At 40.3% G+C, this 144179-nt stretch overlaps 3 pseudogenes; 2 read left to right on the forward strand and 1 right to left on the reverse strand.

The window, feature by feature from the left end:
- Positions 1-8330: 8330 nt before the first annotated feature.
- LOC149141780 (autophagy-related protein 8C-like pseudogene) lies at positions 8331-8723 on the reverse strand (annotated as a pseudogene).
- Positions 8724-8780: 57 nt separating this feature from the next.
- Positions 8781-10108, forward strand: LOC149141781 (stomatal closure-related actin-binding protein 1 pseudogene; annotated as a pseudogene).
- Positions 10109-10476: 368 nt separating this feature from the next.
- LOC149141782 (putative E3 ubiquitin-protein ligase ARI1) lies at positions 10477-77234 on the forward strand (annotated as a pseudogene).
- The last annotated feature ends 66945 nt before the right edge of the window (positions 77235-144179 follow it).

Below are 144179 nucleotides of genomic sequence, written 5' to 3' on the forward strand. Positions count from 1 at the left end.
TCAAATTTTCTCCCAACAAGGTAGTGTCTCCACAATTTCAAAGCTAACATCACTGTTGCTAATTTAAATTCATGGGTAGCATACAAATCTTCATGTTTCTTCAATTTTCTAGATGCGTAAGATATTACTCTGCCTTATTGCATCAATATTGCTCCCAATCCTTGCTTTGAAGCATCGCTGCAGACAGTGAAGTCTCTTTCCATGTTCGGTACTCGAAGGATCGGTGCACTAGTTAGTAACCTCTTTAGTTCTATGAATGTAGTTTCACATTTATTTTCCCATTCATACCTGACCCCCTTTCGTTGTAATGTGGTGATGGGTTTTGCAATCCTTGAAAACCCTTCCACAAACTTGCGATAGTACCCCACTAGCCCCATAAAACTACGCACCTCATGAACCTTTTTCGATACTGGTCAATCCATTATGGCCTTTACGTTTTCTGGGTCAACTGAAATCCCTTCTCTTGAAATGATGTGCCCAAGGTAATGAAATTTCTTCTGAAAGAAGGAACATTTTGACAATTTTCCATACAACTGATTTTCCCTTAAGCAAGTCAATACAATCCTTAGGTGCTTTTCATGCTTGTTTTCATTCTTGGAATACACAAGAATGTTGTCCAGAAAGACTTGCACAAATTGGTCCAAAAACTTCCTAAACACACTATTCATGAGGCTCATGAATACTGCTGGTGCATTGGTCAAACCAAATGGAACAACTATGAACTCGTAGTGACCAAATTGAGTTCGAAATGCAATTTTTGAGATGTCACCTTCCTTAATCCTCAATTGGTGGTATCCAAATCGTAGATCGATCTTTTAGAAAACTACTACTCCCTTCATTTGATCAAATAGGTCATCTATTCTAGGTATCGAGTACCTATTATTTATTGTGGCTCTATTCAAGTCCTTATAATCTATGCATAGCCTTAAGGAACCATCCTTCTTCTTGACAAAAATCACTGGTGCACCCCAAGGTGAAATACTAGGTCTGATAAATCCCAAGTCTAAGAGCTCTTTTAATTGCATCTGTAACTCACAAAGTTCTGGAGTTGTGATCCTATAGGGTGTCTTAGATATTGGTTATGCACTAGGTTTTAGGTCGATTGTGAAATCAATTTCCCTTACAGGAGGTAATCTAGGCAATTCCTTAGGAAAAACATCCTCAAATTCTAACAAAATTGGGTGTTGATCAAGAGTCTCCAACTAATCTATATCCTCCTATCCTCCCTAACCTACTTCTATTCCCACCCTATCCATCCCCTGCTGCTATATATTGTGGCATCGGCTATACCAATCTAACCACTGATAAAACCAATATGGCAGAAGCGTTGACTATATTGACCTAACTTCCCCGCAGACAATTGACAATCTTCATCACATGTCTAGGGGGAGCGTGTCCATCACATCCCTCCCATGATTCCAGGTTTGGAGGTTACACTGTGGGAAATACCTCCACCTCTCCTCACAACTAGGGTCAACACCCTAATATTGTTAGGATATTTCGACACATAGGAAATAGTTAAGTATAACTTGGTCTAGTGTAGAGTTAGGTAAAGTGTGTTTCTTTACTATGTACTTTTGTAACTTACAATCTAACGGTCACGATATGTTCTAGACATGAAGTGATCCGACGATTCATTCTCTCCTCGATATTAAGGACACTTGATCTGTGGCTTAACACTTGATTGGTCCATGATCTCTATTTAAAGAGCATGGAGGGTCATTTGTAGGGTAACCATTCATGAGAGAAGCTTATGTAAATTTTCATTCTTTTATTAATAAATTGCTTGAAGTGGCCGCATTGGCTCAGGCCGTGGACTGTTTCCCTTTGAGGGTTTTAACCACGTCAAGAATACTGGTGTATTGATCTTTGATCTATTTGTGAGCGGTGTCCTTTGGTGTTCTGTCTGAGGAACTTACCCTTTAAATTCCTACAAATATGGAGCACACTACAGTGTTGGTTGGATACTTGTCATCAAATAATCCAGTCAGGTAGTCTTCTCACCTCCCATTTACATTTTACCCATGTCATAAGAGTGCATATCAAGTGGATACAAAATGTAACAGAATGATGTACATCATGCCTTTCTTCATTAGATGTCTTGACCTTCCCCAATGGAAGAGTAGATCTTGGTTATCATATAGTTATTTCCAATTTGCAGGTTAGTTCTCATTCATGCATATATATAAAAACAAAATATATATAGATAAGTGATTTTAAACATCATGTTATTAAGTCTAGTATCCACATGTCAATTTTGTAGTTCATACTGGAAATAAATCTTACATTATATAAATCATAATTTCACTAAGTCCTTCATTAGATAAATCATATCCACTTAAGCCATACATGAAACAAAAATAACTCTAATAATTCATGCACTAGATAAATCATCACGAAGTAAGTCATACATTAGGTCATACGTCAAACATTTCCACCATCAATACCTAATCCATCTAATTATTTATATAAATAGTTTCATATGTCCAACTAAATGCATCAATATTACATATTGTTCATAAATAAATAACATGGAACTGCAAAATAGAGCCTTAGCATAGGTAGCTATCTAAGTCAAAATGGGCATCACATATGCTCAAAAAGTGAGGGGTAGTCACAACGTATAGTTTCTGCATCCTCCAAGATAGCAGATCCTGGGCTATACCTGTCCCACTGGACCTTAACCTGATCCACCATGCGATGTCTGAGCTGTCGAACCCTACGGTCCAATATGTGTAATGGTTCAACCATTATGGTTCTCATGTCCAAGAATTGCAATTCCCTCTAATCTAGTTTGTGAGATTCATCAGAAACATAATGTCGTAAAATAGATACATGAAAAACATCATGAGTTTTATGCAAATGGGGTGGCAGTACAAGACGATAGGCAACTGGTCCAATCTTCTCCTTGATCCTAAAAGGTCCAATGAATTAAGGTGACAACTTCGTCCCTTTCCCAAACTGAATGGTGCTTTTGTTGGGTCGGATATGAATAAAAACTTGGTCCCCTACTTCATAACTGCGATCAATCCTATGTGAATTAGCATAACTCTTCTATCTATCTTGTGTTTCCTTTAACCTTTGTCAAATCTATCTTACCTATTCCTCCATTTCTTGAACTAATTCTGGCCAACCTATTACTCGGTCCTCCAACTTTTCCCAACTCAATGGCATCCTATATGGCCTTCCATATAGATCTTGATAAGGAGGCATACCGATTGAACTGTGGTAACTGTTATTATTAGAAAACTCTACCAATGGTAAGTACCTTTCCCACTGAGTCTAATTATCCATGACATACATTCGAAGCATGTCTTCCATAATCTGATTTACTCTTTCGGTCTTCCCATCTATTTCTGGATGATATGCAGTGATTAGGTTCAACTGAGGCCCTAGTGCTGATTGCAAACTTGTCCAAAACCTAGACATAAATCGAGAGTCTCTACTAGAAATGATCTTCATGGGTAACCCATGTAGTCGAATACCTTCACTTATAAAAACTCGTGCCACATCAATAACATCGTAAGTGTCTCTTACTGGAATGAAATGGGCACTTTTGGTCAATTTATCAACTATAGCTAATATAACATTGTGTCTCTATGACGTGAGTGGAAAACCCACAAAACAATCCATAGAAATTACCTCCCATTTAGGCATAGGGATTTCATCTGGTTATAGGAGTCCTGCTGGATGGTGATGATCATCCTTCACTCTCTGACATTCAAGACATTTGGTGACAAACTAGACTATGTCGTGCTTCATGCCTGCCTAAAAGAAGAGTTTCTTCGTGTCTGCGTACTTCTTCTTTACTCCATGATGTGCACAACAAAGTGCTCTATGTGACTCTTCGAGGATGGTCCTTCTTATACCCCCTTCCTTAGGTATGTACATTCTTCCTTGAAATCTCAATAGTCCATCTGGTTCAAGGACATATCCATCAAACTTTGGTTTTATCTGCTTCCCACTCTGGAGTGCTGATATAACCTTTAGATACCAACTATCTTCAAAGAGTTTCTTCAACACACGTTCCTTCAAATTTACCTTTAAGGCTACTAGGGAGAAGGTTAGTGGTCTCCTTCTTAGTGCATCGGCCACCACATTCTTCTTTCCCTTAATGTATGAGATCTCAAAATAATACGTATTCATGAAATTTCTCCACCACCTTTGTCTAGAATTCAAATCCCTTTGAGTGAAGAGATGCTTCAGGCTTTGATGATCCGTTCTTAACTCAAATTTTCTCCCAACGAGGTAGTGTCTCCACAGTTTCAAAGCTAACATCACTGTTGCTAATTCAAAGTCATGGGTAGCATACAAATCTTCATGTTTCTTCAATTTTATAGATGCGTAAGCTATTACTCTGCCTTCTTGCATCAATACTGCTCGCAATCCTTGCTTCGAAGCATCACTGCAGACAGTGAAGTCTTTTTCCATGTTTGGTACTCAAAGGATCGGTGCACTAGTTAGTAACCTCTTTATTTCTGTGAATGCAGTGTCACATTCATTTGCCCATTCATATTTGACCCCCTTTCATTGTAATGTGGTGATGGGTTTTGCAATCCTTGAAAACCCTTCCACAAACCTTTAATAATACCCCACTAGCCCCATAAAACTATGCACCTCATGAGTATTTTTCGGTATTGGCCAATCCATTATGGCCTTCATGTTTTTCGGGTCAACTGAAATCCCTTCTCCTGAAATGATGTGCCCAAGGTAATGAAATTTCTTCTGAAAGAAGGAACATTTTGACAATTTTCCATACAATTGATTTCCCCTTAAGCAAGTCAATACAATCCTTAGGTGCTTTTCATGCTCGTTTTCATTCTTGGAATACACAAGAATGTCGTCCAGAAAGACTTGCACAAATTGGTCCAAATACTTCCTAAACACACCATTCATGAGGTTCATGAATATTGTTGGTGCATTGGTTAAACCAAATGGAACAACTACGAACTCGTAGTGACCAAATTGAGTTCGAAATGCAATTTTTGAGATGTCACCTTCCTTAATCCTCAATTGGTGGTATCCAGATCGTAGATCGATCTTTTAGAAAATCACTACTCCCTTCATTTGATCAAATATGTAATCTATTCTAGCTATCCGGTACCTATTATTTATTGTGGCTCTATTCAAGTCCTTATAATCTATGCATAGCTTTAAGGAACCATCCTTCTTCTTGACAAAAATCACTGGTGCACCCCAAGGTGAAATACTAGGTCTGATAAATCCCAAGTCTAAGAGCTCTTTTAACTGCATCTGCAACTCACAAAGTTTTGGAGTTGTGATCCTATAGGGTGTCTTAGATATTGGTTATGCACCAGGTTTTAGGTCGATTGTGAAATCAATTTCCCTTACAAGAGGTAATCCAAGCAATTCCTTAGGAAAAACATCCTTGAATTCTGACAAAATTGGGTGTTGATCTAGGGAGGGTCCTTTCTGGTTGGAGACAACGTTTTAACTTCATCATGGATATGAATTGTAGCGACACTCCTCTCTTGATTCCAAAAATCTCAATTGGCCTACCTTCATCATCTAAACAAATCACCTTCTTCTTGAAACAGTCTACCAAAGCTTGATGAGCTTCTAGCTAGTCCATTCCGATAATTACATCATACATCCCCAATGTTGTGACGTATGTCTTCAACTTTGTTATACACACCTCGAGGTTTACCTGACATTGGTCAACACTAGGTCCTACTGCTTGTTTTATCCTATAGGCCATCTCAACTTGCTTAAAGTCATCGTGCTCATAGGCTACCGACCCACATTTTTCTAATGCAACTGGTGAAATGAAACTATTTGTAGCACTTGAATCAAACACAAATTTAACTTTTACATTGTTTATCATACTTGAGGTTTCTACCATGGTAGACTGGTGTTCAACTTGTCAGTTATCAATTGCTTCATAGATTCGATGGTGGCTACTTGTCCCCCCCATTGGTGCTTTTCCTTCTCTATGGTTGTTACCAATTTGTAACTCAGGATAGTCATGCTGGTAATGAGTTCCCCTGCATCCCCAACAAGTGATGCGTGGTAGACCTTGAACCAAATGTTTTGGAGTTCTTTGGAAAGAGTTCCTTCCCTTGGGACCCCTGCCCCTACTTGTTGCTCCTCTCGTATGACCTTGATTTGCACGTGCCCCTGAAGCTGCTGGTGAAGCGACGCTAGTAACCATTGAAATCCCCACTGTCGGTGCTCTGGGTACAACCCTGTTTCCATATGGCAGTGGCCTCAAACTTCCTCCCCTGGGGAAGGTATGAGGGGCCTTCCCCATAAACCTTGGTTGGCGTGGAAAAATGGTTTTGTTTCCACCCTTTAAGTCTAAGTGTTCTTCAACATAACGAGTCTATTCCACAGCTTCTGCAACTGAGGATGGTTTCCACATCCACAACATTGCCCTAATCTTAGGGTTCAATCCATAAATGAAACGATCCGCTTGGAGTTGGTTAGTATCCATGTAGGATACATACTTGACCAATTCCATGAATCTAATTTCATATTCTTCTACCATATGATTTCCCTGTACCAAGGCATGGAAGGCTCCTACCTGTTGTTCTTCATAATATGCTGGTAGGTACTTTTTCCTGAATCTCTCCTCAAATAACTCCCAAGTAACTGTGTCCAAAGTGAGGTGTAGTTGACGCTCTAAGTTACCCCACCAATTCAGAGCACTATCTCTGAGTTGGAATATTGGTATTTTAGCTTTTGAATTGGAATTATAATCCCTTAGTGCGAAGCACCTTCTCATTCCTTCTAACCAGGCTTCTGCACATTTGCTGGCATGACCTCCTGCAAACTCTGGCAACTTAATATTTGTAGGTCCCTAGTAATGTCCTCGATTGGAGGTCCTCTATCAGAGTCTCTTGATCCCTCGAGATTTCGTAACCTTGATGGAGGGTGCTCCACTTCCACTTCATTTGTTTGGCGCCCTTTTAAAGTATCATTAATTACTTCTAGGGAGCACAAGATAAGGGTCAACTCTGGTGAAGGTAATGGGTTATTTGTAGGAGGTCCTTGTGATGACCCTCCTTGACCTTGATTTCTTCATGTCCTCACCATTTTTAATTGTTCAAATATCTGTATGATATGCAAGACTCATTAATCCATCTTAGGACTTGTTCCACTTAGTTAACTCACATACATGTGTATAACGATAATCATAAGTTTTTCTTTTACTATGCTTGTAAACAAGCATTATTAGTACTGAGAAGATTCCCAAGGATCTACCAAATCCTCTCATGTGTGAGTTCTACATAACTTACAAATTTTCTCTTGATACTCACGAGGGTACTAGCGCAATGTACTTGTAAGTCATGCTCTAACACAAATTGTTTTCTTTAGTACCATAGCTATAATTTAATATTAAGCTAATTAATAACTTGGTTTAATATATTCAAATAATTAAGTTAAATAATAATGTGAATAATACCCTTTTTAGTCATGTCTTCCTTCTATGGTCATTAGTTGTTCCTTCCCACACTTTATATTATGTTTTTAGAATCATTTATGTCCATTTTATGAATCTTGGGATCTCGTATAGGACATGTAAACAATTGGTCTCACCTCTTGAAGAGGCAGTGTCCTTGAAGCAAGGTTCCTAAGCAATTATCCATGAATGCATATATATATATATATCTATATATATATATATATATATATATATGCAATAATTAGATTAAAGAAGAAAAATTACATTGCTAAAACGAATGTGAATTCTTACGGGCTTCATAGACAAAATCTAAAATATTGTGGGATGAAATAATGCCATTTTGTGATATTAAGAGAATGGAGAATGAAAATCAATATCACTTATATACTTGCAAAACACATAAATATCAATTTCAAAATGTATTTAACGTATAATTTTCCTAACTTTTTAACTCATCAAAACTAATGGAATTGAGAGAAGCTTTTAGGTCAATATTTGTGACTTAATTTCGATAGAGATTTTTTTTTTTTTTTTTTAAGAAACAAGAATATCTTCCTGGGACTTCATAAATTTTGCACATAAGATATACAAGCAAATTTGAACCATATATTAATTACTTGCTTTTTCACCAATTGGATTCCCCAAACAGAAATATGGACTTGTACATACAATGAAATAATTATTAGACAAAGCTAAGATTTACATTTTTAAAAAGCACATACACAATACCATCTTGGTCTTGTTATTTACAAATCACTACTATATAGTGTTTTCAATATACCTAATAACTTTATTACTAACAAGACTGACAACATAGAATTCAATGTTCAAATACCTACATTTTTTTTTGTTGAGTGGCACCAATCTCACTTTGAGGCAATGAATTCTATATTCAAGTTTAAATTTAACTAGATGTGACGTCAAGGAATATATCTTCGTCACCAAAAGTGTTTTCTCCACTATATGTCACATAGCGAAATCCATCTTCATCCTTGTGTTCATCATATATTGATGACATTATAACAACAGTTGAAGGTAGGAAATTGTTAACAAAATTAAAGATAGCCTTCTCTGCACTTAGTTTAATCCATTTTCAAATGACATAAACAAACTGACCAATCATTAGATCAGCAGGAAAAAGGTAATTTTTCTTGTCAATGTTTGGGATGTCACTTCTCTCAGCTTTCTCGACAATAATCGGAATTCTATCAGGATATTTGTCCCTTACTTTAGCAGCTTCAAATTTTGTCTTCTCTAGGGTGTGCTTTTGCTTGAAGGAACTTCTTGCCATTGTTTTGTTCCAAGTTAGAAGGTTGGTGGCATAATAGGTCGCAAGGGTGAGTTTGTTAAGAAAATGCGTGAGGAGACAAAATCTTGTATTAAGATTCTTGATGGACTTTCAGGCACCCCTAAGTGCATTGTCAGTGGGTCTTTCACCTACAAAGATCCCAGGGTCAAACCCCTTCCCTAACCAAACAAAAGGGACGAGGGTTTTCATAAGCTTCATTCCTGTCTAGGTGAACATGCATCTAATGATGCAAGACGAATGGTTGAAGAGGCAAGGGTTGTTGCCCATGTTGAAATTGAAGTTGCTAGATTAGCTACACTCCGGGTTGAACAAGCCTTAGAGGAACAACAAAAGCTATGCAAAAGTACAGAGAAGTAGGATTTTCAAGAGATGAGGAAGGAAGTGAAAGAGGCAAGGAGAATAAAAATGCTACATGAACCAAGTAGGGTGATGCACATGGAGCATGAACTTGAAGGCCTAAAGCTTTAGATTGTGGAAAAGTCTACTAAAGCCAGTACTAGGCTACAAAAAGAGTTGGCCATTACCAGATGACATGAACAAGATAAAGAGCATTTATATGAATTACAGGGTACTGAGTGTTTAGGTTCACATTTGCAAATAATCTCATGTTCTGAGACTGCTCCTGACATTTCCAAGTGTAGCATTCAATGGTATCGTATATCTTCAGAAGGAAGCAAGAAGGAACTTATTTCAGGTGCCACAAAAGCAGATTACGCTCCCGAGCCTTTTGATGTTGGAAGGTTTGTACAAGATGAGATTCATCTTTCAAATGGATGGAAGGCAATTGCCTCAACAACTGCACCTATAGATCCAGCTCCAGGTTTAGGAAATTATGTGGAGGTTCTTGTTAGAAAGGTGGGTACTGAATTCAATGTTATTATAATCGAGATAAATGGAGATGATGTTTCAACATAGTCATTCCATAATTTTCATGTGGGAAAAATGAGGATTAAACTCCGCAAAGGAAGAAGGACAAAGGCTAGGGAGCCTTACTCGACATCAATGTAGCTTTGTGGCAAATTCTATTATACTTTTATGTTCATTGTGTGTCCAAATGGGGTCATGATTTTCGAACTGATTAATGACCTGTCTTGCGGCGAAGATTGTTCTTCTGGGCATCGAATTAATTTGAACTTTGATTTAGTTATTGCATTAAATAGGTTGCTTCTCTCTCAAAAGTTTTTTTTTTTTTTTACTGTTTGTGCTTAATAAACAATGAATGTCGGTTAATATGTGCACAATTAAGCTGGTGCATTGGATTTCCAGGGAAATTGAGAATAGCACGGTTATGTGTACAAACATCAACTAGGGATGATTTTGTAAGCAATTGCATTTGTGCTATTGGGCTGAAGGATCCAAATTATGGTCTCTGAGCTTCAAGAAGTATAAAGGCTAAGCCATTTATGTGCACGAATTTGTGTTCTGAGAACAAAGTATTCAGGCACACCTTCATTCTCAAGCGCATAATGATACATTGACCTCTGCAATTGTGCTATTTGTGGTATGCAGTTTTTGTCCTCCTTTTCTTTCTATGTAGGTCATGTATCTTAGTTCATAGTTCTTGAAGTCACTTTCTGAGAATATGAGACAATTTCTTTAGAGTTTAGACACAAAACAAATTATCTAGAAATGTTTTAAGATTTTATATGAATCTATTATAGAATATACTATGTTTTTTTTCCATGGCTTGGACAACAGAGAGGGTGATAGAGATTTAGGAATCCACATGATCAAATAATCCATGGGAATGAATTTATGCATACTGTGATATTTAATGCACTTGTGGAAAACAAATTTTCTTCAATTGTTTGGCTGTAGCGCACTCTCCTTGTTCCTGCTTGATGTGGGAACTCTGGGACAAAAGTGTAAAGATGAGTCAGAGACATTTAATTGGCTTACAGTTAATACGAAGGCCTGTCCCAAGTGTCGTAAGCCAATAGAAAAAATGGTAGTTGCAATTTGGTGAGCTGCATCTGTAGCCAAGCTTTCTGTTGGTTATGTGGCGGTGCTACTGGCTGTGAACATACTTGGAAAAGCATTGAAGGGCATAGTTTTGGTCGATATAAAGAAGATAGAGAGAAGGAGTCTGAGAAGGAAAAAAGTGATTTGAAAAGATATAGACATTATCAGTCACGTTGGAAAGAACATATGGATTCTTTGAAACTTGAATCGAAGTAGAGGGAAACATTAGAGGCAACGATTTCAGATTTAGAAAGGAAGGAATCTATTGTCAGGGATTACAGTTGGCTAACAAATGGACTGCAAAGACTATTTAGAGCAAGGCGTGCCTTTTCCTACTCTTATCCTTTTGCATTTCACATGTTTGGAGATGACTTATTCAAGGATGAAATGACACCTAGTGAAAAGGAAATGAAACAACACCTTTTAATGATCAACAACAACAATTAGAGAGAAGAGTAGAAAGCCTTTTAGAGTTTATTGAGGGATCTCTTGAGGAGAGTGAAAGACGTGTTATGGATATCCGAATGAAAGTCATTAATATTAGTGTCCTGACTGATATTTTGTGTAGAAAAATGTATGATTGGGCTTCTCTATTCCAGGTTGCATAATTTTAATTGATTCAACTACTTCCAGGTTGCATAAATTTAAACGATGCCAGATACCTCGAAAATAAAAACAATAAAAATGTGGAATGAATATTCAAAGTCTATCTTTTCAACAACAACAGATTTATCAGATAGATGACAATATGGATATTGAATTGCCCCAAACTAAAAAGCTGAATTTCAGGCAGGCAACCCTTGCAATCAGTATAATAACAGAAATCAGGAATGGTCTCAAAATCTTATGATGGTGAGAGGAGATGAATACATAGGATTTACAGTAGTTGTAATATTTTCCATTCTATATCACAGGTTTTTTTTTTTTTTGTCCAAAATCGCGTAGGATTTTTTCTTTCCTATTTTCTTTAATCCTGGTTCAATCTGCTACTTAAAAGTTAACACTGAAATGGATCACTTATACACTATGTTTGTTGATGCTGCAGGAATTGTAGTAATTGACTGCCAAGTGCCAGGGTTTTCTCGCAACAATAATTTACCTAGCCCCAGTTTGTAATCTATTCGGTAAAACTATGTTATACTATGGAAGATTCTGAAGGAAATTTTCACTTTTGAATTGGTGGGGTAAGGTGCAAGTCCTAAGCAACTTTGGAAAAATAGATACCCCTACTCACGGCTACTTAGATGAAGGAGAACCACTATTAGGCCTTAGATTTGAAACCCGCTCTGATACCACGTGTAAGGCCCCATCCTAGGGTCCTTTAACTAAAACATAAATTTCTCTAAATTTAAATACATAAAATGGGAAATAACTTATTAATATCTAAACATTTAATTGATGATAATTTACCATTAAAATTTATTTCCCACAAATTAAATAAGTAAGAATTTCATTGCAACCACTTACATAAGTAATAAATAAACAAAGGAATACATGTTCCAACTAGCTCAGAAATTGTGCAGAATTGTACGAACCTGGATTGTCTCCCATGATTGCACAATTTTGACTAGCAGCTCCCGCAACCTGACCTTGTGCTCATATTAAAAACTGCATAGATTTTTCTAAGAGTGCCTCCTGCTGCACACACTATCTTCCCTGAGAAATTGGGTAGATCCTAGCTGGATGAACTTCCTAGTGCTCCCCTGGAAAATTGTGCAGATTGTCTCAGCATCTCCTCGACACCCTGCCTAGACTTCCTCCGGAAACTGTGCAATTCTGCCTCCCAGCTAGGTTTTTCCTTGGAATTGTCACTATAGTCTCGGATTGTGAAAATCTGTCTCCTAGTGACATTTGTGCAGTTTTTCGTGATAGTGCTCTACAACCTCGCATCTTGACCTATGCTGTGCTTTCCACAGTCTCAGTGCCTTGTCCCTCTCTCAGTCACCTGCATTGAAATGGAAAACAATGCATCATGATAGACTAGGAGATTTTTGGATTCAATATCATTTCATCATGAATGGTTGCAGGAATAGGTACATCGATGAAACATGGCATGACGATGGACGAGATGGAAAAGAGATGCATGCTAGAAGACTTGATCGCGGTTGAACGAACACATGAAGCACATCGAGCAAGTGAGTGAAGGGGACACATTCACGTGCACCATCAAGAAAAGACAAAGAGCATCGAAGACCCTGCCCACTTTGCCATGTGGAGGTGAATACATATTACATCGAGAGAATACCATCACTTGACAAAAAAACAACTCGACACAAACACCATAGTCAACCAGTACATGTCAGCAGTGTCATGATTTGTCTCGGCCACATCACTACTATGCGCCATACTTGCTGTAATCAATGTAATGTAAAGTAGAAGTCCAATAGACCCACATATGAAGTCGAAGAGTCATGTAAAGTTGAAAAGTGATAGGAATTTAAACATTCATGAGGGAATTCCAAGAGTCACAAGGGTTAGTTATACCCCCTTGGCTATATATACCCCTTGATTGTATGAGAAAAGGACTTTTCACCTTGCCTCCTACCAGATAGCCTTGAGAGTCTGTAATCTATTCTTTGAGGAGCGAGGAGTGGCTCCAATGTCCCACTACTAGGACTACTGATGTATGGTGTGCATATGTGTCTTGGATCTTTTTCTTAATTCAGAAGAATTTCTCAGGCCAACACATTTTCATGCATGTTTTGTATCCATTTGTAAGACTATTCTTTAAACTTTTGTAATGCATGCTTGCTTAATCTATACTAAGATAATTGAACTACTTCGGTTATTTTAGTACTCATATTGTTGAAGATGTGTTGTATTGTTTATCACTGTTGTCCCATCCATGTGGACTATTCCGCTGGATGGTGTATGTGTTTAACCTTGAAAATTGGTTTTCATGACTACCACATCTGCTGTGGACTATTTCGCTGGATGCTGGACAGACCCTTGTTTTTATTCACGTGTGTGTCTTCCTAGGTAGGGACTATTCCCTCTCATTAAGAGTCTCACTTTACTCCCCCCTTTTGGCAGTAAGAGAACTAGGACACAGAGTTACATTACACACTCACTAGGCACACTCACCTTGCTTTCTTGAAGTTACAAGCATAACACTCTCATGTGCTGAACAACAAGAGCTAAGGAAAATCTCTAAGATAATGGCAACCAAGCCATCATACTGGATGGGACTCCTACACCAAATGGTGTGAGGTTTATTTGGGACTTCGTATCGGGGAGATTCCTTGAATGTTGGTGGGTCCAACACCATCAACATTTCTGGCACTAGAAGGAGGTCCACCAGTTGTTTATGGCTGAATGTCCCCTCAACCCCATGCATCCATCATCTGATTAAGGCAGTAATATAAACTCCCTCTCTCCCATGCGTAACTTTGAAGTTGGTTACTCCTCACCTCTCAGAACCAAACAAGAAATTTCATATCACCACCTTTGCTCAGTCCGTCCCATCACCCGTCAGTTTGCCAAAGCTATTGGACTGATTCTAGGAGTACACAATCTTCCATCTTTGCATAAGAAGTAAAAGACTACACCCACTAGAGTGGTAGTCTCACTTATTGAAGAAGTAATCCACGCCACTCTTGAAGAGTTGGCTGAAGTTTTCGAGAACGAAGAGGAACCTTCTATTTTCCTACAAGGATAAGAAGTGAACAACACACTCTTGGGCTTAGGTTCTGGTGGTGGTAGCTGAGGGGAAGGCAGTAGAGGAGGCAGAGGCAGAGACAAACCAATAGATTCAGAGGTTGAACCGTCTGATTTAGAAGAAGAGGAGGAGTATGAAGAAGAAGAAAATATGGCTGATCAAAATTTGGAATGGATGACACAGGGCCCATTGGCACTCCACGGTGTCTTGCACAAGATGCCAAGACATGCAGAGAAGTTGTTAATGAAATATGACCCTGACAGAGAAGTGAAGGCAGAAGACCATATATACACGTTCTACCTACATCTATAGACACTTGAGGTACATTACGATGATGTTGCATGTAGACTATTTCCATGTACCTTGGATGGCAGAGCAGCTGTATGGTACCATGACCTTACTATCAACTCCATTCAGAACTGGGGGATGTTTAAGAGAATTTTCCTTGAAAGATTTGTTGATGACAAAACCCCCGCCATGCTATTAAAAGAATTGGGTAGTATTAAGATGGAGTCGAAATAGAAAGTGAAATACTTTAACCAGAGGTTTAACTACATCTTGAACAAGTTCACTGCAGACATTAAAACTCATGACTCCATCATAGTTGACTACTACACATCTGCATTTCCGACCAACATTGCGCGGTTCAGTAAGTGAGCTGTGAAACCAACACTATCCGAAAATTGCCAAGAAGCAATTGATGTGGAGAAGGACCTACATGCTATTGGAGTTATTGTAGATGATTAACCAACGAAGGACTCCAAAGACATGGGCATGAGGTCCCAGGATGCTATGAGTAAGGTGAAGGAAAAAGAAACAATTGAAATTGATACCCTTACTCATCTCCTTAAGTCCTTGACAATTGAAGTAGAAGAAATCAAGAAATGACCAAATGAGATAACAATGAGCAACATACCTTCTGGTTTTGCCTGCAGAAAGAACTCAACATCAGGGAGCAGTGGTAGTCACCTGGTTAAATCCGTGCAGAGTTCAAATGTTGTGGTCCAAATAGAACTACTTGGTAAGGATAACTTCTCTAACTTCAACCATGAAATACACTTAGAGAAGACCCGTGTAGATTGGAACCGAGTCATGGACTTCATGGCTTCAAGGATTAAATAACATTTTAATGCTAGTGAGCAGGTTCATTCGGAAGATGAAGATGACGAAGAAGATGCTACATCCGATGAAGCTCTAAGTTCTGGTTATGTGGTTAACATGTATCAGTGTCTAAACACTGGCCAAAATAAAAAAACCACCGAGAAGGAACCCCCAAAACAAAACGATTGATACAACCTAAGAAGTCAAGGGGATCCTACTATGATTGAGATACTGAAAGAGAATTTTAAGCAACTATTTAGAAAAGTTGAACCACCGGTACCCTCAACACAGAAAACACAAATAAAGTCCAGGAAGACAACTCCAACGAAAGATACGTCCATGAGAAGCTCACTTCAGAACACTCCACCAGACAATACAAACACAAGTCTTCCCCCAGACAACTCGGTGAGTCTTCCCGCTTTGGACTACAATATTGTTGAAGACATGAAGAAGACCCATGTGAACATCTCTATGTACGAATTTTCCAAACTCATGAGTCAACGGTTATTTTGTTGCGTGAAATGGGGCAAACCTCCACAGACAAAGTTGCCTATTCCAGCAAGGGATCAAGTAAGTCTTTTGGATCACTTGCATTTGTACTCAATGCACTTTGTAGAGAAGAAGTGAACTCACTCTGCTCACCATTTTTGTTATCGTTTGAAATATTCAAATTCAATGTGCACAAATGTTTGGTTGACTATGGCGTATCAGTCAACGTCATGCCACTCTCCATTGTTAAACAAATCAATGCGCAATGGAGCAGTATAGCCATGCAGATCATCCAACTTGATCAAACATGTGTACCAGCCATTAGTGAACTCTAGGATGTGATCATCTGGTTATAGTTTGATGTGTTGAAATATGGCAACAAGAATATTCCAATTTAATTTTTCCTTGAATTTAATTGTGAATTAAAATCGAATTTAGTCTTAACAACTATTGAAAATAAATTAATTAATTCACCATGAGTTAATTAGTTTAGAAAATTCAAACATGAAGTCTATGTGAGGACTTGCAATAGTTTCTCCATTAATTAAGGAATTTATCCATCAGTTAAAGAGATAAGGATGAGTTTTATATTGAGTAGTAATTAGCTGGCTCAGTTAATTGAGTCAAGTCCAGTTATATTTGATTTAAACAGTTTGTTTAAATTAAGTAAGTTCAGTTAGTTAATCCATGCTTGCATATAATTGCTATTCTTCATATAACTAAATATTCTCTCATGGATAACTCATGCATGTCAGTTCAGATAGAGACCCAGTTGAGTTCAGATAGTGGGACAGTGTACTATCAGTTGCTAGGATATTTTAGGTGAATATTCCTTGCATGGAGAAGGATTTATTTCCAAGAGAATTACGTGATATAGGAGCTTGGAGGACTTGATTAGTATATATACTTGTCTATACAGTCTATGAGCTTCATTATCTGATTACAGAGAGAGCAGGAAAGCTTTTGAGCTGATTCTTTTTGTAACTTGGAAAGGATTTCCACTTGTATGATAATACAGAGTTGGGGTTTTATGCTTTGGCTTTCCCCTGGTTATATCTTCTGTGTTATGTGTTATTGATTTCTTCTTATCAGTTATATGTGTTCTTATTGATGTTGCTCAATTCAATTAAGCTTCCACTAAATTGTTTGTAGAAGTAGATCAAGTATTTTGCTTTAGTATATTGCATTATCAGGTGATCTACAGGTGGGAATTTCTACATGGTATTAGAGCATAGGTGATCAAGGAAGAACAATATACAAGAAGAGGAGAAGTTTGAAGTTTGTGATTCCTGAATATAGAATTCGAGTTCTTATCACATCTCTATTTCACCTATGGCATTCAGTGGTTTAAGACTTGAATATGCCCTTGATGGCAGTTCAAATTATATAGCTTGGAAGGATCGCATGGAGGTAGTATTAGAAGATAACGGTCTAAAGGACTTCATTGATCAAGATGTCCCCAAGCTGACTGATGCTACTCAATTGGCGGAATGGAAGAAGTGTGTGGCTAGAGCTAGGAGAATCCTTCTGGAGGGAGTTCGAGATCACATAGTCTCGAGTCTCCATGGGAAGGAGACTCTGTTTTCAATGTGGAAAACATTGAGAGATCTATATCAGAATAAAAGTGATCAGAGGAAGCTGGCACTGAAAGATAAGCTTTGAAAAATCAAGTGTGAAAAGGGAGATACAATCTCTACGTTCTTGAACAAGCTTACCACCTGTAGGGATGAGCTTGGAAGTGTCGGGATCGCAATCGATGATAATGACATGGTGAGACTTGCACTTCTCAGTCTTCCTAAGAGCTAGCATAGCTACTAGGACTCAGTTAATGGAAGGGAAAAACTGCCAGATTGGGAAAGACTTTGGTCAGATCTAATGCAGGAGGAGATAAGAAGAAGCACCAGAGATGGATCCTCATCAAAGCAAGAGGATGAGGAAAATCTAGCCTTAGCGAGTAAGGCAAGGAAGGGGAAAGGGAAGGCATCCCAATCCAAACCCGGTTCTTCCCATGGTGGGAAGAAGTTTGACAAATGGAAAGTTAGATGCTTTCAATGTCATGAAGTGGGCCATTATGCTACTAATTGTCCTCAGAAGAAATCCAAGAAGGGTTCCTCAAGGGGATCTGATGGTGATGCACTTGCCTCATAGTTTGAGCTAGATTTCTCTCTTATCACATGCATGGTTTCATCCATGATGGTATGTGTTTGGCACCTGGACAGTGGAGCCACTTTCCACATTTCTGGTGACAAGACTCTCTTCAGTACCTTGGAGGAGAAGTATCTCTAGATGTGGATCGAGATGGGTGAAGATATGTTTGTGTTTTAGAGGGAACATGGAGCTCCACTCACCCTGACTGATGTTAAGTATGTTCCAGGTTTGAAGAAGAATCTTGTGTCCATTGCCTTCATAGAAGATAAAGGCTATGATGTAGTCTTTAGCAAAGGAAAGGTACTCTTGAGGCATATCGGCATTGGACAGACAAAGCAAATAGGGATTTGAGTCAAGAATCTCTATAAGATGGAGGTAGATGATTGTGCTAATTTGAGTTCCAAAGCAGAGATGGTGCAAAGTCAAGATGTTTGGTGAGCTATGGCATAGGAGATTGGGCCACTTACATAATGGAGCCTTGAAGATCATGCAGCAGATTTCTTCCGGATTACCCAAGGAAAAACTTGAGCAGACGAGCACATGCAAAGGTTGTACCTTGGGTAAGTATGTGAAATATTCCTTTCCAGATCGAGACAGTAGAGCTGGAACAATCCTGGAGTGAGTTCACTTAGATGTATGTGGACCATTCTCTACAACCTCCACCACTAAATAGAGGTACTATGTTATTTTTATTGATGATTTTTCTCGTAGATGTTGGATCTACTTTATGCAAAAGAAGGATCAAACATTCTTGAGGTTTTGTGAGTTTGAAGCCTTGGCAGAGAAAGAATCGGGAAAGAAAATAAAAGCCTTGCATAGCGACAATGGTGGAGAGTATGTCTCTCAGCAGTTTAAGGACTTATGTGCTTCAGAAGGAATCAAACAGGAATTGACGGCACCCCATAACCCACAGCAGAATGGGATGGCTGAAAGGAAGAACAGATTGATTGTGGGAGCAGCACGAGTGATGTTGCATGACCAAAGCTACACTTGTGGGCTGAGGCATGAAATACAACAATATGCTTGTAGAACAGAAGTTCGCACCATATACTGGGGATGAAGACACCTATGGAGGCCTATTCTGGGAAGTGACCTGACGTAAGTCACTTCCGTATCTTTGGATCATCAGTTTACTGTCATGTGACCAAATATGCCAGGAAGAAGCTAGACCCAACAGCTGAGTTGGGAATACTTGTGGGGTACACGGATACACCTCACAACTATTGGGTGTACCTGCCTTCCACTCAGAGGACTATGGTATGTAGGGATCTGAAGTTTGACGAGCAGAAAGCCATGCAAGTGTCACTTGAGAGGGAGCTCAAGTTGCATGCAGATGAGGAACCTTCAGTTCCTAAGGATGAGGAGCCTCAGATTGATGCGGAGCAGCCGCATGTAGAGGATCCGAGAGTGGAGACATCCACTCATGCTGATACTTCCAGAGATGGGCGGAAATGCTCAAGGGAAGCTGACAGGTTGATAAAAGATGTGCGGGAGAATGTGGGACAACCATCTTCTCAGCATAGATAGCGGAGGTCATCAGAGCGGTACACTGGTTACATGGCCCTAGTTGGGGAGTGTGTAGATTCTGAACCTTCTTCATTCAAGGAGGCAGTGCAGCAACCAGTGTGGGTTGATGCAATGGTGGAGGAGTATGACTCCATCATGCAGAATTGTGTTTGGGATGTTGTCCCAAGACCTTAGGATAAGTCAATAGTGAGTTTCAGATGGATTTACAAGGTAAAGCAGGCAGCTGATGGCAGTGTTGAGAAACACAAGGCAAGTTTTGTTGCCCGAGGTTTCTCACAGGTCGAGGGGATCGACTACAATGAGAATTTTGTCCTTGTAGCAAGGTACTCATCGATTAGATCGATATTGGCACTATCAGCTTAGATGGGGTGGAAGATCCACCAGATGGATGTGAAGACAACATTCCTCAATGGGACGATTGAGGAGGAGGTGTACATTGAGTAGCCAGAAGGTTTCAAAACCTTCGACAGTGAGTCACATGTGTGCAGACTCAAGAGGGCTCTGTATGGGCTGAAGCAAGCACCCTATGCTTGGTACACCAGGATCGACAACTATTTCACCAGGTTGGGCTTCACCAAGAGTGAAGCAAATGCGAACCTTTACCACATCATGGTAGAAGGTAAGTCATTGATCATTATACTTTATATTGATGATCTGATTTTAACAGGTGATTATCAGCTGATACAGTCTTGCAAGGAGGACCTTGCAAGAGAGGTCGAGATGAAAGATATGGGTCTTATGCACTACTTTCTAGTCATGGAGGTGTGGCAGAGAGATGAAGAAGTTTTTGTATCTCAAGGCAAGTATGCCAATGAGATCCTCAGGCGGTTCCATATGGAGAAGTGCAAACCCATGTAGACTCCTCTAGCTGGGAACTGGAGGAAGGAGTATGCTATTTCAGGTGAGGTAGTAGCTGCTATTGTTTATCGGCAGCTGGTGGGTTCAATTATGTATCTAGTGAACACATGAACTGACTTATGCTTTGTGGTGAACCAGCTGAGTCAAGCTATGGTTCAACGTACCAAGGTTTTTTGGAAGGCAGCTGTGCATCAAACTCTCTGAGAATCCAGTTTTCCATGACAGGTCCAAGCACATAGATATACGGTATCATCATCTTCGATATTGTGTATTAAGGAGGATCATGTTGTTGCTGTATGTTTCGACCGAGGAACAGGACGCAGATATTTTGACAAAGGCATTGTTAAAATGCAAGTTTGAGTTCCATAGAGACAGGATTGGGGTTACTGATAATCCATTTCTTTTTGAGAGGGAGTGTTGAAGATAGCAACAAGAAATGCTAAAAATAGAAAATGCTAAAAATAGCACTGCTATAAATAGTAGTTTCATCTAGTGTTGAACTTAGCTATATTGGATGAAAAGTGAAAGTGCTAAAAATAACATTTCTAAAAATAGCATTTCAGATGGATTCCTATTTTAGTCAATCCTTGGAATAAACATAAGATGTAAAATTCGAATTTGAACTTAACAGTTGTTTGAAAATAAATTAATTAATTCACCATGAGTTAATTAGTTGAGAAAATTCAAACATGAAGTCTATGTGAGGACATGCAACAATTTCTCCATTAATTGAGGAATTTATCCATCAATTAAAGAGATAAGGATGAGTTCTATATTGAGTAGTAATTAGTTGGCTCAGTTAACTGAGTCAAGTCTAGTTATATTTGATTTAAATAGTTTGTTTAAATTAAGTAAGTTCAGTTAGTTAATGCATGCTTGCATATAACTGTTGTTCTTCAGATAACTGAATATTCTCTCATGGATAACTCATGCATGTCAGTTCAGACAGAGACCCAGTTGAGTTCAGATAGTGGGACAATGTACTATCAGTTGCTAGGATATTTTAGGTGAATATTCCTTGCATGGAGAAGGATTTATTTCCAAGAGAATTATGTGATATAGGAGCTTGGAGGACTTGATTAGTATATATACTTGTCTATATAGTCTATGAGCTTCATTATCTGATTACAGAGAGAGCAGGAAAGCTTTTGAGCTGATTCTTTTTGTAACTTGGAAAGGATTTCCACTTGTATGATAATACAAAGTTGGGGTTTTATGCTTTGGATTTCCCTTGGTTATATCTTCTGTGTTATGTGTTATTGATTTCTTCTTATTAGTTATATGTGTTCTTATTGATGTTGCTCAATTCAATTAAGCTTCCGCTAAATTGTTTGTAGAAGTAGATCAAGTATTTTTCTTTAGTATATTGCATTATCAGGTGATATACAGGTGGGAATTTCTACAGGATTCCTTCATCAAAAACTCATGCATGTCTATTCTGAGAAATATCTAGTTGAGATTAAAGTCAAGTACAGTGTAATATCAGTTGCATGTGTTTTCTCATGGAGAAAAATCATGCATGCAGTCAAGGATTTAATCCTTGAGGATTGCACAGTTTTGGAGGTTTTCCACTTGGTAAGAGAAAATCATCCACAAGGAACAACGCAAGGAAATAGGAGCTTGGAGGGTAGAGAGGAAGGCTGGAGAGAAGCCAAGATTGCCTGTGAGCATTTGTGAGGATTGTACTGAGAGATGGCTAGCTGTGAGAGCTAAGGTTTTGTATAATTCATATGTATTTCCACCATGTATGATAATACAATAGTGTGGGGTTTTTATCTGAGGATTTCCCCAAAGTATTTTGATGTGTATTGTGCCATTGATTCTTATTCTTCTGGTTATATTGTTCAACTCGATCTTTAAGCTTCTCCAAATTGATAATAGAAGTAGGTTATAGTATTCTTCTTTGATTTATATTGCATTATCAGGTTAACCTACACAAATTTTCTACATGGTATCAGAGCAGGATTTGTAGATTTTTTCTACATGGTATTGAAGCTGTGAACAATATACTGAGAAGAGAATTCGAAGTTTGAAGTTTGGGGTTGTAGGTGCAAATCGAATTCATATCATACTTCAAGGTTCCCAATGGCGTTCTATGACTTGAGACTCGAGTATGCCTTGGAAGGTAGCTCGAATTACATAACATGGAAAGATAGAATGGAGGTTATATTAGAAGATAATAGCTTGAAGGAATTCATTGATCAAGAATCCCAAAGCTAGCTTCAACTAATGCACAAGAGTTGGCTGAGTGGAAGAAGTGTGTGGTGAAGGCGAGACAAATCATCCTTGAGGGAGTTTGAGACCATATTGTCTCGAGTCTCCATGGGAAGGATACTCCATTTTCAATGTGGACGACATTGTAGGACCTCTACCAGAATAGCAGCGACCAGAGGAAATTGTCACTCAAGGATAAGGTTCGAAGAATCAAGATGGAGAAGGGCGATACTATTTCCATATATTTGAACAAGCTCACCACCTATAGGGATGAGCTTGGAAGTGTGGGAATAACTACTTCTGATGATGATATGGTGAGTCTCTCTCTCCTTGGCCTTCCAAAGAGTTGGAATAGCTACCAGGACTCTGTGAATGGAAGGGAGAAACTGTCGAATTGGGAACGACTGTGGTTAGATCTTATGCAAGAAGAGATCAGGAGGAGAACATGAGTTGGTTCTTCATCCAAGAATGATGATGAAGAAAATATGGCCTTAGCAAGTAACGCAAGGAAAGGGAAGGGGAAGGCTTCCCATTTAAAATCGAATTCTTCTTATGGAGGGAAGAAGGGTGGCATGTCTATAGTAAGATGCTTTAATTATCACAAGATGGAACATTATACGACTAATTTCCCATTGAAGAAGTCTAAGGAGGGATCCTAGAAAGGATCAGAAGGTGAGGTATTAGCCTCTCACTTCGAAATGGACTTTACCCTCATCGCATGCATGGTGTCATCGATGAGGGGTTGTGTCTGGTATCTTGACAGTGGAGCCTCATTCCACATGACTGGTGATAAAAATTTATTTAGTGCCTTGGAGGAGAAAGACCTCAAGATGCGCATAGATATGGGTGACGACGGAAGGTATAGCGTTTCAGGAGTGGGCACGATTGCTTTTCAGAGGGAGCATGGAGCTTCTCTCACCTTGACAGATGTGATGTATGTGCTTGGACTAAAGAAGAACGTGGTATTGGTCGCAATGTTGGAGGAAAAAGGCTACGATGTTGTGTTTAGTAAAGGAAAGGAGTTCCTAAGACACATAGCCATGGGTCAGACTAAGAGAATAGATTCAGGTGAAGAATCTCTATAAAATAAAGGTAGATGATTGTGAAACATTGAGTACGAAAGTAGAATTGGTGCAAAGCCAAGACATTGGCAAGTTGTGGCATAGGTGGTTGGGCCATTTGCATCGTGGGGCTTTGAAGATAATGCAACAGATCTCTACAGGACTTCCCAAAGGTAAACTTGAGCAAGTTTACACATGCAAAGGTTGTACCTTGGGAAAGTACACCAAGTCTTCCTTTCATGATCGAGACAGTCGAGCAGAGGCTATCTTAGAGCAAGTTCAAACTGATTTGTGTGGACCATTCTCAATGGCATCCATAGCAAAGCAAAGGTATTATGTTATTTTCACTGATCACTATTCTCGTAAATGCTATATTTATTTCATGCAGAAGAAGGACCCAACTTTCACAAAGTTTTGTGAGTTCAAAGCTTTGGTTGAGAAAGAGTTAGGGAAGAACATCAAGGCCTTGAGAAGCGACAACGGTGGAGAATATGTCTCTCAAGAGTTTGAGGACTTTTGTGCAGTGGAAGGAATTAAATGAGAGTTGATGGTACCTCATTACCCACAACAGAATGTGGTGGCCAAGAGGAAGAGCAAAACTATTGTAGGGGAAACACAGGCAATGCTGCATGACCAAGGCCTACCACTTCACTTGTGGGCTAAGGCATGCAACAGAGTAGTCTATTTGCAGAATAGAAGCCTGCATCGCATTGTTGGGATGAAGACACTAGCAGAAGGTCTCTCCAGTAAGAGACCAGATGTAGGTCACTTCAGGATATTTGGCTCATCCGTACATTTCCATGTGACAAAGGATGCATGGAAGAAGCTTGAGCCAACAACAGAGTTGGGGATATTTGTGGGGTACACTGATACACCTCACAACTATTGGGTGTACTTGCCTACTAGTCAGAGGACAGTGGTTCGTAGAGATCTCAAGTTTGATGAGCAGAAGGCCATGCGAGTTTCCCTTGAGAGGGAGCTTCAACTACAGGCCGTGGAGGAACTGTTGGTTCCTAAGGAGGAGGAGCCTTAGATTGATGTGGAGCAGTCGCATGCAGAGGTTCTAGGAGTGGAGACATCCACTCAAGTAGAGTCTTCCAGAGATGGACAAAAGTGCACAAGAGAAGTTGACAAATTGTTGGAAGATGGAGAGAGAATGTGGGAGCACCATCTTCTCAGCGCAGACAGAGGGGTCACCTGAGAGGTACACTGGATACATGGCCCTTGCTAGGAATGTGTTGAGACCAAGGCATCTTCCTTTGAGGAAGCAGTGCAACAACCGATTTGGGTTGATGCTATGGTGGAGGAGTATGACTCCATAGTTCGTAACAATGTTTGGGATGTGGTTCCGAGAATAGAGAACAAGTCAGTTGTGAGTTCTTGTTGGATTTATAAGGTAAACCAAGCTATTGATGGTAGTGTGGAGAAGAATAAGGAAAGATTTGTTTCCTGTGGCTTTTCACAGGTCGAGGGGCTTGTGTAGAAATTTCCACTGTAGATCAATAGATTATGCAATATACTAAAACACAATAAAAGATCTACTTCTACAACACTTTGCGGAAGGTTAATTGAATTGAGAAAGATCAAGAGAAAACATATAATTGAGAATGAGAAATCAATCACACATAACACAGAAGAAATAACCCGAGGAAAGCCTCAGCCTAAAACCCCAATCTTTATATTATCATACAAGTGGAAATCTTGTTCAAGTTACAAAAAGAATCAACTCTCAAGCTATCCTGATCTCTCTACAATCAAACAATACTACTCATAGGCAGTCAAAGGCTCTCACAACCTTCTACTCTGCCCTCCAAGCCTCCTATTTCCTTGCGCAGTTTTTCCTGGGGTCTAGTGCTTCCACTTGTGTGAATTCCCACCTCACACAACTCACTTGGCTCAGAAATAACTGCACAAACCTGAAGGAGATAAATCCTTCTGCATGGATGAGTTTCCTTTATAGGAAAAATTCGTCCAACTGATAGTACACTTCCCTCCTCTGATCTCAACTGTGTCTCTGACTGAATTGACATGCTTGAGTTATTTATGAGAGAATATTCAGTTATCTGAAGTGCAGCAGTTGCATGCAAGCATTAACTAAATGAACTTACCTTAATTCAACAAATTGTTTGAATTAATCTAACTGGACTTGACTCAGTTAACTGAACCAACTAATTACAACTCAATATTACAACTCATCCTTATATCTTTAACTGATGGATAAATTCCTCAATTAATGGAGAAACTATTGCATGTCTCCACATAGACTTCATGTTTGATTTTCCTTAACTAATTAACTCAAGATGAATTAATTAATTATTTTACAAATAGCTGTTAAGATCAAATTCGAATTTTACTTCTCTATTTTAGTTTAGGGACTAACTAAAGTAGGAATCCATCCCGAACTGCTATTTTCAGCAATGCTATTTATAGCACTTCCATTTTACATTTCTTGTTGCTATGTCCAACACTGGTAACCAAATTGTTATTTATAACAATGCTATTTTTATCACTTCTTGTTGCCATTTTCAACACTCCCTCTCAACAAGAAAGACATTCAACTTGAACCCAATCCTAAACCTTTGGAATGTTCTGCATGCAACACTTCTCCTAAGTGTTATTGCTCCAACAACTCTAGAAACAAAAAAATCTCCCAACTAACCTCTCTTTTGGGCTAGAAACATCATCTGATGCTGAAGCTCCATCTGCCGCTGACAAGTTCTCCCTCTCTAACCTTTGAGCTACTGCAACACTCCATGCATCTTGCACCGTTGCACACCTCTCTGTGCCATCCTGCATTGGTGCAACATTCCTGTGCCTCTCGCATTGTTGCAGCCTGCTAGCTCTGCACTATCTTGGGATTCCTCCAATGTAGCTCTCTCTGTCGCTCCATCGCGTCTATCTCTACCCACTTAGCCAGTCCTGCTACTCCTCATTGGGGCTCCTATAGAAAGGTCTAATCAAAGAGGTTTTGGTACCTCAATGATCCTGCCCCTATTCCAACTTTCTTAGGGCTATCACTCCACATCACCACACCTCCATCCTGGAGGTATGGATGCATGTGATCCCTCTGCCCACTTGGCTTGAAATTTCCCCCTACTAGAGGTCTCTGCATGAGTATATGTCTCTACTCGATCTCCTCTCAACTTCTCTAGTTGTGGCTGCTCCACAACCTCCTAAAGCTGCTTCACCAATTATGGCTCCTGCTGCAATTGTCTGAGACTTCTTCTAGTGCTGCATGTTGAGAGGTAATGTACTCTCCTTCTCAACCACCAAGTATCCATCAGTTGCCTTTCTCTTCAAGGCTTTGCATGCATCTTGAATCTCAAGAGCATACATGTTCTTGACTCGTGAACCGATCTGCTTCACCTGTCTAGTGGTGATGTGTCAAAGGAAAACCTTTCCCTTACTAAAGACTACATCATAGCCCTTGTCTTCTAGCATGGCGATCAACACCAAATTTTTCCTTAGTCCTAGTACATACTTGACATCGGTCAAGGTAATGCGAGCTTCATGCTCCCTCAGAGAAACAACCGTGCCTACACCGGAGACACTATAATTTTCATCATTACCCATCAGTATGAGTATCTGGAGATCTTTCTCCTCCAAGGTTCTGAATAAACTCTTGTTGCCGGTCATGTGGAATGAAGATCCACTGTCAAGAAACCAACCACTTCCCACCATGGATGAAACCATGCATGCGAAAAGTGTGAAATCAAACTCGAACTATGAGGCTAGTGCCTCACCTTCTGATCCTTCCACAGATCCCTTCTTGGATTTCCTTAGTGGACAATTTGTAGCAAAATGGTCCACTTCATGACAACAAAAGCATCACACTTTCGATTTGTCAAACTTCTTCCCACCATGGAAAGAACTGGATTTGGGATGAGAATCCTTCTCCTTCCCTTTCTTTGCCTTACTCACCAAGGCGCATTTTTCTTCATCTTCCTTGGATGAAGAACCATCTCTAGTGCTTCTTCTTATCTCCTCCTACATTAGATCCGACCAAAGTCGTTTCCAATCTGGAAGTTTCTCTCTTCCATTAAGTGAGTCTTGGTAGCTATGCCAGCTCTTAAGAAGACCGAGGAGTGCAAGACTCACCATGTCATCATCGGCTGTCGTGATCCCTACACTTCCAAGCTCATCCTTGCAGGTGGTGAGCTTGTTCAGATATGTAGAGATCATGTCGCCCTTTTCACACTTGATCTTATGAAGGTCGTCTTTCAGCGCCAGCTTCCTATGATTGCTGTTGTTTTGATATAAATCTTTCAATGTTTTCCACACGGAAAACGGAGTCTCCTTCCCATGGAGGCTCGAGACAATGTGGTCTCAAACTCCCTCCAGGAGGATTCTCCTTGCTCTAGCCACACATATCTTCCATTTCGCTAGTTGAGTAGCATCAGTCGGCTTGGGGACTTCTTGATCAATGAAGTCCTTTAGACCTTTATCCTCTAATACTGTCTCCATGTGGTCCTTCCAGGCTATATAATTCGAGCTTCCATCAAGGGCATATAAAGTCTTAAACCGCTGAACGCCATTGGTGAAATTGAGATGTGATAAGAATTCGATTTCTATATTCAGGAACCACAAACTTTGAAATTCTCCTTCTAGTATATTGTTCTTCACCTTGATCACCTTTGCTCCGATACATGTAGAAATTCCCATTGTAGATCAACAGATTATGCAATATACTAAAACACAATACAAGATCTACTTCTACAACACTTTGTGGAAGCTTAATCGAATTGAGCAATATCAAGAGAACACATATAACTGAGAATGAGAAATCAATCACACATAACACACAAGAAATAACCCAGGGAAAGCCTCAGCCTAAAACCCCAATCTTTGTATTATCATACAAATGGAAATCTTGTTCAAGTTACAAAAAGAATCAGCTCTCAAGCTATCCTACTCTCTCTGCAATCAAACAATACCGCTCATAGACAGTCAAAGACTCTCACAACCTTCTCATCTACCCTCCAAGCCTCCTATTTCCTTGCGAAGTTTTTCCTGGGGTCCAATGCTTCCACTTGTGTGAATTCCCACCTCACATAGCTCCCTTGGCAGAAATAATTGCACAAACCTAAAGGAGATAAATCCTTCTGCATGGATGAGTTTCCTTTATAGGAAAAATTCATCCAACTAATAGTACACTATCCCTCCTCTGATCTCAACTGGGTCTCTGACTAAACTAACATGCATGAGTTATTTATGAGAGAATATTTAGTTATCTGAAGTGTAGCAGTTACATGCATGCAAGCATTAACTAATTGAACTTACATTAATTCAACAAAATGTTTGAATTAATCTAACTGGACTTGACTCAGTTAACTAAGCCAAATAATTACAAATCAATATTACAACTCATCCTTATCTCTTTAACTGATGGATAAATTCCTCAATCAATGGAGAAATTTTTGCATGTCTCCAGATAGACTTCATGTTTGATTTTCCTTAACTAATTAACTCAAGATGAATCAATTAATTATTTTACAAACAACTGCTAAGATCAAATTCGAATTTTACTTCTCTATTTTAGTTCAGGGACTAACTAAAATAGGAGTCCATCCCGAACTACTATTTTTAGCAATGCTATTTATAGCACTTCCATTTTTCATTCCTTGCTACTATGTCCAACACTGGTACCCAAACTGCTATTTATAGCAGTGCTAGTTTTAGCATTTATTGCTGCCATTTTCAACAGATTGACTATGATTTGACTTTTGCTCCTGGCGTAAGGTATTCATATATCAAATATATGTTGGCACTATTAGCATAGATGGGTTGGAAGATCCATTAGATGGATGTGAAGACTATATTCCTCAATGGCTAGATTGAGGAAGAGGTGTACATAGAGCAACTGGAAGGTTTTGAGACCTTCAATCGTGAGTCACATGTGTGCTAACTCAAGAGAGCGTTGTACGGGCTGAAGCAAGAACCTCGTGCTTGGTACACCAGGATAGACAACTACTTCACCGGGTTGGGCTTCACAAAGAGTGAAGCAGATGCGAACCTGTACCACATCATGGTGAAAGGTAAGCTGTTGATCATTGTACCTTATGTTGATGATCTCATATTGACTGGTGATGATCAGTTGATTGTGTCTTGTAAGGATGACCTTGCAAGAGAATTCGAGATGAAATACATGGGTCTCATGCATTACTTCCTTAGCATGGAAGTGTGGTAGAAGGATGGGGAGTTGTTTGTGTCTCAGGGAAAGTATGCCAACGAGATACTCAGGAGATTCCACATGGAGAAGTGCAAGCCCATGCAGACTCCTCTAGCAGGTAACTAGAGGAAGGAGGATGCTACTTCAAGAGAAGTGGTAGAGGCTACTGTGTACAGGCAGCTTGTGGGTTCACTGATGTACTTAGTGAACACATGACCAGATTTGTGCTATGCGGTGAACCAGCTGAGTCAAGCGATGGTTCAGCCTACCAAGATGTTTTGGAAGGCGGCAAAGCATGTATTGAGATACCTTAGAGGCACATCTGAGTATGGATTATGGTACATACGAACAAAGGAAGTGAAGCTACAAGGCTTCACTAATGCAGATTGGGCAAGGAGTCCATCAGATCAGAAGAGCACATCAGGAGGAACTTTCAACCTTGGGTCAGTGACAGTTTATTGGTACAGTAGGAAACAGAGGTCGGTTACACTTAGCTTGACAAAGGCATAATACATGGCTCCAAGTCAGGCAACATGTGAGGCCATTTGGATGCGGAAAATCCTAGTTGGTTTGTTTGATCAGAGGATGGATCCAACTGTGATCTATTGTGATAATGAGAGTTGTATCAAAATCTTTGAGAATTAAGTATTTCATGATAGGTCCAAGCACATCGACATCCGGTATCATCATCTCAGAGACTGTTTAGCGAGGAGGATCAAGTTGTTGCAGTATATTTCGACAGAGTTGCAAGATGCTGAAATTTTGACAAAGGCATTGTCAAAGTGTAAATTCGAGTTCCATAGAGACAGCATCGGGGTGGTAGATAATCCCTTTCTTGTTGAGTTGGAGTGTTGAAATATGGAAACAAGAATATTCCAATTTAATTTTTCCTTGAATTAAATTGTGAATTAAAATCAAATTTAGTCTTAACAACTACTTGGAAATAACTAATTAATTTATTTTAAATTAATTAGTTGGAGAAATTCAAGTTAGAAGTCTTTTTGAAGTCATGCAAGAGTTATCCCTTAAATTAATGAGATAAGATTGAGTTATATTTGAGTTGTAATTAGTTAACTCAGTTTACTGAGTTAAGTCCAGTTAAATTAGTTCCAAACTGTTTGAGGAACTAATAGTGAGTTAACAGTTAGTTGATGCATGCATGCACTCAACTAGTGCTACTCCAGTTAACTAAAGATTCCCTCATCAGAAACTCATGCATGTATGTTATGAGAAAGACCCAGTTGAGATTAAAGTCAAGGACAACGTACTATTAGTTGCATGCATTTTCTCATGGATAAAACTCATGCATGAAGTCAAGGATTTAATCCTTGAGGATTGCGCAGTTTTGGAGGTTTTCCACTTGGCAAGAGAAAATCATCCACAAGGAACAAACAAGGAAATAGAAGCTTGGAGGGAAGAGAGGAAGGCTAGAGAGAAGCCAAGATTGTCTGTGAGCATCTATGAGGATTGTACTAAGAGCTGGCTAGCTGTGAGAGCTAAGGCTTTGTATAATTCCTATGTATTTCCACCATGTATGATAATACAATACTGTGGGGTTTTTATCTGAGGATTTCCCCAAAGTATTTTCATGCGTATTATTCCATTGATTCTTCTTCTTCTAGTTATATTGTTCATCTCAACCTTTAAGCTTTCGCAAATTGATAGTAGAAGTAGGTTATAGTATTCTTCTTTGATTTATATTTCATTATCGGGTTCACCTACACAGATTTTCTACATGACAGAAGAGTTCACCAGTGCATCAACATTGTGATAGTGGACATCGCAGAAGCATATGGCTAACTTCTCAACAGAGATTGGTCTATTGAAGAAAAGTGTAACTAGGTTTGGTATTTATCAATGTAATTTAGATCTTTGAACTTGTCAAGAAAAATAAATATTATTTTTGTAAAATATATGAATGAGTTTCTTATTCATTCCATAGGTCTAGGAAAGTCAAAGAGTCAAAATCATGTTAAAAATCTCTTCTTTGGCATTTATGTAATGTACATGGTCAACCTAGTGTTAATTAGCCCTCTAAGACAAGCACCATCCTCCAATGAAGAAGTCTACCTGCAAAAATGATGTGAAAGTTAGCCAAGTCGACCTATAGATGACAAGTCAACTTAGAGAATAAGTCACAATGATTCACCATGACATGTCAACTTACATAGGTGGGTCAAACCACTATAAATTGGCATGTGAACTCAGAGTCAAAGAAAGAAGAATTTAGATACATTTCTGAAGCTTTGATGACACAGTAGATAAAGAAATCTCGCATGAAGACAAGGTTACAATGCTTCGATGGAAGAAGGATTCTATGATCTTCGATGGGTATAACAGTATCATGCAAACATGATCTCAACACTCTGTCTCGATGAAGGAGGAACACACTCTGTCTCGACAAACTTATCTCCATGTAAATGCTATCTTGCCATCCCTTTCTCAATGATCTGTCTTGGTAGATGCTTTATCTCCTCCACGACAATAATAATCTCAGCATCGAAGTCACTGCAAACCTCTGATAAAGGATCATGTGAAATATGAGTCTCTGTCTCTTGATAGCTGTGAAACACACTCTTGCAAATTTAGAATGCGGTCATAATTGAACGCAGTGTCTACCTCAATACACATTCATGATATAACAATGATGATCTTGAAGACATATAGACAAAACATAATTATAAAGTCTAAGATCTCAGTCATATGTTCACAGTCTTGACATATTAAATGAAGTCATGATCTTGGTGAAAACATACTCTGTTTCGACATATGGAACGAAGTCATGATCTCAGTGCAAGCATACTTTGTCTCGACATATTGAAGATGAACTAAATGAAGTCATAATCTCGGTGCTAGTATTTATCATGAAAGAATCTTGATGTAGTTGTCATAGATATATTTATATATATCTCAATATCAAGATTTCTTAATATTAATGATGATTTCAGAACAAGAAAAATATCTCAGTAAAGATGTGAACAAAAGAACAGCAGTAATGACCTGGTTATGAATATCTCAGTAAAGGTGCAACAATGGTGTTGCAGCAGTAACAAAGATCTCAATGGTGTAGTGAAAATGAAGATCTCAATAGCAGCTAAGAAAAGGATGGATGTCTTGGTCTTGGAGAGGCTCAACTAGGTCTAGGGTCATGGTCATGTTCATCAATTGGAATCTCTATAAGAAGAATTATGTGTGGGTTTTCCTCTCCAAGAGGGAGAGGTTTTGGCCCTGGCAGAATGGCAACCTCTTGTGTCCTTGTCTCTTTGTTTTGGTATCTATTTGATGAAATAAGAAACACACACTCTAATCAAGTCATATAAGAATCTCATTAACTAAATGTGCCCTAGATTCTTCAACATGTTCTAACAAGTTGCAAGGATATTTTGCTACAAACTAGTCACACTTATGGCTTCCATATCAGGGAAAAAATGACTAGATTCGAGTGTTGTCTGAGAGGTATATGACACACAATGTTACTCCCTTGGACGGTTAGAATTCATTGTTGGATTTCACATATTTTTTTTTCGGAAATTTCTTTCTAGAAACACAACTGGGTTGCTATTTTGCACAACCAAGCTACACCCCTCCATATACACAGTTGGGTCTCCTTCCTTGCCCAACTGGTGAAAATGAAACTTGTACAATACTTTGTAACAATAGTAGTAGTAGTAGTGTTAGCGGTTATAGCGTGGAAAGTGGTCCTTGTACAAATGACTTGTGGACCTTGCATTTTGATGGATCAAAAACATAGGATGGCTTTGGATCCAGGTGTGTTTTGATCGACCCAAGGAAAAGAAAACATTTAGTGTCCATCCGCTTAGATTTCGAGTGCACAAACAACATTGCTAACTATGAATTACTCGTCTTGGGTTTGCACAAAGCCCTTAGCCTCAATGTCATTATGGTCAAAGTGGTAGGTGATTCATAGATTGTGGTACGACATGTACCTAACACCATACACTATGTCTCATGTCATCTTAAAGGTTACCAGCAAGAGGTATGGCGGATTATTTCTATTTTTCAAGCTTTTAATATCATATCTATACCAAGAATGTGCAATGTAGCTACAGATTCCCTGGAAAATGCAGTTGCTAGGATGACACCGCTTAGGGATAGATTTACTATTGAAATATTGTATAAGCCATCTATCCCCGACAACATAACTAATTTCATGTTTTTGATGATGATGAACATATACTTCATTTTATGGAAAATGCTGACGTTTTGAAAGACGTAGCCATAGATGAAGATGTGGGCGAGAAATCTCTTCAAGAAAAACCTGATGACAACAAAGGAAACCCCATCCCCAAGGGTGTGGCTTCACTTGAGAAACTCTATGGCTTGCATAACAGCTTAAAAGGGCCCAAGAACACCAAAACCCATAGATCCGCACTGATGAATGAACATATCAACTTGGGAACATAAAGAGATCATAAGTTTGTAAATCTTAGTACATGTTGCACACTAGAGGAGCAACAGGCCTTTGTCCACATGTTCAGACAATGTCATGATTTATTTGTGTGGACATACGATGATTTGAAAACATTTGATACACAAATAATCCAACACATCATTCCAACAAAAGAAGAGGTCAAGCCGTTTTAGTAGGAGCTCAGAAAGTCCATCCATCACTTGAACCGCTCATACAGAAAGAATTGACTAAGTTGTTGGATGCTTGGATCATATACAAGGTTCGTCATTCTACTCGAGTTTCGAATTTAGTTCCTATAAGGAAGAAGTCCGGGTATATCTGCCAATGCATAGATTTCTGAAATATTAATAGGGCCTTAGACAAAGAAAAATACCCTGTGTCGTCTATGGATCATATCTTGCAGACAATATCTGGAGTCGAAATGTTTCTCTCCTTGATGATGTTTTGTATATAACCAGGTTCTGGTAGCAGAACCTGATAGACTAAAGACTACCTCCCGTACCAAGTGGGGTACATTCACTTACAGAAGAATGCCATTTGGGCTTGTAAACAGAGGTGCAATATTTTAGCACGCTATGGAAATCACTTTCTATGGGCTCATTGGAAAGAGCGTGGTGGTCTACCTTAATATATGGCTCTTTGACTTGGGATATAGCAGAGTTGGCATAAGTGGATGATTTCAGGGAATTGGTATACCTGTGGGAACAAGTATTTAGGTAAATTAGACTCCCATAACTGAATATCATCACTGTAGTTGAGGAATTTGTCTTTACTCCAGCAGTGGAGTTTCAATAAATGGCTAGGGGAGGTTGTGTCTTTGATCTGGAAATATTTGTCGGCCAATGGGAGGTGGTCAATATCCAGGTGAGGAGTTTGTAGGGGTTTTTCTTTCAGAATTCTTTGGGAAGCCATAGTTTTGTTTATTTTATTGAATTAATCACTATCTAGCTTAAGGAGTAGGGTTAGGACCTCTATAATAGTGCGAAAGGTGAATACAGTCTGAAAAAAGGGGTTTTTGGATGCATAGTGGCTTTCTTTAGTTTGGCAAGGCTTTTAATTAGTTCAATTGATTAACCTATTATAAATATTATGCAGAGCTTAAGTACAGGGCCTTTTGGTACTTTTAGGATTACCTGGAAAACAAAGATTTGGTATGTAGTTAGGGTTTTGTGGGAGCAGCGGAGGTTTTCTGAGGCTTCAATAGTCTTTATGCTGCTTCAAATTGGAGTCTACAACATCTTCTGGTCGTAAATAGGTTAAAACAGCTGAGCAAAGTTTCTGGGCTTTAGAATTGGTTGGCAGAGGTTATTTGCAACAGAAAAAACAATGAAAAGAATAGAAAGGGTGGCTTTTTTGGTTTTAACCAACAATGGTTAACCTTTGGGCATGGGGTTAATGTTTGAACATTAGGTGGTTTCATCTTATGTGTGGAGGTGGTATTATGGTTCATCGCACCACTTTTGAATGGTAGGTGGTATTTTTTCAGAGGACATGATATAATGTGGGGTTGCCACATAGAAAAAGGGTGATCAGGTAAAACCACGAATCTTGTGTGCTTTTGGGATGTTAAAGATCAGATTTGGGAGTGCACGATATGGGATGAGGGCCATTGGATCTGGAGGTGGGTGATCGGAGGGTTATCACGTGGTAGAGTTGTGATGGATTAGTCGGGGTGTGGGGTCGGGTTTAATTTAAATACATGGGGCAGTGATATATGCGGTGGGAATTAACATAAAAGTGAGGACCATGGGTTATAGGGTGGAGGGTTATAACCCATATGCGAAGGTTTTTTGGGATCGGGGATATAATATAGTGGGAGGGTGAAATATATAAAGCGGGAGTAATTGTATAGAAACTATAGGTTAAAATAATATAAAGGGTTTGGGGAATACAAGAGTGGATGTTAGAAAAATATTTGGGATGAGTTAAAAGGGTATCGGGGAGGGTTTTTCAATGGGGCTCGATACATTTAACTTTTTAAACTTAGGATACAGGGGTTTTAGTGGGTTTACAAGGGAAAATGAGATAAAATAAGGGAAAAGGTAAAATGAAGGGGAAGGAATGTTTTTGCAAGGGGAAATGAAGAGGGAAGGGTCCTTTGGAATCAAGAAGGGAAAAATATTAGGGAATGAAAAGTAATGAAGGGGAAATGAAGAAGAATTAATAAATTAGACATGTAGGGGTTTAGTGAAATGAGGGGAAATTAGTGAATGAGCTTTAGTATTCAGGCCTAAAATTATATATAACTTTTAGGGTAAATACCCCAAAGTAATATATGACTTTTGTGAATGTCCTCTTTCTTTGATAATTCCTCCTGCACATGAAACATAGGATTAAGCATGATGAAGGTGCATTTGAGCTAGCAACCTTATGCATTCCAAAACCTCTTTTACCTACCCTTTATTTACCCTAGCATTTTATATTCATTCATTGGGTGCATTTGAGCTTGGTGACCCTTTATTTCTTTTTCTTTGATAAGAAAACTATCTAATTCTACTCTTATAACTTCCAATGGCTCATATTAAAATATTGAGCTCATTATTATTCTCTACCTAACTACTGATCTTCCAAGATTAAACAATTTGGCTAGATCATTATTCTCTATATATTAGCATGAAATTTAAAGCATGAATGAATCAAGATTAAACTATTTGACCATCATGGATTGTGGCATTTTTGACAAGTTGCACACAATCTTATTTTGCAAAGCAAAGAAAAAAGTAGTGGAATTTGAATTTTCATCACTTTCAGAATCTATTTTTGATCTCTTTTTGGTGGGGTTCATATTTTATTTTCCTTTTTTATCCTTTTCTTTTAGTCCTTTGATTTTTCTTTCAGGACTTACCCTATTTATGTTTTTTATTTTTAATATGGGAAAACATTTTACAGAAAGCAAAATTATGTACAATATTACAAAACTAATCATAGTCGATCCAAAATTATGAATCCTATTATTATAGGACCCTAACACCTCCAAAAGTTGGAACTAGTTTAACTGAAAACAACTTAAGATAACTGATCTTTATTGCTACAAATTAGCAATCACACATGCAGAACTAAACTCTAACTCCTCCAACTAGAATTAAGTTTCTTAACTGAGTGACAAGAGCCATGTCACCTTAGTTAACTCCTCCAAGTTTTCTACTGATGTGGAATTTCGAATTTCCTCAATTTAATCAAGGAAAAACCAAATTGAGAATCTCTTGCTGCATTTTTCAACATAATAACAAAAAATATCGGTTTAACATTTATTTCTTGTTACAACTAATGATCCACCCCTCTTGTCACAACCTCTACAACATCATGAGTACACGACCAGACCATCAAACATAAATAAAAATAAAAAAGAAATGTTTTTACTAGTTATATCATTAGAAACATCATGTACCATATTATGAAAACATATTTTTGATGATAATTTTTTTTGAGATAAAGTATTTTGTGTCTGTGATTAATGAATGAATGAATGTTATATGGTAATGAATAATTCTTATATGTTTCTTTATGTACACCTTTTTTCACATTATGTAAATATACTTTTTACGATAAAATTTATTGAGATGAAATATTTTGTGGATTTACAAATGAATGAATGAATGAATGTTTTCTATTTGTTTTTTATGTATCGTAATGTCTTGATATTAAATATTTCCTATATAGTATATAGATTTGGTTACTGGAAATTGAGAGTGATGTGAGGGGGGTAGGGGCCATGAGAGTTTCCATCTTCACGTGGTTGGTCTTGTTCAGTGGAGAATAAATTAGTATTTGGATAATCTTGGAGCAAAACACCCTCGATCAAACATAGCAACAACAATGTCAATGTTGACTTCATTGCTTCTTCATTGAGTGGAGGGAGGTTTGCTCCAAGATTAAACTACTCTAACAATTTATTCTCAAAACTAAGAGGAGCTCATTCATGTATTCATGCACTCAATTCCTTTTAATTATTATTTATTCATGCAATTGAATTTAATATTTGGTCATATTTAATCTAAGTTTGTCTCATTGATCTCATGAATATGTGTAGGAAAACTAGTATCAATTCGGATGTTGAAGTGTAACAAATATCTAAAGAAAATAGCTCAAAATGGTAAGGGTTTAGGTGAGACAACAAATTTATTTGATATTTGTGTTGTATGTCTTGGCCAAGTGGGATTTACATAAAATTTTATAAGAAATAAGAAACTTTTCCATGAAAAAAATTCATGTGGTATTTGTCTCTCTTTGACCATTGTGTTTGTATTTGAGTAAAAGACCACAAACTCTCATTTTTCATGTAGGGAAGTAAGAGAAAATCTTACTCTATTGATTGGGCATAAGGCATGGGTATGATTTTTCTTCTATTTTATTAATTATTTATCTTATCTAACTTCTTATCCTTCTTTCGTTTTGCAAGTAATTTCATTTGCATATCTGGATTTGAAATATTAACTAGGGTTGGAGTTATATACACGAAAAAATATCATCAAAGTAGTGCTCAAATTTATTCCACCAAGTGCTTGGCTATTGGGAGCATGATTTAGTTTTGCGATGCATTTGATTTCAATCAATTTTTTATTTCTACATTGCAAATATTCTAATACCATAGACCCAAATTCTTCTTATCAACTTCAAATGAGACTTCCAAGACCATAGAACCAAATACCAACACACCATGATCATATCAACCACCCAACCAAGATATCTACTTCATCAAAGTCAACTACTATCTTCTTCTCCTTTAGAACTGTGGAGACCCTAGATAATTCACACTTCAAAGGAGAGTGACATTGTTTTACTATCACACTAGAATTCCTAGACTTAACAAGAGGCTCTATAAAGATGTCAGTAACTTGCTCATTTAACCTTACATGATGGAGTTTGATTACTCCCCATTGTACCATATTCAAATAAAGTGGTACCTAATATCAATATGCTTGGAGCAGTTGTGGAACACAGATTCTATGAAAGGTGAATCCCACTCTAATTATCACAATATACACTGGTGGTTTCCAACACATGCTCAAATAGATCACTAAAGAGCTTCCTCAACCAAATGGCTTCACAATAGCCTCAACGATGCTCCCATAACAACATAAATTTGTCTTTCACCCATGAAATAGAAGTGGATTCCAAGAGATATAACACCTAGATTTGATCCTTCCATCCACCATACTTCCATCCCAGCCAACATCAGAATATCCATGGAATCTTAGATACCCAATACTGTACCTAAAAACATAGTTAATTTTATCATAAAGATATCTCAAAAAGCAACAATCCAATGAATGAGGCTTAACCATAAATTGAATCAATTAATTCATAGCAAGTAATTTATCCAGTTGGGCGTTTGCCAAGAATACCAAGGCCCCCACAAGTTGTCTATATCCAGAACAACAATTTTTCCATTATTATTATTATTATTTTATTTTATTTTTAATTTTATTTATTTATTTAAGTCAACTTCCTCTTACCTCGATAAATGAGAGGGTCAACATCTAGTAAACGAATATCATCAATAGTTTCATCTTCACAAACCAATCATCATAGCTCGATCATAACTCCCTTTGAATATTGGGAAAGTGACCTTGCCAGACATGACCACTGAGCTATCTACAACATGCTACATTTTCTATCACTCCATGTGCCAAATATATCCAATCATAATCATATAAATTCCATGCATCTTCTCAGGTAGCAAAGATATATCGAATCATCAGAGTTAACATCAGAGTCATCAAATCATAATGAGCTATCATGTCTTGCCTTCATCAACATCCTTTTGTCATGGAATTCCTTCATGTAATAAACATCAAGCTATTATTTTAAGGATTCTATAGCTCCCTTTGAAGTCTTACTTTAGTTGGTCATCTAGCCTTCATCAATCTGCTCCTCATTCAAAAGATGAGATTCTATCATGCTGCAACTATATCAACAAACTTCTAGGAATCTTGCTTCAAATCAGAGAGAAAAACTCTGAAATATCATCATGGTCCTTCTTCACCCAGAGTGAAGAAATCCTCCCATGAGATTATCCAAATCCAGTTGATTTATTTCTCCATTGCTAGATGACTACTACCAATGCATCAATTTTCCAAATCCATTATTCATAAGGAGATCCTTCTCATCCAGGTATCCATATCCATACGACCATTCTTCATAAAAATTTAGCTTTATGCATCAAAGTGTCCAAGGATCCAACCAAGATACCAAATTCAGGGTCCTCATAGTTCCCTATTTTCATTATGCTTTCCAAAACATAGGATCTTTCTCCTTTTAATGATTTCTTCATGAAGCACCTGCAATGATCAATGATAAGCACTACCAAGAAAAATATGTGATAACAAAAGCATGATGTCAATATAAAAATCTAGGGTTTCTATGCAACAATGGAGGATGGAATCCTAGGGTTTCCAAATACAAACCCTAGATCTAGATAGAAATCAAATCATCATCCTCATCAATCACACCCTAGATTCTCCACAAACCATAGAAATCAAGAAGTAGGGTTTTCATGAGGGAACTAGCAAAATAGGTTTTCAAACCCTTTGATAGAAATAAAATATATTATACGTACTTCAGGGTTTCCATACATCTATCCTTCATCACCATAAGGGCTACTATTGTAGAAATTAATGTGTAGATTCTAAATTGCTCATGAAATTTTCTAAATCACAAGACTAGAAGCTACTCTATTGATCTATGGAAATAAATTCACGATCGAGAATATATATCATTAACATGCATCAATATTCAACACACATACACACAGATTTATCTAGGGGAAAAAAATTACTAAAATCCCCTTACTATATGTATTGCATTAATCAAAGAATATGGATGAATACAATATGCTATGCTTATGCTTGAGCTCAAACTACACCTGTATCTTCTATCCTTTGCCTGACTAATGACTTTGGCCAATACTTAGCCAAAATTTTGATCCTCCAAGATCCTATTTCCTTTCTCTCTTCCTCAAGGAATTAGCCCCTATTATTTAGGAAATTCCTCAATTGGATTGCACAATTCCTCTAGGTCCTTATTTGACTGCATACATGATTTGTACAACTTGGAATAGTTTACAACTGATAGTACATTTCCCTTGAACTCCAATCTCAAATGGGTGACTCAAATTTTCTGCATGTAACAATTATTTTGGGTTGATTGATCAGTTATCCAGATGATCACTCAGTGTGGAAAAAGTCACACACACTTACTTTACCTCCATTAGTTCTACTGACAGTGAGAACTAGTTAAACTGACAATAATTCAAATTAACTTAAATGGATTGCTACAAAATTTGCAATCAATCATGTAGAAATGAACTCAAGTGTCTCCAAATCGAATTTACTTATTTAACTGAGTGACAAGAGCCATGTCACGTTTTTTAACTACCTCCAAGTATTCTGTTGAAATTGAAATTGAAATTTTAATCTAGTTTGACCAAGGCAAAGTAAAAACTAGATTTTCTTGCTACATTTTCAAAACTCCCTCTCAGAAAGAAATGGATTATCAGATACCCCAATCCTTCTTCTATGGAACTCAAATTTGCCTCTTGAAAAATCCTTCGTCAAAATATATGCATCTTGTTCCTCCGTCAGAATGTACTGCAACAACATAATTTGCCTCTGCACACAATCTCGTAGATGGTGATACCAAATGTCGATATGCTTGGATTAATCATGAAATATTGGATTCTCAGAGAGTTTGATACAAATTTTATTGTCACATTAAATCACTGTAGGATCCATTTTCTGACCAAAGAACCCAACAATAATCTTTCTCGTCTAGATAGCCTCACATGTTGCTTGCATCCATGTACTCTAATTACATTGAGTTGAGTGCCACAGATATATGCTTCCTACTGTACCAAGAAAATGTTGTTGACCCAGCACTGAAAATTCTTCTTGAAGTGCTCTTCTCATCCGATGGACTCCCTACCCAATTTGCATCTATGAAGCCTTGCAGCTTCACTCCCTCTATCCATCTGTACCAAAGACCAAACTAAGTAGTTCCTCTGAGGTATATCAACACATGCTTTGTTGCCTTCCAATACAGTTTGGTTAGCTTAACAATGGCATGACTAAGTTGGTTAACTGCATAACACATGTCTGGTCATCTGTTCACCGAATACATAAGCGAACCCACAAGATTCCTATAATTGTGGCCTCCACTTCCTCACCTGAAGTGGCATCCTCTTTCCTCCAGTTACTTGCTAGAGCAGTGTACATGGGTTTGCTACTCTCCATGCAAAACTTCTTCACTATCTCATTGGAATACTTTCCTTGAGAGACAAACAGTTCCCCATCTCCTTGCCACACTTCCAAACTGAGGAAGTAATGCATGAGGCCCATGTCCTTCGTCTCGAACTCTCTTGCAAGATCTAATCAATTTCTCATCACCAATAAGGATCAAGTCATCAACATATAACACAATAATCAATAATTTACCTTCTACCTCAATGTGATAAAGGTTTGCAGTTGCTTCACTTTTTGTGAAACCCAAACTAGTGAGATAATTGTCAAGCTTGGTATACCAATCACAATGTGCTTACTTGAGTCCATACAATTCCCACTTGAGTCTACACCCATGTGACTCTCTGTCGAAAGTTTCAAATCCCTTTGGCTTCTCAATATACACTTCTTCCTCAATAAATCCATTGAGAAATGTTGTATTCACATCCATCTAGTGGATCTCCCACCCCATCTGCACTGACAGTGCTAAAATTGAACTAATGGATGAGTACCTTGCTACTGGAGCAAAGGTATCCTCATAGTCAATTCCCTCAACCTGAGAGAACCCCTTGGCCACAAATCTTCCCTTGTGTTTCTCTATGCTCCCCTATGCTACATGCTTTACCTTGTAAAGCCATCACAAACCAACCACTGATTTGTCTACTAGTCTTGGGACCACTTCCCAAATACTGTTTCTGACAATGGAATCATACTCCTCCATTATAGCATCAACCCATACTATTTTCTCTACAACTTCCTCGAATGAAGATGGCTCTATCTCTACCATCTCACTCATTAGAGCCATGTAGCTAGTGTACCGATTTGGTGACCTCCTCTTCTTGCGCTGTGATGTGGGTGCTCCCACATTCTCTCTAGCATTCTGCAATAATCTATCAGATTCCCTGGTCTGCTTCCTTCCTTCTTTGGATGTCTCTGCTTGAGTGGATGTCTCCACTCTCTCCTTCTCTACTTGTGACTTCTCCACAACTTCCTGAGGTTCTTCCTTTGGATCCAAAAGCTCTTGTTTATGCTACAACTGAATCTCCCTCTCAAGAGAACACCTCATTGCCTTCTCCTCATAAAATTTCACATCTCTTCTAACCACTATCATCCTGAGAGATGGAAAGTACACACGATAGTTGTGAGGTGTATTAGTGTACCCCACAAATATGCCTGCTTTTGATTCTATCTTTTTCCTTTCTTCCTTAGAAATATGGCAGTAAACTGATGATCCAAATATCGTGAAGTATGAAACATCTGGTTTCTTCCATGAAAACGATTCCTCTGGTGTCCTCATGCCAAGAATCCTGTGAGGACTCCTATTCTGCAAATAGACCGTTGTGTTGCGTGTTTCAACCCACAAGTGTAAAGGTAGGTTTTGGTCATGCAACATTTCCCATGGTTCTCCCGCAAAACTTCTGTTCTTCCTCTCAGCCACCCCATTTTATTGTGGTTTATGGGGTGTTGTCAACTCCCGTTAAATGCCTTCCTTTGCAGAGAAATTTTTAAACTCATTCGACATGTACTCACCACCATTATTGCTCATGAGAGCCTTCACTTTCCTACCAATCTCTTTCTCAACAAGCACTTTAACTCAACAAAATTGGAGAATTTCTAGTCTTTCTTCTACATGAAGTAGATCCAACACTTCCATGAGAAATCATCTACAAATATAACATAATACATGTGCTTGGCAATGTAGGTTGTCGATAAAGGTCCACATACATCAAAGTGGATCCTTTCAAGGATTACATGCACCCTTCTATCCTGATCATTGAAGGCGGATTTTGCGTACTTCCCCAATGTACACCCTTTGCATGTATCTCGATAATTTAGTTATCCATTAGGGATGCCTGTAGAAATATTCTACATGATCTTCAAAGCACCATGATGAAAATTCCCAAGTCTTCCATGCCATAACTCATCGACATCTCTGATCTGCACCTTCTCTGCTTTTGTGCTCAATGTTTCATAATCTTCCACATCTAATTTGAAGAGGTTCTTCACTTGAACCCTGATCTACTTCACTTGTCTTGTGGAGATGTGTCTCAAGAAAGCCTTCCTTTTGTTGAATATCACATCATATCCATGGTATTCCAACACCACAATGGAAACTATATTCTTCTTTAGACCCGGTACATACTACACATCCTTGAGGCTAAGAGTGGAGCCAGACTCCATCTAAAAAGTAACAATACCAATACTGGTTGTGCTATGTTCCATCGTCTCTCATCTCGAAGTGCATCTGGAGATCCTTCTCCCCTAAGTCACGGAAAATTTCTTTGTCTCCCATCATGTGGAACAAGGCACCACTGTCAAGATACCACGCACTACCCATCAATGTGCTTTCCATGCATGCAATGAGGGTAAAATCAAGTTCAAACTATGAAGCCAAGGCTTCACCTACTTCTCCTCTGTCGGTCTTCTTACTTGCCTTATTGTGTGGACATTTCATGGCATAGTGTCCCAATTCATGATAGTGAAAGCACTTGATTTTGGACAAGTCTTTCTTCTTCCCCCCTTGACCAGATTCTGCTTTGGATTGGGATTTCTTCCCTTTCCCTTTCTTTTCCTTTCTAGCCAAGGCACAGTTCTCTTCATCCTTTCCATTGGATGAAGTCCCATTTATGTTGCTCTACCTTATTTATTCCTGCATTAGATTGGACCATGACCGCTCACATCTTGGTAGTTTCTCTCTACCATTTACCGAACCTTGATAACTATGTCAACTCTTGGGAAGGCCCAAGAGGGCTAGAGCTACCAATTCTTCTTCAGGGATAGTAATATCGACCCCACTAGGTTCATCATGAAATTGTGTAAACCTACTCAGGTATTGAAAAAAAATTTCATTCTTTTTCATCTTAATACTTCAAAGCTTGTCCTTGAGTGCCAACTTCCTATGGTCACTATTGTTCTTAAACAACTCTGTTAGTGTTTTCCACATCATGAACATAGTCTCTTTCCTATGGAGATTCGAGACAATATGATCCAGAACTCCCTCCAATATGCTCCTCCTCGCTTTAGCCACATCTTTCTTCTACTAAGCAAGATCCTGGGAATCAGATGTTGGAAGTTTTGCTACATTTGTCTTGATTTGTTCTAAAATCCCATTATCATCCAATAATGCATCCATGTAGATCTTCCATGACACAAAATTTGTGGTTCCTTCCAAAGCATACTCAAGCATAGGTCCATTGAAAGCTATATTCTCAGTCTTGGAGAAAACATGTAACACTAATCTTTAAATTCGAACCTCTTGCAATGAAAACTTCAAAATCTCTTCTCTATTGTGAATGTAGCTCTTATACCATGTAGAAATTAATGTGTAGATTCTAAACTTCTCATGAAAATTTCTAAATCACCAGACTAGAAGCTACTCCACTGATCTACGGAAGTAAATTCATGATCAAGAACAAAAATCATTAACATGCATCAATATTCAACACACATACACAAATATTTATCTAGGGGAAAGAAACTACTCAAAACCCCTTACTATCTGTATTGCATTAATCAAATAATCTAGATGAATATGATCTACTCAAGCTTGAGCTCAACATGCACCTGTATCTTCTATCCTCTACCTCATTGATTGACCTTGGCTAATACGTAGCCAAAATTTCAAGCCTCCAAGATCCTATTTCGTTGTGTTGTTCCTCAAGGAATTAGCCCCTATTATTTAGGAGATTCATCAATATAGATTGCACAATTCCTCTAGGTCCTTCTCTGACTGCATGTATCATCTGTACAATTTGGAATAGTTTACAACTGATAGTACACTACCCTTGAACTCCAATCTCAACTGGATAACTCGAATTCTCTGCACGCAACAATTATTTTGGGTCGATTGATGAGTTAACTAGATGATCACTCAGTGTGAAAAGTGTTACACACCCTTAGCTTGACATCCACTAGTTCTAGTGACAACGAGAACTAGTTAAACTGACAATAACTCAAATTAACTGAAATAAATTGCTACAAATTAGTAATCAATCATGTAGAATTAAACTCAAGTGTCTCCAAATCAAATTTACTAAGTTAATTGAGTGGCAAAATCCATGTCACCTTAGTTAACTACCTCCAAGTATTCTGCTGAAATTGAAATTTGAATTTTAATCTAGTTTGACCAAGGCAAAGTGAATACTAGATTTTCTTGTTGAATTTTCAATATCTATAAGAATTGCAACAAGATGCCATTTTCTTCTTACTACTTGTCTTCAAGAATAAATACATCAAGGGTGCTTCAACCCTTATCCATGATGCCAAAGTCAAAGGGCGTTTCATTTTCATCAAGGCATATTTCTTGCATATTTCTCTTGCCAGTGAAGTTTGTATTCTGACTTCTGGATAGACATTCCTTGCTTTAGGCTTGATTTAAATAATACAATTGATATTCCTGACTTACATGAGAGAAAACTATAGGAATTTAGGGAGGTCACCTATTGTTCCTTTTCAAGGATCTTTTTCACCTAGAAATTTTTTTGATGTCCTTCAAGGAGACTGATATTTCTCAACCTCAGAGACATGATTACATCTGCTACTAGATGTTTGTAGTTTCTCACTATCTTCATTATAAGAGAATATTATTACTACATTTCTCCTCAAAATTGACCTTAAGTAACTTGAGATGACCCTTTATTTATGGATTTCACAAACCATGATATGTGAGCTTAGACTTCAAAATAAAGATATATAAATATGATTAGAACAACGATGGAAGATAACGCTAATATACTCAGGACTAGTTCACAAGATTGTTCTCTCTCAAAATTCGTCTCAAATGGGATTGTTCAAACTTGGAAAAATACTATATATGAGTTCCTTATGACTGTGTTTTTTATCCACAGGTTCTTGTCCTCTTTACAAACATACAGAACTACAAAATGTACCTTGATGAATGCTCTTGCAAGATAGTGCTAATGTACCTCCAATCAACTCGTTCTAGGATTCTTATGTGAACATGAATGAAGAAGGGATCTTGACTTCTTCTTTGAGAATGATAACTATTGTTATTTATATAAATTACTTAAGATGCTCTATAGGTTTTTAGAAAATTAGAAAATCATAAATATTCTCTTATATTGATAATCACTTGTGATATTCTTGTAGTCTTAATGTCTTCTCTTAATGTTCTTCTTTTATCTTTGTTTCATAAAGAAATCATCAAATCAAAACATGAAGATAAATGAAACTAGGTTTAAGCACTCATCGAGGGCTAAAACTCCTTTATAAGGGAAAACCTGATCAAAATATTACACTAGTAAATGAAATTGAGATAGACCAAGACCTTAGACCCAAAAGGCCTTCCTCCTCCAACAAGTCAACTTTCTAATATGATTCAACAGACTTAGTAGTCTCTTCTTGTCCAACAACTTATTGCCAACAACGATTTAGAATTTAAACCCCTAGCTACTCCAAAATTTCGGCCCAACTACAGTGTCGCAATTTTAGCCCTTCTAGCAACCCAACAACTTCGCACGTGTGAGACAAGAAGAGTGAAAATTTGACTTCTTATGCTTGACAAAGACTTCTTTTTCCTTCACTAGGGTTTCCTTCCTCTTCCTTGAATTTTGAACCCTTTTTCTGATTCCAACAATTGTAGATCGAACTTGTTGTGGATGTGCTTCAAATGAGTTGAGTTGTTGCCATTTTATAGTGTTTTCTCCTCTCTAGTTAGGTCGACTTTTCCATGTTGAGGCCGACTTGGTGGAGGATGCCAAAATGGCATATTTTACATAGAAATAAATTTCTTCCTTGATTTACAAAGCACAAGAAGGCTATTTTAGAATATGACATATACAAGGACATTTGACATAAACCATAGAAGCCTACAATGGAGCCTTTGACCTAAGAATCATTGATCCAAGCATGAAATCCATGCTTTAATAAGTCAATTTCTTTTATAATAAAATTTATTTTTCTTTTTGTTGTCACCTGTCATACCATATTGTATTTGTGTCAAATGGTCCTGTTTTTTATCCCTGGTATAAATAAGGATAGGTGTTATCTATATCTACTAAAGGGAAATGAAAAGGGAGATCTGAAATTTTGGGAGTAGAAACAAAAAATGAGAGATGAAATTTTGGGAGCCAAAATTCGGAAGTTAGAAGTCGAAATGAAAAGGGAGAGCCAAAATTTCGTTAGCCGAAATTCAGAAGGAAAAATATCGGGGAACAAGTAGAACCTTGAAGGTTCAGGACTTTAGGTTTTCAGAACCTTGTAAGTTCTTATGAATGCAATTCTTCAAAACCATCAAGGTTGCGAGGAAAAGGAAATTACAAAGGAAATTCCTTGCAAAACCAAAGAGCCAAGGACCCTTTCTCTCTCCTCCAACAAGACACACGAAAAAAGGTGTTTGACTCTGAGAACTTGATGAGGCAGATGATACCAGCGAGACGTGGTAGTATGGAGGACACATGGTAGTCATATTCAAAATTTTTGATGGCCTAATGGGTTTAATCAGTGTGACACATGTCACCACTAAGTAAGCACCACATGGAGATAATGACATCTTCATGTCGTCATCTCGGAGGTCAGTATTTTAGAGGATGTAGATTTCGTAACTCCTATGCAAATGAAAATTTGAAAAAGTTATGATGAAGGGTTCTTTTGATGTGGCTGGAGTTTGGTCATGAAGGCCCAAAGGACCAAGGTCATAGAGTAGTACCTAGTGTTGTAAAGATGTTGCGTGGAAAGTATTTCAAGGATCAGTGTTTCGGAGGGTGTAGATTTCGTAACTCCTATGCAAATGAAATTTTGAAAAATTTACAATGAAGGGTGCTTTCAATGTGATAGGAATTTGGTCATGAAGACCCAGAGGACCAAGGGCATAGCGTAGTTCTTAGCACCTAGTGTTGTAAATACACCGTGTGGAAATCATTTCAGAGTTAAGTTTTTCAGAGGATGTAGATTTCGTAACTCCTGTGAAAATATTTTTTTTAAAAGTTAGAATGAAGGGGATTCCAATGTCAAGTGGCACTTGGTCATGAAGACCCAAGAACCAAGGGTGCAGAGCTGGGCTGAGCACCCAAGTGTTATGAACCATATCGAGGATGTGGATTTCGGAACTCCAGCGTAAAATAATTTTTTAAAAGTTACGATGAAAGGGGATTCCGAAGTGATTGGCACTTAGTCATGGATATCAAAAAAACCAAAGGTGGAGAGAAAATACACTAAGAGATAGGCCCCTAACAGGATTCTAAAGGTCCTAACACCTAAGCGCTAATCCGTCAGTCACAAAACCCAGTCCTATGGTAGAAATGTGAGAATGGGCTAAGCATAAAGGGGCTAAATGCATTAGAACTTTGCAATTTCATAATGTTTCTTTTAAATAGAGTTATTATATGTTAAGGATCTGAAATTGTAATGCAAAGGGTATGGAGGATGAATGGGCCAGAAGCTATGTTGCAAAGCACCTTCAATGCCATTACACCAAATCATGACCAACTCTAAAAAGGGACAATCCAAGAAGTTAGGGGGTGAAAACAACAGGCGAATTTGCAGATAAATGTGGAAGAAAAATAATGGCAGAGGTGTAGCAATCATCAACCTACCACTAACCTAGATCATGGAGCCTAAGTTTGCTTGAGGAAATTGGAGGAATCAACAATGGAGATATTTTACTGTGTTAATTATGACGCCTCATATTTTTCATGTTTTCGTTAATATTTCATTTTCAATAAAAGAATCAAGTCTTTTATGTAATCATTAGGATAGCTAGGCCATTCACATAAACAATTGGGCAGTGCAAACACTTGTAGCATTCAAGATATTTGTGATTGTTTGTTTAGACTTTCTCCATATAAAAGGGAAGAGGAACTCATTAGTAAAGGTTCCAAATTTTGTTTTCAAAGAGAGGTTCCATGGTTCGATATTCCTGTTCTATAGGTTGTAACTATTTTGCAAATTTCATAAGTTTGAGCATGTGACAAGTATTTCGTTTTGAATATTAATGAAGAAGATTATGGTGATTCCAAGCATTGGAATATCTAGTATGCATTCTTCCTCTATGTGTCACTTCATGTGTGTTTTTCTTCTTCAGAAATTGTGTAATTTATAGCTACTGCATTCACTCTTAAATCATAGATTTACTTATGTACTTTGTAGCAGAAAGTACCTGTGAGATATTGAGTTGAAAGCCTTAAAATGCGCTCCATAATTTCTGCACTTCATTTCCTTTATCTTTTCATGATTCTACTGGGATTTATTGCATAGGATTTTGTGTCTATCCAACCCTCTTCACTAGGTTCCTTCATCATATTTCTCCTTTCCATATTTACTACAACAACCTATTAAGCTTCATTTTTTGTGTGCATACCACCATACCTGAACATTTACTCTTGGGAATGATATATGTTGTTTATGTGTATATTGAATCTGCCTCTAAGAAGGGTAATTGAGCCAAATTTTAAATCATTTTATATTTATCTCTTGAGTAGCACTATTTCATCTTTCAAGAGAGACTAAGATTTCCTAGGCACTAACCTCTCCTCAACCGGGGGTTGTCTCTAGGAGCTACAACACCTTTTGACAAATATATACATCATGACTGAAATAAAATTATGAAGATTGATACTAGTCACATTTTTCAACACCCCCCCTTAATTAGGGAGGTATTCATAATTACATATATATAGAGGTACAAGGAAGATCTCAAAGTGATATACTATATGAAGAGTCACAACACATGTAGTGTTATAGATTAGATACCTGACTAGGGTACTATAATTGGGTGGACTAGTGTGTACTCAAGCTTTAGCTTCTTTAGGTACCATTAGGATCTTACGCTCTAACACCAACCCAAGGATTTAGGTGCGTATCCAAGGTTGGAGCTCCATGACCAATGCCACCCTCCCTACTTTGGGATCTAGACATTAGCACATAGGTGGATGAGATGTCCTCCCAAGCATGGTATTACCACAAGATGCTTCATCTCTTCTTATTAACTAAATCAAATATATATCCACCACTCCAAGTATGCTTCAAACCTTCAATATTTTTACGGAGAGATATTGCACAATCACAACCCCAATCAATAATAAAATGTCAAGTATATATACAAGTAAACACAAACCTTTGGGGTCCTCAATATTTCTTATGCTACTTATATCATCATTAAGTTATCCAAATACAACTTGTTGGAAGCTTTCTTCTTTCATTTCTTTAGTAGCACCAAATACAACCTCAGTACTTATAAAGCTTTTGTTTGCAAATCCATCAATATTCATTCATCAGTTTCATTCTTTCTTCAAGGCATTTACTATGACTGTCATAATATGCCCTCTCTCTCAATTAGGGATATGTACCTTTTCTTCTATCCAATCTCCCTCTAAACTTAGGAATAAAAAAACATCAGATATACTTCTTTCTTTCTCATGTCATCAAGGTCATATTGATCATCATCATTCTTATAGATTCCTTCATAATTATCATCATTCTCATTATCTTCAATTACAAACATCTTCAATATATTGAAGATTATGTATCTGCAAAAATTGAATAGAAAGTACAACCAAATACAAATATCCAGAATCATGAAGTCAATTATATCAAACTTGTGTCATTATAATGGAAGCATTAAAATATTGGCTTATTGGGGCTTGACCCAGGTTCAGAGTTAAGTTAGCCAAACAAATCCCGGTACTATTGGCCCTTTCCGCAAGAGTCCGCGAAGCGTAGGCTGAGGTCTCACCTGAATTAGTATGGGAGGGTGCTAGAACTAGGTTTCCGTACCCTGGAGATGTCTGATGAGTTCAAGAGGTCCATGGTTTGACCCTACGCGCAAGTTGCTTCGCACACTCTCCCGTACCTCGCAGTTTGATATATTGCCTTCACGCAGCCCTACTCGGGGTCCGAACGCTGCGCTTCTGTGTTATTACCCAAGAACTTATTGGTATTCCAATGATAGTTGATTATTTTAGCCTACTTGCGTGCTTTAAGTTATACTTAACAACAAAAACCATTCATACAAGTGCGCGCAGTAAATAAACAATATATTTGCAAATTATATCAAACATGCATTAACCCAAGAACAGATACATAGAATTATGATAAAACTTCTCTTTATTAATTCTTTCGTTGGTTATAGACTCGACTCCACCCTACGCACTCAGCTGCAGGGGTTCGTGCACTCAACTGAAGACTACTAGGCCTCTGTGCACTTAACTGCAGAGCCTTCTCCTACTCTATGACCCAAAGACACACTTCACCTTACTTCCTTAGCTTATCTTCCTGTCTCTCCTTTTACACTTAGAGCCTCGCTCTATTTATACAATCCCATGGTCCGTGGACCATGGGTAGGTCTATCCAGCCGACATTACACTACAAAGCAGACAATCTTGTGACTCTATCATACTTTTTGTGCTCTGCGCCCGTTATTCGTGGAGCTTTACAACAAGATTGGGTCAAAACTTTGGCTTAGAGCTCCAAAACATGCCCTCGGTGGGATTCCATGCCCAATAGGCCCCCAACACAAACATTGTGACTTGCCTTCGAGTCACTCTGTTAGTGCATCGATCTTTGTGTAGAGTCCCTCCAACTGTTCTCGAACTGCGCAGAGGTCAACAACACACTGAGCTACTGCTTGCTGGATCTACTGCATGCACTATTCCGAGACCTTTGTGTATGAAGTGCTTCTCTGCATCAATGTGTGCATCCCTTGTAGGTGTGCGAGCTTGCCTTCGATGTCTTCTATGATGGTGCAGGCCTCGTCGATCCAAGGCTGGATGTGCGCTTTTAGAACTGTTTCCTTATGTCATGCCGCATCCACCTACTCCTTCAGTGCTTTAGCCTGCTGCATCCTCGCAAGCCACTGGGTGAGGACCACTGTCTATGCAGTTCCTCGGACACTGTCATACTTCTGTTAGAGTTCTCGCGCTTCTATCTCTAAGCACTGGATGTTGGGGTCCTCCTACAGAGTTGTGAGGACCTCAAGTGATTCTTCCAAAATGTTGGTGCAATCTCGCACTACACCTCTGATTTCCTCCAATCCTGCTATGATAGCGCTAGCGCGCTACTCTCTAACTTCCGAGGGAGTGGATGGCTACACATTTAACTGCAACTTGGCGATCTGAAGATTCAGTTGCAGCTAAACTTTTGTCATTTCATCCTTGGCCTTGCAGACTCTTGCTGTTAACCTGTGGATCTGCGCCTTTGCTGGTATATCTGCTAGGATGGTTAGCTCTGAGATGCTTCAACAAGCGTTGTCTATTACCTGCACCAGCTGTTGATTTTGCGACACCAATTCATCGTACTGCAAGCTGAGTTGTTCCATATTTATCTTTTGCTCATTGAGGACTTAGAGCACGCGGCTCTCCCTCGTGCATAGCACTGTCGTTATCCCATCCTGCAATAGATATAATGTCTCACGCGGAAGGGCATCTAGATTAACACCTAGACCTTTCATCATGCTAACCGAGAGCCTATCGACATCATTTGATGTCACTAGAGCCCCTTCTGGCAACACTATTGTGTTCGTCATCCATGCGCGCAACATCTGCTCTACTGTCGTCGATTTGACTACGAGGTTGGTTGAAAGGGTACCAACCTAACGGGGATGTGCCTATAATTCCTGCAACTGCACTCTGAGGGTCCCCAACACAATCTGGTTCTCCTGCATGAAATCTTGCAGATCGTCATTTGTGACATCGTGCACCATCTTGTTGATGTCTTGTAGATCACCCTCAGTTAGGGTGATCGGGTCGATGGAAAATTTTGAGGCCTTGACCTTCTTCTGCGATCCTGTTCACTTTTCTGGGTGTTGGCGCTTCAACTATGTGGACATGGTTCATGGGTCCATGCCTCCTTCTTCTATTTCTGCTTCCTCTGCTGCCTACCCTTTCGAAGGCGTTACTTGGCCCTCGCCACCCTCGCGGTTGCTTCTTGTGCTATTGCTGTTGCTGCGGCCTTTTCCTAATCGACTTCTTTTTGTGTCACGTCCCGCTTTTCCCTCACTTTTGCTGCTGCTGTTTCCTTTCTTCTTTTTTTGGCCAAATGTGCAATGCGCAACTTGGCATCATCTTTCTTCTTTTGTGCTACCAACTTCTCAAGTTCTGCAATGTCCGGGGCATGCCATTTCGATGGCCATGCCTCCAAGACATTGAAATGGTGTCGTCAGTGGCTACAAAAGGTAGCTTTGTCCATTGCTTCATCGGATCCTTGCGCGCCCTAATATATATGTTATACATGTCTACCTTAAATTCTACAAAACTTTGCAGACTGTTGTAAACCGTGGGCAACAACTCCGGCTTACGGTTGATCCACATTCAGATGTTCATCTCCATGAGCACCTAGAATATCTTGTTGTCGCGTATCCTTGTAGCATCCTTCATGGCCCAGTGTGGAGCATACTTCACGGTCTTAAGTAAATATCTATCAATTATGGGGAATTGACTGTCCTTCGACAATTCCCCAGCTACGAGCACTATGGATAGCAACAACTATGCATAGTGGAAGGTTTTACCCTGCTCCTACGCTTCGTGGAAATTCTCTAAAAATTTCGTGCAAAGGAATTCGGACGAGTTAAACTAGACCCCCTCTGCGCACTGCTCGGCCAGTGCAACCACCAGCACAGGTACCTCGTCTATGTAGCACTTGCACATAACTTTTCCTACGAGGATTTGGGTTGCCACGCGTACTGCTTTGTCCTTGATGCTGGAGATGGCGTAACCCCTCTTCTTCTTTTCCAGCTTGTACTTCTTCTTCATGGCCTCCGCGATGGCCAAATCACTGCCCTTCCCTTCCGATATGGCTGCGGGGTCCTCTCCTTTGTATGGAAGTCGGGAGATGCGATGAATTAAGTCTGTCGTGATGGGGATAGGCTCCTCCAGCCATAAACACCCATCATGCACTAGGCAGAGCAGCTGCCTGATGATGAAAATGGTTATTGGGGTGCGGTGGAAATGCGGCACCTAGAGTAGGTTCAACAACCTAACCTTTTCCACTCTGCGCAACCACTTTTGTGACTCTAATGTTGTCACCACCCCCGCAGTGTTCTGCTTCATGAGGTTTCCAGTCTCCAGGTGAGGGAACTTCTCGTGGTCAGCGAGGTCCCAATATTCAAATTTCATGCTCGGCATGTGATCCAAGGGCGTGCCTTCGAACATAATTCCATCTGGGAAGAGTGGGGTCTGGAGCGAGCTCTTGGTCTCGTCCAGGTCCTTGGGCACTTTGGCCTTCCCTTTTCATGGGGGGACATAGGCAGGTAGTTTTTTCGTAGAGTGCCTAGGCTGAGTATCCACCTCCATGCCTTCATCTTCTTCTTCTATGATGGTAAGATCCTGCAAATCTTCTTCTTCTTCATCTGTTCTATAGTGACAGCTTTCCCTTTCTCCTCCATTGACAGTTTGTTGTGCAGCGGGTTCCGTAGGGACACACATATGAGAGCCATTGCTTGTTTATCCTTCTTGGGTCTTGGCATGCACAGTGATTTTAGGATCTTTGCCATAATCCCTGCACCTTCTAGAACATCCCCCACGGTTGGGGCCTGTGCAGTCTCACTGGTGGTCATCTCTGCTATCTCCATACCATCCTTAGTTGATGTCATTTTATCTGTGCAACAATCTATCACTCGTGAATTCAGGGGCTTAATCAATGCTCAGCTCACAACACTCAGGGCTCTACTCAATTGCTTAATTCACAAATGACCAAGTGTTGTTTGCTGGGTAGCCCTTTGTATTTTATAGCGCTTTTTGAATTTGAATTCGATTATTCCCCCCAATTCTGGTTCATTAATGCTTTCTTGGCCACATATTTTCCCAAATCTTGCCCATAAATCGCATCAAAAATGCTTACCGCCCACTCCATTTGGCCTCAAGTCAAGAATCCCATTGTGAATAGTGACTTCAATGGTCACTTTCTGGTGAACCCGTGTGGTAGCGCAGCCCCCCGTGCACGGTTGCGGACCTTGTGAATCTTTTCTTCTGCATGCATCTCCAATATCACGTAGGTCCCAGGCAGAATAGTTTATAGTCTCGCGCCCCCTTCCAATTGCTTGGAGCACTAAGATTGTCCTTCCCTCGGCTAGTCAGGTGGTTGCACCACCTGCGTGGAGATCCATCCTATCCTCCATCTTGGTTCTTAGAGAACCCCCACCTTGTATTGTTATGGTCGGCGTCGCGCGCTTCACCATTTGCAACATGCTACCCTGGTCACTATCCTTAGCAATATGCGGTCCAAGCCAAGGCATCAGACTAATCAATTCACAGCAATAGGCCTTAACCCTGTCATCGAGATCATACACACCCTACCCTATAATTTTGGTCTTTTTGCCAAGAAAATCTTTCTTTATTTCATCCTCCATCTTCTTGACTTTCGCATCCATCAAAGCGTTTTTCTTCCTTAACCGTACCCTTTCTTCTTCAAGTTTGTGGAGTCTAAGGTTTCCTTGTTGGATTTCTTCCTCAAGTCCCATGCGTTCTGTTTCTTGTGGCTGTGTGATCCCTCCTTTCTGTGCTTCATGAACCATCGTATCTATGGGTGCTATTGTGTGCGGACTAGGCTTCACATGCTCCATAGGGATTACAGCATTTGCTTCATACTTTAGCTTTGGAAGTGCCCGCGTGGTCAGGGTTTTGCACATGGTCCTATAAGCCCATAGAACTGTTGGTACATGCAGGTCCCAGTCAGTTTGCTTCACATGGTGGACCGCGTTTAGTACTTTGCATACTTTGTCAAAGGCTTCCACGTGGATAATCATCTGTGCTCTTGGTCTTATCATACTTTCTGGCTGTCATTCGCGCCATTGTCTTGCCCACTCTTGCTTGTCGGTCATGTTTCCTATTGCAAGGATGGTGTGCATTCATGTAGGTTGTGCACCATACACCTGTACCCATCTGGAAAGGTGGGCACACGGGATGTTTCGTCCGTCATACCTGACTTTCATCTGCATCTGAGGCTTTCCAAACCGCATGAGCAACATCCTTCTGCATTCGTGCCAGTCCTCAAGATTCTACTGGTGCGTACCCCACCACCTTGTGGGCGTAGCGCACAATACCCATTTCAGAGCATCGAAACGTTGTTGTTCCAGTACTTCTCTTTCAAATTTGTCCAGGAAATCATCCACCCTGCTCAACCCATCATTGTTAAAATTGGCAACCAGGGCAAAACTTCATGTGGGTCATCTTATTCATGGATAATAATATTTTTACTAGATTCCTCTCATTGAGAGGTGTAGGATTGATATAAATATCATCCAATTCCGATAAGTATTCATGGAGATATGAATTTATTTTGATTATGGAATTATTATCAAGCCGACCTACAACTCATGTAGGCTCAGAAGCTCAACAGTCGCATCTATTCACCCACCAACGTTGTGTATAAATATAAGAGGACTTTTCCTCATTTGGACTCACTCATCTCATCACATCTCTCTCTCTCTACTGCGCAGATATGAGTCTCTTCTCTACTGCGCTGAAATGGGTCTCTCTCTCTCACACATGTGAAGCCGGAAGCTGCTGAAACTGAAGCTGCAACTGCAGAAGTAAAGATTGACTTGCGTGGCCTAGAATATCTCCTCATCTGAACTGCGTTGTAGGTTCATCTGAACCTCCTCTGGAAGCTGAAACTTTTGGTGGTGGAATGAAGTCAATCCGACTGTCGGTTTGTGAGATATGGTCTGCCCTAGTTTGATAATGAAGCCGCTAATGCTGATGCTACTGATCTAGGGTTTGCTACTGCTGATATGAATCAGATTTATTGTACTATTTCTCTCTGCTAAATTATTGAAGATAAAAGAATATTTGATCAAAGGGTTTCCCCACACATTGTGGGGTTTTTCCCTGGCTAGCCGCCACATCTTGTGTCTCTTGTCTTGGCTTGTTTTCTGTCGATCGTTTAATGTTCTATCTGCACTTTACTTTATGTACATGTGATTGTTAATCGGTGGAATATAATAAGAAAAAGAAGTAAACTGTTATAAGCATAGAACATACCATAACTTAACATGGTATCAGAGCTGAGGTGAAGACAAAGCCCGAGCAAGAGCAAGAGCAGTCATCAAAGAGAATATTGGCAAGGCTATCCTAAAAGAACTATGGGTTCCTCAACACTCTTTCCTGCTGAAGACAAGCTCCGTGAGAAAGCTAACTATCATAGATGGAAGATGTCTATCGATCTAACCCTTGAGAATCAAGGAGTGTTGGATCATGTGAGAGGCAATATTGTTGAGCCTCCATCAAATGCATCCGCTGCTGCCTGGAACAAATGAAAAATGGAAAAGTCAAAACAATAGAAGATCATCCAGGACTCTATCAACAAGCACTTGGTGGCCTACATCTCTGAGCTGGACACCTTCAAGGAAATCTACAATACACTGGTGAGTTTATTTAAAGTTAATGATGTAAATCAAGTTTTGTTTCTTAGAAATAAGCTAAGGTAAATCAAGAAGAGTAAGGATGAAAGTATGCAAGCATACTTCTTAAGAATCACCGAGATCAAGAACGATCTCCTATCTATTGGGGAAACTATTATTGACAGAGAAATGGCACTCACAACCCTTGGAGGATTACCATCTAAATGGTACGTGTTCAAAACTACTCTTCTGAACTATAATGTAATTCCTGGTTTCGAGGAATTAAAGGCTAGATGCATTCAAGAAGAAACAAGGAAGAAGTGCAAGAAATGCTCATGCCTAAAGGTCCTCCTGCTGCCTTTTCTTCTCATGCAAAGAGAAGAAAGGACTCTCACCGGGACGATGATCAAAATCCCTCTGATGGCAAATCAAAGGAATGACAAATTCAACAACAAAGGTAAGAGGAGAGTTGGAGATCGAGGAAGAGGACAACCATTCAAGAAGGCTAGAAAGTCCAGGATGTATTAAATGCACCCGACCTCAAAAGGAACCTTGTGTCCATCTTGGCAATGGAAGACAAAGGCTACAAGGTAACCTTCAGCAATGGCAAGGTATGTATATAATGTTAAATATGCCTTTACTCTTGGGTTTAGTGTTGATTCATTATATCAGGTCGATGGAAGTCCGCTAGGTGTCATGTCTTGTGACACAACTCTTTAGTCCGAACTTTGGCATCGGAGGTTTGCCCACCTTCATTACAAAGCTCTACTCGATGTAAGACAGATGGTAACAGGGATGCCTGAATTCCAAGTAGAGAAAGAAGGTGTATGTCCGGGATGTGCCAAAGGAAAGCTCAAAAGGGGACCATTCCCTTCAAGTCAAAGCAAGACCTCCGATATATTACAACTAGTTCACTTAGACATATCATGTATGATGCCTGTGAACTCTTTGGGAGGATACTCATATTATCTCAATTTTACAGATGACCATTCTCGAAAGACCTGGATATACTTCTTGAAAAATAAGGATGAAGTGTTCCCTTGGTTCCGACACTTCAAAGCCCTAATCGAGAATCAAACTGAAAAGAAGATCAAGATCTTAAGAACTGACAATGGGACTGAATATGAATCTAATGAGTTCCATGATTTTTGTAAAGAGGCTGGCATCAAGACGGAGACTACTACACCATATACTCCTGAACAAAATGGTGTGGCAGAAAGGAAGAACCGCACAATTATGGAAGCTGTCCGGGCCATGCTACATGATCAAAGTCTTCCTAAATTTCTATGGGCTGAAGCTGCAAACACTGCCATATATGTACAAAATCGATGCCCTCATCAAGCATTGGGTTCCAAGACTCCTGAAGAAAAATTCACCGGTAAGAAACCTGATGTTTCTCATTTTAAAATTTTGGAAACCCTGTATACTTTCATGTGCCGAAAGAGAAAAGAAATAAATTGGGAGCATCTAGAAAGAAGGGAATTTTCGTGGGCTATGGTGAAAATACTAAAGGCTATAGAATCTATGTAGCCGGTCAAAGGGAAGTCATAATTAGTCATGATGTCACCTTTGACGAAGATATGGCTCTCAGTAAGGTGAACAATTTTCTGCCTTTGAGGAGCTCTCAAGAAGCTGACAGCAGGGAACCGAAAGAAAATAATGATGAATCAATGCCTGATGTAGAAGAACCCATGGATCCGATTGATCCTCCTCCATATGAACCTTCCTCTTCTAGGAAGAGGCCTTCATGGCTTAAGGGGTTACTTGATGATGCTGAAGGACATGCTGCACCCCGAGGAACCTTTCGTGAAAGTAAGAAACCTAATAGGTATCAAGGATACCTGACCATCATGAGCACGATCATACAAAATGAGCCTTCGTCATTCTCAGATGCCGTCAAGCATCAAGTATGGAAGGATGCTATGACCAAAGAATATGAGTCTATCATAAAGAATGATGTTTGGGAAGTAGTTCCCAGACCCCAGGACAAGACTGTTGTTACTTCCAAATGGATTTACAAGATAAAGCATGCAGCAGATGGAAGCACGGAAAAGTATAAGGATCGTTTTGTTGCTCGAGGTTTCTCCCAAAAGGAAGGTATAGACTATGATGAGATATTCACACCTGTTGCCAGATATACGACCATCTGCTTGATCATAGCCCTTGTGACTTCACAAGGATGGAACCAACATCAGATGGATGACAAGACTGCGTTCTTGCACGGTTTGATCAAAGAAGAGGTCTACGTGGAGCAACCCGAAGGATTTGAGATTTATGATTGAAAATCTCATGTATGCAGGTTGAAGAAGGCTCTCTATGGGCTGAAGCAAGCACCCCATGAGAGGATCGATAGCTACTTGATGAAGTTGGGATTCACTAGGAGTGAAGCCGATCCTAACCTTTACTTTAAGGTTGAAGATGAAAAGCCTATCATACTGGTGTTGAATGTGGATGACCTCTTTCTACAGGTGCAAACCCTCTCATTCACAAATGTAAGAGGGAGATGGCTTTTGAATTTGAAATGAAGGACGAAGGACTTGAAGTGTGGCAGAAGCCAAGGGACATTTTCCTATCTCAAGGAAAATATGTGGTAAAGATATTGGAAAGATTTGGTATGATGGACTGCAAGCCTGTGACTACCTCGAGGATCTTAACTTTTAAAAGTTATATGGTAGTGATGTCGGACCAGATTTGGGAAATGCCTCTGAGTTTCATAAACTAATTCGCATTGATGTTCTTGGTGAACCTCCATCCGAACATATGTTTTGCAGTTAGCATTGTGACCTCATATTTGGTTGAGCCTCACTGGATTGATGCCAAGAATCTTCTGAGATATCTTCGTGGCACAATGGGTTAAGATACACTGTTGAAGATGTGAGACTACTTGGATATACTGATGCTGATTGGGCAGGCTATGTGGTGGACCGTAAGAGCACTTCCGAGTGATGTTTCACCTTGGGATCTGCTTCGATATCCTGGATGAGCAGGAAGTAGAAGTCGGTGACTTTGAGCACCGCTGAAGCAGGATATACTGTTGCTAGCATGACCTCGTGTGAGGAAGTTTGGTTGCAAAAGCTCTTCAGTGAGCTGTTTGGATTTACATTGGATACCATTGTGATTCTCTGTAACAACCAGAGGTGGGATTCGATTATTGAGGAATCCCGTATTCGTCAATTGCTCCAGCAGATAGACATCATCTGGGATATGGTAGTCGATGAGCAAGGAAGCTCCATCACATTAAGATGATGTACAGGTTGATACACCTTGTTAAAGCCCCGAGGAAAGATCTAATATGTGATTTTCCCAAACGACTTGGAGTCGGCAAGAAACCCTTGTACAAGGGCCCTGCATGTTGCATACATTGAGCTCTGGGAGCTCTGAGGGCTTGCGGTTCCTACTGATGCAACATATGACCACAGGGTGACTCACCCTCCCCTAGTGGTGCACACTGGAACAAGATGATTTGATCTCTTGTGGGACAAGATGATTCGCTCTCTTGTGGAACAGGATGATTCGCTCTCCTGTGTAGCAGGATGATTAGTTCTCCTGTGAGGCCTGGATTGATGTGTTCTCCATGGCAATTGTAGCAGGATTGATGTGTTCTCCTGTGAGGCCTGGATTGATGTGTTCTCCATGGAAATTGTAGCAGAATTGATGTGTTCTCCTGTGAGGACAGGATTGATTAGTTCTCCTGTCGAGGCATCCTACCCATGTAGTCTGGGACTCATGGGAAGTACCTCTCATCTGATCAATGAGAAGGGAAATGAAGTTAGGGACCATAGTAGTACCGATGGACGCATCGTTGTAACTACCGTACTCCCTATGCTAGGATGACCTCCATTGATCTGGGACCAGTGGTAGGAGTTGTACCATACTATGATGCTGACTTCGGGTCAGTTGAGACTGGTCTGGGATCAGTGGTACATACTCTGAGATTGACTTTGAGTCAGTGGAGGATGATATTGGTCTAGGACCATTGGAGTTGTACTCACTATGACGCTGACTTTGGGTTGGTTGAGACTGGTCTGGGACCAGTGGTACATACTCTGAGACTGACTTTGAGTCAGTATGATACATCCTCGATCATTTCTTCTTCTTCATAATTTGGACAAAAGCAGAGTAGAACAGAACAATGCAAGAGCAGAGCAGAACATAGCAAAACAATACAGATCAGTGCAGGGCAGAACAAGACAAAGCAGAACAGGCAGAATAGAGCAGAGCAGGGCAAGGGTCAGGCTGTACAGGGCAGTGCATTTGATGGATGAATAGTAACGACAGATAGACAGATTGCAGATGAAGTTCTCCATGGTTGAGAGGGAGTGTTAAAATTGGCAACCAGGGAAAAACTTCATGTGGGTCATCTTATTCATGGCTAATAATATTTTTATTAGATTCCTCTCGTTGAGAGGTGAAGGATTGATATAAAGATCATCCAATTCCGATAAGTATTCATGGAGATATGAATTTATTTTGATTATGGAATTATTATCAAGCCAACCTACAACTCATGTAGGCTCAGAAGCCCAACAATCGCATCTATTCACCCACCAATGTTGTGTATAAATATAAGAGGACTTTTCCTCATTTGGACTCACTCATCTCATCACATCTCTCTCTCTTTACTGCGCAGATATGAGTCTCTTCTCTACTGCGCTGAAATGGGTCTCTCTCTCTCACACATGTGAAGCCGGAAGCTGCAACTGCAGAAGTAAAGATTGACTTGCATGGCCTAGAATATCTCCTCATCTGAACTGCGTTGTAGGTTCATCTGAACCTCCTCTGGAAGCCGAAACTTTTGGTGGTGGAATTAAGTCAATCCGACTGTCGGTTTGTGAGATATGGTCTGCCCTAGTTTGATAATGAAGCTGCTAATGCCGATGCTACTGATCTAGGGTTTGCTACTGCTGATATGAATCAGATTTATTGTACTATTTCTCTCTGCTGAATTATTGAAGATAAAAGAAGATTTGATCAAAGGGTTTCCCCACACATTGTGGGGTTTGTCCCTGGCTAGCCGCCACATCTTGTGTCTCTTATCTTGGCTTGTTTTCTGTCGATCGTTTAATGTTCTATCTGCACTTTACTTTATGTACATGTGATTTCTAATCGGTGGAATATAATAAGAAAAATAAGTAAACTGTTATAAGCATAGAACATACCATAACTTAACAATCATACATAGGCAGATCTCTTACCTCTGTTGCCATGCAGCGCAATGACCTTGTCATCATGTTGCAGTTGAGATTGGTTACCTCATGTAACTGGTTTAGCCATCATTCTATTTCCTTGTTCAAATATGAGGTGTAGGAGCTTTTGCGCTCCCACAAGAGTCTACCATTCGATGTTGGATTTACCCAGTCTTGCTCCCACGTAGTTATCTTGTAGATACAATCTAGATCGTCGTTGCTGTCATAGTTGCACACTGGCTCTGTGTAGCGCGATCCTTCTGCAGGGTCTAAAGGTACCACTACACGCAGTGAATTTTTCTCAAAAATCATCTTGCACTTCTTTAGATTTATCACTCCATTCATATCAGTGGCCCAATCTATTCCTAGTAGCCTGGGATAGGGATTGCTATCATCAACAATCTCTATCACTTCAAAATCCGCATGTGCGTTCATACCTTCGATATCTACCATTATTCCCTACAATCTTCCCATATGTAGGATCTTTTGCTGGTTTTCCATTTGCAATTGAATAGGAGACCATTGCAACGCAGGCCTTCCCATGCACTCCCATGTCTGCGTTGGTAGGATGTTCGCATCCAATCCTAGGTCTAGAATTACTTGATCCATTTCATATTCCTCGATCTACATGGTCAATCTCATCTCCCTTCCTGTTCGCATTGTGTGCTTCTTGAGCTTCCGGACTACACACGGTTCTCCTGGCATTGTGCCAGCACATCTAGTGATGAGTTCTTGCAGTCCCTTCATAGGTTTGCTATCACACAGTAGCTTCATGCATGTCTCCAAAAATGTAGTGAGCATTGATGGGTCCATTTCCGGTTCCAGTTTGTATTTACTTCCTGAAGTGGAAGCATCCACGAATCTCTTCTTAGCTTCCATGAATATCTCCTTAGCACGCTCTAAATCAAATTTTGGTTCCTTTGTTGGAGCCTTGCGAAACCAGGAACTCTCTTCGAGCTGCTTTCCTTTGTCATCTCCTGTTGCAATACCACTTCGGAGTACGATATTTACATTTGACTCTTCCTCACGTGGCTCAGACCTCATCATTTGCAGGTTCTGAGTCGGGGGAGGTTGGAGCACTCCTTTATTGCGCAACCTCGCTATCAGCGTGGGACAATCCTCTGTCTCATGATCAAACTGGGTACAATATAAGCATGATGGTCTCGTCAGATTTGTACAATCGTGGGCATAATTCCCTGGCCCTCCGCAATTGTAACATATCAGTTGTCCGCAACCTCTTCTTGGTCCCATTCCACCTCGACTGCATCTGTGCCACTGAAATCCAGTGCGCGCCATCCCTGCATTTTGATCATGGGCCCATGTTTCAGTCTGAACCCTGTAGGTAGGAGTCCGATCCATCATCAGTTCATAACTTCTACAGGTACACTCATCATGGCCTACTGATGTGCAGAAATTATAGAACATTTGCTGGGAACTTTGCGTATACTTCTACAATAGATGGCAGTTATTTGTAGCATGCTTTCCTCCTATCTGACAAAGTGCGTACCATAATGTAGGTGCCGTGCTCAGTCCTGCTTGTGCCTCCGGTCTCAATGGCATTGGTCCTCTTCCGACCAGGTAGTTCGCGAATACCAGAAAATGGTCCTTGTTATGTCCCTGGCCTTTGCACTTTATGCACCATACCTCCTCGCACACTTCTGGGTGAGCCGTCCTGTCTTGTTTCAAACTCTACGTCTCAAGGCAGAAGTTTTTCAACTACGCGTGGATCTGTTGAACTCCCAGGTTAAGATCTTGTATTGGGGTCTCGTGTAGTCTCATTGCAATCTCCAAGGTCTTGGCCTGAGTGGATAGCTTCTGTTGTGACAGTGCATTCCTTATATGCGGCGTTAGCAATGCTACAAAGCATGTGTGGTGTTTTCCATCCATGAAGGTCATGTTGGCTTCGCGAATCATACACTTTAGTCTCTGATCCAGCTCCCAAGGGGTCTCGCCTAGAAGCATTGAGATTTCCTTAAATCCAATAATCGACTGTGTCTCTAATTTTGGCCTGCTAAATTCCTTATTTAACATAGCTTGGATATTTGCGATTCTTGCATTAGGATTGTCATTGGAATGCTTAATTTACCACGTTACTGTGTGATCCTGCAAAGTGCTGACCAGCATTGCTTTCTTTATATTGTCATCTGTGACTCACTGTGCTTCCCATACAACCTTTACCATGAACCAAGACTGGTCCAGATATTCGTTCCCTACTCCTTTGAACACCAGAAACTTTATCGCACTCACCATATTGAATTGTGGTAGTGGTGGAGGTGGTGTGGGTGAAGACGGGGGTGAAGATGGTGAAACTGGTGGTGGTGTAGGTGGGGGTGGTATGCACGGAACTCGCTGCTTTATCAGATTGATCACACTTCTTGGTGAATCCTTCGCGAGCTCTTCCTCACTTCCCCGCGGAGGCGAAATCAAGGGGCTAGATTCTAGTTCTACGCTACTTTCGTTTCTATAGATACTCCCACTCCGCGTAGCCCCAAACATCAATTTATTCGCATAACCCGCTTTTCACATAGTATCATTTTAATCCAAGTGTTCAAATATTTAATGTACTTACCCTGTGGTCCTTTGAGGTGTTATCACTTAAGAATTTTAATGCCAAAATTTCTCATACTAGCTTGATGGTAAAGATTCGGTGTTAGTCTAAGTTTGAGTTTTTGTTTGCCTTAGAGTCTGAGTCTTAGGAGTCCACTATGCATTCTCATTCACCACTGGTCTCATAATTCACACAATTTCCATGTGTCAGCTCTGTTCAAAGGTTATTATGTGCTACAAAGCTCTTTAGGTGATTTCGTAGTGCATAAGTCTGTCTAGGTGATTTCGTAGACCCGGTCTAGGTGATTTCGTGCTGATCCATAGAAAATCTCACCCAGCTGTCATATTTATCAGAATACTCATCATTAGGTCATTAGCTGTCTTGGTATGCACAGGTTGCAAGTTTCAAAAAGAAGCAAAGAAAAGAAATACATTTATGAACTCCAAAGTTTTATTATGAAAAGGTAGTCAACTTCCAGGAGGTCTCTAAAGCAACTGAAAGCCTATCTTGGGAAATGGTGAGAAAACATGCAAAAATGACTTTATACATGTCAAATTATGACACTGGCACCTCTGGTACCCAAAGGGAGTCTTCTCAACATCTGGTAAGATTCCTCGCTCATGGTTCTGACCCTGTTGGCCACTCAAGGTTCCACTCTCCACTCCATCGATCTCGTTTGAATGGAAAATGAGAGGTTATATATTAAAAATGGAGTAGAGACAACAATGTGGGGCCGTTGGCCTGTTAGTGGCTATGGCACATAGCATGGGGGCAATTTTGGTTCAAATCTCATCGCATACCATATGCAGGTTCAATTGTTTTTAAATGCGGAAATGTTTTGTTTAAACATGATTCGGTCAGTGGTCTCGGTAAATGTGGCTCAAACAGGGGTTGGTCGACCCTATCAGGGGTGGCCCACCCACCCTATTTAAATATATATATTATATAATGTTGTTGGAAAGGACCATTGGGGGGTGGTAGCCGACCTCCCCAAACTTATATCTTTTTTTATAGAACCATCTGTCAAAACTTTTCCACTGAATTTAAGTGTTATTAGGTAAATTAAGGAGGTGAAAAATTTTCCCTTTTTGGCCGTCTCTTTTCGTTGCCATCCCTTCTCCAATTTGTTGCCTCGTTAGTGACTGCTACTTGGCCAAGTTTGACTAGAAATTTGACCAACTATAACTTGAGCATACGAAATCAGATTTGAGTTTCGTTCACACTATTGGAATCAAGGAGATGAGCACTACGATCTGGTTCTATTTCCACTTCCATATGATAACTTTTATTTTTGAGCTATTTTCAAGGCCACTTCTATTTATGAATCCATCCAAATCATTCCTCCCCAGTAATGATCTTTTGAACAATCAAAATCTTTATCGTTCAATTAGAAAGTGAGGGAATTTCTCCCTCACTTTCTCCTTTTCCATCCATCGAACCTTACTTGGTAGCATTCCTTTGAAACCGATGTGAAGGTACTCCATGTCTCCCTGTCATGAAGTCCTGGTCTTCATGTCGAGAATGATGTCCTTCAGTAGCTTGTCCAAATATTCTGGTGAAAAATCATCCACTTTAGGAACTTGTCCAACCTCTCCAGTGTCCATCATCAAAGGAGGCTCATAAAGCTTCACATTTTCAACATTCTCCAATGAGTACATTTGCATGTATGCTAGTAAGTTGAGACAAAAAGAATTATCTCCAATCTTGTCCAATATGGTGAATGGGACCTATCAGATTGGTCACAACTTTTTTCCTTTCCCTTTCATTTTGTCGTTGCTAATGTGGAGCCACACTTTCTATCCAACCTAGAATTGGTGATCAACTCAATGCTTGTTATGCTAGGCTTTGTATTGAAATTGACGTTTATCCAACTACTCCTACACTGCCTCGTGAATAATTTGAATTTGCTGAATGAACTTCTGTGCTTTTTCCCTATCACCTTGCCCACTAGAATCTTCATCTATCCCAAAGACCATGTCTAATGGATCCTTTGGAAAATAGTGAAATCGTGTGTCAAATGGTGAAATCTGAGTGGATGAATGCACTCCTTGGTTTTATGCATGTTGTACATAAGGAAGTTGCTCATCCCACAACTTGGGATGCTTGCCACAATAGCCTCAGAGTAATTGTATCACTATACGATTGATAACCTCTATTTGTTCATTGATCTGCGGATGAAATGTGGTGCTCCTCTTCAACTTGGTGTCCATAATTCTCCACAAACTCGTCCAAAAATCTCCAAGAAAGAGAGAGTCTTGATCAGACACAATGGATGTGGGAAGCCCAAAGTGGACCCATACAAATTGGAAGAAGAGATGAGTAGTATGCTCTACAGTGACCTTCTTTTTAGAACGATTTAATACAAATTTTTTTTCTAAATTGGTCCAAAACCACATACAAATAGTCATGACCTCTCCTAGACAAAGGCAAACCACCTAAAAAATCCATTGACACACTTTCCCATGGACAACTCGGAACAGGGAGTGGTGTGTAGAGCCCCAATTTTCTATTAGTGGGCTTGCTAATTGAACACAACACACATCCCTTTACATATCGAGTCACAACATTTTTCATGTGAGGCCAATAACACAACCTCTACAAATGACACAAATTTTTCCCTACACCAAAATGACCTGACACAAGAGAGGTATGTGCCTCTCTGATTACATGTATTCGTTCATTGGTGGGGATACAAAGTTTGCCAAGGTGATACAACAACTTTCCCTACAAATGGTAATTATCCACCTGCGATCCATGAGTCATCTTTGCATAAATATCCTTAAAATCATCATCATCAACATATTGTTTAGCATAACTTTCAAAATATAAAGAGGCATTTTGCAAAACTATAGATGCAGAAATAGGAGGGTGAGAAAGCATATCTTCCACTTTATTGTTGGTTCCCTTCTTGTATTTTATTACCAAGTGAAACTACTGGAGGAATCCCATCCATCTAAAATGACGTGCATGTTGAAGCTTGGTCTGCGACTGGAGGTACTGCAAGGGATGGTGATCTATGTGAATGATGGTCTCCTTGCCGATCAAATAGTGCTTCCACTTCTTCACGCTTTGAACCAAGGCATACAACTCCTTGTTGTATGTGGGGTATTTCACAACAACGTGGGAGAATATTTCTAAATGGTAACATACATGTTTTCTCTACTACATCAATACTACTCCCATGGCATATCCATTGACATCTGTCTCATTTTTAAAAGGCTAGTGGAGGTTAGGTAAGGCCAAAACTTATGTGGTGTTAATCTTCTCTTTTGGTGTGTCAAAGGATTTATGCTGCTTTCCTCCCCACTGAAAGGTTTGCTTCACACTCATCAATGCATGTAAGGGAGATGCAATGACAGAGAAGTTGGCAATGAACCTTCTGCAGTATTGTACTTCACCCAAGAAGTTACAAACCTGTGTAACATTGGTGGGTTTAGGCCACTTTATAGTCACATCAATTTTATAAGGATTTATTTTCAATTGTCCACCACCGACAATGTGACCCAAGTAAACCAAAGAGGTCTTACCAAATTCACACTTAGAAATTTTTATATACAATTTTTCTTTTTGAAAAACATCAAGAACCTTTTTAACATGACTCACATGATCATCCCATGTCCTACTGTAAACAAGAATGTCATCAAGATACATAAGTAAAACATCATCAAGAAAAGGTATGAAAATATCATTATCACCCTGACGAATGTGGATGGAGCATTGCATAGTCCAAATGGCATCCCTAGTCATTCAAACAACCCCTGTTTCATTTTGAATGTAGTCTTCATACATCATGCTTTGCAATCCTAACCTGATGATAGCCACTACGCTAGTCCAATTTTGTGAAATAGATAACATTTTTCAATTGATCTAACAAATCACCAATGCGAGGGAGAGGGTACTGATTCTTCATTTTTATTTAGTTGAGTGCTCTATAAGCCACGTACAACCTCCATGTGCCATCCTTTTTCGGCACCAACACGATAGGTGAACCACATGGAGAAGAACTTGGCCTTATGAACCCTTGGTTCAACAGTTCCTGTAACTGCTTCTTTATATCCTCCATCTCAATGGATGACAACCTATAATACCAATGTTGGGTAAAGGAGCATCCTGCCACAAGTGAATCTCATATTGGATCTCACGCGTTGGAGGCAACCCACTTGGTTCTTGAAAAATCCCATCATAGTTAGAAACAATTTTCATATAACTCATTTTTATGAGTGGGGTCACAACTTTGGAAAGCTTTATATGTCTTGGCATATTTTTCTCTCACAACCATGAACATGCACCCTTTTCTTGAATTAATCAATCTCTTCATCTGACTCGCACTTACAAGGCTGGCACTAATTTTGGCACGATGAGCTTTGACAATGTATTCCACCTCATCTCTCGTGAGATGATACTTGTTTTCATGGCAAAACAAAACTACTTTCCTATTGGCTTATGGGGGAATGACTCAGGTTCAACGTTAGTTAGCCAAATAGATCCCTTTACACTAATGGCCCTTTTGGCATCAGCCCACAGAGCGCAGACTGAAGTCTCACCCGAAGTAGTATGGGGAAATGTTGGAACCAAGTTTCCACACCCTTGAGATGGATGTGATGTTGCTTATCAATTTGTTCTACCCTTTAGTACCTTCACGAAATGTTACAATCGGGTTCCGCATAGCCCTAACTTGGGGTTGATATGCTTTCACGCTGCTAGGGCAGTGAACTGTGATATTTCCAAAACTATGCTAAGTATCTTACTTATCTTATTAATAGATCTTTGTTAGCTTCACATAAACAAATGCTATTACTTGCGTTCACTTAATCAATATAGTTATACACATTCGCGCATCATAAAAGCATTAAAGGTGAAATTCATACCCAATATAATAGATGCATAAACAGGAAATAAAGACACAAAAATTATATAATACTTCTCTTTATTGATAATTCCAGACTATTACAGATTCAACTCGCCCTGCGCACTCACCTGCAGGGGTCTGCGCACTCAGCTACGAACTTCTAGGCCTCTGTGCACTCAGCTGCAGAGCCTCTATTTATGCTATGACCCAAAATTTAGACTTCTACTTGTTACACAACATTTTTTCACCGACCCGACATCCCTTGATCCCATATAGAGTCGGTCCCTGAATGGAATCTGCTCTATGTTATACATAAAATATGTGTCCACATATTCCATATCACTCAAGAAGATTAACCATGCTCATTAATCCTGAAGTTGACCCTTTTTACCTATGTTTCAAGATCGTCGCAGGACATCAGTATCCTGTCTGCGATGATGGACCAGAGTGAATAAGAACCTCGTGACATCGTTGCAAGAGTACATCTGTTCTCAGTGACAGTCAGATTTTAAGGATCATCGCAGGTCATCAGTATGCTGCCTGTGACGATAGCCCAGAATGCACTAACACCTTGTGACATCGTCTCTGAGTCTCAGTGTTTGACCTGCGACGACCCAGATATGGCGAATTAGTTCAAACAGAATACTTCTGGGTGGTTTTGGAGCTAGTTGTTGGGTCAAAGAAGTTCGCCTCTCCTCATTTGAGATGGTGGTTCCGCCTTTTGAGTAACCTCCCTTGAAGATAAGCTTCCTCTCCCCTCATTTATGGATGCTCCTCTTATAAAATAATCCTCCATGACTATGATCAGCTAGTTCTTTGGAGTGCTAGTTGAGTTTTGGTGTGCTAATTCTTAGCTTGTTGGATTGATAGCTTACAGTTTGGATTGCCTTTCATGTTGTGGATTGAGAGTGTAAAATGGTTTTTTAAGAAGGAAGCCTTATTGTGATTGCCTTAGTTTCATACTTGTGCTTTTGGGTGAGAGAGAGTCATTAGTCTTTTTGGGATACCTTTGAGAGTGAATGCCTATGGAGACATACTGATTGGACCCTTCAAGGAAGCTTGCGACGTCAAGGCGTGGTTTTAACCTTTAGTTTTGTTTACATTAATACAATCAATGGTTATTTCCTATATCATGTATGAAATGTGTGTTGGTAGCTTATGGTTCCTTGACTCTATAAGTAGATAGTTCGTTCTTGTGCTCTATTATGTGTATTGTCGTTTTCCTATGTTGTTTTAGGTGAATCGTTCATTAAGGAGAAGATAGAGATAGTTGAAGCAATGTGACGAAGACTTCATCAAACATCGGTATAAGGTAGGCCTCTTCAACATTAACTATTTAAGGAATTAGCTATTGTCTTTGTCTTGCTATGACTAGACCCACTCTAGGGCTAGAAGGGTTGTCTGTGTCTCTAGAGGGAACTTACCTGCATCACAAGGAAGTAGACAATAACGAGCAAATCAACTCAGCAAAGTCCAGTGACTTTTTAGACTTGGGAGTAGTAAACTCCAAATTGAACTCTTGAAGGATAACAATCCATTTCGATTACTTCCCCCCAGCAATTAGCGTGACAAAATGTATGTCATCCGGTTGCAATCTGAAATCACGGTCGTTGTACGCAACAAATATAATGACGAAAGCATTGGAAAGCTTGGATAGCTTCCAAGGCGAGCTTCTCGACATAAGCATAACGAGTCTCAGTGTCGAGAAGGTTATGACGAAGATAGTAGATAACGTGCTTGGAACCATCGTTGTGGTCTTGAACCAAAACCATACCAATAGTACTATCAGCAGCAGCTAGATAAAGCGAATAGTCATGATGATAGTCGGGTGGATGCAACAAAGGAGCATAAACAAGAAGTGTCTTGAGTTACTCGTATGACCTTTCGGCGATGTCATCCCAAATAAATGGAGTGTCGTTCTTAAGGAGACACATGTAACCTTTAGCAATCTCGGCGTAGTTAGGGATAAAATGACATAGGAAATTGGCTTTTCCCTGCAAACTCTGCAACTGATGCAAAGAAGCAGGAGGTTGGAGATTCAATATAGCTTCGACCTTGAGGGGATCGAGATGAATGCCTTGTTTAGAAATGACAAACCCAAGGAGTTTTCCAGATTTGATGCAGAAGACACACTTATGCAGATTAAGACGAATACGGTAATGTCTACAACGAAGAAAAATCTAGCAGAGGTGGTTCGGATGGTCAGAAAGTTTAGCTGAATGAGCTAGAAGATCATCCAGATATGGTTGAACAATGTGACAGATGTCATGAAAAGCATAGGACATTGCTCGTTGGAAAGTGGCACTGACATTTTTTAGGCCGAAAGGGAGCTTTTTGTAAGAAAAAGTACCCCACGGGTAGATGAAGGCAGTTTTGTGTTGATCGGTAGGTGAAATATTGATCTGGTTGTAACCAGAAAAGCCATCCATAAAAGAGAATATCTCACTCCCATCACAAGCATCGATAAGCTAGTCAATAAAGGGAGTAGGATAGTTATCCTTCAAACACATGCGATTGATGTCACGATAATCAACACAAACCCTAATAGTGCCTTGCTTTTTTGTCACAGGGACAATGTTAGATACCGAGTCTGTTAGTGTGATAGGATAAATAAACCCTGCCTTGAGAAGTTTTTCAACTTCCCCTTTGAAAAGCTTCTCTCGGGTGCACGGGGTGTAAATGTTATCGAATTGGCTTTGCACTAGGGTACGTAGGGATCTTGTGTACCACAATACTTGGATCAATAATGGGCATTTCTTCATATGGCCATGGGAACACGTCACAGAACTCATGGAAAAGGTCGGTGTAAATATGGATCTCCTGTGGAGAACGTGTAACTCCAATGTGAATATTTTCAACAATCCCTGGTTTAATAGAGATGTCGATGGGCATGGTTTGTGTAATGTTCCCCATATTTCCTTCAGAGAAAACCTCATGAGTCAGGATAGGCATCTGAAGTGGCTGAGAAGGAATACAAGAACCAGACTTAGTTAGATAGGCAGTCATGACCCATGGCTTGGGAGAAACGAGGAACGATGTTAATGATCGAACCAGGGAGGATCCTCAAAAGACATAGTCTCAAGAATTGCTTCATCAGAAGGAAATGTCTCTTGTAATGGATCCAAGAAAAAACATCTCCAAGCCAAGAGGATTACACATACGAGTCGAGAGATCTGATCAAAGGAGCAGAGTCGGATGATGAAACTAAAGTTGAAATGATTTCATCATAGTTGAGCTTGGCAGGGCTCAATGGCATAACCTCACCCCATGAATCTACTGGATCGATGGGGGGAATCACCGAAGGATAAAAATGGATAAAAATCATATGAATAGAGGCAACATTGGGAGGTGGGAGTGAAAAAACACCCATAAGGGTAGGATCTTTAAAGAAACCAACACCCACACTCTCCTAGGGAATACTGGTATGCTCCACAAACGACACATTGCCATCCGAGGAAGAGGAAACGAAGAAATACAACTGGTCGACCGTGAAGATTTTACCTTGACGAGGAAAATAGAGTACAGGAAATAACGACAAAGCTACAACATGCATAACATATGTCCAACTGCGCCCCAACAAAAGGTTGTAAGTCAAATTAGTGTCAACAACTTTGTCGACTTCAATAGTCTTCCCTTCCAGGGTGATAGGCAAGCGCAGGAGAATACCAAATGGACGAGAATCTCTTCCATCAAAGGCTTCCAAAGTATTAGGAGATTGACTCAAAGACGGGAAGCTGATGGCCTTCCAACAAGCAACAGATGTGATGCAAGTGGATGCGCCCTCATCAATAACAGTATGATGAATATTCTTCGAGTTAATGATGACTTGAATGAGAAAAGTGATTTGATGAGGCAATCTCAGCACATGGTTCTCAAGATCGAATGTAATTAATTCCGAATCAGCTGAGTCAATGCCACCAATGGTTGATAGCAGAGACTTCCTTTGGGGGGGACAACTCAAGATAACTTCCAAAGTGGACATAGCCGAAGGAGCTTGGGCTAAGTCTTCAACAATACTATAGTGCTATGTGGCATGAGCATTGGGGCTATAAGAATATTTCTGGACGACTCCCTTAGCAGGAGGTCGAATGACAGAATCAGTGCTGGGCTATTCAATATGAAGAGGGCCAGAATTGGACGAACGAATGTTCGAGGGGACTTTAGGTTCCTTGCTGGCAGACGAAGGATATTCTTTTGCTCGAGTACTCACATGAATAGGGATAGTCCCAGCCATAAAAACTTGGGAGCCAAAAGTGGAAGAGGACTGAGGTTGATCGACCACCATTTGAGTTTGTTGAGAGGGAAAAGGCTCTTTAAGTACAATAGGAGTTCTTGGAGTCCCCTTAAGAAAACGACTAACTTCAGACTGTCGAGGACAGTCCTTAGTGTAGTGATCCTCATCACAGATAAGACAAGGATACTTAGGTTTGCGTTTAGCACCATCATCGACCGGAGGCTTAGGAGGGTCCTGCTTCGGTGGATCAGCCTTATTTTTACCCTTCCCCTTCTTCTTACCTTTCAAAGCTTTATCTGCCATGGTGGACTGGACGACATTGACTTTGGAGGTTTTACCAGTATTAGATGTGGACTGAGAAGAATTTTCACTAGGAGCGGTAGGTTTTTGCTATGCAGGGGTCGTGGAAGACTTTCGGGAAGATGAAGCAACGAAACCGATAACACTGTCAATGAAAGGTGTTGACAGAGCTTTAGAAGTTCCAAGTCGCGGAGCATCAATAAAGACATCATAAAGTGTGCTAGACTAAGAATAATCCAAATCAAGATACTAAGCACGTGCGATAGCTTGATCTTTTGTAACACATGCCCCCATAGCAATATCTCGGGCTATCAGACAGACAAAAGATGTAGTAAACCAGTCAGTCAGAAGTTGATCAGGGATCCAGAACTTAATCAAATGGCACCACCTTCTCCATTCATGAATATGATCGGAGATGTGAGTAGTCATGTCCTATTTCAGAGAAGTAAGGAGATGTGTTCCTGTTTCATAACGAATTGGTAACTGAAAATGGGTAAGAAATTCCATCGCAAGCGAATTTAAGTCTTGGAAAGTTCCATGGGTGAGTTCAATATACCATTTCACAGTAGAACCAATGAGAGTCCTTTGAAAAAGACGGAGGTGGATAGAATCATCAAGCCATGAGTTAGATGAGCAACAGAGGTGATAAGTCATGACATGCTCTTGGGGGTCCTCTCCAGATTTACCATCAAATTTAGGACAATCACCAAGAATTTTGGTCGGAACTGGTGGCCAATATGGATTATGAAGGATTGGATTGTTCATTAGCTTAGACACATCGGGCAGTTCCAAGGTTGCCAGAAAAGGTAATTGAGGATTAAAGGACATCATAGGCCTCCGATAAGGGCTAGCATTAGGGTTCAAACCAGAGCATTCTTGCCCCCATGGATTTTCTCCATAAGGGTTATAGTTAGGTGGGCTAATGCCATAACCTGGTTGTTGTCCCAGATTTTGACCACCAGCAAACTATTGGTTACCAACTTAACAAACATGGGTAGCATATGGCTGTTGAAAATTTTGATAAGGATTAACTTGTGGTTGCTGATAATTTTGATACAGAGCACCCTGAGGTTGCCCTTGGGGTTGCTGAAGTACTTGGAGACCGTATTGCGGCTGAGATCCAAACTGTACCTAAGGCACAGCCTCTGCATTTGATAAACAAGTTGGATTTGAAATCCAACTTGAGTTTGGAGACCGGATTGAGTTTGGACTCCAACCTGAGTCTGGAAACTGGGTGGGGCTTGAGAAACAGCTAGCGTCTGAACGCCCAGTTGTTTGAGAGGTGGATTGATTTGACCAAACTAATATCCTTTTTGAAACTGGGGTTGATGCAACTGGCCAGAAGGCTAGCCTTGTTGGTATTGAGGTTGATCCAACTGGCTAGAAGGTTGGCCTTGTTGGTACTGAGGTTGACCTATTTGTCCATAAGGTTGAGATTACTAGGTGATAGGATGACCTTGCTGAAGCTGAGGCTAGCCCATTTGACGAGAGGGTTAACCTGATTGGACAACAGGTTAGCCTTGTTGGATCTGAGGATGTCCTGCTTGACCAGAGGGTTGACCTTGTTGGGCAACGGGTTGGCCTGGTTGAAAAAGAGGTTGACCTAGCTGCCCAGAAGGTTTCCTGAAATAAACAAAAGAGGCACCTATGGCAGCCAAAGGTTGTCCCTGAAAGGGTTGTCCTTGTAGGGCTGAAGGTTGTCCTTGTAATGGTTTCCATTGTAAACTGAAAGGCTGCCCTTGTAAAGGTTGGCCTTGCGGGCGATGATAAGTGGTGCAATTCTAGGTAAATGAGAGCAGAATGGAAACTTTGACTGTGGGCTTCGGAGGGAGGGCCCATCGAGGATCATAATAGTGCAACGGGTTATGCAGATAAGAAGGTGGTTGGGAGCCTAGAGGGTTATGATTTGGGTTTTGAAGAGCAAACATGTATTACTCATATAACCACCCTGTCGGAATGGAACCGGAAGAAAGTGGTATATTACCTATAGGGTGAATAACTACGAAAGCCAAGGATGAAGGACCACTGTTAGCGGGCCCAAAAGAGGGCCCGACAATAGTAGTAACCACCGAGGATGCAGTAACTGCACTAATGGAAGGAGATGTAGAAGCCACAAAAATAGTGGGCATTGACAGAACAGACGTGACTGATATGACCTGAGTTTGAGGTGTGGAAGTTGAAGCCATGAAAGGCCCTAAAGTCAGGGTTACAGTACGAGACCACAAAGAACTCCGATTTAGAGATGTGGAAATCATGATGTCAGACAAGGCACGATAGCGCAATGGTGATGACATGCCAAGAGGAGTACTAAAAGGGAAACCTTCCAGGGGAAAAGGAAGTTCTTTGCTTGACACAAGGTTCTCTTCACTGCTAAACGGGACTCATCTCATCAATGTCAGGAGGAGCCATTGCAACCGAAACACCAGGAGGAGTAGATGGGAGGTTGTCATCTAAATACTCACAGAGAGGAGTCCAATTGATATAAAAAAATTCCTCTCCCAGAGTTCGAGAGTCAAGAGGCTGAACACTTGGGACAATGCGAAGGGTACCACAAACAATCGATACCTTAGAAAAGATAGGAGATGCAGAGTCTTTGTCACTTGGTAAAGAGGACGAGATCAGTGAGACTACCAAGATGGTTTAGCTCAAAAGGTCTAAGAGAAAATCAATAAGGTTGCAAAAAATCTATCAAGATGCGATCAGAATGCGGCCAATATTAGTAGGTAAAATGTTATCATGGAAAAATAAGTTTTATGACGCTGGAATGAAACTTTTCCTTTTCATGTTTAAAGAGTCGAGAAAGGAGGCTAAAAGATGACTCTAGTCGCCTTCGAAGTTTAATGAGCCTAAAAGGACAAGTGCTCAGATGATCCTTTTACTTTTAAAGAGTAAAAAAGGAACAAAAGTGACTATTCTGGAATTCTAGGCAAGTGGTTTACCAGACAAATTGTAAAACTGCATATACACCTTGGTAATAAAATGAAAGAGAAATGACAAAGGACTTTTCGTACGACAGTCAATCTTCCTGAATGTTACGTTCGGTGCATTACGACTCGTAAGGCAGTAGACTCGGCTTCCTATGGATAATAGGATGATAACCTAGTGGGGTCTCCCAATATATACGTGACAGTATGGGGAGCACAAATCTGTACTAGCATCTATTGTATCACAAAAGGAGGAATCACCCAACCTTAGTGAGAACAATAGGAACTAGGTTTAACGATGCCGGAACACGTCTCTAGCCTAGACCTCTAAATATGTGAGCATTAGGTTCCAATGCATTTTTAAGTTCATTCAATAGATTTTAACAGTTAATCTTGAATTAAGTCTCGATTTCAAGGCCTTATTGAATGTATCTTTAACACTCCTAGAATGCAACTAGATGAGAAAAAAACCATTCCTTTCGATGAACGACTACCTAAATGAGGGTAAGGAGTTCATTTCCAAACAAGAAAATGCAAGAACAACAGTGCAAGCAAGTAATCCAATCTATAGGCAATACAATGCAACGATTTCCATTTATCTCACAAATACTATGATGAAAAATGAAAGATTCAAATTCCGCTTTTCAATTCATAATCATAAAGAATCTACTAATGAAAACATGCTTTCATTTTCGTATACTATATGAGTGCAATTGTTTTTGATTTTTTGGAATAAATAACAAACAAGCTAGTGAACAACTTGACTGATCAAAACGAAAATGTAATCTATGCTTCAATAGTTAATGGAAATCAAATCAACACAACAAGCTAGTTTGTTGACCAATTACTATGAATCAACCAAGAAGATGGGAAAGTAGCAGGAAAACAGCTTCAAACAAATCAACAAGAATGTTGTGGATGTAGTGCAGAATATTGGAAGGACAAGCAACCTAAAACAAGTGAATTCTTGACGAAACCCTAAAAGACTTAGGTCATACAGCCCAAAAAACCAAAACTCATACAAACGGAACTAAGAAGGATATGCCTTAGAAAACATAGTAAAAAAAAGCTTAATAAAATGTAAGAGACAGAAAAGGACAAGCTACACTGGCCTATCTAGGAGGCAGGGCTATAAAAAGCAACCCTACAGGAATCATCCTAGGGGTAAGACTGACAACATGAGATGATCGCCTAAACGTCGCAGGCACTACATAAGCAGCTGAGCGACATCGTCGCAAGGGTACACCTGTTCTCAGCGACAGTTTGATTTCAGGAATCGTCGCAGCTGTATGGCGGGATATATGTGACGTACAACTTGGGTAAAGAGGACAGGAGCAATTCATCATAGCTGTTAGGAATCAAACAACGATGATCTCAACAGAGAAGGAAAACAAGGCAAAAACAGCTGAAAGACACTAGGCTTATCACTCAGACAGTGAGGTGGACTACCAGATCTACTCAAGTGATCCAAAACACTGATGGTTCAGTCCCAAACAAAGAGACACTATGTAATTTAATTAAAAAAAAATCAAGATCCAAAGCAAGAGACAACACACAAAAGGACTACCCAGTGGAGTCACCAACTTGTGATGCAGGTAAGTTCCCCCCGCAGACAGAGACAACCCCTCTAGCCCTAGAGTGGGTCTAGTCACAACAAGACAAAGACAATAGCTAATTCCTTATATAGTTATTGTTGAAGATGCCTACCTTATACTAGTGTTTGATGAAGTCTTCTTCATGTCGCTTCAGCTATCGCTATCTTCTCCTTAATGAATGATTCACCTGAAACAACATAGGAAAACGACAATACACATAATAGAGCACAACAATGAACTATCTACTTATAGAGTCAAGGAACCATAAGCTACCAACATACATTTCATACATGATATAGGAAATAACAATTGATTGTATTAATGTAAACAAAAGTAAATCTTACAACCATGCCTTGACATTGCAAGCTTCCTTGAAGGGTTCAATTAGTATGTCTCCATAAGCATTCACTCTCAAAGGTCTCCCAGAAATACTGATGACTCTCTCTCACCCAAAAGCACAAGTATGAAACTAAGGTAATCACAATAAGGCTTCCTTCTTACAAAACCATTTTACACTCTCAATCCACAACATGAAAGGCAATCCAAACTGTAAGCTATCAATCCAACAAGCGAAGAATTAGCACACAAAATCTCAACTAGCACTCCAAAGAAATAGCTGATCATAGTCATGGAGGGTGCTTTTATAAGAGGAGGAGCCTCCATAAATGAGGGGAGAGGAAGCTTATCTTCAAGGGAGGTTACTCAAAAGGCGGAACCACCATATCAAATGAGGAGAGGAAAACTTCTTTGACCCAACGACTGGCTCCAGAACCACCAAGAAGTATTATGTTTGAATTAATTCACCATATCTGGGTCGTCGCAGGTCAAACACTGAGACTCAGAGACGACATTGCAAGGCATTATTTCATTCTGGGCTATCGTCATAGGCAGGATACTGATGACCTGCGACGATCCCTAAAATCCAACCGTCATTGAGAACAAATATACTCTTGCGACAATGTCGCAAGGTTCTCGTTCACTCTAATCCATCATCGAAGATAGGATACTGATGTCCTGCGACAATCATGAAACATAGGTAAAAAGGGTCAACTTTAGGATTAATGACCATGGTTAATCTTCTTGAGTGATATGGAAGATGTGGAAACATATTTTATGTATGACACGGAGCAGATGCCATTCAGGGACCAACTCTATCTGGGATCAGGGGATGTGGGGTAGGTGACAAAATATTGTGTAACACTACTCAAAGTTATCTCTCGTACATCATATTATTCTTCATGTTGTGTCTTGCTTGCCTTAAATACTTAGAACTTAGCTCTATTTACACAATCCCATGGTCCGCGGACCATGGGTAGATCTTTTACAACCAACATTACATTATCAAAATAAGGGTGGACAACCCTTTGACTCTTTAACAATTATGCGGTTCGTTACCATAAAATGTGGAGTCTTTAATTAGGATTACAAAATTGGACCAAAATCTGGGCTTTAATCCCCAAAATTTCCCTTGGGGGATCTCATGCCCAACAGGCCCCTAACAAAAACATCGTGACTCACCCTCGAATCACTTTGCAGGTGTGAAGATCTTAGCACGAAGACCTCCCGACTCTATCTGGATCACCGCAACATCGACAGCGCATTGAGCGATCGCCTGCTGGACTTCTTCCATGCGTTTTGTTCGGTGGCTGCTGCTAAACTGTTGATCTAAATATTCTATTGAGCTGCCTGCAGTTTCATGAGCTTCCCTTCAATGGAGGCTATGATTGTGTAAGCCTCATCAATCCATGGCTATAGGTGTGCTTTTAAGACTGCTTCATTGTGCTGAGCAACATCCACCTGTTCCTTGAGCGCCTTCGCCTCCTGCATTTGTGCAAGCCTCTGCGTATGGGCAATTGTCTGCGTGATCCGTTTTACCTCGTCATATTTCTGTTGTAGCTTGCGTGCCTCTATCTCCAGGCACTCTACATTCGGCTCCTTCTGCAGGGCGATTAGGACCTCGAATGAATATTCGAAGAGCTGCATGTAGTCAGCCACTGCACTGTCAACCATCACCATTGCTGTCATAAAAAAAATGGTGCATTATTCCCTAATCTCTAGTGGAGTTGAAGGCTGAGGTTTCAACTACAATTCTGTGATCTGCAAGTTCAGCTCCAGCTGAACCCTGCCGATCTCTGCTCGAGCGTCGGGCACCCCTGTGGCTAACCTACAAACGCACCCCTCCACCAGTTCTTCTTCCTGAATGTCCAACTCTGGGACCATCTGGCAAGCTTCCTCCACAACTTGCATAAGCCGCTTGTTCTACTTCACTGCCTCATTGCGTTGTAGGCCCAGCTGCTCAATGTTGATGCGTTGCTCGCTCATTACCTGTAGAGCACGACTCTCCCTGGCCCGAAGTTCTATGGAGACTCCATCTTGTAAGAGGTAGAGCGTCTCCTAAGGGAGCACGACAATGTTCAACCCTACATGTTTCAAATTTCTCACCATGGGTCTGTCAGCTTCCTTCTCTGTAGTAAGTTCCCCATCTAGTAGCACTATCGTGTTGGTCACCCTTGTGCGCAACATCTCCTTGGTAGTCGAAGTGTCGATTGTGAGGCTGGTGGACACTGTGCTAGCTTGTGGAGTGTGAACCTGCAACTCTTGCAACTCTATCTTGAGAGCCACCAATACCATTTGTTATTGTTCTTCAAATTGTTAGAGGTCCTGCGTGGTGACATCCCTCACCATTTTACCGATATCATGTAAATCCCCCTTAATGAGGGTGATTGGGTCGAAAGAAGTCTTTGATGCCTTTGTTTTCTTTTGGGGCACTGTCTGCTCTCATGGCCATAAATTCTTGAGCTGGGTGGACGTCATCTGCATTTCTGCACGACTTTGTTCTGTGTTTGTCTTGGGTTCAGGCGAATGTGACTATTGTCCTTCACGCTCTTATTCTCCTATTTTCTACTATTCCTCTAGCTTCGCAGTGCTGTGTGTTGCGTGGGCCTTAGTTGTTGCTTCCTCTTTTCTGTTCTTTTTCACCAGCTGCGCCATTCGAAGCTTTGTCTCTTCCTTCTTGCACTGCGTGGTGGACTTGTCCGTTTCCACTGCGGAGCTAGCGGGAGTGTGCCACTTCGGCGGCCAAGACTCAAGGAATGCAAAGATCACATCATCTATTGCCAGGTATGGTAGGTTATGCCATGTCTTCATAAGGTCCTTCAACGCCCTGATAAAAACATGGTGAAAATTTGCTTTGAACTCTGCAAAGCTCTCTAAACTGGCATAGACTATAGGAGACAACCGCGGCTTGCGATTGATCCCCATCTGGATATTCATCTCCATTAGTATCCAAAATATCTTACTTTCTCTGATACGTTGCATGTCCCTCGTCGCCCATAGCGAAGCGTACTTCGCTACCTCTGGAAGGTCTTGCATGACCAAAGGGAACTGGCTATCTCCAGGCAGCTCCCATGCCACCAGTACAATCGACAACAGGAGCCACACTTAGTGAAATGTTTTTCCCTGCTCCTGTGCCTTGCAACTATTCGCAAGAAACTTGTCGCATAGATAGTTCGCCTAGTTGAATTCGAATCTTGCCCATTGGGCCGCTAGTGCAACTACAGGCGCGGGAACCTCATCTGCGCGACACTTTTGCATCACCTTCCCTGCTAGGATTTGTGTTGCGACCTTGATGACATGTTTGTTAATTCTAGAGATGGGTTATCCTCGCTTCTTCTTCTCCAACTCGAACCTCTTCTTCATTGCTTTCGCGAGGGCCAACTCGCCACCTTTTCCTTTGGAAATATTGGCTGGAACCTCCCCAGAGTAAGGCAGCCATGTAATTCCGTGAATTAGATGGTTTGTGATGGGAATGGGCTCCTCCAACCACAAGCACCCGTCATGCACCAAGAAGAGCAGCTACCTGATGACGAAGCCAGTCACTGGGGTGTAGTGGTAATGCAGCACCCAGAGCAGGTTTAGCAACCCAAATTTCTCTACACCTCTGAGCCATGTGCGTAGCTCCAATTCAATCATTCCAGCCGTCACGTCTATCCTATGGTGCATTAGCTTCGTAGTCGCTAAATGTGGGAAATTATTGTGGTTTGTGAGGTCCCAATCTTCAAAATTCAACATAGGAACTTGCCCTAAGTGTGGTCCCTCAAACACAATATCGTCTGGGAGCACTAGTGTTTGCAGAGAGCTCTTGATCTCATCTATTTTCTTCGGCACCTTGGCCTTGCCCTTATGCGGAGGAACATATTCAGGTAGCCTGGTAGTAGGGTCCACACCCTGGGTTTCAACTTCCATCTCTACATCCTCCTTCTCCACCAGGATTTCTTCAGATTCCTCCTCGTCAGCCTCCAGTTTAATGGTCTTTCCCTTTTCCTGCAAGGTGAGCTTGGTCTGCAGTGGATTTCTTGGTGAGATGCGCACTGAGATCATAGCCTGCTTATCCTTATTAGGTCGCAGTGTTCTAGGTGATTTTGGGACCTCAACTATCAGTACGATGCTCTCTGTGGCTTCCACCTCCGTAATTTCCTGTGCATCTTCCTCAGGTGTTGACATCATTCTAATTAGGAGGTCTTGTGTCTCCTTCGGTAATGTTTCAAACACTGAACTTGCTCTCAAAGCCTCAAAGTTCGAAAGGTCCATACACACTTGATAGCGCAACAACTTAGTTCTCAAAATGCCAAGTGTTTTTCGTTGGACAACCACTTGTAATTTATAGGGCCTTTTGAATTTGAATTCGACCGTTCCCCCCACATTCAGTCCATTAATGCTAGATTGGCGGTAGATTTTTAAGAATCTAGCCCATAAAGTTTGCCTTAAATGCTCGTCACCCGCTCCATTTGGCCTCAAATCAACCATAAAATTGTGAATAGTGATTGTAATGGTCACTTTCCAGTAGACCTGTGTGCCTGCGCAATTGTCTTCGTGTTGTCGCGGACCTTGTGACACTTCGCTGCTTCATGTAGTCCTGAAGTTGCGCAGCTCCCGGGCAATGTAGTTTATAGTCCTGCACCTCCTTTCAGCTAGCTGGAGTGCTAAGACTATGCTTATATCAGCTAGTCAGATGGCTGGGCCACCTGTGTATGGCTTCAAATGACTGCCATTCAATTTTCTTGAGAAGGGATCTCCATTTAACTTAACTAGCTGGACTGTGCCACCATCGGTGATCTCCTTAATAACATACGGCCCCAGCCAATGCATTATGAGTTTCCCTGGAAATTTATCAAACTTATTGTCATACAACAACACCAAGTCATTTACATTAAAGTTGTGCAACTTAATATGTCAATCATGCCATGCCTTTTCATGCTGCTTTTGGATCTGCTGGTGAAATCCAGCCAAAAATATCTCTTCTTCTAGCTCATCCAATTGCACAACCCTCTCCTCCAAGTCTCCATGATCTGTCATACCTGTGAGCACTGCTATACGTAGACTAGGCATGATATATTCCATAGGCATCACCACTTCAACCCCATATACCAGCCTAAAGGGTGTCTGTCCAGTTAGCTTTTTGCATGTCATCCGATAAGCCCATAATACTGCAGGTATGTGTAGGTCCCAATCACTTCGCTGAGTATTGCATACCTTGGTCAGCACGGTCTCCAGTACTTTTTTGAATGCATCCTAATGAGCCTCATCATTGAGTGATTATATGGTCCTTAATTGGCCTTAATTCACCTCCTAGCTTAGTCAAACCAACTGTTCTCGCAACTTATTGCATACTTTTGATTATATTTTGTTTATGAAATGAGTTAGAGTTGGATATTTGGCTTTATGGTCTAATGTGCATGTAATGTAGGAATAAAGGATAAAAGTAAGGAAAAATGTAGGTATAAATGATAAAAGCAAAGAACTATGGCAAAGACCTTGGTAAAGACTTGAATGGGACGAGGGAGAGTAATTATAGGAGGTAAATCCACCTCATTTACTACCCCTCCATTCGAATATTCCACAATCAGCTCGGAAGTAGCTTTCTGGTTCTGTTCATTTGTTGGAATAGCTTCCTATTTCTGCTCATTTGCTTTGGTAGCTGCATTGGATTTAATTTTTCTTCCATTTGTGTTTTTTTTAATTCACAGGTTAGTTAGAGGAAAAGGTTACTATCAGGTTGTGCGTAGGTGTCTCAGCCTCATCTCCTCCCTTTGGGACCATGACTTGAGGTAGAAACCCTACAACATCCCCAAAAACATAGGTCTCTGGTTCTCGCATGGGCTATGGAGTTTGATGTTTAAAGTAGTTGTTTTTTCACCCGCATTGGTTCTCCCTGCCATTTTCATTTGAAGCCACCTCCAACACGTTCCTGATGCATTACTTCATCATCGTCTGATCACCAACAAACCTTCACAATCACTGTCTGATTCACTATTTTATCCAATTGCTACCTCACGTGGAGTCCACCACTCATTTTATGAACTTTAAGTCCCCACCATCGATCTGCTTTGCCTGATCCAATGACTGTCGCTTCACCCGATTTCCAACTAGCTTGGCTGATCTCCACCATTGATTAGCCCCGCCTGATCCAACGGTTATCACGCAATATCGCGCAGATTAGTGCACGAACATTATTCGCCTGAGAGCACATGAGAAAATTGGTTTTCTCATGCTACGTGTTGCGTAGTAAGGCTAATCACATGAAATTTCAAAAAATTGCTTACATCCTGAAGGGCACGCAAGAAGCTACTTACTGCCTTAGAAACTCGCTCCTTCATATTCACACGTTTCTTTTCTCTGCAATATGATCTCCGTTGTCCATCTCTTGACTTCACCTGTACGATAAGATCTCAGCCATTCATCCTATTCATTAACCCTGTTCGCCCATATATCTACGTAACCTCTTGTGATCCAATCTCTGTCATTGATTTGTCTTTCACTCGATTGATCCAATGGTTCTTATGCACTGTTGCTCCCTGATGAACTTCTTTCACTAATTTCGACCTTCGATTACTTTTTCCGCTTGAAAACGTATTTAGCCTAAGTTTCTTTGTTACACCTTAGTTTTTGATGCTCTTTACTTCTACAACTTAGATAATTAGCATTAGTTTAGTTTTAATTCAGCAATTCTGCTTAGCATAGCTATTTAATTGGTTAGTTAGGTTATGGTGTAAGTTTAACATTTCATGTTGTTTTCTTCATTACTGTAATAGAGTATCTCTCTCTTAGAATAGGTTTTCTCTCCTTCCATCAAATAATTAAGCTTCTTCTGACCTTATAGAAGTCTGGCTTGGAACCCGTAGGGTCTCTTCCCAGATGAGCAGTGACAACAGGTAGTATCTTCACTTTTACTTGTGCATATAGCACTGTCACCTCCAAGTTTGTACGATCTGCGGGTTGATAAGTAAAGTTGGTAGCCCTGGGAGTTGTAGCATTATTGTTGCAATACCTAGGCTCATCAATTTTTGGCGCCGTTTCCAAGGAGGTGTCTAAGTAGAACTAATTACTACTTTCTTCTATTTTCTAGTCTCCAACTTTCTTTTCTTCTACTTCTCGTCGTTATGTTTCTTCCATTAGTTTATTTCTGCAAAAGTAACCTAGTTTATTTCTTCCTTTCAGTTGTCATTATCTACTTTCCTTTCCATTCTACAAGTACCTTCTAGCTTTGAAAAAATCTTACAAAAACCAATCCAAAAACATTTCCTTTCATGCCTCATAGGAATAGGGACAATTCAGGGAAATTCTTGTCAAATACCCCCACTGCATCCCACAATCAACCTTCTTACTTCTTCAGTGATGGTGAATTGGAAGACCCTTTAGGTGAGCAACCTTACCTATTTGAGGAACCTATAGAGGAAGAATAAGAGGAAGAACCCATTCCTACTAAACCAATGACTGGAGAGAGAATTGAGAGTGCCTTCCCCATCAGGGAGACCAATGGGGACATTAAGATGAAGAATATTAGCCCCTCTGCTCTACCTCATTTCCATGGCCTAACAATAGAGGACCCTGACACCTTCCTATTTGAGTTTTTTGTTATATGTTGAACCTATGACTATACTGATGATGAGCAAAAGTTAAAACTATTCCCATCTACCCTCAAGGATGCAACATTGCACTGGTTCATGGGTTTACCTGGAGATAGCATCACAACTTGGGCTTAGATGAAACAAACCTTTAACAACAAATATAGGGACTAGTGTAGGTCAAAGGATACTAAAGAAGAGATTTTCAAAAATGACCATAGGCCAGGATGAATCCTTAGAAGACTATGAAGAAAGATTCCAGCTTAGTTACAAAAGGGCTAGGTGCACACTTGACCTTGAGTCACTAAAACTGGTCCTGCTTAGAGGAGTAAGGGAGGATCTTCTGGATACCTTACATATGAAGCAGGAGGAGACGTCTACCAATTACCCTATGAGGATATTAAGACTATCTTTAGAAACCATTCTAGGGCACCCATGAAAAAGGGTAGGGGTAGTCAACCTATGGCCAGTACATCATCCTCTAACTTATCCATCAAGGGTGAAACTGTAAATATGTTAGAAGACTTCAAAAGTGATATGCTGCAAACCCTTGCCTTGTAATTGGACACCATGAACATCAAAAGGAAGCAAGAGGAAGTAGAGAGAGTCTTGGCCATCTTTTGTCCTAGATGCACTAGGAGACATCCTAGGAACGAATGTCCATTAAAATGTATTAAGTTTTGCTTAGTCTGTGAAGAAAACCACTCCACAGACAAGTGCCCTTCTTTACCTAGACTCAAAGATGTATATCAAGGAGCTGAAGGGGTCACTGAGAAGCTTTTCTACATCAACCAAAGGAGACCTCCTGGGCCTAGACCATACCAGCAGGGAATGCAAAGGTCATCCCATGCATATTACAACCCCAACCAAGCCACAACTATACCTTATTGGGGACCCCCTGCTCATCCTTCCTGGTCTACACCCCCTCCTTGGTCCTATACATATCAGTATCATTCCCATCTAGCTAGCCAGCCACAACATCAGTGGAATACCCCACACGAGGGGTGGAGGCCCCAATTCAACAATGTTCCAACCCTATTTCCTCCACCACCTACCCAACCACAACTCCTGCACTCTACTCCACCTAAGCAACCCCAGATGCCTACCCAGCCAAATCCAAAACCAAACAATAGGCATGCTCAACAAGCATATGGTGGAGAGACATCATACCCAACTTATGCTGTAGAAATCCAAGAGATCAACCTAAGATCTAGGAGAATTCTCCCTAATAACCAACCTCTCTCTCTAGATAGGCAGGTTGAGGAAGAAAGAGAGGAAAGCAATCTTAAAGTAAATCCACCCTTTCCTGAGAGATTAACCCAACCACTCCAGCCTACCCAGAAGAAACTAAACTTCTTTGAGAATTGAAAAACATATGTGTAAAGAACCCCCTTCTCTAGGAAATCAAAGAAGTTCCCATTTACAATAAGTTGATTAAGTAGACGTGCTTCAAGCATACAAGAAGAAGAAAAAGGGATGCCCATACCATTAATGTCATTGGGCAGTTGTCTGACTTAATGCTGGAGCAAGTAATATGTCCAAAATATTTGGACCTTGGAAGCCCTGTAGTAGATGTGCACATCAATGGCACCATTGTCCCACACACTCTGATTGACCTTAGGACTACCATTAATGTGATGAATAAGGACACCATGCTCAAACTCAACCTCCAAGGGTCATTGAGAAAGAACACAACATTTTTGCAACTTACAAACCTTTCCACAATCACCCCTGAGGGAATTGTGGAGGATGTGTTGGTCTCCATTGACTCCTGGGAGTACCCTACTGATTTCCTAGTTCTCCAACCTATGGCTAATCTTACTGGTTACCCTCTCAGAGCTGGGAATATGACCATCAAGAATGGGAATATGTCTAAACAATTAGTCTTATACCCTCCTGCTCAACCTAACCTAGAGCATGATTTACCTTTATGGTTGTAGGAAGAGGAAGAGGATGAGGTTTATGCCCAACTTTATTCTTTTGAAACCACCATAGGAGGAGGACAACAAGATGAGGATGACGTAATTGAACACTTGCTCCAAAGCCCAACTCTTAGTTCACTACCATTTGAAGAAGAAGTAAGGGAAACCCATAACAATCATCCAATTGACTTATGCTTGGCCAATTCCAATCCACTCCGTGTCAAAACCATAGAATGTGGCCCAGAGAAAAATTTGAACATTAATCCATCTCTTTTTTCTTTAAAAGAGGAAAAGTTGTGCAACATGTTGAGAGAGAACCTATAATCTTTCACTTGGAGTTATAAGGAAATGAAGGGAGTACACCCCTCAGTGTGTACTCACCACATATACATCAAAGAAGGTTGCAAGCCAGTCAGTCAACCACAAATGAGGATGAATGCATCTCTTAAAGACATAGTCAAAGAAGAACTGTAAAAACTTCTAGATGCAGGATTCATTTACCCTATATCAAACAGTGAGTGGGTCTCTCCTTTAGTGTTAGTTCCCATGAAAAATGGTAAGTGGAGGATTTCTGTTGATTATAGGGAATTAAACAAAGCCACAAAGAAGGATCATTTTCCCCTACCCTTCATTGACCAAGTGCTAGATGGCCTGGAAGGGAAGAAGTTCTTTTCTTTCCTAGATGGATTCAGTGGGTACAACCAAATCCAAATCTGCCCAGAAGACCAGGATAAGACCACATTCACCTATCCTTGGGGTACTTTTGCCTATAAGGTCCTTCCTTTTGGCCTATGCAATGCTCCTGCCACTTTCCAGAGAGCAGTCTTGAGTATTTTTGCTGAATTAGTACATGATGCTGTGGAAATATATATGGATGACTTTACACCTTATGGCTGTGATTTTCAAGAAGCCCTGACTAACTTAGGCAAAGTATTAACAAAATGCATTGAAATGAATCTGTCTCTTTGTCCAGAAAAATGTGAATTCTTAATGACTGAAGGGACTATACTAGGTCATTCAATATCTCAGCAAGGACTGCAGTTGGACCCAAACAAAATATTAATCATCCAAAGGGTCCCACCTCCACCAAAGCAAAGAGATGTCATAATTTTCTTAGGGTTAGCTAGATACTACCGAAGGCTCATAAAGGACTTTAGCAAGTTGGCCTCTCCTTTGTTTGGGTTGTTGGCCAAAGATTCTGAGTTTATATGGTCAAAGATCTGTCAGGAGGCCTTAGACATTCTAAAGGGTAAGTTAACCACTGCACTAATCCTTAGAGGCCCAAACTAGGTCCTCCCTTTTCATTTTCATGTTGATGCCTCACACAAAGACATACGAGCAGCGTTAGGTCAGGAAGAGGAGAAATTTCCCTATGCCATCTATTTTATCAGTAAGAACCTATCAAAGGCTGAGCTAAACTATATTGTGACCGAAAAGGAACTCTTGGGTGTTGTGCATTCATTGAAAAAATTTAGGCATTACATTACAGGCTATCAAACGTTTGTGCATATTGATCATACTGCAATCAAATATTTAATGAATAAACTAGATCTGAATGCTAGAATCATAAGATGGTTGATTTTATTTAGTAGTTTGATCTAACTATTGTTGATAAGCCTGGTAAGGAAATTTTTGTTGCTAACTTTCTATCTAGGATGAATCTGCCTGCAGGTGAAGAAGGAATGGTGGATGACCATTTACTAGATGAGCATTTGTCTGCTATTTCAGTTCTCTCCCCATGGTTTGCTAATATAGAAAACTATCTGGTATCATCACAGTTCCCACCAAACTTTCCCTCCAAAGAAAAGAGCAAGATAGTCAGAAAGAGCTCCCCCTTCACCTGGGTAGGGGGAAATCTGTTCAAACTTGGCCCAGATAAAATCTTAAGAAGGTGTGTAAGGGAAGAGGAAGTCTTTAACATGCTTTTGACCTGTCATGATGGGCCTTGTGGAGGGCACTTTGCAGCAAAGAGGACAACATTCAAAGTATTGCAAGCAGGCTATTATTGGCCTACTCTTCATCACGATGTTAAAAAGCATATTAGTCAGTGTGATCAGTGCTAGAGGATGGGAAAGCCTACTCCAAGAGTTGAAATGCCCCCACAACCTCAAGTGACTTTTGAGCCATTTGACAAGTGGGGCATGGACTTCATTGGGGCTATTAACCCTCCTTCAAAGCAAAAACAACACATTATTGTGTACACTAATTATTTGACTAAGTGGGCTGAAACCAAAGCAATTAAGGCAACAACATAAGAGAAGGTGGCTGAGTTCCTAAGTGAGAATGTATTCTACAAATTTGGGTACCCTAGAGACTAGTCGCAGACCAAGGAAGCTAGTTTACCTCCAGCATGATTGAAGAACTGCTCAGCCATCACAAAATGAAGCATAGGACCTCCAATCCTTATCACCCACAAGATAAAGGGAAAGTGGAGGTGACCAGTAGGGCATTGGAGAACATATTAAGCAAGGTAGTGAGTAGGAGCAGGAAGGATTGGGTAGAGAGACTAGTTGAGGCCACCTGGGCCTATAATACAACATGGAAGACCACCACTGGATTTACAGCCTATGAGATGGTATATGGGAGAAAGGCTTTGTTGTCCATTGAATTTTAATATAACACATTACCAAAGATTACCAAGTAGTTTAGGATAAAAATTTCTAACATAAGCACCTTCATCTACAATAGTGTGACGCATGTTCTTATTAACATCCTTTACAATGATTTAGAAAGGGATGTAAGAAGGGAGATAACACTTTATTAGTATTTGGAGGGGGTTTCATGGAAACAGGTGCAATGCCCCCTTATGTGGTGGACTCTTAAGAAACAAGAAGAACATGAGTGGTATTAATTTCACTCTCCAACAGGAGAGTGGGATCAACCAAATATAGAATTGAGTTGACTATTTCATCAACCAAAGGTTCATCAATCTAAGTGATATGAGTTTTAGTCAACAAGGGAAGAGTGGGATTGACTTGAAATGGAATCAAATCAATCACTTTTTCAATTGAAGGTAGGTTAGGAGAGAGCCTACAGTGACCAATTAGAAGTTGTTGTTAAGTAACAGTAAGGTTTTCCATAAATTTTGAGGCTTCATCCATACTTCATCCATATAAGGGAAAAGGTCAGTTTGATGACTCCCTTCGCATAATCTACAAGGAAACCTAACTTTACTCTTTTTTCTTGGAGCTTTATAATCACTGGTTGATGGATTAATGCAAGTTGACGAGAATCTTCTGACCACACTTCTAAGACTCTAGGTATACCAAGACAATCCTTAAGAAGGTGGTCACTCTTACAAATATTTCAAGGTTATTTGGGCTTGTGACGCACATTGGAAGGTTCCTCAACATTATCAACACTCACAATAATGGTTGGTTGGTTGGGTCCTTTATTATCATGCTTCTTCTTCTTCTTCTTCTTAACCTCCCGGTTACTAGCATTAAGACTTTCACCAGTCAAAGAATAAGAAAGGGAAGAAGACATGATGGGTGAATAAGGTAAAGGGTCAACATGAGGTTGGTTTTGTTGGGATGGAGAACTTGGTTTAGGTGAAGAATTTGGTTGAGGTGGAACAATTTGAGTATTTCAAATGAAAGAAGTTAAAAACAACCATACAGGTGGTGGGCTCCAGTATTGTAGCAATAATGCTACAACTCCTGGAACTTCCTTCTTTAATTTTATCAACCCGGTAGTTCGTAACAAACTTGGAAGCGACGGTGTTGTATGCACAAGTACTAGCTCTTGCCGCAGCTGTCACTTGGTCAACTGGCACAAGTCCGCTAGGGGCTTAAGCCAACTTCTATGAGCTCTTAGAAGAAGCTTTTTAACTGATGGATGAAAGCTAACTCAAAGGAAGCTAATCTACTTGCGGAAAGAAACTGAAAGCAAAAAAGAAATGTAAACCCTAGCAAACCCTAATTCTACCAGCTAGTCCTAATGATGCAAAGATGGGAATGAAAACTACTGAAAGAGATGCCATCACTTCTATGAAGGTAAGATGCATGTGTCTAGACTACTTCTACCTGAAGAAAACATCTTTTTGTATTTTTGAATAAGTTATTTAGAATTATCATGCATGTGCTTTTAACTGGATTTTTACTGTGCAGAGGCGGATCACGGAGGAGAAATGCTTGGAAGAGGTCGAGAAGGTTCAGAGAGGGTCTAAGGAGTCCCTAACATCCTTCCAGAGAGTTTCAAAAAGTTTGGCTACCAAGAAACCGTGTTTATGAGCTTCTACAGGAAGTCTGCAGGGGTTCTACAGGATGTTTCAGAATTTCTACAGGATGTTCAGAAGTTCCTACAGGATGTCCTACGATTGGATTTTAGGTGATGGAGGAGTGGAAGAGGATACATGGATGGATAGGGAGGTTGGATAAGGATTTGTAATGACTTAGTGACGGAGAGATGAAGTGATGAGAGGGTGTGGAAAGCTAGCTTGTCTTAAAAGGGTAAAGGAAATGGAAGGCCAAGGAGGTAGGGTGACGTGGGCAGAAGAGTAGTTGTGAGACGAGGGATCTAATTTGGAGATGAGCAGTTGGCCTGTACGAAGCTTAGAGGGACGAGAGAGTGATGGAGATGCACTGCACAGTGTAAACTGAACCAAATCATCCACGTCCTGCACATAATCAAAATATTAACTAATCTATCCTAACTGTTAATGAAACCAATGAACAACAACGTTATTTCTAAAGAGAACCATGTATGGTACTGAAGCAAAGAAACATTCCAAGAGGTCTGAGTGCATGGATAACTTTTACAAATGAAAACATTGCACCAAAGATTGCATGAGTACGCAAACTAGTGTTTTTGTTGGGTAGCACTGTCTGCAATTCCAGCCCCTAGAAAGAGGTGAAAATGAGAGTGCAGGAAACCCTTTTCTGGAACTCTTATCAATTCTTATCTCATTACTCTATTCTAGACATCTGAAGCAACTCTATCTTTTAACAATGACCTACTTAACCACACCACGAAATCTAACTCAACAAACTGCGTTTCAAATGCATGTAAAGAAAATCATAATGCTGAAAGAAAAGATATCAATACAAAGAAGGAGGCCCTAGGCTCTCAGGTTGGGCCCAACCCCGAGAGCTATGGCTCCTCTAGAAACTCAGAGCTGAGATCAAATCTGACTGCTTCTCATAAAAAAATAATAATCATAAGTCAAGAGATATGCCAATGATGGCTACAAAAGAGCAAAAACAGAGCTAGCAGCTCGTAGTGCAGAATGTGCAACAGTTTTTCAAAAGTCCTTTTCGAAGGTTGAAGCCTTATCATTTATACATCACGAGGCCCCAATCTGGCCTCCTAAATCTATGGGACTTGGTTGACCAAACTGGGAGTGAACAGCTGCTTCCACAAAATCTGTTTCGCTGCCTTCTAGATCCGGTTGTGGTGGCTTTTGGAGCTCGGAGTTGGGGGTGAAGATCTCGAGGAAGGCTATTTAATGCCGTGGACAACCCTCCTACGAATCCTCAACCCCATCTTGGCTGTCTCCTAGCCCTTATCTGCTCGGTTTTTCTCCAACATGTGTCAAAAAACCTGAAATGAGCACGTGTTAGCCACCTAGGAATAATGACTACCCTTATTCGTACAAATGACATAAACATACTAAAAAAATGATGCATAAGTTATGAAAAATGAAGGATTGAGCAAGGGTGGTTAGGCCAAATGAGCCCAAAATGTTACCAAATTTGGGGCTCATCATCACCCCCCAGCTAAAATGATTGCTCATCCCTGAGCAACTAATCCAACTCCTCGTCCTTCATTTCTTTCACTGCCACTCTCACATCCCAGGCTTCTGAAGTAGTATCCTCCTCACTGGCATGGAACCCAACCTTCCTTTCCACCTCTTCCCACTACTTATGCTCTTCTTTTTCTGTGCTGCCTTCCATCAATCCTAAAAGCAAAGGTGGGCTTAGCTTGAGGCCAATCCAGCTGGCTTGGAGGTTTTGTATGGACTTCTTGTAGAGGGGCACCCGTACTAGAGCTTCCCTCATTCGAGTTGGAGTGTGATATTCCCTGATTTTGAGGCTGTGGGACAATGTGTTCCATCAGTGGGTGCAAGCATGAACACAATCGTCCCCTAATAGTCGCTCCATATCCTCGAAATGTGTTATAGCCTGAGCCTACTGATCCATGTATTTCAATAAAGCTTGAGAGTCGGTTGCCAAGTGTTGGTGGGCCGATATCAATGCAGTGGGGTCCCCTGGCTCTGCTCTAATCAGCAGTGGCTCATGTAATTCTCGGTTCATGAACTCTTTGACCTCTGCTGCTCTCTTTTCTTCATGGTTCAACCATGAGGCAAATGCCATCAACTGCATATCTCCTACGACTGTGTTGGGATCCCATGAAGTCACATTAGGAAGGGCCAAATTATGGAGATAGAATTCCGATAGCTTGGCCTTGTCCTCTGATGAACTGCTATTGCATAACTCTGTGAATTTCTGGGGGTCTTGGATTTGGGAGATACCCCTCTGTGCCAATGCATTAATTTGGAATTGCAGCCACTGGTCCCGTAGGTATAGGCCATAAGATTTGGCCGGTTGTCTACATTGTAGAGCATCCATGGCCCAACTGGCCATGCAGGCCAGTTGTGCCTCTTTTTGCTGAAACTGCTGTTTGAGAGCTTGTATTTCGATTTGTGCTTGCAGTTCCCTTTCTTTTAGATGCAAGGTTAGCTCCCCAAGACCAACTTGCAGTCCTTCTTTGCCTTGAGGTTCTGTTGTAGTGTCCCCTGATGATGTGCCCCGTTCTTTCCTCTGTTCCTGTAGCTGTAGTTTGAGTTTCTCATTCTCTTCCTGTAGGAATACCCGCTGGCAGTCTCCCATGTGTTTGGCCATAGCTAATTCTCTTCGTGCCTCCTTGAGTTGTTCCTCCAAGGGGCCTATATCTGCCACTCCTTTAGATTTAGCTATCTTCATCCACGTGTGGGTTCTCACTCTTTCTTCCTCCAACGCAAAGAAAAGCGGCATTGTGAATTTCTGTGGAATAATTTTTCCAGCCTCCAAAAAGTTATAATACGAGCTCAAGCTTGGCTGGGGACTAGGTTCCGGAATATGCTCTACCTCTTCTTCCCTCGGTGGCTCTACTCCATCTTCCCTTGGTGGTGATGTGGCTGCCTCTCCCTCCATTTTTTCGGTCTCCTTGATCCTGGCCAATGTTTCCTGTAGAACAGCCTCAGCATCCTGTAGCGGGGTTTTTGAAGCCAACTTGTCCATTCTCTCTTTCTAGGCAGTTGTCTTCGGGATCCCCTGCTCATAAGTGACTGATATTTTTGAGGGGGACCTCTCCCTTGACGAGGTAGGGGTGTCTTCTATGGTAATTGGGCTGCTGGATGGAGGTTGGGGCCTGCCTGTTTTGATTCTCACACTTCTCCTAGCTTTGAAATACAGAGGGATCTCCCTCTTTCATTTTTCCTTCGGCTTGGGAGGGGTACTAAGGGTGGCCAGCACAGCTGCTGCCTCCCTTGCAAGGATTTCGACTGTCTTCCCCTTCTGTTTTCCTTTCTCAGGACTTCCTGTAGAAAGCCCTGTAGCGGCTGATTTCTGGCTTCCCGTAGAAGCCGTTTTTGATTTTCCTGTAGAAATAGGTGGCACCGTTTTAGCCTGTTTGGCTGAGGGTGCTTTGTCTTTTGACTTTGCTGAGGCTGCCTTCGAGGTGCCTTCACTGACGTGGACTTGTTCAGTCCTTTCCACCCTGCTCTGTAACCCTTTCTCCCTGGGTGTTAATGTGGGTTTGTCATCCTCTGTTTCGGCAACCTGGTGTTTCTCTTGTTTCCCCTTTTGTTCTTTCTTTGGTGCTTTGGCCATGGTTTCTTGGCCTTTTCCTTTCTTCTCTGTTTGTATTGGTTCCTTCTCCTCGCTGCTGGGGGAGGTGAGCTCCTTAGCCAACATTTTGATGTCGCCATCCTTAGTCAAATTTCGAAAGACTTCCCATGAGAGAGGGATGGTGTATGTGTGGAGTGCATCCTCCATGAGGAGCTTAATGAGCCCATGATGGGCTACCTGGTCTGGCGTGCCCTCTCGTAATTTGGTGGCACATTCAGTCATGGACTGCAGGAGGAAGTAAGGAATACTTAACTTGTTTTCTGAAGGTAGGTCCATTTGGTGCCTAAGTTCTGTGAGCAGTCGGAAAAGGTACCCATATACGATGCTGAATCGTCCTTCGCACGTGATATATTTCATAATTTGGAGGCTGACCTCACTCCAGAGCGGCTGTAGGCTAGCTCTGCGAACTCCGTTCTTATCCTCTGAGAATTGCTCCTCCGGTAGAAAGAACTCCTTCTTAGCCTTCTAGCCTAGTTTTCTCTCCTCCTTATCCCACGGTACCCCCATCGGGAGATCAGTGACTCTGCTGATGAACTGTGGGGTGAGTCTGACAACGGCCAGCGTTTTTGATTTTGGCTTCAAAGCTCGTAGGAATTCCTCTGCCACCTCATCATCGTAACCTTGAAGCTTGTCACAGAACGACATCCATCGTGCACGAGAAAACAGGTCTACCACCTCAGGGTTTTCCCGTAGCTTCTTTGAGTCTGTCGGTTCTTTCCTAATGAACCCACCCAGCATGGTGAAAGCTTGTTGTGTTAGCCGGAGGTGACTGGCGCGTATCAAAAGATGGGCCTTTGGAATTTCCTTAGACAGAGCGCAGAATTACGCCTCTGTCAAGCACACAGTTCGTGAATTCACGGCTATCTACAGGTGAGCCTTGACAGTGGCTCAATTACGAACCAAATCCTGTAGAAAACCCCGCATATACACTACGACGACAATTCTCATGCAGAAGGAAGACGACGCTTGCAAATTCATGCACAGACTTTAGTTCTACTTTTTTAGGACGTCGACTTCGCCACCCTTCAAACCAATTGCATGGGAGGACCAGGTTCAGGCTTACCTCATTCCAATTTGCCACCTTTGACGTGAATAGATTAATTTCCTCCATAGCGGTGAGCTTCCTGTAGCGCAGCTTCCTGTAGAAGTCGCGCACGGGTTCTGGAGAGCGCGTCAATGGTTTTGGGCCTTCTGTGTAGCCACCAGACATTTGAACAAGCCGAGGACTCGGAGTAACAGTCTTCAGGGAATTTCGGACGCTTACTCGACTGCAAAGAGGTTGATGATAAATGAGTGGAGTGCCATACACGATCTAGCCGGTGGATTTGAATCCCTGTGGAACTCATGGCGCGGGGGTGAGTTGTCCCTGCCGGACCATTGGACGACGTCACCTATTATCATTCCACTGTAAGTCTGCCTGACCGCCGCATCATTCCCTGCATATCTACCGCCGCCATTTCTGTTAGATCGCCGCTTCTCCCCAACTGGACGCTTCCCACGTGTCCATTTCCTGTCTTGCTTGACACAACCAACACTTTCCGAATCGGATGAGACCATCGGACTGGTCGTGGTGGCTAGTTGAATGGCTACCCGACTGGCTCAACCCATTCATTTTCATACTCGCACACATTTTAGAGCATTGTTCATGTAATTTGACGAAAAAGGGTGAGGCACTTACCTGTGCGGCCGCGACGTTATTTTCAGGCTTCAGGACGAGGGTGACGGATCCGCTTGCTGCTGCTTCATGCACAGGCATGGGGGTTCCTTCTTACCGACTGCTACTGGTTACGAGACCTGTTACCTAGCTGCAGATGGTGCATGTGCCCGCTCTATGTGTTGCAGGTGCCTTCATGGTGTATGCTCTAGCCGGATCAACTGCTATAGGATTCCTGTAGGTTATCCTGTAGTTGTTTCTCCTCCTCGGGTGCATGCCGAAACGGTGGAAATGGTGGCATCACGGTCACGGTCACAGGGTCCTCGGATGGCTTTGATAAGTAGCGCATGGGGCCTCTGCATACTTCATTCCATTTGAGATTTGTTTCTTCTGAGAATCCAATGTTCTGATTTGACTGTGCAGGTATTTCCATTGCATGGCAACAGGGGTGGTAGAAGGAGGCGACAACAGTGGGTGATGGAGAAAAGCATTGGCTTGCATGCCTCCGTATTGGACTTCGGGCTTCAAATTCTCCCACATAGTCGGTCCTGGGCTGTCCAAAGATTCTACAGGAAGTTTCCTGTAGAAATACAAAACTTCCTGTAGAAAGTCCTGTAGCTTCCTGTAGAAGGCTAAACTGTGATCAAATCATGCCCAGACCTTGGAAGAGATGAGTGTTTCTGGAGGGAGTGCTGGTGAGGTCACCTGGTAGCATAGTAGGGACCCTTGTCCTTGAGTTGAGGGACCTCTTTTTCTGCATGGAATACCTGCAACCTGCATGAATTGTCAAATCTTGAACCTGTTTTCCTGTTTCTTTGTTCGTTTTTTTCTTTCTTTCCTTTTTTTTTTTTTTTGAAAGACAGCAGGGGCGCCTCCGTGAGGTTTTCACCCTTACCATCTGCCTTGAGCGCCTCAGAGAGGTTTTCACCCAAGGGTCTTTTTTATTCAAAAATTTTCAGAAAGACAGCAGGGACGCCTCAATGAGGTTTTCACCCCTACCATCTGCCTTGGGAGCCTCAGAAAGGTTTTCACCCAAGGATCTTTATTATATACATTTTTTATTTATTTATTTTTTAATGTTCAGGGTATGCCCAAAACAGAGGGAGAACCCTTCTCTATGACCAGCACTGATTTTTCCACAGTTTTGATGAATTCTTGCCTTGAAAGAGGTTTTCTGTAGATATTTAGTCGATGCCCATTGACGAGCATGGGGATGGCTTCCTCATCAATGATCCGAATAAGAACAGACCCATTGTCATTAGACTTTTCCACTGCATATGGTCCCAGCCATCTGGTTCTCAACTTCCCCTTGAAATCCTTATGTTTGGAATCGTACAACAGCGCCCAATCTCCCGGCTGGAATTGCTTGTCATTGAGGTGTTGGTCATGCCATACCTTCCTCTGAAGTTGAACCACTTCTGAGTGGAGAAGGGCCTGCATTCGGTGCTCGTCCAACCCATTCAGCTGCAATAACCTTTCTTGTTGGGCATGGCTAAGATCTAGGTCCAGCTGAGCTGCCATCCTCAAGGTGTTGTACTCGAACTCAATTGACAGCAAAGCTCTCTTCCCATAGACCAGCTCATAAGGTGTGAAGCCGGTTGTGGTCTTCCAAGTGGTGTTGTAAGCCCAAGTGGCCTCAACTAGGCGATCTGCCCAATATTTTCTACTGCTTCTCACCACCTTAGTCAAGATCCCTTCCAATGCTCTATTGGTGACTTCCACCTGCCCATTTGCTTGAGGATGATAGGGGGTGGAAGTCCTATGCTTGATTTTGTGATGAGCGAGTAGGTCTTCAATTAAGTTGGAGGTGAATTGGCTTCCTTGATCGGTGACTAGCTCTCTTGGGTAGCCAAATTTGTAGAAGATGTTTTCTCTTAAGAACTCGGCCACCTTTTCTTCTGTCGCTGCTTTGATTGCCTTGGTTTCTGCCCACTTGGTTAGGTAGTCTGTGCACACAATGATGTAAGACCTTTGCCTCGAAGGAGGATTGATTGGACCCACAAAATCCATACCCCACTTCTCAAATGGCTCAAGAGTCACTTGAGGTTGGAGAGGCATTTCATCCCTTGGAGTCGGTTTCCCCATCCTTTGGCATCGGTCACATTGGCCGATATACCTTCTGACATCTTGATGAAGCGTGGGCCAATAGTAGCCTACCTGTAGGATTTTGAAGGCAGTCCTTTTGGCTGCAAAATGTCCTCCACAAGGCCCGTCATGACAGGTTAGGAGGATATCAAAGACTTCCTCCTCCCTTACACAACGCCTTAAGATCTGATCGGGGCCAAGCTTGAACAGGTTGCCCTCGATCCAAGTGAATGAGGCACTCTTCCTTACGATTCTGCTCTTCTCTCTTGAGGATAGGTGCGGAGGGAACTGTGCGGAGACAAGGTAGTTTGCTATATCAACAAACCATGGAGAGAGTACGGAGATAGCAAACAGATGTTCATCTGGCATCTGGTCATCCACTGTCCCATCCTCACCTGCAGGTAAATCCAATCTAGACAAGAAGTCAGCAACAACATTTTCTTTACCTGGTTTGTCAACGATAGTCAAATCAAACTGCTGCAACAAAAGTAACCATCTAATAATACGAGCATTCACATCAGGTTTATTCATTAAATATCTAATTGCAGCATGATCAGTATGTACAAATGTTTGATAGCCAGTGATATAATGTCAGAACTTGTTCAGTGCATGGACCACGGCCAAGAATTCTTTCTCAGTTACAGTATAATTAAGTTCTGCCTTGGATAAGTTTTTGCTGACAAAGTATATAGCGTATGGAAGTTTTTGTTCAACTTTTCCTAAGGCTTTGTTCGAAGCATCAGTGTGGATGTGGAAAGGTAGGGCCCAATTTGGACCTCTCAAGATTGGGGCAGACACCAACTTATCCTTTAATTCATTCAGAGCCTTCTGACAATCGTCAGTCCATTTAAACTCAACATCTTTTGCCAAGAGGCTAAACAATGGCGAGGCTAGCTTACTGAAGTCTTTAATGAATCTCCTATAATACCCTGCTAAACCTAAGAAACTTCGAACATCTCTTACCTTCTGAGGAGGTGGAACCTTCTTGATGAGAGCAATTTTGTTAGGATCCACCTGTAACCCTTGGCGAGAAATGGTATGTCCTAGCACGGTCCCTTCAGTCATCAAGAATTCACACTTTTCAGGACTAAGGGACAGGTTCATCTCAATGCACTTGGTTAGGAATTTTCCCAGATTGGACAATGCTTCCTGGAAGTGGGACCCATAAGGAGTGAAGTCATCCATATAGATTTCCACCGAATCATGGACCAGCTCAGAAAAGATGCTCAAGACGGCTCTCTGGAAGGTGGCAGGAGCATTGCATAGTCCAAAGGGAAGAACTCGGTAAGAAAAGGTACCCCAAGGACAAGTGAAGGTGGTATTATCTTGGTCTTCCGGGCTGATTTGGATCTGGTTATACCCGTTAAACCCATCTAGGAAAGAGGAAAACTTCTTTCCCGCCAGTCCATCCAACACTTGATCTATGAAGGGTAGAGGAAAGTGGTCTTTCTTGGTGGCTTTGTTCAGTTCTCGGTAGTCACATAGATTATCCACTTCCCGTTTTTCTTGGGAACCAAAACCAGAGGGGACACCCATTCGCTATCCGAGATGGGGTAAATGAATCCGGCATCCAACAGTTTTTGCAATTCTACCTTGACGATGTCCTTAAGGGCTGGATTCATTCTCCTTTGGGGTTGCCTAACCGGTTTACAATCTTCTTTGATGTAGATGTGATGGGTACAGACCGAAGGATGGACTCCTTTCATCTCCTTATAGCTCCAAGCAAAAGCATCTAGATGACTGGCCAACAGACTACACAGCTCCTTTTCCTGGGAAGGAGATAGGGAGGAGCTGATCTTTAACGTTCTCTCGGGCCGAACTCCACATTTTTGACTCTGGGAGCGACTGGGTTGGTCACACAAAGGTCCACTAAGGTGCTGGCTTGGGCATCCTCCACCAATTCCTCTAAGGACAATGCGCTGGGAGGTGGATTCTGAATCAAGGTCTCAATCAAATCATCCTCGGTTGGGGGGCCTCCCCTAGTGGTGTCTAGGGTGCACAAGGGTGCTGAGTACTCCTCATCCTCTTCTCCTTCCTCCAACCAAAGTGGTAAGTCATGCTCTAATAAGGGTTGGGCAGGAGGGTATAGGACTAGCTGCTTGGACATAGGACCATTTTTGATGGTCATGTTTCCTGCACGGCAGCTTATGTAAGCATCTGCAGTGGCTAACCAAGGCCTTCCCAAAATAAGGGGGTATCCAGTAAGCTTTGCCTTTGGTTGTAGAACCAAGAAGTCTGCAGGGTACTCCCAAGAGTCAACAGAGACCAAGACATCCTCTACAATCCCTTCGGGAGTCACGGTGGAGCGATCTGCTAGTTGCAGGACTGTCGAGGTCTTTCTCAAGGAACCCTGAAGGTTGAGTTTGAGCATGGTATCTCTGGTCATCACATTAATGGCAACCCCCAGATCAATCAATGTGTGTGGTGTGATGGTGCCATTGATGTGGACATCAACTACAGGACTCCTAGGATCCAAATACTTTGGGCAGATTACTTGCCCCAACATAAGATCAGACAGTTGTCCTATGACACTGATGGTTGAAGCGTCTCTTTTTCGCCTGCCTGGGTGTCTGAAACACTTTTCCTTAACCAGTTTGTTGTATATCGGTACATCTTTGATGGCTTGGAGAAGTGGTATTGTCACACACAACTATTTGAGTTCTCCCAGAAGCTCATCCTCCTCTGGGTTGGGTTGTGTGGTTGTTGTTAGTCTCTCAGGAAAGGGTGGAATGGCTTTTGGTTCACTTTCTTGTTTATCTTCCTCGTCCTCTGGGGGAGGAGGTTGGCGATCCGGAAGAGTCTTTCCAGATCGCAGGTTGATCTCCTGGATCTCCACAGCATAGGTAGGGCATGATGTTTCCCTAGTATATACCTGCTGGGCCTGTCGGTTGTTGGGGTTTGGGTTCGGTTGAGCAGGCATTTGGGGTTGCCTTGGAGGAGCAGGAGGTAATGGTTGTGGTTGAGCTGGTGGTGGAGGCAAAATGGCGGGAGGAGTATTGTACTAGGGCCTCCACCCCGGTTGAGGTGCATTCCACTGAGGCTGTGGCTGGGCATGTGAGTGAAACGAATGAGTAGTGGGCTGAGTATGGTACTGAGGCGGGTAAGACCATGGAGGAGGCATAGACCAGGAAGGATGAGCAGGGGGACCCCAGGAAGGCATAGGAGCAGATTGGTTGGGGCTATAATAAGCTTGGGGTGTCCCTTGCATCCCCTGTTGGTAAGGTCTAGGTCCATGTGGCCTCCTTTGGTTGAGGAAATAGAGAGGTTCAGTGGGCGCTTCTGTCCCTTGGTACATGGCTTTAAGCCTAGGTAAGGTTGGACATTGGTTTGTGGGGTGGTCCTCCTCACAAACGAAACATACCTCAACCGAATGTAATGGGCACTCATTCTTAGGGTGCTTCCTTGTACACCTAGGGCAGAAGATAGCCAAAGCCCTCTCAGCTTCCTCTTTCTTCTGCTGGATTCGGAATGTATCAAGTTGCATGGCAATGGTCTATCTCACCTCACTCTTGAGGTCCTCTAATTGATTTGCAAACTCATGTTTGGAGAAAGGAATACTAGCTGAGAGGAGGTTTCCTCTACCTCTTTTCCGGGCTGCCCTAGAGTGGTTTCTAAACACAGTCTTTATATCCTCATAAGGTAGTTGGTAAATATCTCCTCTAGCTAGCATGTGAAGGGTATCTAAGAGGTCTTCAGGGACTCCTCGGAGCAGGACCAACTTGAGAGATTCAGGGTCAAGTGTGCACCTGGCCCGTTTATAGCTAAGTTGGAACCTTTCCTCGTAATCTTCTAAGGACTCATCATTCCCCATGGTCATCCAAAAGATTTCTCCCTTGGCTTCCTTGGACCTACAGTAGTCCCGGTATTTGGTATTGAAAGCTTGCTGCATCTGGGCCCAAGTGGTGATACTGTTCCCAGGTAAGCCCATGAACCAGCGTAATGCTGCATCCTTAAGGGTAGAGGGGAAGAGTTTCAGTTTTTGCTCATCTTCGGTATAGTCATAGGTTCGACAAAGGACGGAAAACTCAAACAGGAAGGTATCAGGGTCTTCAGTAGTCATGTCAGGCGGAAAGAGTCGATTGTGCGAACACAACCAACCTCCCTAGGAGCCTAAGACTCTCTAGTGACAAACAAGACAAACAAGAGCAATCCTTCTCTAAACATGCATTTACTATATAAGAAATCAAGTGTTTAGATCCTACCTGTAGTCCCACGCTGTTGTAGCAGTCCAGTTCCGCTGATCCGGATGAGCTCCTCCTTCACTTTGAAACCTGCATACACTAACAATCAAACGATTAAATAACACTTGATAATCTCATAGAATAAAACATATTTAACACATAGACCAAGGAGTACATGAAACAACTCATAAAATAACAAGTTATTGAGAAGAATGGACTCATTTGCATTAATAGGTAACAAAAGGAACAAATACAACCTGAGCCTTGGTGTTGTGCAAGTCCCTCCCAGGGTCCATCAAGAGTTCTCCTTTACTTTGACAAATCTCACCCACTTCCAAATAGAACAAGCAAAGATGGTAATCTCTCCTCACAAGCTTCTAAATGGGAGTCCTAATTCCAGCAGCATCTACCCATAGAAATGTATAGCTTCCAACCTCCCCTCCTTCTGGCCCAATGCCTGTATTTATAGTGCTCAAGAGGAGGTTAATCAGGTCCACCATCAATGGGATAATCCCCTCTTTGGATGGGATAGCTCCCTTATTGATGGGATAAGTTCCTCTTTGGTAGGGGTGCATGAACCATCTGGAGGCGCTCAATACACGTCGAACAACCTTCTAGAATGCTCTAGAAATGACCACAAGTAACTTTTTAAAGATGAAACTTGCGCATTTTGACCTTTACAGGGGGACGCACCTGCCCCTTTACATACAGAGCGTCCAAAGACACAGCTTTTGTGAACATTGGGTGTGTACCCGCTGGTAAGGTTAAGAGAACCTGCGTACCCAGAGATAAATACATTTGTAAAGACTTTCTCTCTTTTTGGAGTTTGACATGGAGAGCAGAGGCATAAGACTTGCCTAAGAGGGTAGCATGACTGTTGATAGAGCCATACTAACTGTAAATAGTCATGGTGACATTTTTTAGTGTAACAGATTGCCCCCTAAAGTGCGAAGCCTGTAATAGATTAGGGTTTTGTATTATCTAGGAAGGGTGAAGTGCTTTATCATTTCAAGGATTATCTCGTGGAGAGCCTGGTCAGAACCTGCAATTTTCAACACAAAATACATGTATAAGATTATATTGTCACTGAGGTAGGCATTCCCATACTCAGATCAAAACTTTAACTAACAGACTAACTACTCTGATACAGGAATGATCTTGCAGTACATCATAATCATAGACTTTTGTAGACACAGTATGGGCGCAGCCATCTGTTTATGATTAGTCTACTTAAATAATGAATACAAAACTCCTCGCAGCCTGGATGGTGGAAACTAGATCCAGGGTCTTCATTTCTACTTCCCAAATTGGTACGATTCTAGCCATGCGAATAAATGAGTTGATGTCGAACATGGTAGAAACCACTTGATTACCAGTCGATGATGTAAACTGTTAACAAGTGTGAGAGAGACCACCAGTAATGTCAATGGTTCTCAAAGTACCCAGTACAATCCATGAGATGTGAATGAATGAGTTGATGTCGAACATTTCACGGAATCCTTCGATCGAAAGTCAATGATGTAAACTGATGTCAAAGGCGAGAAACCTGCCATTGATGCATGCAGACTTCAAGGTACTGATGATTTCTAAGTCATCTTTATAGATAATGTGCTGATGTCGATAGAAAGCGACCCGTTGCAGGCAAGCCCACAACACGAAATCATTGTTCAAGTTGAAGAAATGTTGCTGTAAGGACTGACTCAGGGATGGTCAAATGGATGACAAGTATTTTGCAGATGAAAGTTTTGCTTGCAGACCTCTTGAACACATAACGACACGACAGATGGCTTGGTGATAAATGACTCAAAGTTAATCCCCGGAACCCGACTGAAGACTTTCAAAGTGGTTTGATCAACTGTGAGGTAAAGGATTCCCCAACCCAGGTGAATGAAAAGTGTCGTGTTCAAGAGTGGTAATAAAGTTTCTTCTGAGACAAAAGATAACAAATAGGCTCATTCTTCTCTCTTTTCCCCCACCATTTCTGGCAAGTACCTCTTTATTTTTAACAAGCTTGAGGAGGATAACATATGCTTGATTATAAGCTCATCCTTCGGACGAGTCCAACCTAGTTTTGATTCGAACCCTAGGAAGGAGTGGTTCGTTCCTGTTTGTAATTGAACAGGTCCTTTACTGTGAAATGTTTAACGAGCCCAGTATAGGAGAAACTCGGCGTTTTTCAATTTTAGAGAGTCTGAAAAACTTAAGAAGACTCCAAGTTGAACTTTTTCGTAGATTTGTGTCCCTCAAGCCCGAAAAAGTATAAAATAATACCTGGGGGAACCGCTTGATCTTGCGACCAAGGAGTACTTTCATAATTAGTGTCACTGACCTGAAAAGTAAAAAGCGATCAAAGAAACGTCGTTTTATTTCCGTATCGAGTTTGAAACGACAAAAACCCGGCAATCTTTTCCTGATTTTACGGTCAGAAAAGAGCTATAAGGGGACCGTCTTTTAATTCCGTTTTAACGAGTGTAAAAGAAACGCTCGGCAATCTTTTCATATTTTAGGAGTCAGAAAAGGGCTTAAAAGATGACTCTGATATTTTGGTTCGTGAAAAATGACAATTTTCCCTCTAAATCCCTTTGTCCTGCACAAAAACGACACATTACTCATACCTGTTTAAGATAGGCAAAAATACATTGAAAAATATCCTTCCATGGTGAAAAATGAACAAACCTATCATTCATTCATCCAAAAAACCTATAAAAAGACTTTTTACCATGTCATTTTTACCATTTTACTGTTGAGGTTGAAAAAAGGGCTTTTGGAAAGAAACTTCCCGTGGTTGCTGCGGAAAACCGACCGTCAGAATCGAACGCCGTCTCTTCCAGGTATTTCACAACATCCTCCTCTTCAATTTCATCCGATTAAATTTGTCTTTTAGGTTTTAGTTTCGATTTTTGGGGGGTTTTTGGTTTCAAAGTTCACTCTGCGGGGTACGCAGGTGCCCTTAGGGTGACCTGCGTCCCCCGACTTTTTCCTGTACAGGAAAAAGGTCAGGGGATGCAGCCCACCTTCAGGCCAGCTGCGTCCCGACGCTCTGTGTCCTAAACGCGGGGTGCGTCCCCCGCGAAAGGCGGAATTTGAAACCCCAAACTCCACCAATAACCATTAAAATTTTCCCAAATCAATTCTAATCATTGTTTCTTGGTGTGTAGGGCACTCACCATGTTGGATTGGAGAGAAAGAGAGCACGAGGACGTTGATTTAGCCGCAATTAATCATCAACCTTCGATTGATGCCCTAGAAGCATGCAGACTATATAAATACTGGGCCATACCTGGCATGAGGGCTCAGGTGAGATTCTTGGAGTGGCTGGTTGAGAGATGGAACGTTCATGAGCAATGCTTTTACATAGGAGGGCACCAGCTCGAGATAGAGCCCTCTGACGTATACTTTCTCACTGGCTTGCCAAATAGAGGTGAGCAACTCAATCTAGCCGGGACTAGGCCGGGTGGCCAATCCCTTGCTAGTCTCCGGGCAGATTGGTGCACACCCAATGCACACCATGCGAAAGGCGTAGAAATCAAACACATCTCTCTGCGTGAACTCAAAGTTATAGCTTTCACGGTTACCAGAATTTGCGGTGCAGCCGCTTTACATATTGCCACCGGGTCCCAAATGCGGATGGCGATTGACTGTTTCCAAGGCACCATTTTCAACTGGTGTGAAGCTGTGTCGGCTAATATGAAGAGCCAACTGACTAGGGAAAAGAACGAACAACTGAAGACCTTTGGATATGGGCCTCTAGTTGTGAGCTTTGCCTTAGAGAGAGTTCCGATGTTGATCCCTCAGCAACTCACTGTTGAAATCTTGGGTCCTCGGGAGCCAAAGCTGATACGATGGGTTACGGTGATGGCCCGGCATCCTGACGAGGGCACGGCGGTTGTTCGATTCTCTGATAGTTATTTTCACTGGTTAGAGGACCAGGTTTTTTCGATCCAGGACTTTCCGTATGCCGGAGTAGATTTTCGAGGTGATCCGGACATGGTTCTTCCACAGGGAGAACAATGGGATAACAGAGGTACTTTATTTTTCACAAGTTTTCAAATTATGTATTTTTTTTTGTTTTTTATATATATCGTCTCAAAACTGACAGTAAAAATTTTCAAAATGCAGATGTTGGTCCACAGCGCCCAGCCAACCTCCGGCCTTTTGAGAGGAGACATCCAGTTGCACCGGTACCGGCCCCACAGGACGCGGCTGCAGAGTCACTAGCTGAGTTGGAGCAGGATCTAGAGCGTCTGACGGTGGATATACCTGAGACTACCATAGATGATATTCCTATCAGACTTCAGCGCTATGTAGTCGCAGTCCCTGGACCGTTTAGGAGATTTTTGTGTAAGGTAGCCCGTGCAGTGGTGTCGTATAGGGAGCACCACCAGTGATTGACTAGTCACTTTTGTAGACACATGTGACATTTTTGGCTTTTTGTACTTATCATTTTTGCCGATCATAAGGTGTTTTTCAACCTATGATCGAAGACGATGTATATTTTTTGACACACTCCTATCTATATATATATCACTATTACCGGCTTATCTTGTTTAACATATGTGATGAAATGTTTTTAAATTTACTTGCATGATTATCGTAAATGTCTGTCCAACATTCGAGAAGCAATTGCATCTGCTAATGTATTTAAAGACCTTGGAATATGCTGATATTCAATGTAATCAAATTCACGTTCCAAGAGACGCACTCTCAAAAACAACCTTAATAACACAGGATTTCTAATGGCATATACTCTATTAAGCTGTAATACAACAAGTTCAGAATCTAACCTCACTATCAAACGTCGAATTCCAAATGAAATAGATTCGGATAATAATTCAACCACTGCACTGTATTCTGCAATGTTGTTCGTTGTTTGACCGAGGCTTACCCCATGCATAGAAACTAACTCGTCAGAGGGTGAATAGATAACCCAAGCTGCGGAAGAGATATTCCGTGTACTACGACAAGCACCATCAGCAAATCCAATGTATGTTTGGAGAGGCGTCGACATCTGCAATATCAAGAGTAAAACCAAGATAAGCCAGAATAACGACGAAAACACACTCTCTAAGCTAAGCACACTAACTAAACTAACAAACACACTAGCTAGAAAGAAAATCTAACCTAACTAAAAAATTCTCCATACCCACCATTTAAGCATAATACCTCTTTAGGTAAAGTCCATTTCTGGGTTTACCCAAAGAGTCCCCATCAAAATCTACCAGCTCATAAGCCCCTTTTGCTAGCTTTCGCTTTACAATGTAGGGTCCATGCCACATAGGAACGAATTTTCCAGCACCTAGCTTATCGTTAGCTTGATCATATAATAGCACTAGGTCTCCCTCCGAAAAACTTCGAGGGGTCACATTTCTATCATACTGAGCTTTCATTCGCTTCGCGTGAGTCTCGATTGCCAATGCAGCGTCACGTCGAGTCTCATCTAATTTAGCTAAGTATAATAAACGTTTCTCCTCTTCGGAAGTAGCTGGAAGTAATTCGACAGCCATTTGAAGTGATGGGATTTCGCATTCAATGGGTAACACAGCTTCCAAGCCATAAACTAGCTGGAAAGGAGTGAACCCTGTTGAAGTTTTTACTGAGGTTCGGTATGCCCATAGCGCTGAAAATAACATGTTGTGCCAATTCGACCGATGAATACCAATGGTTCGTCGGATCATGATAACTAGAACTTTGTTGATAGACTCAACCAAACCGTTGGCTTGCGGATAATAAGGAGTAGAGCTATCGTGGCGCAAACCAAGCTGGCTTGTAAGCTCAGTCATCATGATGTTTCGAAAATGGCTCCCATGGTCAGTAATGATTGCTTGTGGGACACCAAACCTAGTTATAATATGATTGAATACGAAAACTGCAGCTGTTTTGCCGCTTGCGTCGAATGTAGGCATCGCCTCGGCCCATTTAGTAAAATAATCAACCGCGAGGATGATATACGCATGCCCCCGGCCGAGTGAGGGTTACAAGTAATAAAGTCGATACCCCATTTGGCGAATGGACCAACGACAATTATAGGGTGGAGAGGAGCAGGTGGTGCGCGCATCTTGCGATCAAACACTTGACAGTTGTGGCACTTCCGGACTGCAATGATACAATCTTTAAACATAGATGGCCAGAAATAGCCAGCGCGCAACACCTTCTGAGCTGTGGCATACCCAGACATATGACCGCCACATGCTCCAGAGTGACAATCATTCAAAACCCTCTCAGCCTCTTCGTGAGTTAAACAACGTCGAAAAACTAAGTCTGCCCCCCGGCGATAAAGTGTATCTCCAATAATTTTGTATTGCTGGGATTGAAACCGAATTTTTCGACGTTCCGACTTTGAAGCTTCAGGCCGAAAGGTTTGGGTTTGGAGATAGATGATTATATCCCCGTACCACGGATCTAAAGTACTGATAAGAAACAAAGATTCGTCCGCAATGGACTCCTCTGCCACAGTCTCTGTGTCAGCACTAGGGAAATCACACATCAATTCCGCAAAAACTAAGGATTTCTTAGACTTGGACTTCTCAAACTCCAAGTCGAACTCTTGCAGGATAACGATCCATTTAGAGTACTTGCCCCCTAGCAGTTGTTTTGTCAAAATATAAATCATAGGGTTGCAATCCGAAATAACTGTAGTTTTACGGAGAAGAATGTAGTGACGAAAACGCTGGACAGCTTGAACGGCTGCCAGGGCCAATTTCTCCACATGCGAATATTTTAGCTCAGTGGGATTTAAGGTCCTACTAAGATAATATATCACATGTTCCGCTCCGAATTCATCTTCTTGAACTAACACCATTCCAATGGTGGAATGCGAAGCTGCGAGGTATAAGAAGTAGTCCTGGTTGTAGTTGGGAGGATGCAACAACGGTGCATGGGTCAACGCGTGTTTAAGTGCATCAAAAGATTGTTGGGCAATCTCGTCCCAAAAGAATTGAGCGTTCTGTTTCAACAACCGTGTAAAACCTTTAGTGACCTCGGCGTAGTTTGGGATGAATCGGCGTAAAAAGTTCGCTTTCCCTTGCAAACTTTGGAGTTGGCGCAAACTCGAAGGAGGAGGCAATTTGATGATAGCTTCGACCTTCGAGGGATCGACGCGAATGCCGGCTTTTGAAACAACAAATCCCAGCAATCGACCTGTTTCTATACAGAAAACACACTTGTGGGGATTCAACCGAATTCGATAATGCCTACACCTCATAAAGATTGCTCGTAAGTGGACAAGGTGATCAGCTCGATGTAAAGAATGAGCAGGCAAATCATCGAGATACGGTTGCACAATGTGCTTGATGTCATGAAATGCATAAGACATCGCCCGTTGAAAAGTGGCCCCGGCATTCTTAAGCCCAAAAGGTAATTTGCAATAAGCAAATGTCCCCCATGGACAAATGAATGCCGTTTTTGGTTGGTCGGCAGGTAGAATATTGATTTGATTATAGCCCGAAAAACCATCCATAAAGGAAAACATTTCACTTCCGGCACAATCATCAATAATTTGATCGATATAAGGCGTAGGATAGTTGTCTTTTGGACAAGCTCGATTTATATCCCTATAGTCGATACAGATTCTTATTGTTCCTTGTTTCTTGTTGACCGGAACAATATTCGATACCCAATCCGTTAACGGGATCGGATAAATGAAACCTGCTTTCAACAGCTTTTCGACTTCTGCAGCTTTTCGAGGGTGAATCTGACGCAACCGTTGCCGGACGGGTTTAGCATCCGGGTAGGTCTTTATTTCATGAACAACAATGGCAGGATCGATTCCCGGCATTTCCTCGTAAGACCAGGCAAACACATCGCGGAATTCTTGGAATAGGGCCTTGTAAGTTTGGATTTCATCTTCTGTACATGCGGCACCTATATGAATGTTCTCCTCAATTCCGGGCTTCACTGAAATATCAATGGGAATAGTGCGAGAAATATTCCCTAAATTCAACTCTGAATCAGAATGTTTCGTTGGATCCTGAGCGTCTTTGACATATTCAGCGGTAAAGATAGATGAAAAATCATTTTCAAAAGCATCATCCTTAGGTAAAAACGAAGATCTGTGATGGAGATCTTCCCATGGTAGATCGTCTACACTTAGGATTTCGCGAAGTTGTTCGTCAGATGACACGACTTCGGGAAACGCTATCCGTTCTAAGGTTGAGGTGAAAAGTGATTCTTCACTGACCACATTCATTTGGTCGATTTGGGTTGAACGCGAGTCGGTAAAAGACATGACGGCTTCATAAGCAATTTCATATGGACTCAAAGGCATAGCATCACCGAATGAGTCTATCTCAGAGTCAGATGGGACAATCCAAGGATCATCATAAATAATGTTTTCTGATGTAATCATATGAATTGATGCAAATGAAGGATCTACGCTGATTGGAGGGAGAGGAAAAGTTCCCAGTAAACCGGAATCTTTAACTAAACCTACGCCAACGTCCCTATAAGGGATTGTCGTCTTACCGACATGCTGGATACTCTCTGAAGAGGCTGGGTCGGATGAAAAGTATGTCAGCTGATCAATAGTCACGATCTTACCGTTATATGGAAACTTAATTACTCTGAAGACCGATGAAACGACCGCTGTCATAGCATATGACCAACTTCGACCCAAAAGAAGGTTGTAGTCTAGAGGGGCATCAACCACTTCCACATCCAGACTAACGGTTTTACCTTCTACCCCTATAGGCAATTCCTGTAGAATACCAAACGGACGGAACCCACGGCCATCAAAGGCCTTAAGGATGGTGGGGGATTGGTTCAACGAAGGAGAACCAAGAGATCTCCAACATTGAATCGACATAATACACGTAGAAGCTCCCTCATCAATCACAGTCCGATGAATAGGCCTGTTTTTGACTATCACTGGAATTTGGAAAGCCATTTGATGGGGTAGACGTGGTGTACTATTTTCTAGATCGAAGATTATTAGATTCGGGTCCTGAACATCAACAGCTCCGATAGCCGACAAAAGTAATTTTCGTTGTGCTGGGCATGATTGCAGCACTTCTAACGCCGACATTGCTGAGGGTGAAACAGCTAAGTCCTCAACAATGTTGTAATTCTGGGCCGCTCTCGCATGTGGATTGAAAGCAGACCTTCGAAGTACACCCTTGGCGGGCGGTTTGATTACTAGATCCGGGTTAGGTTTCTCGATCTGTAGTGGATCGGAACCAGGAGCTGAGGTTGATGGGTTAGAATGAGAAGATTCTGCTTCCTTACCATCAACAGGAGCCTTACTACCATAATCTTGCGATCGAGTCGCAATCCTCACATGAGACATCATCAAAATGGGTTCTTCACTGGCATTCGAGGAAGAACCTATCATCTTATTCTCCTGCTCCGGAAATGGATTTTTTAACACAGCAGGAGTGGGAGAACCTTTGACTATTTTCACAACCTCGGCCCGATGAGGGCAATCTCTCGTAAAATGATCCTCTTCACAAATAAGACAAGGATATCGAGGTTTGCGCTTTTCGTCATTGGTTTCCGACTTTTCCGTTTTCTCCTTCGGAGCCTTGTCTGCTTTAGCCTTCTTCTTTCCTTTCTTCTTTCCACCGTTTTTTGATTTGGCCGTAGATGACTCTACAGCGTGAATATCGGCGGTAAGTTCAGGAGAAGACTCTCCTGTCGGGGAATCAGGCAAAGTGATATAGGAGTAGTTGAAGCCTTGGAAGACTTCTTCTTGCTCTTTGTATTCACGATACCAATCATACCATCAGCGGCATGAGATCCCGAAGGAGCAGCAACGATTTGATTCGATTTTGGAAGATCCGGAATCTTCTCGTGTAACGTACCCGACTGAGTGTAAACTAAGTCAAGGTATTGCGCCTGAGCAATGACTTGCTCCTCAGTAACTACTCCGGCCTTAGCTACATCTTCAGTAATCTTCGGTAATAATGATTTAACAAACCATTCAGCTAAGATTTGGTCCGGGATAAAAACTTTCACTAACCTTCTTCGACGTCTCCACTCATGAATGTGATCAGAAATATACGTGGATGTCGATTGTTTTAGTGAAGTTAATAACTCCGTGCCGTTATCGTATCTGACCGGCAACTGAAAGTGAGTTAAGAACGAGGTAGCTAACTGGCTAAAATTGTAAAAAGAGGCCCGTGGTAACTCAATGTACCACTTGGCCGCGAGACCAATGAGTGTACGCTGGAAAAGACGTAAGCGGATCGAATCATCCGAGATAGAATTTGAAGCACACCAGAGGTGGTAAGTCATCACATGATTGGACGGATCCTCTCCAGACTTACCTTCGAACTTGGGTATATCACTGGGCAACTTATTTGGCATTGGCGGCCAGAACTGAAGATATTGAATTGGATCGTTCGTTAGGCGCGTCAAGTCTGGTAAATCCAAAGTTGCGATAAATGGTAACTGCCGGTTAGGATCTCTAAAACTCTGGGTCACAAGACCAGTCCCAGGAGGAGGATATCCAGGATAACTAGGAACAGGAGTCGCATTTGGGATATTATATCCTCCTAGAAAACCAGGATTAACCAGACCGTACTGGGGTTGTTGAGGTTGTTGATAAGTGTACCCAGGATACGGTTGATACTGGTAAACTGGTTGTTGGACAGCTTGCCCAGGTTGGTACTGTCCCTGGTACGGTTGGTGAACAAATTGAGGTTGAGTAGTGACAACCGTACTTATACCAGGCTGACCTGCAGGCATCTGGACCGTGGTTTGAATCGTAGATCCAGACAACGGTAAAGATGTCTGAGGAGTGGTTACAGAGACAGTAGAAACCGGAGCCGTCGATACTCCAGAAGTAAGTATGGTAGATGTGGCGGTAGTTGCAGCAGCCATTTGAGATGGAGTACTAGGTGCAATTGGCGGCTGAGTAGCTACCGAAGTTACAGAAGTTTGAACATTTGACTGGACAGGTTGCGGTTGCTGGGGTGGACCAGAAACTACGGGTTGTCCAGCTTGAGGTACCAACTGTATACTTGGCTGCAACACCTGTTGACCCTGTGATGGATCCCACACTAACATTCCAGGGTATTGACCCGTAACAGGTTGAGGATACTGAGATCCATAACCGGATTGAGGATAGGATTGATAATTGTAAGGTGCAGTTCCCATACTTGGAACATATGACTGACCTTGAGGCGGTTGATAACCTTGACTCGAGTATTGACCTTGAGGTTGATAACCTTGAGGTAAATATGGATACTGGGGTTGACCTTGACCTTGAGGTTGGTACCCTTGAGGTTGATACCCTTGGGGTTGCCATCCTTGGGGTTTCCATCCTTGAGGTTGCGATCCTTGAGGTTGATATTGATACTGAGGTTGACCCTGGGGTACATATTGAGGCTGGGGTTGACCTTGAGGCATGTATTGCACCATAGGTGCATACTGACCTTGAGGTTGCCCCCCAGACACAAATGGTGTACCTTGCGGTTGCCCCCCAGGCGTTAACTGAGGCTGCCCCCCAGGCGGTAATTGGCCACCTTGAGGTTGGGAAACGGGAACTGAACCTGACATCATGTAAATGTCTCCTACACCGAATGGTACATTACCACTGTTTCCAGCTAATAACCCATGATCAACGGGTTGAGGAGATGCCCTCGCAAAGGTACCAGAAAGTGATTGATACCCAGTGGGAACAGAAGGACCGCCGTGTAAGAAAGATTCAAGACTTTGAGTAAACACGGACGACTGACCAGACATATTTACAGGAGTACAAATACCTCCAGGTGGAAAAGGAGTACAAGGTGTAGAAAAACCTACCCCTGAGTTGTCTAACAAATTTGTTAACGAAAGGTACCAAGTAGTACTTCTAGGAGGACTGTAAAAGATGGATTCGCGCTCCCTTAGATCAATAGTAAGTTGATCTTCAAGGTTAGAGACGCCTACTTCTTCCTCTGGAGCAAGTTCTTCAATAGCAATCAAACCAGTAGGAAGATTTTCGGTGATAACTCGTTCTATTCTCGGTGAATCTGGAACACTAGAAGTTGGAGTAACAGGTTCAGATATTTCAGGTTCTTCGCCTATATCACTAGCAGACGAAAAACTACCAACAAGCTCAGAAACTGTAACAGCTTCGGGATTATAACCTGTCTCTAAGCCTTGGTAATCTGAATGGACTACCAAGGAAGATTCTCCTTCTTCAGGTGAACCTATTCTACTGCCACTAGGAGGAGTTACAAGGACCTTTAAACCTTCTAGATTACCGGGGTCGTCTCGAGGAGGTGATCCCCTAAGTCTACGGGATCTTCTCAACAATTCGGCCACAGAAACAACTTCAGGAGACTGGCCCCGAAGTCTACGGGACTGTCTTGGTAATTCCGCCACAGTTAAAAACTTTTAACTACTACACACGAAAACAAAGTAAAATTTCAAATCAAACCACCTAAAGTCTCTAAAGAACCAAACAAATTTGAATCACACGCCTAAAGAATCTAGGGCGTCAAACCAAGTACAAACAGTAGCCTTCCAGACCGAAAGCGCTAGTTGGTGATGAAGCCCAACATCGCCGGATTCAGTACAGAAGTGGCAGGTGGAACAGTTACCCCGGCAACCTGCTTAATGAATAGACCGGCACAAGTTCCTCCACTTTAACCGTCTCGAGTGAAGTGAACCCCCCAGAAAATCCAAGTGAGTCTAGCCGACGTCTGCTCTAGGTACAGTGGGATCTTCCCTCCACCGTCACCTCGGTAGAATCCTAAAGATAATGGTCACTAAGGTTACCAACCGCAACAAATGCACCTGGGGGAACAGTCTAAACTCCGACAGCACGCAAGGGCAGAGTATCAAGCTCAATCCCCTTGCCGGTTCCTTGACAATAATCCAAGGTTTACCGACAAGTGACCCCTGGCTCCTCGACAATGGTTAATCCGAGGTTTACCATTTGTAATACGTGCGTGTTTGGCGTCGTTCCCAACGAGGGGGGATTGATCCCCTCACTAGTTCGGACACGAGCTCGTTCTTCTCCTTTAAGAGGAGCTTTCCCAGAGTACAAATGAGACAATTGGATTTATTCTATCACAAGATAAGCTACTTGTTTGGTTTTTTTGTCTTGGAGAGTTAATTACTCACCTACTCCAAGACACTAGCCTGATCTAAATTGGTGTTTCAGAGCCCTAGTAAATAAAAGTTACTACGTTGATTTTACTTTAAGCGTTAATTTTATGGTTTTTCTTAAAGACAAAAGGTAGCGGAAGTGAAACCAATGGTGTGTAGACTCGACTCAAACCACTAGAAAGATGCACCTAATATGATTTATGCTACTTTTCTCTTTTCAATGAAATTCTTAACTAAGAGAGTTGAGAGATGCAAATTTTATAGAAAACAACTTTCTTAGTAAAGACAATCAAAGAAACAATTCTCTTTTTCTTTTCAAGCATACAAACATGACCACTCCTTACGTGCACGAAAAACTCTTTTTCTTTCAAAACTTTTCAAAGCTACTTGAAACAAAACTTTTCAAAGGAGATGTTTTTGTATTTTCTCTTTTTAATAAAGCATATAAATCTATTCTAACAAAAATCGATCTCAAAAGCTATAAAATCTATGAAAACTTCACTTACAAGCAAATCAAAAAGGAAATTACTCTAAGCAAACCTAACGAGGCAAAAGCTTACAAAGATGATTCTAGGTTGTTTTACTTGACCAAAATCAAATCAAGGACCAGCTAATGCAGAATCAAAAGACTAGTCAAAACAAAACTCAAATCTTTTTGTTCTTTTGTAAAATGGAATTCAAGACTTAATCAACAAGCACTTCGAAATTTGCCCAAGAGACCAATCAAAGGTAAGTTGCTCTCACAGGTAGACTTTATGACAGGTCTGACTTCTAAGAATGCTGACAAAACCAGAGAGATCTAAGGCTTGACAACTTCTACCGCCAAAGTCACTACAAGACCTACTCAAAAATCAAACCCTAGGACTTAAACTTCTATGAAATCCACTAAAACACTCAATGCTATCGAAACAAGTTCAGGTGAAGATCTTTGACAAGAGACTTATGGATCTGGGCAGTAAAAACTAAGAAAAAGCAAAATCTAAGAGCAAAAATGCAAAAAATGGAATTTTCTCAAATTTTAGCAGGGGACGCAGGCAACCCGTTAACACAGGTGCGGGCCCGCTCTGTGCACACAACGACAGTGCGTCCAGGGACGCAGTGTGCAATACTCAGAGGGTGCGTCCTACTGGAAAATTCAAGAAAAACTAAAATGAATCTAACCCCTAAGCTAACCTGCCCAAAAACAAAGTCACAGAGCCAAAAACCAGAAAAATAAACCAATTTTCTCATAGCAAAGTTCATACAAAGGAAAAGACTTTCACATCAATGGAGTCCCCAGTGGAGTCGCCAATTTGTCAGGCGGAAAGAGTTGATTGTGCGGACACAACCAACCTCCCTAGGAGCCTAAGACTCTCTAGTGACAAACAAGACAAACAAGAGCAATCCTTCTCTAAACATGCATTTACTATATAAGAAATCAAGTGTTTAGATCCTACCTGTAGTCCCACGCTGTTGTAGCAGTCCAGTTCCGCTGATCCGGATGAGCTCCTCCTTCACTTTGAAACCTGCATACACTAACAATCAAACGATTAAATATCACTTGATAATCTCATAGAATAAAACATATTTAACACATAGACCAAGGAGTACATGAAACAACTCATAAAATAACAAGTTATTGAGAAGAATGGACTCATTTGCATTAATAGGTAACAAAAGGAACAAATACAACCTGAGCCTTGGTGTTGTGCAAGTCCCTCCCAGGGTCCATCAAGAGTTCTCCTTTACTTTGACAAAGCTCACCCACTTCCAAATAGAACAAGCAAAGATGGTAATCTCTCCTCACAAGCTTCTAAATGGGAGTCCTAATTCCAGCAACATCTACCCATAGAAATGTATAGCTTCCAACCTCCCCTCCTTCTGGCCCAATGCCTGTATTTATAGTGCTCAAGAGGAGGTTAATCAGGTCCACCATCAATGGGATAATCCCCTCTTTGGATGGGATAGCTCCCTTATTGATGGGATAAGTTCCTCTTTGGTAGGGGTGCATGAACCATCTGGAGGCGCTCAATACACGTCGAACAACCTTCTAGAATGCTCTAGAAATGACCACAAGTAACTTTTTAAAGATGAAACTTGCGCATTTTGACCTTTACAGGGGGATGCACCTGCCCCTTTACATACAGAGCGTCCAAAGACGCAGCTTTTGTGAACATTGGGTGCGTACCCGCAGGTAAGGTTGAGAGAACCTGCGTACCCAGAGATAAATACATTTGTAAAGACTTTCTCTCTTTTTGGAGTTTGACATGGAGAGCAGAGGTATAAGACTTGCCTAAGAGGGTAGCATGACTGTTGATAGAGCCATACTAACTGTAAATAGTCATGGTGACATTTTTTAGTGTAACAAGTCAGTCCATGGAAGTGAGGTAAAGCGGAGGGGCTTATGTTTTTCATTTTCATGTCTCCATTGGTCTCTTGGATGGGGAAGGCACCTTCTATTCTCTCATCTTCTCCCCTATTGTTAGCCATGGCTTCAGATGGAGTGTTCTCTAACTCTTCTTCTGTTATAGGATCTTCGTATATCTCAGGAGGCTCACCTATAGGTTCTTCTGGATCACTGTCACCAAAGAAGAGAGAAGGGTGACTCAGTGACGTGGTGGGGGTGTTGGGTAAGAGTTTTCCTGTTTTATCTCGATTTCTACGAGGCATGAAATGGAAAGACTTTTGATTGCTTTTGTTCTTTTTTCTGGTTACCTGAAAAACTAACATAGATTGAGCTGCAACTAACTATCTTGCTAAAATGGAAATGCAGAATTGAAATGAAAGCGTGAAAGAACTAATCTATTTTGCTCAAACGAAATTGCAGGAATGAAATGCTAGGCTACGCTTGCGGAATTGAAATGCTAATCTACGCTTGCAGAAATGAAATTGCGGAATTGAAATGCTAATCTATGAAGCAGGAAATGTCTATGCTACTTTTGCAGAAAGGAAATTGCAGAATGGAAATGAAATAAACTACTTAGCAGAAGGCGAGAGTAGGAAAATAGAAGAAAAGAAACAATCACTAATACTCTGACGCTTCCCCGGAAATGGCGCCAAAAATGATGGTGGGCTCCAGTATTGTAGCAATAATGCTACAACTCCTGGAACTTCCTTCTTTAATTTTATCAACCTGGTATTTCGTAACAAACTTGGAAGCGACGGTGCTGTATGCACAAGTACTAGCTCTTGCCGTAGCTGTCACTTGGTCAGCTGGCACAAGTCCGCTAGGGGCTTAAGCCAACTTCTATGAGCTCTTAGAAGAAGCTTTTTAACTGATGGATGAAAGCTAACTCAAAGGAAGCTAATCTACTTGCGGAAAGAAACTGAAAGCCAAAAAGAAACGCAAACCCTAGCAAACCCTAATTCTACTAGCTAGTCCTACTGATGCAAAGATGGGAATGAAAACTACTGAAATAGATGCCATTACTTCTATGAAGGTAAGATGCATGTGTCTAGACTACTTCTACCTGAAGAAAACATCTTTTTGTATTTTTGAATAAGTTATTTAGAATTATCATGCATGTGCTTTTAACTGGCTTTTTACTGTGCAGAGGCGGATCACAGAGGAGAAATGCTTGGAAGAGGTCGGGAAGGTTCAGAGAGGGTCTAAGGAGTCCCTAACATCCTTCCAGAGAGTTTCACAAAGTTTGGCTGCCAAGAAACCGCGTTTATGAGCTTCTACAGGAAGTCTGCAGGGGTTCTACAGGATGTTTCAGAATTTCTACAGGATGTTCAGAAGTTCCTACAGGATGTCCTACGATTGGATTTTGGGTGATGGATGAGTGGAAGAGGATGCATGGATGGATAGGGAGGTAGGATAAGGATTTGTAATGACTTAGTGACGGAGAGATGAAGTGATGAGAGGGTGTGGAAAGCTAGCTTGTCTTAAAAGGGTAGAGGAAATGGAAGGCCAAGAAGGTAGGGTGACGTGGGCAGAAGAGTAGTTGTGAGACGAGGGATCTAATTTGGAGATGAGCAGTTGGCCTGGACGAAGCTTAGATGGATGAGAGAGTGATGGAGATGCACTGCACAGTGTAAACTGAACCAAATCATCCACGTCCTGCACATAATCAAAATATTAAGTAATCTATCCTAACTGTTAATGAAACCAATGAACAACAACTTTATTTCTAAAGAGAACCATGTATGGTATTGAAGCAAAGAAACATTCCAAGAGGTCTAAGCGCATGGATAACTTTTACAAATGAAAACATTGCACCAAAGATTGCATGAGTACGCAAACTAGTGTTTTTGTTGGGTAGCACTGTCTGCAATTCCAGCCCCTAGAAAGAGGTGAAAATGAGAGTGTAGGAAACCCTTTTCTGGAACTCTTATGAATTCTTATCTCATTACTCTATTCTAGACATCTGAAGCAACTCTATCTTTTAACAATGACCTACTTAACCACACCACGAAATCTAACTCAACAAACTGTGTTTCAAATGCATGTAAAGAAAATCATAATGCTGAAAGAAAAGATATCAATACAAAGAAGGAGGCCCTAGGCTCTTAGGTTGGGCCCAACCACGAGAGCTATGGCTCCTCTAGAAACTCAGAGCTGAGATCAAATATGACTGCTTCTCATAAAAAAATAATAATCATAAGTCAAGAGGTATGCCAATGATGGCTACAAAAGAGCAAAAACAGAGCTGGCAGCTCGTAGTGCAGAATGTGCAACAGTTTTTCAAAAGTCCTTTTCGAAGGCTGAAGCCTTATCATTTATACATCACGAGGCCCCAAGCTGGCCTCCTAAATCTATGGGACTTGGCTGACCAAACTGGGAGTGAACAGCTGCTTCCACAAAATCTGTTTGGCTGCCTTCTAGATCCGGTTGTGGTGGCTTTTGGAGCTCAGAGTTGGGGGTGAAGATCCCGAGGAAGGCTATTTAATGCCGTGGACAACCCTCCTACGAATCCTCAACCCCATCTTGGCTATCTCCTAGCCCTTATCTGCTCGGTTTTGCTCCAACATGTGTCAAAAAACCTGAAATGAGCACGTGTTAGCCACCTAGGAATAATGACTACCCTTATTCGTACAAATGACATAAACATACTAAAAAAATGATGCATAAGTTATGAAAAATGAAGGATTGAGCAAGGGTGGTTAGGCCAAATGAGCCCAAAATGTTACCAAATTTGGGGCTCATCAACAGGTAAGCCTATCGTGAATCCAAGAAGAGTCAATGTTGCCATGTAAGGAGGATCAACATTTCTAAAGCAAGGAAAATAACTAGGACCCCCGTTAAAATGGCTTCCTTGATTAGCGAACTCTGGAATTGTTTCCATAGTGAATTTAGATAAGGAAATTTTAACAATGTATGATAGTTAAATCCCATAATTTTAATAAATCAAATAAATAATAGCAGCAAAAAGGTCACTAGGTATAAAAGGTTTACCAAGTTGTTGTGAACTGTAATATACCATAAGTTACGTGCAAGAAATCTCCACGAATGTTGTGTTTGGTGTATCACATACAACAAGGTGGTCGACTTGGTTACTTATGGATGGTTTGTAACCTAGAAGGGGGATTCCTATATACCCGAGGGTACATGGAAGTACAGTATGTGTTAGTTCTCTTCAATGTGTAACTGTAGGATGGGAAGCATTCCTATATACTCATCATACGTGGAGCACCTTCCTATTAGAAGAAAGGTCCTATATACTCTGACATACATGGAATATCAACCACCCACTGAATGTAACACTGACGAGAAACAACATCTCCTATGTTTATAGACGTCATAACACAGCTTCTAACCTAAACCCACACTAAATGTGATCAATGTTTATTTTAAATACTTTGATAAATTTATGTCTCACTTTTCATTAAAGGTAATCAAATGTATATGATAACCAAACAATATAATAATTTAATTCCAACTTAATGTATCAAATATGGAATTATAACATCTTCAATTCGATGAAATCCTATTTATGAGAAGGAGAAGATTTCTTTTACTTTTCAACAAATGAAAATATCCTATCTTCAACAGTTTTCAATTCACCAACAAACTATATGATTCAAAAAGAACTTGTTCAAAATACATGAATATATATATTTATATATAAGAGAAATAATTACAAAACACATATTTGATTAAATTTGGAATTAAATAGTGGATCTAGAATTTTAAAATAACCAAAAATTCATTTCTAATGATATCCATGAAATAAAATGTTCCCAATTTTAATGAAATATGTGTTACAACATGTAACCAATTCGTTCTAGCAAATAACAAGCTTTTTGTAATGCGAGAATCAATATATAAGAGAAAACCCAACAAATTATCTAACACACATTTTTTAGAACAAAAAAATCAATGCAAATAAATCCAAGCACAAATTTCCTTATTTTGTGAAAACAAGATTTTATATGTAATCTAATAAAAAAATTTCCAAGAAACAAACCATAAGAATTTGAAAATGATTATTGTTGACATAGAAAGAAAGATACATAAGACCTAATCATCCATAGTAGTGACTCTTTCCTTCAATATGTCAATGAAGCAACCAAATCAAAACAGTGTAACAAGGGAAAATTTCACATAAAGTAGCCAAATGAAATCAAAGAAAACAACTTCATTTACAAAAGGCAGATAATTAACCCAGAAACCAAACTGATCCTCTGATTGAAGTGCAAACAGAGAAAGAAACACACACATTTCATTTTTTTCAGTCATTGTGGGTCAACAGTAGGCACCAACACTATGGTTGTAGTTGTTAAGCATAAATATGTGATTCCATCACATTTGTTAAGAAAAAATCTGCGATGGGTGAAAAATCCAAGAAGAAATTAAAAACTTATCTAAAGAACAAACTTAGTTCTAGAATTCAAAAATTAATAAAGGTTAACCAAAAGACTCAAAATGTAGATCAACTTTTTCAAAAGCACAAGAAACTCAAGAGAATCTCTCTCCATAGTATGGTCACCAATTTTTTAGGAAGACAAATCTCGTTATACGAACAAAACATATCTCCCCAGGCTCAAAAATAAAGCCTAGTTACAAACAAACAAATAAATGAAAAAATTCTCTAATTTATGACCGAATCACAAATACAAAAATGATGTAAAGGTATTACTAAAGCTCATACCCTTCATGATATGCTCGTTGATGACCCTCATTGTTGTCCTTTGTAGCTTCCATCCTTTCTCTTGAAATGGAATCGGATCAACCACTTCATCAACTAATGGTAGGATGGGAGAAAGCTTACAGTGACCAATTGGAAGTTGATGTTGTGGAAAATTAAGGTTTTCCAACAATTTTGAGGCTTCATCCATATAAGTTCAAAGGTGAGTTTGATGACTCCCTTCACATAATCTACAAGGAACCCTATCTTTACCCTTTTTCCCTAGAAATTGATAATCACTGGTTGATGGATCAATAGCACGTTGATGAGAATCTTCCAACCACACTTCTAACACTGTAGGTACACCAGCACCATCTTTAAGAAGGTTGTCACCCTTACAAAGCTTGCAAGGGTATTTGGGCTTGTGATTCATTTTTGAAGGTTCCTCAACATTATCAACACTCAACAATAGTTGGTTGGTTAGGTACTTTATTATCTTGCATCTTCTTCTTCTTAGCCTCCTAGTTGCTAGCATTAATACTTTCACTAGGTGAAGAAGAAGAAAGGGAAGAAGACATGATGGGTGAAGAAGGTAAAGTGTCAACATGAAGTTGGTGTTGTTGAGATAATGAACTTGGTTTAGGTGAAGAACTTGGTTGAGGTGGAACAATTTGAGTACTTCGGACCAAATAAGTTGAAAAAAAGCATATGGGTAAACGTATCATGAATACAGGAAGAGAGAATGCAGTAATGTAAGGAGGAGAAACATTTCCAAAGCAAGGAAAAAGATTAGGAACCCCATTAAAATGGGTTCCTTGATTAGTGAACTCTAGAACTGTTGCCATAGTAAATTTCGATTAGGAAAGTTTAACAATGAATGATAGTTAAATCTTATAATTTTAATCAATCAAATAAACAGTAGCAATAAAAATGGTCACTAGGTATAAAAGGTGTACCAAGTTGTTGTGCACTATTATATACCGTAAGGTACATGCAGGCAATCTCCCCGAATGTCATGTTCGGTGTATCACATACAACAAGGTGGTTGAATCAGTTACTTATGGATGGTTTACAACATATAAGGGGGGTTCCTATATACCCAAGGGTACATGGAAGTACAGTCTATATTAGTGTTGTCTAATGTGTATATACTCTATGAGGGGAAGAATTCAGATATGCTCATCATACATGGAGCACCTTTTTATTGGAAGAACGGTCCTATATACTTTCATGTATGTAGAATACCTACCACCCACAGAATGTAACACTGAAAAGAAATGAAAACTCCTATGTTTATAGATGTCGGAACACATCTTCTAACCTAGACCGACACTAAATGTGATTAATTGATTAATTGTTTATTTTAAGTACTTTGATTTATTTTATGTCTCACTTTTCATTAAAGGTAATCAAATGTATATGATAACTAAAAAATATAATAACTTAATTCCAAATTAATGCAACAAATATGGAATTATAACCTCTTTAATTCGATCAAATATTATTTATGAGAAGGAGAATATTTCTTTCACTTTTCAAAAAATGCAAAGATCCTATCTTCAACAAATTTCATTTCACCAACAAACTAAATGATTCAAAAAGAACTTTTTCAAAATACATGAATAATTTCTACAATTTTCGCAAGGGAATATATATATATATATATATATATATATATATATATATATATATATATATATATACATACTTGTAAAAGTGAGAAAGAATTACAAAATGCAACCAATTCGTCCCAACAAACAATAAGCCTTTTGTAATGCAAGAATCAATTAATAAGAGAAAACCCAAATAATTCTCTAATGCATGCATTTTTTAGAATGAAACAATCAATACAATTCAATCCAAGCACAATTTTCCTTCCTTTGTGAAAAAAATATTTTATGTGTAATCTAATAAAAAGTTTTCCAAGGCAAAAACCATAAGACTCTAAAAATTATTACTATTGACAAAGAAAGAAAGATGAAAAATACCTAATCATCTATAGCAATGACTATTTTATTCAATAGGTAAATGAAGTAACCAAATCAAAATAATATAACCATGGAAAATTTCACATGAAGTAGCCAAATGAAATCAAAGCAAACAACTTCATTTACAAAATGATGAAAAATAACCAAGAAACCAAACTGATCCTCTGGTTGATGTGCAAACAAAGAAAGAAATAGAGAAATTTCATTTTTTTCTCAATCATCATAGGTCAACAGTAAAAATCAACGCAATGGTCATATCTATTAAGCATAACTATATGATGTTATCTCATCTTTTAAGAAAAAAACTATGATGGGCATAAAAACCAAGGAAAATAAAAAAAATTCTCTAAAGATCAAACAATTCTAGAATTCCAAAATTAATAAAGGTTAACCAAAAGACTCAGAACAAACTCAACTTTTTCAAAAGCACAGAAAATTGAAGAGCATCTTGCTTCCTAGTATGGTCACCAATTCCTTAGGCGGACAAATCTCATTCTATGGATAGAACAAATCTCCCTAGGGTTAGAAATTAATCCTAGTAACAAACAGACAAATAAATGAAAACATTTTGTATTTTATGATTAAACCACAAATACAAAAATGATGTAAATATCATACCATTCATGAAATTCTTGTTGATGACCCTCGTTGTTTTCCTTTGTAGCTTCCATCCCTTCTTCTTTGATTCTCCAAGAGGGGACATACAAATACAAAACCAAAAAAGAGATCAAAGCATAACATATATCAAATATTCAATCATAAATCATGTAAGAGATCAAGGAGCCTTACAATAAACATTATAACACATGCATATGGGAAAGAAACAAATATTTGTATTAATGATAAAGAGAAGGAGATTTACAACCAAGTGCCTTGATGTTGGAGTCTCCTTGAAATGATCCTCAACCCAAGCCTTTGAAATGAAAATAACTCCAATGGAAATTTGAGCAACATGTAGGTAAGTTCAAAGGTATTAAATGGAAACCCAACTCTCTTTGAAGGCATTGTACTTATAATAAGGAGTGGTAGTTGAGAGATCCATGAAGGGAGGAGAGAGATTCACAATGAGTTGGATGGATAACCTATAGGAGGAAGGAGCCCAGAATATGGGGAGCTCGAGCTAAATCTCAACCAATTTGGATTAGATACGAACCACGAGGATTCTAGAAAAGGAATCTTTGTTTACTTTTTATTTTTTAGCTCAATAAGAAGATCATCGTGACTATAACAAAATAAAACTGTGATGACATCATAGGTCATTAGTTATACAAGGTGCAACCATCGCAAGTTGTGAACTAAGGACCCACAATGATCTCCAAATTAGGGTTTTGAAGTATTCAACCTAGGATTCTTGTACTTGATGATAGGAACTTCTTCCATATTTCAAGGGTATTTATGACCATAGTTCATAATATTGCAAAAGACCTAGATTTGGCATCATTTGCATAAGTGCGAAAAATTGATGTGTAAGAGATTGCCCCATAAAGTACAAAGTCAAAACCAGTATGATGGCTAAAGTGCTTTAACATGCAAAGGCAAGGATCAAGGAATCACTGTTCAAAGACTTACAAATAAAAAATCAAAGGGATTATAGTACAATATCATTATCATCACTAAGGTAGGCATTCCCATACTTAGAGTAGAAGTATCTCAAAGAATAAGTATAGAAATGTACAAAGATCAATGTCAATAATAGACTCAGTATGGATGAAACCATAAAATATGGATCCACTTTACAATCATTAATATTTAAAACTCCACGCAACCTGGATATGCAGACAAAATCCAAGGCCTTTGTCTTCTATCAATCCGTTCAAATATGAATCTGACCATGTGAATGAATGTCTTGAAGTCGAACATGGTATAGGCCATTTGATCACCGACTAATGATGAAGACCATTAACAAATGCAAGAGAAACCACCAATAATTACAATGGTTCTCAAGGTACTGATGTACAATCTACAGGGTGTGAATAAATGTCTTGAGGTCAAACACCCATAGAATCATCCAATCAAAGGCCAATGATGAGAACTTGTCATTGTAAGCGAGAAACCTGCCATTAAGGCATGCAGGATCCAAGGTTCCAAGCGGGGTTTCTAAATAAAGTTCCTAGATAATGAGTTGAATCCAATAGGAAGTGGCCCATCGTAGGAGGACCTACGACACAAAACACATGTCATGTTTTGAAGAAAAAATTTGGAGTAATTTAGGACTAACTCAGGGACGACCGATGTGATTGAAGGCAAAGATTGCAAAGCAATTTTTACTGTGTTTTGAATTCTCTTGAACATAATGGTGACATGAAATTTTTACTTGCCAACATTTGACTCAAAATATGACCAAAGACCAATATGAAGACTTTCAATGAGGTATGATCAACTGAGAGGCAAGTGGATTCCCCAACCCTGACATGAAAAGTGACGAAGTATCATGTTCAAGATCAACATACCACCTTTACAAAATAACTAAGATAAATGATCCTTTCCCATTTCCCCCACCATTACTGGTAAGTACCTCTTTATTTTTACACCAGCTTGAGGAGGATAACATGTTCTTGTCATATAATCTCATCCTTCAGATGTGTCATTCAAAGTATTTTTAACCAACCCTAAGAAGGACTGGTTCGGTCTCATCATGATTGATGAGTCCTATATTGTTTATGTTTTTACGAGTCCAATATGGTGGTAACTCGATGCCATTTTCATATTTAGAGAGTTTGAAAAGACACAAAAAGGAAACTCCATAAGGTTCTTTTTCATATTTTTGGTCTCTTGAAGTCGAAAAAGTGTAACATAATACAAAGGAGAGCTCGTTTAGGCATGATTGACTAAATTATACCTTTTTCATAAATATTCTATGCAGTCCATATAAGGGGTAAACTTATACTAGGTAGAATTTCCTTCATATAATTTTATGGGCACAAGATAAAAAAGTGCACTCAACAATCTTTTCATATTTCTTGAGTCTAAAAAGAGCTTAAAGAGGACTACAGGGGGTTAATTTTTTATACAATTTTAACGAGCCCAAAAAAGTAATAAAATTATACTCACATCCTTCTCACAGTTTAACAGGGCTGAGAATGGAAAAGCTATCACTCCCAACTTTCAATTTAATTAACGAGCAGGAAAAGACATAAAGAACTCAGAATTTTCATATGCATTTTATGAGCATGAAAATATAGTAAAAGAAGCTCAGGATTTTCATGAGTTTAACAACTCTTGAAAATAATAACCAAAATGGACTTGAGATAGGTTTCAATTTTACATAAGATTGAAATAGAGAAAAAATTGTGCTTGAGGTATGTTTCATTTTTACACAAGCTTGAAATAGAGAGAGAAATATGCTTGAGATAGTTGATGCCCCCAAGCTTCATTTCATTCTCTTAAGTAGACTACTTGTTACTAATAAGTGAATGAAATGAAGGTTCATTTATGAGATCAATTGAAAGACTCGACTCACCATTTATAAAATCTAGTCAAAAACTTGAATCAATTGGAGGGGGATTTGTTTCATTTTTTAATGAGCTTGATAGAGGAAAAGAACTATGCTCATAACACCTTGTTTAATTTTTTAATGAGCTTGAAACTGAAAAGGAACTATGCTCTTCGCACCTTGTTTCATTTTTAATGAGCTTTACATAATAAAATAACTATGACACCTTGTTTCATTTTTTAATGAGCTTGACACAAGAAAAGGAATTATGCTCATGGAACCTTGTTTTAATTTTTAATGAACTTGACACAAGAAAAGGAACTATGCTCCTGGTACATTGTTTCATTTTTTTAACGAGCTTGACACAAGAAAAGGAACTATGCTCATGATGAATTGATTCATTTATGAGCTTGACATGACAAATTAACTATGATCATGTGACTTGTTTCCTTTTTTAATGAGCTTGACATAGGAAAGGAATTATGCTCATGACACCTTGTTTTATCTTTTAATGATCTTGACACAAGAAAAGAACTATGTTATGGGACCTTGATCATGTATTTCAAGATGAAAAAGCTTTGGAAGGAATACATGTCAAGGTACACACCTCGATCATGGCTTCCAAGAGGACTTCATCAGATAGAATAACAATTCTTTGGAAGGAATACATGTCAAGGGATTCAATACGGGTAGGAAGATCAAGCTTCAATGTCCTCATTAAAGGTTTCACCATATCACCTACCAGATATAGGTCAAAATAAGTTGATCTACAATGAGAGGATATTTTTCATTAGTAAGTGAAGGCATGGGATAGGTTTCCACATAAGTAACTGGTGGTGGGGTGGATACCACTTGCATATAGGGAACATTCAGGGAGGGTGGATGGTTGCTAGTAAAATTAGGGCTACCAAACAGAAGTTGGTAAATATTCAAAATGCTTTTTATCATGAGGGGAATACATCACACAAGATATTGTGGAAATGAAAACTTTCATTGCGTATACATAGTCTCGCCCAAGGAGAAAACTGAAATACAAGGGGCCCTGGACTACCATGACATCAATAAAGATTTTTTTTCCTTCCATGGTGATCAGAAGTTGGGGAAGGATCCCTAAAGGTTCACTAGCTCTTCTGTTAAAATCTAATAGATTTTGATAATAAACACAAGCCGAGGGGAACCCAAAGCTTGCTAAGAGGTTGAGGATAAAATGCTAACACAATCACCTTCATCTATAAAAGTGTGATGTACATTCTTAACACAAACCTTTAAGTGATTTGGACAGGGATTTAAGAAGGGAGATGAGGCCCTAAAAATCTATTCCAATAAAAGGAAAATACCTTAGTATTTGGAGCAGGTTCCTTGGAAATAGGTGAAATTCCCCCTTGTGCAGTAGAATATGAAGAAATAAGAAGAACATGAGTGGTATTAATTTCACTCTCCAAGGGGAGAGTGGTATCAATTGAAGATGGAATCGAGTCGACCACTTCATCAATCAAAGGTTCATCAACCTGAGTGATATGAACTTCACTCTCCAGGGGAAGAGTGGGATTGACCTGAAATGTAATTGTATCAACCACTTCTTGAACTAATGGTAGGTTGGGAGAAAGATTACAGTAACTAGTTGGAAGTTGTTGTTGTGGAATAGTAAGGTTTTCCAACAATTTTGAGGTTTCATCCATATAAGGGCAAAGGTGAGTTTGATGAATCACTTCACATAATCTGCAAGGAAACCTAACTTTTCCCTTTTTCCTTATAAATTTTCAATATAAAAGGAAATCAAATCAAGCAACTTCATTTACAAAAGGCTGAAAATTAACTTAGAAACCAAATTGATTCTTTGATTAAAGCACAAGCAGAGAAAGAAATGAAGAAATTTCATTTTTTTCTCAATCATCGTGGGTCAATGGTAGATACCAGTGCTATCGAATCATTTGTTAAGCAGAAATATGCGATGTCATCGCATATGTTAAGAAAAAATCCACAATGGGTACAAAAGAAAAGAAAAAAATAAAAATTTCTCTAAATATCAAATAGATCTAGAATTCCGAAATTAATAAAAGTTAACCAAAAGACTCAGAACACAACTAAACTTTTTCAAAAGCATAGGAAACTGAAGAGAATCTCACTCCCTAGTATGGCTGCCAATTTGTTAGGCGGAAAAATCTCATTCTATGGATAGAACAAATCTCTCTAGGTTTGACAACCAAACCTAGTAACAAACAGACAGATAAGTTAAAACATTCCCTAATCTATGATTGAATCACTAATACAAAGAGGATGTAAATCTCATACCTTTCTGTTGAAGCCTCGAAATTCGCTATGACAACATGGGGGATAACCACCTGGTCTGGACCTTAAAAGTAGCTCCTTTTTCGTTTGGTATAGTGGCTCCGACTGGGGATAATGGGACTAGTTTCCTAGAGAGGATTGATTTGATAATGTTGTTGGGGTGATATAAGATATAACGGAGAATGATTCAACTAAGAATAATCTAATCTAAATAATAAAAACATGCATATTTCTTAATCTAACATTACCTGACTATAAATATACCTAGGAATAAACTAAGATATGAGATCTATAAATATGTCTCAAAGCAACTAGTAATAAAGATTATTCAACTCCAAAAAGAAATGAAATCGTGAATGATAATTGTTTTAGATAAATAGTTAGACAAAACAATTGAGAAAACTTTATCGCATATAGTAATTGTTCATGCATTCAATACAAAATCAAAGCTGAAACATAATACAAAAGTGCGATAATGTAGAACTATAACTTAGATTTTCATGCATAAGACAAACAAAGAAAGAGTATTGCTAATGCATAAATAAAACACGATCATACGATAAAATTACCATATATGAAAGGTCCTGCTCATGGGCTCAAAAATATTGATCCACTTTCATCCAATCAAATACACTATAAGAGTACAAAAGTGTAATTTTAGTAGAGTATGCTTCGATATTCAAAGAAAAATAGATCATGTTCCAATAATTTCATCAAAACCCTCACAAAACAGAAGTGTAATGTCTTGTAAAGTGTTTTTGATAAAATCCTATACCTCTCTCTAAATGCATGAGAGGGGTTCAAATATTATAATACATGCCTCAAAAGTAGATTATTACATAACAAGATGAGGAGGTTTCAAAAAACCTTCCTCAAAATAAGTGAAACAAAAACTATAAATAAAAATAAATGATGACAAGATTTTGCAAATTGAATGGCCCTATTGGCCATTCAGTCCTTGAGCTCGCAATTGTCTATCATTGGCTTAACCTTGGGAGGTTGGCTAATTCTAGATCTCAGTTGCCCCATTGTTATAGACATATTTGGGCACTGCAACCCCAATCTCATATGTTGATAAACCAAGGGCTCTTTAACCCCTAAAAGTTTTGTTTCATACCCTAAAGGATCATAGTCAACTAATTACATCATTCCCTAGAAGTTCCACTTGAGAAACCACTCAGAATTGGCCAAAATTGGACCATACTGACTGCCCCACTGTCAAGGTGTGATGCATACTAATTGCTACACTAGCCAGGTGTGATGCATACTGAAAAGGCCTTCTGTAGGGTGCGATGAGCAAGAATGGACAAATGGCTAAGATAGTTTGCTAAGTGGATGCTCATGGAATCTTCTAAAAACTTCTCTTATGACACTTGCCTCTCTGAATTCGCCCAGGGATGAGTAAGAGATCCAAGAAATCTCTAAGTGGAACCAAGAACTACAAGTGGAATGAAACTAATAAAAAACCCAGAGATGACTCACACCTTTGCAAACATCTATAATTGGATCCCTCATATGAGAGATCTGGAGGCTGGAATTTTGTAATTTGTAAAGAAGTGCTGTAATTTTGTCTTTGAGAAGGAGCATTGTATTGTTTGGTGATATTGCTTTTCATGAGGTGAAGAGAGCTTTGATTCTGGGAGGATGATGATGGATCAGACCGCTGGGTTGTAATTCTCCCTTCTATTTTGATAAAGTTCTTTGGTTTTCCTCCATACAATCATGTACTTGTGAATCTTGTTATTTATGAATGATATTGTATGTTCAATGTATTTCTGATTCTGCATTGTTTATGATATAATGGATTGAGATGCTTTGATGGTGTTTTTTTACTTTGTTTCTACAGGGATTCTCTAAGAGGGACAAGTAGGAGAGGAGTTGCAAGCTCTATCAAGGAAGAGAGAAATAAAACAAGGAGTCAAGCAGAAGATCCAGGTTGGTCCCTTTTCTTCTCTCTTATCTATCATACATAAAGGAAATCGCAAATTTCTTTGATTGTTTGTTTCTAAGATAGCTACCAATCTTAATGGGACTAGAAGATCGAAAAGACACTAGTTTTCCTGGAAACAAAATGGAAACTCCACTGGGGATTGAATATTTTGTTTGTTTGTTATTGTTGTTTGCTTTATAAACTACAGACGAAGCCTGAAGTTAGCCAGGTAGCCTTCAAACTACTCTTGCTATGCAATTGCAAAGTAGATGAATGCTACTTCAGTCAATCTCTGGGTTGGTTTATGAAATGAACATCTGACTTACAAGAATTATAAACGCCCTTTTGGTAGCTCAATAACCTCCCAAGATTGTACCCCTGTACTTTTCTTTTTACTGTCCATCATAGATCAGCCTAAATCACTGAACTTAGTTACACATTTGAGCAAAAACCCACCTCAGTTTCACTCCTTGGCCCATCACACTGTGTATCACTGGAAGCCAGTATGCATCACACCTCCCATATGTATTAGGTGAGATGCATCCCTGTTTCTATGAAGCACAGGTGTGATGACTGAGTAATCCTATTTCTCTCCTTGAAATTTGGGTTTTTTGTCTTTGTTTTCATATCTATTCAGTTGTTTTGCTGCTTATGATCAGTGTCTCATTGCTGAAGCCTCCTTACTTTACATATTTCAACCTCCATTGACTAATATTAGTAAATTTTTTTGTGTATGTTTCCATCATTTACAGTCCTTTGTCAAAAAGTAGCTTAAATCGAACTGTCGTTTTGATGCAAAGAGTGTCGTAACTGTCGTTTCGTGTCAAAAAGAAGAGTGTCGTAAAGTATTCCTCCTCCAGATAGTCGATTGAAATTTTTATCATGTATTTGATTTTAATTGTTAATATTTGAAGCGTCGGAAGAATCTTCTATTCGAAATCAAAAAGTGTCGTTTTAGTCTTCCTTTCATTTTGAAAAGAAATTGTCGAAATGTCACTTTGAAGAAAATAGTTCAGATCTGTACTTAGTTTTCCTTTTTTGGCATTCTTCACATTAAAGGAAACAAAAAACAAATACATGCATTTGAATTTGAATTTGAATTTATATTGTGTGCGAAAATTGATTTAAGAAAATTGCATTTAGTGTGTGCTCTATGCTCTCTATTTGAAAGAATCGTAATCTTCTTTCCTTAGTAGCTAGGATTTTCATTGCTAAAAAGTAAACAACGATTGTTTATCATTTTAGATTGCATATTTAGGAATTTTACATCTACATCACGCGGTGAACCTTGAAAGACAAACTTCTAAACAAGATCAACTATAAAATAAATCTCAATGAACTTAACAACGCTTTGGAACCTAACGCAACACATCTAGAAGTCTATGCTAGAGATGTGTTCCGGCGTTGTAAAATCTAGTAACTATCGTTTTCATTGAAGGTTGGGTGATTCCTCCTCTTTGATATGACAAGTGCTAGCAAAGACTTGTGCTCCTTGTACTGTTGAGTATATATTGGGAGACCACAATAGGCTTACATCCTTTATCCATAGGAAGCCGTGTCTGCCGCCCTATCGATCGTAAATGCACTGAACACAGAATTCGGGAAGATTGACTGCCGTACATAAGTCCTTGGTAATTTCTCTTTAATTTACCACCAAGGTGTATATTGCAGTTTTGCGATTGGTTTCGTAATCCCTCTGTCTAGATTTCCAAAGTAGTCACTTTCGTTCCTTTTCGACTCCTTAAAAGAAAAGGTCCATTTGAGCACTTGTCACTTCAGGCTCATTAAAAATTGAAGGGGACTAGAGTCATCTTTAGCTTTTGCTCGACTCTTAAGAATTGAAAAAGAAAAGTTGTGTCAAAGCGTCATTAAAATTTATTTAATTCAGAATAACATCCCTGTTCCTTTGTTGGTCTTAGGACGAGAGAATGGAGTCCACCAATCAAGGAATCCCTCTTGGGGGGAACCCTATTCATTTCTCTTTTTGGGGAGATATTGGTGCTCCATATATGGCTACATTGTCCCTTCTGGGAATCAGAATTAGCCTACCAGTATGGCTATTCTCAACCTCTATTGTTCAAAATACCATGATTCCTCGGCAATCGAATCAACAACCAGATGATACTAAAATTGTCCCTTCACCTTCTACTTCGTTTGTTTCTACCTCCCCTTCTTCCTCTTCTCTTGGTGAAAATAGTGATGCTAGTAACTGAGTAGCTGAGAAGAAGAAGAAATGGAAGGAGAAGAAGAAGAAGTCAGTTAAACAAGGGGGCAACCACACAACATCTGGTGAAAATCCGTACACTGAACTTTAGAAACCCAGATCTCCATGCATAATTTGCAAAGGGGACCACCTTCAATGAGAATGTCCATGCATCCCTCAGATCTTGAGAGAGTGGTCTCCCCATTCGCACCGTCCGGTGTCATCAATCTCTGGCGATCATGTTGATAGCACACCATCAACTAGTGAAAATGAAGTCAATGGATAGAAAGGAAAGGTTAGATTTCCATGTAGGTTATGTGAGGGTAATCATGCTCTTCATCGTTTTCCTTTTTTGGACGAAGCCAAAAGATTCTTGGATAACAGTCCTACTTTGCCGCAGCAACTTTTACCTAGATACAAGAAACTCTCACCAAGTCCTTCACTAGTTGAAAATTCGACTCACATAACTCAATTGTCGGTCAAAACACCTATTGTTGAGAGTGAACCTTCTGAGTCCATACCGGACCAAAGTCAACAGGTCAAGATGGAAGTCGAGCCAGTCTTGCCTTTAGAAGGTCCACCTTCAGATGATACTATTTCCAAAGAGAATGAGAATGATACCATTCAAATTCCTTTTGTTAATATAGAGTTTGATGAACTTGGAGGCAATCCACCCATTCCTTTACAATGGGAGGAAAATTCCCCAGTTCAAGGGGTTCATTCAACCATTTATCCAGTACCCCCTCTAAGCAGTTTAGTCATTTCCTTTGATTGGAATCAACTAGCAAGACCCCGCCTTCCATCTGATGTATCATTCTAGATCATAGTACAAGTATAAAAAATGGTCATGTCTAGCACTATCATAGATGAAGGGGCTTCAGTGAGTATCCTTTCCTCAACCACTTGGAAAGCGCTTGGTTCACCATCGCTTATGCCTATGAAACAGAATTTGTCAAGCTTTAACAAAGGAACCAGTTGACTGTTAGGGATCCTTCCGAAGTTACCAATTACTTTGAAAGGGAAAACCATTCACTTGAACGTGATGGTAGTCCAAGGACCATTAGATTACAATCTAGTCCTTGGAAATGACTATGTTTATAACATGGAAGCTATTGTTTCCACACTCTTTTGAGTGATGTGTTTCTCGCATCAAGGCAAAATTTTCCAGCTTATCAACCAACTTTCATTTCCCGATTCAAACACAGATCCAAGTCAAACATCATCCCTAAATAGTCTCTTTGCATCAAGAGTGTCCCTTCAACCTTCATTACATACACCTGATTGTGGCGAGTAGTCCGGTGAAGGTAACAAAGCTTAGGGGGCATGCACCCTGGTTTGCTTCGGCAGACGAACTGAGCTGAAAAAATAGGTTTCCTTGTAGGTTATGTGATTGGAAGTTCCGACCCACACCATTCACTTTTGTCCACTCTATGGATGAAGCCAAGGAATTTTTTTGTCTAACCGCTAACGAAGCCATCTTACCATATGTCTTTCCATGTAAGCTAAGTGATTGGTTTGACACACCATTCACCTTTGTCTGCCCTGCGGGCAAAGCCAAGGAAATTTTTTATCTGCTCTGCGAACAAAACAATCCCGCTTAACCATAGTCATTTCCATCTAGTTACTGGAGAATCTCCTTTTCTCAATACTTGGGGGCATGCAAACCTTTTTATGCAAGTGAAAAAAGACCAATTTCATTTTTTAGCTTTTTAGCATTTTTAGCTTTTTAGATTTTTAGTTTCAACTTCTTAGGTTAGGTGATTGGTGTGACCACCATTCACCTTTGTCTGAAACGTGCAAACGAAGAAAAGGAAGTGTTTTGTCTAGATGGAAGACAAAACCATCCTACCTAACCTCAGTAGTTCCTTAGCTTTTTAGTGTTTTTAGCTTTGTAGTTTGGTCATTTCTAGCTTACATAAAAAGAAGATGAGCATATGTTATCGTAGAGTTCAAGCTCACTAAAAAATGAACCTACCAATGAGAGACATCTTTAACTATTGGTATGAGCAATGTTTTCGCAAGGTTCAAGCTCATTAAAAAATAAACCTGCCACTGAGCATATGTTAACGCAAGGTTCAAGCTCATTAAAAAATAAACCTGCCTTTAGTAAACAACCTCTGTGATTGCCATGCTATCATCCTTTTGAGCCTTGGTTGTGCTCTTACCATCACGTCCATTCTTTTGGCTGATCTTATGCTTCCACTTGATTGTTTACCTTTTTTAGGAACAACTGCAATGAGTGGTTCTGTTAGCCACCCTCTTCACACCACCATGTTTTGAGAAGTTCCAAACTTACCTGGAACCAGTTGGTACACGAAAACACCACTCGTTCCTCAAAAAATGAGTCTCTTTTAAACTCTTTTTAGACTCGTTCAATATGAAAATATTTCCGAGCTATTGGCCTTTCCAGCACGTTAAAGTAACGGGAAGCGCCATCCCTCCTGTACATTTTAATCTTTTTGGACCTGAGGGATTATCTCACAAAAAGATTGAGCGCTTGTCTTTTTCGGCTCGCTAAAGCGATCGAAAAGTCATCCCTTTCGTATTATTTAAATCTTTTTCAGACTTAAAGGATCATGCTATGAAAAAGAACTGCTAGAGTTTCCTTTTATTCCCTTTTCAAACTCTCTAAACATGAAAAGGACCGAGTTATCTTTGTCATTAAACTCATTAAAACAATAGCGACAAACTTGTCCACCCAGACAAGAACGAGTTTCACTATCGCTAGGCACGCTAAAACATAGCGACAGGTTTGCCCGAAGGGAAAATTATAGGACAAGCATATGTTATCCTCCTCAAGCTTGACAAAAATAAAGAGGTATTGGTCAGTAATTATTGGGGAAAAAGGGAAGAAAACTTGAAGAATATTATTGGTAGCAGGTTGCTCTTGAACATGACACTTTCACTCCATCGCCATGATTGAGACGGGTTGGGTTATTCTGTTCACTGGTCATATCACCATTGGTCCTCCATACCATCCATATTTTGGGGTTAATGCTACCAATCCATCTCAGTGTCGCCAATATGTTCAAGAGAATTCATTCAGAGAATTCACCACCCAGTTACGCCTCATCCACTGCAATACCTTCACTCTCCATTTTTCATGACCGCCATTCCTGAACCTTGTATCATCAGATCATTTTCACCTCCAGAAAATCATTTGCTTCATTTCATGTCATAGATGTGGGATACATTAAGGCCCTCCTATGATGGGTCACTTCTTGTCGACATCAACTCATTATCCAAGAAGTTGACTTAGAAACAACCCTTTCAGTACTTTGAAGCTTGCATGCCTCAATGGCAAGTTTCTCACTTCCGGCGACAGGTTTACATCAATGGCCTTCGACTGAAAGATTTTGCGTGGTGTTCGACATCAGATCATATATTCACACCACGTGAATTGTACTGTAGTACCTTGAGGATCATTATCATTATCGGTGATTCCTCTCGCGCCTGTTAACAACTTACATTATTGGCTGGTAATCAGGTGATGTCCTTCCATGTTCGACTTCAAAACATCTTTTCACATGGATCAACTTGTACATCGGGTGAAGATTGAACAAGTTTGAAGACCCCAGATCTAGTTTCATCCATCCAAGTTGCGATATATTCAGGAATATAAAGACATCAAACATACACAGAAGCTGCATAGATGGTCATCCAAGCCAGGGACGATGACCCTTCATATGAAGAATCACCAATATGCAACTGCAGGCGATTATTCTTTCTATGTACATGAAAATGAATTTATAAAGCTGAGCATGGGAATGCCTGCCTCAACTAGATCATGAAAATAATATGATGATGATGTATTTTATTATATCTTATATAGGTCACCTTCCAGTTCGAATACCTCAGATCCTCATGATAAAGCATTTCACCCGACATCAAAATATTTACGACTTCATGCTTTAGGGGGCAACTCTTATAGAAATATTTGGGCACTGCAACCCCAATCTCATATGTCGATAAACCAAGGGCTCTTTAACCCCTAAAAGTGTTGTTTCATACCCTAAAGGATCATAGTCAACTAATTACATCATTCCCTAGAAGTTCCACCTGAAAAACCACTCAGAACTGGCCAAAACTGGACCATACTGACTGCCCCACTGTCAAGGTGCGATGCATACTGATTGCTACACTAGCCATGTGTGATGCATACTGAAGAGGCCTTCTGTAGGGTGCGATGAGCAAGAATGGACAAATGGCTGAGATAGTTTTCTAAGTGGATGCTCATGGAATCTTCTAGAAACTTCTCTAATGACACTTGTCTCTCTGAATTCGCTCAGGGATGAGTAAGAGATCCAAGAAATCTCCAAGTGGAACCAAGAACTACAAGTGGAATGACACTAGTCAAAAACCCAGAGATGACTCACACCTTTGCAAACATCTATAAATGGATCCCTAATATGAAAGATCTGGAGGCTGGAATTTTGTAATTTGTAAAGAAGTGTTGTTAGTTTGTCTTTGAGAAGGAGAATTGTATTGTTGGGTGATCTTGATTTTCATGAGGTGAAGAGGGCTTTGATGCTAGGAGGATGATCCTAGATCAAAAAGCTAGGTTGTAATTCTCCCTTCTATTTTAATAAAGTTCTTTGAGTTTTCCTCCACACAATCATGTACTTGTGAATCTTGTTATTTATGAATGCTATTGTATGTTCAATGTATTTCTGATTCTACATTGTTTATGATATAATAGATCGAGTTGCTTTGATGGTGTTTTGTTACTTTGCTTCTACAAGTATTCTTTAACCGGGACAAGTAGGAGAGGAGTTGCAAGCTCTATCAAGGGCGAGAGAAATCAAGCAAGGAGTCAAGCGTAAGATCCAGGTTGGTCCCTTTGCTTCTCTCTTATCTATCATACATAAAGGAAATTGCAAATTGCTTTGATTATTTGTTTCTAAGATAGCTACCAATCTTAGTGGGACTAGCACATTGAAAAGACACTAGTTTTCCCGGAAACACCTATGAATACAACATCCATGAGAGGTGACACCATCTTTTCAGCAGAATTAGTTAAACATTGTAGAGTCATCCAATGACTATGTGGTTTCACAAGAAACCACCAATATGTTTCCCAATCGAGCTTAGATAGTTTCTTGATTGCTTCTGCATTAGTTTGCGAAGTTTCTTTCCACCGATATTCCAACTTTTTAGTGTCCGCGAGAGCTTCTAGACTACATTCTCTGATAAGATTCGCAGAGTGGAGGTTTTCATTGACAACTTCGATGATGTTGTTTGTAGTACTGGCTGCTCTTGCTACTTCCATCTCTGTTCAATTTAACTATAAATCTCAATCAGTAAATAAGATGTCTTTGTGAGACTCCTCAATCTTTGGGAGATCGACCTTCCTTCCTTCTTCATATTCTTGCCAAGAAATGAATTCTATTATTATTTTGTTTAGCTCTTCATATTCCAATATTTGATCAATCACTTGATTCTTTAATTTGTCACTTGATTCACAATAAGGTTTGATCATTGAAATTATTTGACAGAATACTTCCTGCTAATGTACCAAAAGAGAATTTAACTCAAGTGACTCTTTGATAAATTCATATACTTGAGGACTTCCCTTGAATTTTTCCAATATAGCTTGCATTTGGTTAATCTGTGTGTTCTTCACTGCCATGTCTACCTGATGTTGTATTGTCATTTGCTCAAAATTTTGTTAAAATTGTGCTAGTTGTAATTATGCCTGCTTATTGGTGCTTTGCCTTTCTTGCTTTAGTTGTTGTTCAAAAAATTGAACTCTTTCTTCCTTTTCCTTCAGTAATAGTTGAACCTCTGTTGCCTTATCAATCATTGTAGTTACATAAGCTCCTGCATACTGTGATAGATTTGTAAGGTTGTTTGATGAATCCATGGGGGTGTCTCTCCACAATATTTCCATTGGCTCACTCTCAAAACTTCTTGTTGCCGATACATCTAACTTTCTTTTATTTCTCTGCCTTTTTACTATATCCTTATGAGTAGGATAGTAGAATATATTTAAGGGCCATATTTCTTCAACCTTCAAAATTATTTCAGAAGTTGGATGTGCCGGGATGACCTCAATGTCTTGAGTAGTTACAATTTCTTGTATTATGGCTTCTAGATTTACAATCTGTTGAGTGTGCTGTGGGGTCTAGAATCCAGACGTTTCTTCAAGAACAGACTTTGTTTGGATCATTTTATTAAATTTCC

This window comes from Pinus tabuliformis, chromosome X, assembly GCF_031772625.1.
Source record: "Pinus tabuliformis cultivar Carrire ecotype Pingquan chromosome X, CPIR1, whole genome shotgun sequence".
Classification (NCBI taxonomy): Eukaryota; Viridiplantae; Streptophyta; class Pinopsida; order Pinales; family Pinaceae; genus Pinus; species Pinus tabuliformis.